The sequence below is a fragment of the Ovis aries genome, chromosome 1 (assembly GCF_016772045.2).
Source record: "Ovis aries strain OAR_USU_Benz2616 breed Rambouillet chromosome 1, ARS-UI_Ramb_v3.0, whole genome shotgun sequence".
In the NCBI taxonomy this organism is placed as follows: Eukaryota; Metazoa; Chordata; class Mammalia; order Artiodactyla; family Bovidae; genus Ovis; species Ovis aries.
In genome coordinates, this window is record NC_056054.1 from 255,442 (window position 1) to 363,478 (window position 108,037).

General features: G+C 59.4%; 4 protein-coding genes across 10 annotated transcripts; 2 read left to right on the forward strand and 2 right to left on the reverse strand.

Moving 5' to 3' along the window:
* Positions 1 to 6,692: 6,692 nt before the first annotated feature.
* On the forward strand, positions 6,693 to 13,929 carry DTYMK (deoxythymidylate kinase). Of its 2 annotated transcripts, none has more exons than XM_004003428.5 (5): positions 6,693 to 6,845; positions 7,850 to 7,958; positions 9,971 to 10,061; positions 11,443 to 11,640; positions 13,673 to 13,929. In XM_004003428.5, exons 1-5 carry the CDS (start codon positions 6,716 to 6,718, stop codon positions 13,781 to 13,783), a joined length of 639 nt encoding a protein of 212 aa, XP_004003477.4. In that variant the 5' UTR covers positions 6,693 to 6,715; the 3' UTR covers positions 13,784 to 13,929. The 2 variants fall into 2 exon arrangements, with proteins under 2 accessions (XP_004003477.4, XP_027822576.1); XM_027966775.2 differs by having other exon boundaries at positions 11,515 to 11,640.
* Positions 13,930 to 16,029: 2,100 nt separating this feature from the next.
* ATG4B (autophagy related 4B cysteine peptidase) lies at positions 16,030 to 32,511 on the reverse strand. The gene is made up of 13 exons (XM_027966781.3): positions 32,112 to 32,511; positions 25,004 to 25,105; positions 24,805 to 24,876; positions 23,632 to 23,730; positions 23,170 to 23,271; positions 22,614 to 22,686; positions 22,042 to 22,121; positions 19,688 to 19,881; positions 19,324 to 19,402; positions 19,026 to 19,171; positions 18,066 to 18,122; positions 17,711 to 17,804; positions 16,030 to 17,104 (listed from the first exon to the last, which is right to left on the reverse strand). The coding sequence occupies exons 1-13, from the start codon at positions 32,494 to 32,496 to the stop codon at positions 17,031 to 17,033; spliced, it is 1,557 nt and encodes a 518-aa protein (XP_027822582.3). The 5' UTR covers positions 32,497 to 32,511; the 3' UTR covers positions 16,030 to 17,030.
* A 206-nt stretch (positions 32,512 to 32,717) lies between these two features.
* Positions 32,718 to 67,938, forward strand: THAP4 (THAP domain containing 4). 3 transcript variants are annotated; one of them, XM_027966791.3, is made up of 6 exons: positions 32,718 to 32,863; positions 34,774 to 35,957; positions 53,445 to 53,604; positions 54,795 to 54,904; positions 55,529 to 55,632; positions 67,682 to 67,938. In XM_027966791.3, exons 1-6 carry the CDS (start codon positions 32,787 to 32,789, stop codon positions 67,799 to 67,801), a joined length of 1,755 nt encoding a protein of 584 aa, XP_027822592.2. In that variant the 5' UTR covers positions 32,718 to 32,786; the 3' UTR covers positions 67,802 to 67,938. The 3 variants fall into 3 exon arrangements, with proteins under 3 accessions (XP_027822592.2, XP_027822596.2, XP_027822597.1); XM_027966795.3 differs by lacking the exon at positions 32,718 to 32,863 and adding an exon at positions 33,535 to 34,573; XM_027966796.2 differs by lacking the exons at positions 32,718 to 32,863; positions 34,774 to 35,957 and adding an exon at positions 47,059 to 47,115.
* Positions 67,939 to 76,599: 8,661 nt separating this feature from the next.
* BOK (BCL2 family apoptosis regulator BOK) lies at positions 76,600 to 88,536 on the reverse strand. 4 transcript variants are annotated; one of them, XM_027966822.3, is made up of 5 exons: positions 88,275 to 88,536; positions 87,520 to 87,771; positions 84,893 to 85,021; positions 78,011 to 78,174; positions 76,600 to 77,267 (listed from the first exon to the last, which is right to left on the reverse strand). In XM_027966822.3, the coding sequence occupies exons 2-5, from the start codon at positions 87,740 to 87,742 to the stop codon at positions 77,181 to 77,183; spliced, it is 603 nt and encodes a 200-aa protein (XP_027822623.1). In that variant the 5' UTR covers positions 87,743 to 87,771; positions 88,275 to 88,536; the 3' UTR covers positions 76,600 to 77,180. The 4 variants fall into 4 exon arrangements, with proteins under 4 accessions (XP_027822623.1, XP_027822619.1, XP_027822621.1 ...); XM_027966818.3 differs by having other exon boundaries at positions 76,600 to 77,271; XM_027966820.3 differs by having other exon boundaries at positions 78,011 to 78,195.
* Positions 88,537 to 108,037: the final 19,501 nt, after the last annotated feature.

A 108,037-nucleotide genomic window follows, 5' to 3' on the forward strand; every position in this document is an offset into this window, starting at 1 on the left:
CACCCTTCGATCCAAGTGATACCAATGTCTGTGCAACCACCCCCGCTCCATTTAATGCTTGGTGTGAGAATCACGCACACTCCAGTGCACTGTTGCACACCACCCCTGTTTTATTGTTTCGAGTAGATAAGTGTTCTTATTAATAGAATTTATTTTTAGAGCAGTTTTTGGCTCTCAGAAAAATTGACAAAAAAAATACAAGAGTTCTTATATACCCCTTCCACGCATACACAGTTTTCCTTATGAACATTTTCCATGGCTGGTGCACATTTATTACAATAGATGAAACAGTATTGATACATTATTATTAAGGTTTCCCTGCTAGCTCTGGTAAAGAACCCACCTGCCAACGCAGAAGACCCGCTTCGATCCCTGGGCCGAGAAGATCCCCTGCAGAAGGAAACGGCAACTCACTCCAGTATTCTTGCCATGGGATGACCCATGGACCAGAGGAGGCTGGCGGGTTCCACTACGTAGGGTCACAAAGGAGTCGGACGCAACTTAGCGACTAAACGACAAAAGGAAGTCACGTTCACATTAGGGTTCATTCTGTGCTGTGCATTTATGTCAAGCGGCACCCATTGCAGTATCAAGCGTAATAGTTGCTCTGCCCTAAGAATCAGCTGCTTCTGCCCTCTCCCTCCGGGGGAGCCCCTGGCGAACGCTAACCCCGCCCCTGCCTCCAGTTCTGCCTTCCTCAGAATGCCATGTGGTTGAAGTCAAAGAATGTGAGCCCCTTCAGATTAGCTTCTTCCACCTAGTAGGTGCATTCCAAGTCTCCTCCATTCCTTTTCCTGGCCGGACAGCGTTTTTTTTAATTCATCTGACTGCGTCAAGCATCGCAGCCCTCAGAGTCTTCACTGCATCACGTGGGGTCTGTCCTTGGGCGGCACAGACTCTGGTTGTGTCTCTTGGGCTCGGTAGTTGCAGGAAGCAGACTTTGTTGTTCCACAGCAGGTGGGATCTTAGTTCCCTGACCAGGGGTTGAACCCAGATCCCTTGTATTGCAAGGCAGATTGTCAACCATTGGACCAAAAGGGAAGTCCTGCTCATCTCTTCTTAACACTGATAAACATTTCATTGTCTGTACCGCAGATTACTCTTCACCAATTGCTTGCGCCCACGTCCTGTCAATTAGGGATAAAGCTCCTATAATCATACACGTCAGGTTTCTGGGCGCACACACTTCACTTCCTTTGGATAAATACCAAGAACTGTCATTGCTAGATCAGACTGTGAGGTTTAGCCTTGTGAGAAACTGCCAAATGGCCTTCCAGAGTGAGCTGCACCATTTTGTATTTCTACGAGCAATGACTGCAAGTCCCCGTGGCTCACATCGTCACCGGCATTTTGTGTTGTTAGTGTTTTGGTTTGGGGCCGTGCGAAAAGACGTGTAGTGGTATCTCCTTTTATTTCCAATCCTGGAAAGTCTGGCATGCTGCAGTCCATGGGATCACAAAGAGCTGGACATGTTTTAGCGACTAAACGATGACATGCAGTGTTGGGAACCTCTTCACATGCGTATTGCTGCCTGTATGTCTCTGGTGAGGAGTCTGTTCAGATTTTCTGCCCAGTTTTCAAAATTGAGCTGTTGGGTTTCTTAACTGGTGAGTCATACTATCCACTTTTCTACCATTTACATTTTTAACTTAATATTCTTCCCAAATTCTGGCCAGTTCAGTTCAGTTCACTCAGTCATGTCTGACTCTTTGCGACCCCCTGAACTGCAGCACGCCAGGCCTCCCTGTCCGTTACCAACTCCCGGAGTTCACCCGAACTCATGTCCATTGAGCCGGTGATGCCAGCCAGCCATCTCATGTTTCACCCAGCTTCATGTCATCCTGGTTACTGGACGTGTCTCACTGGGTCACTGTGCCATACTCTAACAGGCCCCTTATAGAAGAGCACTTTTCAGATGGTCTCCAGCTTCTCACCTCCTTGAATGTTCTGGTGAACATTTGCTCAGACAGCTGCTTGTGTTTGTTTAGTTCTCTGCTGCTACATGGTAGACCTGTGAACTTAGTCGTCGAGAAGAAACAGTTCATTCAAGCTCACAACTTATATGAGTCAGGCATCCCAGCAAGGCTCAGTTGGGTTATTGTTTTGTTCTGTGCAATATGGTAAAGATCTCCAGAGCAGCTAGAAGGTGGCATTCAACTGGTACCTGCACCAGAGCACCTAGAGTGCAGCCTCTCCAGCCCAGAGCTTCTAGAGAGTTCTGAGAGGCCCCAGTGGAAGCTGCCAGACTCTGTGACCTCACCTGGGTCATCCCAAGATGACACCTCACCACATTCTGTTGGTCAGGTGAGTCCCTGGGGCCAACCCACACTCCAGGGGAGGGGAAGGTAGACCCGTACTTCTCAATGGGAGGAGTAGCACTGTTGTGGCCATATTAATCAGCACATCATCTTATTAGTTCTTTAAGATTAAGCTCAGAAATTGTATTGCTGGCTCAGAGGGCATGTTGTAAGTGCTGGTATTTCTAAATGCACTGGCCGAGGGGACAGTTAAACTGACACTCAACTGAGTATGTTTCTACTACATTGAACCCTAGATTTCATCAGGCTTTATTATCTTTGCTTAACATGATATGGGGGGAAAAAAAAAAAAAGAACCTCAGTGTCTGTGTCTCTCTGATTCTAAGTGTGGCTAAGCAGATTTTCACAATTTGTTGGCTGTTTGTAGTTATTCCATCACCGTATGTTCTTCCCCATCATCTGTGGAGAAACAAAGGGTAGTGGCCTTCACATATCAAAGACACAATCTGTCTTCTTTCATTCACATAAGACTTGATGCATTCTGTTACAAAGACCACTTTGCTGTTTAGTTGCTAAGTCAGGTCCGACTCCTTTGCGATCCCATGGACTGTAGCCCACCAGGCTCCTCTGCCCATGAGATTTCTCAGGCAAGGATACTGGAGTGGGCCCACCATTTCATTCTCCAGGGGATCCTCCCAACCCAGGAATTTAAACCCACATCTTCTGCACTGGCAGGCAGACTCTACCAGTAAGCCACCAGGGAAGCCCAAAGACCGTTTTAGAAACTGCAAAGCTGAGCGATGATTCCCTCACTATTGTCAACTGAAGGAAAAAACTGCACAACCTAAACGTTAAGAATCAAGTTTTATCTGGAGGACTGAGAGACTGCTTCGAGGAGGTGAGGAAGGAACCAGGATATATGAGAGTGTCTGAGCAAAAACCACACAGTCAAAACATCAAGAGAGTACTATTGATTAACCAGACATCTCAAGTGAGTCGATTTAACGCTTTTCTGTGTACGGGAAGATGCAAGCACGGGCTCCTTGGACTCACTCCTCTGGTGTGCGCCTTAATTCTCTGGGGCCAGGATCCTGCTTCTTAGGGGCAGCTGCAGCTGCTGCTGGCTTGACGGGTGCCACATCCTTTGTTGACTGATACAGCAGGCAGCATTTTTCATCCCTGCTTTTTATTTCTGTGTGCTCTGGATAAATCTCTGATAACAGATTTCACCCTTAGGACTACTGACACTCAGCCCCGCAGGCCTGTGCTGGGGTGGGGGAGGCACTCTCCGTGCGTGTCGGGGGCTAGCAGCACTCCGGGCCTCACACTCGATGCTGTCAGACCTGCACCCCGAGTCGCGATGGTCAGAATGCCCCCCAGCTGAGAGCCAGTGCTTGAGGGTAAGGCCAAGCTACTCTAACAGAGAAACCCACTCAAGCTCAGTCACGCAGAAAAGGTGGAGCTTTACTTCTTCTGGAACAGTCCAGGAGGCGGGCAGCCATGTTCCATGGGGTCACTCAGGGACCTGGACTCCTCCCAGTGTGGCATCTGCCCCCAAAGGGCCTTGCCATTGTCTCTGCAGTCAACCCTGGAAACGCGAAGACAGGTCTGGGGGCAGGGGCAGAGGCGCAGTCTGCCATGTGAAGGAGACGCACCGCAGCTGCTCGCGGCTCCCAGGCAGGACAGCCAGAGGGCCATGTCCACTCGCAGGCACGGCTGGGAGGCGGCGGCCCACAGGGCATGGTGTGCCCAGCGCATCTCGTTCTTCTGCAAGTACACGAGTGCTGCAGACTGAATATCGCCCCTCAGCATTCACAGGCTGAAGCCCTGAACCTGCAGTGCGACTGTTTGAGAGATGTGAGGAAGAGAAAGCAGACCTCTCCACATTTGTGCAGCGGGAAGGCTGTGTGTGGACCCAGTGAAAGGTGGTCATCCGCATGCAGCCCAGAGGGAGACATCAGCCCTCCTGGCACCTTGAACTTGGACCTCCAGAACCGTGAGGAAAATGTGCTGTTTAAGCTGCCCAGTCTGTGGCATTTCGTTCTCGCAGCCCAGTTGAGACAGGGAGAGGTTTCGGTGGATAGCAGTGAAGACTGACCGATCCCTGGGATGGAAGGTGCACCAAGCAACAGGTACAGTCAGGGCTATAGGGCCTCTACTTAATGGAAAGTCTCAAACCCACAAAAGCAGAGAGAACCTAACGGACTCCATGTGCCCATGGGCCAGTTTCAGCAATTACCAACTTCCCTTCACCTGCCTCCATGCACATGCAGGCCCAGCACCCTAGCCAGGATCTCCTGCACAAAGCAATGCGCTTTGCCCACCTGTCAGGCCTCCCTGGTGGACTCGCACTGTTCAGGGCAGACTGGGCTAAAAACCTGCCATGAGACTTAACTGTCAGCGCAGCAGGGCACAGAGGAACTGGACACACAGATGCCTAGGCTCTCCTACTCCTGTGTCAGGGGTGTGAGGTCAGTACCGGATGCGTGGAGGTGCTGCAGCCACCCTGGGGCTGAGGGACAAGCTAAGAGAACAGGTGAGTTGCTGACCCAGCGTCCGAGATGACTAGCAGCAGAGACAGTTCTTGGCCTCACTCTGGACTCTGTTATGCGAAATAACTAGATTTCCTGATGACTGAAGCCCCTGAAGCTGGCATTCCGGCTGTTGGTGGCGTTTAGTCGCTGAGTGCTGCTTCTTTTAGCCAAGTGAGAAACTTCACTGTACGTTTGCTAGTATTTCCTGCTGTTTAAAGGGCATCCACGGCTCCCCAGCATGCAGGGGCAGACCAGCCAGGCTGCCCCCATTTCCATGGGCGACCAGGAAGGCTGGGCTCTCACAAGCTGAGGTCCTGCCTGTGTTCCTGCCTGTCAGCCTGGTGAACTCATCCTGCTGATGTGGTATAAGGCTGTCCAACCTCAGGAGGGTCTCTACTGTAAGCCCATCATCCTTTTGAAGGCAAGATGTTAAGTTTCAGAAAAAGTTAATCTAAGGCAATATTGGGCTGTTAGCGTATCAGGGACCTTTTGTAGATTGTACCGCAGTAACAAAAGGCCCCAAAGTCGCGGTGGACTCGGCTCAAAATTGTTTATTTCCAGCTGGTGCTCCCTGTCAGCGGCACTGGTGTAGCTTGGCTGTGTTCATTCCAGAAGTTAGTGTTAGTCGCTCAGTCGTACCCGACTCTTTGCGACCCCATGGACTGCAGCCCTCTGTCCATGAGATTTTCCAGGCAAGGATACTGGAGTGGGTTGCCACTTCCTTCTCCAGGGGATCTTCCCAACCCAGGAATCGAACCCAGGTCTCCTGCACTGCAGGCAGATTCCTTACCAACTGAGCTACAAGGGAAGCCCAGAACCCAGCGTGAAAAAGCAGCCGTAATCGCGCAAGTGCAGGTCTCAGACTGGGGACTGGAAGACGAGGGTGGTGGCCTGCATACCAGCTTTCTTCCTGAAAGTCGGCTCCGGTTACTTTACAAGCTCAACATGAAGGACGAAAGCCAATTGGGAATAACGGAATCTACCACCCTTCCAGGATCCACAACCCAATCAAGCAAGGGCCCATCAGGAAAACGGAAGGCTACCACAGGGGTCTTGGGTCACAGCGAAATCAAGGGCTTGCACAAGTGAGGTGGGGGCTGCCAGGACCTCAGCCTCAGCACTGAGGTAGACAGTCTGCAGCTCGCGGGGGTCCGCGGCTGCCCCCAGCACTCTCGGCCGCCTCTCGTCCGGGAAGCCGGCGCTTCTCGAGGACTCCCCGGAGAGCAGCCCTCAAGTCCACGGCCACATTTCCGGCCGTCTCCGAGGTCCTCCGCGGCCAACTCGAGCGTTCTGGGAAACGCGGCTCCCAGCACTTAACGGGCCTGACGCTGCTATCCGCACCAACCTCCTAGGATGAGGTCGGAACCCCCACGAGTGTGCCTGGGGACGAGCCGTCGGAGGCCACGAAGCCCTGAAGGCAGGACCCCTAGACAGGAAGGCAGTGTTTGCGCCCATAAGACGACAGCCGCCACCCTGACGGAGCGCTTCCGGGGGCCGAGCCGCTGGCCCTCAAGACTCCCGCCGTCGACGAGTGGGCAACAGGCAGGCCCCAAGGCTGCAGCCCCGTGCTTTCGCTGGAAGCGCGGACGCCCGCGCCAGAGGCGGCGGCCTGCGCGCCGACAGTCTGACCCGGAAGAGGCGGTGCGACAGAGGCACTCCCGACCAGTCGCCCCGCTTCCGCTGTACTAGTCCCAGCCAATCCGGTCACGCCGGCCCAAGCGAGCCAATCCCGTTGCGCGCCGCAGACGCCGGCCCGCGTGAGCCAATCCCCGTGCGCGCCGCGGACGCCGGCCCGCGTGAGCCAATCCCCGTGCGCGCCGCGGACGCCGGCCCGCGTGAGCCAATCCCCGTGCGCGCCGCGGACGACCACAGCCAATGGGCGGTCCGGATGGTCCGGGGCAGTGGTGGCGGGAAGGTGCGGCGATGGCGGGCCGCCGCGGCGCGCTCATCGTGCTGGAGGGCGTGGACCGCGCTGGAAAGAGCACCCAGAGCCGCAAGCTGGTGGACGCGCTGTGCGCCGAAGGCCACCGCGCCGAGCTGCTGCGCTTCCCTGGTGGGCGCGGCGGGCCGGGCGAGCGGGGTTTCCGGGGGACCGGGGATGGGGACGTGACCCGGGGCCTCTCCGGGCCCTGAGGGTGGGAAGCGAAGGCCTCGCGGGCCGGGCCCGCCCTCGTAGATCCGCGGGTCGGGGCGCAGGGGCCGGCCCGTGTGATGGCTCCTGAGCCTCAGCCCGACGCGTCTGTGGTCATTAACGCGCGGCTGACGTGCAGTCAGTCAGTCCTGTGTTTAGTGAGTCTCAACACGTGTACAGCCCAGAAGGCGTCTTCACAGCCAGAGTAATGACCGTCAACGCCTAAGTTTCCTGGCGCTGCTTTGTAACTCAAGTCTCCGTTTTGTTTTGGGGTTCCTCCGCCCGCCCGCCCTTGAGTGTTTACCTTCTGACTGGTTTTGTGTCATATTTTTAATTTTTAACGTAACACATTGGTCTTGAAAACGCTTGTAAGAATATCATCAATACTTAGGTATTCAAGAGAAGTTCAAGGTTTACAAACCAGAGGTGGCAGCGGTAGAGGGAAAATGCTTCCTTGAATATTTATCGTTTTAATTTTTAAGCGAGACAGTCTGCAAATGTTATACAGTTGAGCCTTTGAATGACATAGGTATGAGCCGCTTGGGTCCACACAGACACCTTTTTTCAATAAACAGTACTCTGCAGTCCTGGGTTGGTGGACTGCAGGGACGGAGGACCTCGGATACAGAGCCAGCTGCAGCACTTAAAAATCCTTCTGGTGTCAAGGCAGGTCCTGGAAGCAGTCCCCGTTGGCTGGCTCTGCCTCTGGTTGCTGCTTCCTACCTGAGCTTCCTCCTCCTCAAGCTTTGTTCATCCCAGTGGCTGCTCGCTGCTGCCCTTCCTCGGGTGAAGGTGTGAGCCTCTCCAAAGCTGCAGTAAAATAAACTTCAGAGTTGGACGGGTCAGGGCCAGAAGTTCCGCACAAACTGTTCCTGATGTCCATGGCGAGCCTGGTCTCATTTTCTGTGTGTGTTCTCTTGTTTTAGAAAGATCAACGGAAATTGGCAAGCTGCTCAGCTCCTACCTGGAGAAGAAGAGCGAGGTGGAGGATCACTCGGTGCACCTGCTCTTCTCTGCGAATCGCTGGGAGCACGTGTAAACACCTTGGCCCTGCCACCCTTCCTGCTCTGCGCTCCCCCGCGACTCTGGGCTCTTGTTTCTGAGTGGCTGAGTCAGGCTGGAGGCCGTCCCTTTGCACATTCTTTATTCACAGATCCCCAGAGCTCTAGTTAATACCCCCCACCCCACTCCGTTGGTGACGTTAGGGTGTTTCAGGTGCACAGAAAAGCCGATGGAGACGAACAGAGCGTCCCTAGCTCGTCCTCCCCCTCCCGGAGTCTCTCTTATTTATGCCTTGGATGAACTGGTGTGACATGTCACTGAGGCTGACAGTTGATGTTGGGGTTTGCCCTCTCCCGCCCCCTCTTTGCTTTACATCACCTTGGTGGGATCCCTCTGTACCCAGCACAGCTGTTGACAGCCTGTGGGGCACCCTCCCAGGTGCTTCTGTTCCCATCTGCACACGTGTGTGTCAGCAATACGTATGTCACGGGAGGTGTTCTAATGAATAAACGGGGTCCTTGGGGACAGATCACCTCACGGCGTGCTTCCTAACTGCCTCGCGATCTGCGTTCCACTCTCCTCTCAGCTCCTGCGGCCTGCTGTCCCGAAAGGCTGCTCCACTGTGGATGGAGCAGTTCCTGCGGGTGGGCGCGCGAGGGGCTGTACCTGGCGCCCTCCCACGAGCAGGCTGGCACCGCTCCCTCTGGCCTGGGTTGAACCAGGATCTTGTCTGGAAAGGCCTACCCCTTCCACGTGTTAGATGAAAAGGAGGACAGGTTTATTTGTTTCTAATTTTCTTTTTGGTTGCACTCAGACTTGTGGGATCTTAGTTCCCCAACCAGGGATTGAACCTGTGCCCTCTAGGTGGAAGCACAGAGTCTTAACCATCTCGCTTCATTGGGATGACCAGGGAAGTCCCAGGGAGGTCATATTTATAACCTTTAGCACATCTAGGGTTTCTTGACGTGGGTGTTTTGCTTTTTGCTTTTTGTGGGTTAGTAGAAAATAACGTCAGATCAGTTCTGAATATGAAACAGGACCGCTTGCCGCCTCAGCCCCGACTTTGCCCAGCTGTGCCTGCCTGTGCGCCCCGGCCCATTTGTCTGCCCCAAGTCCCCTTCAGGTCACCCCAGCCACTCCCATCAGAGCAGTTTTCTCACCCGCGGAAGTCCTTGGCTGACAGGTTGAATTCTGGGCCGCTGTCCGGCGCCGTCGTCCGCCAGCTGCGTGGCGCTGGTCTTGCTCGGCGTCTCAGCCGGAGCTTCCTGGGCAGTGCGTGGGCAGAGCGCCCTGGCCCGTGGTGCTGTGTTGCGGCGCTGCCTCCACCTCCTCCCCGCCTGTCAGAACCTGCTGGTCCTCCAGGGCCGTCCGAGGATTCATCCTGAGGAGTAAGCGCGCGCTCGCTTCCCACGCAGTTCAGCAGCGCCTCCCAAGCCTCACCTGCAACAATGTGCTATCACGTTTGTTTTGCCCCTTCCTCTCTTTGTAAAGATCGCAGGCTGTTAGCGAGATGCTGGGTTTATGTTTCCTCCCGAGTGGATTTGGGTTTGCATTTTTGGCGCGGTACCACAGAAGTGACGTGGGTCCTCTCGAGGGCAGGAAGTCCCCATGTGAGCCCACTGAGCACCCGTCTTCCTGAGACCCCGGGCCCCCTGTGGAGGGCGTCCTCAGCCCCTCCTGCCCTCAGCCCCCTCCCAGAAGGAGAGGCATCTGTCGTCCCTCCAGGCCGCGCCCACCCTTCTCTCCCCTTGTCCCGGCTTCTCCCTTCCTGGCAGGGCCTGGCCCCCTGGGCCTCTGCCAGCTCCAGCTGTGTTCACAGCCCTGGTGGACTTGCCTTTCTGCGCCTGCTGTTGCTGGGCTGTCCACGTGGCATCCTAGGGGGAGGATCAGAGCTTCGGGGAGTGAAAGCCCGGCCACACGCTGCCTGGGTGCAGCCCTGTCCACGTTGCTTCCTGAGCTGCTCTGTGTCTGCAGGGCTCTCTGAGTCTGAGACTCGGGAGCTGAGAAGCTGGGACCAGGGCTCACAGGCATCCCCTCTCTCGTAGGCCATTAATGAAGGAGAAGTTGAGCCAGGGCATCACCCTGGTCGTGGACAGATACGCCTTCTCCGGGGTGGCCTTCACCAGCGCCAAGGAGGTGAGTGCCACTCGGCCTGGCGCGTAGTCTGCGCCCCGTGTGGGCTCAGCGGCCCCCGTGGGTGCAGAGCCATCAGAGCGGAGGCCCCGCGTCAGCCCCCAGGGCCCTGTGATCCCCTCTTCTCCCAGCCACGTGGACAGGACGAGCAGCCTCTAGGTGCGGGTTGTCCCCGCAGGCACGGCCAACACATTTCACATCAGTCACGCAGGGGTCGGTGGGCAGACCGGTTTCATCCAGCGCCTTGTTTTCAGGAGAGACGGTGAGAGTGTCTAGGGTGCTGTTCTCCTGAACCCCGGTTCCAGGGAGCTGCTGTTTCACAGGTACAATGGCCCGTGTGACCGCACGGCCCTTTGTCCTGCCTTTTATTGAGGGTGTTCAGACAGACCCCAGCAGAGAAAGGGCACCTCCAGCACCAGCTCCTGCCTCAGCGTGCTCGTCTCTGTGACCCGCCAGACACGGTGTCAGCCCCCGTGAGCGTCTCGGTGCACGTCCCCAGGAGCGCTTTCCAGACCCTCGTCCCAACCCCAGCGAGTGGGCAGCCATCCCCCAAAGTCCTTCAGTCCGTGCTCAGGGGTCCCGGCGCCCAGATACTGTTTGTTCACCTTAGGTTTTTACAGTTAGGTTGAACCAGAGTTTGGCTAATTAAGTCCCATTCTTCAGATGTCCCTTGACACTCTTAATGTGTAGGTTTCTGCCTCTCTTTCCTTCTATTTAAATGTTTGTTGATGTTCGCAAGGCTCCTGCCAAGACGCACACTCTGCCCGATAGTCTTGTAACAGTCTTTGATCGTGGTTAATTCACGAAAGGTTGCAGAATGCTGACCATTTCATTCTGCCTGTCCTCCTGGCACAAGCAGCTGGGGCCTCCTTTAGGAGAGTCCTCCCGAGGGTCCGGCCCCTCGGCTCCGTCTGTGAACGTCACACGGGCTCGGGAAGGGTGGACAGGGGCCCTCGTCCTGTGCTTGGGGCTCTGAGCCCACAGCTGGCTTCTAACCCTCAGGCTTCGCTGTGGCCCCAGGTCACACGCATCCTGGGTTTTCCTCCAGAATGGAAACACTGCTCCTAGAATTGCAAGGGTGAAGGAGAGTGGATGTGTCACAGAGGGCACATGGGGTACTGGCGAGGGTCTCCCCCTCTCCTCAGGACGGGGGCCGCCCTGGCCTGGGCTGCTGCGTGGCTGGAGGGTATGGGGTCCTGGGCCCCGGGCGCCCATGGACAGAGCACTGTTTCAAGAGAAACCACACGCAGCCTAAAGGACACCCGCTGTCGAGTGAGAGTTCTCCCCGACACCCCAGCTCCCTCTCCCCCTTCTTGGCGAGTCTGGGACCGGAGACGAGACCGCGTCACGCTGGCTCCCTCTCAGGGCAGCTCTCTGTCCCCAGAACTTCTCTCTGGACTGGTGCAAGCAGCCGGACGTGGGCCTCCCCAAGCCCGACCTGGTCGTCTTCTTGCAGCTGCAGCTTGCGGAGGCAGCGGCGCGGGGCGAGTTTGGCCGCGAGCGCTATGAGAGTGGCCCTTTCCAGCAGCGGGCCTTGCAGCGCTTCCAGCAGCTCCTGGCAGACCCGAGTCTGCCCTGGAAGGTGAGTGCCGCCCGGGCCCTGGACCTGGTGCAGGAGGGGCCGCCGCCAGGCCAGGGCAGGGGCGTTGGGGCTGCGGTGCGGCAGCTCATGCGTGCTTGGGTCCAACACGGGACCTCCCAGGCCTTCAGCATGGTTCCAGCGCTGGGCCATGCAGGCCAGGGGCCTCCCCCGTCGCCCTGGCCGCCACCTCTGCTGTGGTCCCCACAGCCTCAGGGCACTTCCCAGCCCCGGCCCATCTCCAGCCTCCCTGAAGCCAGTGTCCATGGCTGCAGTGGGCCACACACCTGCCAGCTGGGCTCACGCGTCTCCCTGCCCTGTGTCCGTGCCTCCCGACTGCCCTGCTGAGCGGTGTGGCCAGGGCTCCCCGTGCAGGTTTAAAGCAACCCCTGACCTTGCTGTGTCTCGGGGTGCTCAGGGCTGGGGGGAAGGGCGTGGTTTTACCCAGGCGGAGGCTGCAGTGTGGGGCCTCAGCTGCCCTGCCCTCTGCTGGACGGTTCCATCAGCTACCGAATGCCAGAGTTCTCTATTTTTTTGGTTTTCTTCACGTTTTTTTCCTTAATTTGTTCTCACCAGTTTTCTGTTTTTTGCCGTGCCCTGCGGCGCGTGGGGTCTCAGTTCCCCGATGAGGGGCGGCACTCAGCCCCTTGCAGTGGAGGCTGCAGGGCCATAACCCCTGGGCCGCCCGGGAACTCCCCCTCCGGCTTTCTTTCTGTTGTACGCGGTGTAGATGATCTGTGGCTCACGCTGTGCTTCGGCACCTCCTGGGAACAAGACGGGAACCCACAGCTTCGGGGGTGGTGGGGAGTTGGGGGGAGCGGGCCGCGGCTGCCTTTCTGCCAAGCTGTCCTCTCAGCTGGGTTCCCAGAGCTCTAGGAGCTTCGCTGATGGTCCTCGTAGGGCAGGTCCCCTCGCAGAGTCTTGGCTTCTGTTGAGCTGAAGCTTACTTAGCATTTTTCACATCTTTAAAGCAGTAACAGACTTAGAGAAGACTCTTCTGGGGACCGTTTGACGATACGTGTCAGTGCCTGCCGCCGTCCCGTGTGGGCCTGGGCCATTCACACGGGGCCTCTCCTGTGGCCCGGACACGGGACCCGGGCTGACGTTTGTGACCACGGACATGGTGCCCGCTTGTCGCTGGCCTCCTGCCTCTGAGCGTCTCAGCTCGGTGTTTCTGAAGCTCACGGGCTCCTCGTCACGGAGCCTCCGCTTGCCTCGTGGTTGGGGTCAGGTTGTTGCCTCTGCTGGGTGGTCACTGCCAGGTCATGGGGCGCGCGCCTTCAGCACCTCCGTTCCAGCCGTGCTCCCCTCCACCTTGGTCAGGTGGTTCACGGTGACGTCCCGCTGCGTCCCTCTGAGGAGGGGCTTTGAGTCTACATGAAACCACAGCGCCCACAGACTGGTGTGCAGGGCTCACCAGCAACCTGCCTTCCTCGCTGTCCGAGGCCCACATTGCCCAGGTCTGGCCTCCAGGAGGCCACTTCACCTCGGGGCCCTTTCCAGTCCCGCGCGTTACGGTCTCGGGGCTCATCCTGGGCCTCCCCGGCCCAGCGTCTGCAGTGACCCTGGCTCCGCCCTGTGGCGGGGCTGTGGGGCACCACGCACAAGGTCGCATGGGAGCCGCCACCTCTGAGGCCCGTGCTGGGGGTTGCGGTAGCTGAGGGCCTCTGTTCCTGGGGCTCTTCCAGAGCTTGCTGCCCTGCGGCTGCCGAGAGGCTGTGCCCAGCGCATGGCCCTCTCTCAGGCAGAGAGCGGTTCCTTGTGGGCTGGCTCCCTGGTGACCAAGGGTCCCGTGCTGTTCACTGGGCGGCGGGGTCTCAGCAGCGGGGATGCAGGTGGGGAGGAGCGGGTGCGGGCCTGCCTGGGGCTCCGGGTGGTCCAGGCGCAGCGTGGAGGGGGTGGCTGCCCTTAGCACGTCTGCTGCTGGGGCAGCTTGGGCCCCCGGCAAGGCTGGGGGTGAGGAGCCGAAGCTGTGCCCTCTGGCCTAGCCCGCCCACTGAGAATGTTAACGCCTTGTGTCCCCCGCCTCGCACAGACAGTCAACGCCTCCAGAAGCATCGAGGACGTCCATCGGGAGATCCGCGCGCTGTCTGAGGACGCCATCCGAGCCGCCGCACACAGGCCCCTGGGGCAGCTGTGGGCGTAGGAGGCCGGCCCCCGTGCCCCAGAGACGCTCGTAAATCACTGTGCCTCCTCAGGGAGGCCTCACAGCTGCACCCAGCAGTCCCATCGGGGCGCTGAGGCCCTCAGCCTGTCCTCAGGTGCCATCAATAAAGACAGATGGAGACAGCAGTGGCGGCTGGGGGCCTGGTGCGGTGCAGCATCCTTGCCTGGGGCCCCTGTGCTGTCAGCCGGCCTGGCCCTGCCTGGGCTGAGTGCCAGCCTCACGCCCTGGCCTGCAGGGCCCAGCCCAGCCTTGTCGGGGCAGCATCTGTCTCATCTGAATACGTCTGATACATGTTGGTCATTCTGTTGAGATGGAAGATGCAGCTGTATAACCCTCTGCATCCTGTCCCGCAGTTACTCCAGGACGAGCCCTGCGGTGGGAGGCGGGCAGGGTCCCTGTCTACAGGGCGCCCCGGGGCTCAGCGCTTCGAGGGTGTGGGCCGGAGGCTGGGTCCCAAGCAGAGCGAGACCAGGTGCCAGGTCCAGGGTCTGGAGCTGGGGGAAGGCCCCCGTGCCCCCTGCATGGCAGAGGTGCCCAGGCCCCGCTCCTGCACAGCAAGGGCGCCCCCCAGCCCAGCTGCACAGACGAGGCTGCCCGCCCACGGGCTTGAGCAGGAGGAGCAGCCCAGCCCTCATGGGAGGGCGGAGCAGCCAGGGTCCCTGCACCTGGACAGCCGTGTGGCTGCTTCACAGAGGGCCCCACCGCAGGTGCTGGGCCAGCCTCAGGGGCGTCCACCCACCTGGCAGCACACACTTGAGGTCGGGGCAGCAGGTAGGGGCCACGCGTGCAGCTGGACCACTGCGTTCAAGAGTCCTGAGGGCATCCGCGGGGATGGTGGGCGAACCCTGACCTGCCTTCTGACCTCTCACACGACCGAGGCCACGTGCTGGGGGAAGAGAACACAGCGGGGGCAGGGGTCCTGAGGGCTGGCCGTCACGGAGGCCATGGGCCTGGGCGGGAGCCCCCTGCCGGGCAGCCCTCTGGCCCAGGTTAAGACGGGGCCCCGCAGGCTTTGGAGGCAGAAAGGTCTGGTCAGGGGAGATGCTGCAGCGAGTGGGGTGTGGGAGCTTGGCAAGGGAAGGAGCCAGGGCCCCGGGGACGGCACTGCTGACCACTGACCTCCAGGGTTCTAAGAGGATCCTCAGCTGGAGTGTGGAGGCTCCAGAAGCCAAACAGGCTGCTTCCAGAAGCCAGGCCTCAGTCTCCGGCCGCAGCGCTTCCTGTCTGGCCCTGGTCCCTGCAAGCCCACCACAGCGGGCAGGTGGGCAGAAGCAGGGCGCGGGAGGGCTCAGTGTAGCTCCAGCACTCCCGCCAGGACCTCCTGGGCATGGCAAGTGGCCTCGCTCAGTCCTTCCTGGTGACTCACTAGGTGACCAGCTGAGGCATCCACCCGTGAGGGAGCAACACAGAGTCTGACCTCCCTGCACGTCCTGCTTTAAACGCAAACCACAGGACGGCAAGGGTGCTCAGCCATCTCGGTCATGTCCAACTCTGCGACCCCGTGGTCTGCAGCCCACCACCAGCCGCCTCTGTTCATGGGATCCTCCAGGCAAGAATGCTGCAGTGGCTTGCCATGCCCTCTTGCAGGGGATCTTCCCGAGCCAGGGATGGAGCCCGTTCTCCTGCGTTATAGGCAGATTCCTTACAGCCGAGCAACTGGGTTGTTTTCCCAGCAGTCGTGCACAGATGTGAGCTGGACCATGAAGAAGGCTGACCGCTGAAAAATTAATGCTTTCAAATTATGGTATCAGAGAAGACTTCACAGTCCCTTGGACTGCAAGCAGATCCAGCCAGTTCTCAATATTCACTGGAAGGACTGATGCTGATACTGAGGCTCCAATGCCTAGGCACCACATACAAAGAGCTAACTCCTTGATGCTGAGAAAGACTGAAGGCAAGAGAAGAGGGTGACAGAATGAGACGCCTGGGTGGCATCATGGACTCAATGGACGTGAATCTGGGGAAACGAGGTGGTGGTGGTGGGAGGGAAGCCTGGTGTGCTGCTGTCCACGGGGTCAGTCGGACGCGACTGAGCGACTGAACACAAGAACCAGCGCCGTGCAGAGCAGGTCCACGCAGGGGGCACCACCTGCCCAGGCCTGGGAGCCACGAGCTCACCATGCGTGTCCACCAGGTCCTTCCCAGGGGTCCTGACACTGAGAAAACACTGTCCCTGTTCTCACCATGTCCAATTACAGCTCCGGGAAAATCAAGACACACACGAATTCTGTTTTCTATTGAAACTGTTATTATTTGCAGTCAGGAACCGCGAACCGCATCATTAGGAGTGAACACTCTTCAATAAGCCTTTCCCGACACACACGAGACGGGCCCTCTGGTCTGTGGTCCCGGCCGGCACCCCTGCTGCCGGCTGAGCAGAGGAGACCCCGTGCGCCAGCGGGGACAGAGACCCCCCAGCTCTGCCTGAGGGACGGAGGGGGAGGAGACAAAGGGAGACGAAATAACTTAGGCGGACAAAACCCGGCGGGTGGGGGCTCCTGGGAGGGAGGCTGCCCACACCTGAGCTCCCAGCCGGTCTGCACTCCCAGGTGGGACACAGGCCGTCGGTGGGGCCTGAACGCAGGCTGAAGGTGGCAGGTGGCCCCGGGTCAACGTGAGCAAGTCCGGGTGTGCCCCCGCTGTGAGGGGCGGCACACCCGCCTCACGCCACAAGCGGAAGGCTTGACCCTCGGGCCCCAAACCATCTGAAGCTGTGCCGACCAGGAGGGAGGCCCTGACGAGGGGTGAGGTGGGGGGTGCTCCAGGGGCAGCGGGCAAGACAAGCAAGCGGCAGCAGGGGCCCGTGGCCTCCCTGGGGCTCCGGCTGGGCGGCACTGCTGTCTGGCACGGCGCGCAGCAGCATCTGTGGGCCTGGCCGCCTGCCCCCACGCCTCTCCTCCTAGTGCAGGACGCCCACCGTGCTCCTTGGCCCTTTTCCCACGGCACCCTGCAGACTGTGTCTTCAGAGCCCGTCTAGGGATATGCCCAGCGGCAGCCATGTCCGTCATGGAGCTTCAGACAGGGCTTTAATTCCAAGATGAGCGGCCGGGCCAGGAGGGCACGGGGCACCGGGCAGGGCTGGCAGTGCGACGGGAGCGTGCGCCCGGGGCTTCCGTCACGCGGAGGCAGCTGGGCTGGGGCGCTGGGCGGAGGGCAGCGGGTGGATGAGACGCGGCGGCCAAGCGCCCCTGCAGGGCTAGTGAGACCAACCCCACCTGCAGGACTCTCAGAGGGACAGGATCTCAAAGTCTTCATCTTCTGAGTCAAAGAATCTTTCCAGTCGCTCCGCATCAGAAGAGTCTAGAAAAAGCAAGACAAAGCCTTGGTAGACGCAGGAGTGGGTCGCTCAGTCTGGGGCTGAGGGTCAAGTGCCCGAGGGCACACAGGCCTCATCCCACGTCCCACCCGCGTGCCCCGTGAGGAGCACGTCCTGCCCAGGGCCCGACTGTCAGGGCGGCCTGGATGCAGATGGGGGGGGCGGGGCAACCGAGACTGCCCAGCTGGGGCGCCGTGCTCCTGCCGGGGTCTGAACAGGCAACAGAGCCCAGCGCTGGGACTCAGGGACAAGGGCCCCCCACAGGAGGGCGCCCAGCCGCACCACGCGGGCCCCCTCTGCACGAGCTCCACTCACACTGGGAAGGTGTCCCCAGAACCACAGGGCTGCAGGGACCAAGCCCCAGCAGCTGCTTCACCGCAGAAGGCCTAGCCTATCCTGGCTCCCAGGAGCCCGGGGAAGTGTGAAGCGGACTCGCGTGCTGGGGTCCCTCACAAAGCCCCAAGGAACTGTGCTGGGGCTCAGGCCAGCGTGAGAGGCCACGGCTCAGCAGAGCAGGCCCTGGGGAGGCAGGGGAGGACAGCGTCACACAAACCGCACTCCGGGCCAAGACCCTGGGCCTCTGGACTCACCTAAGGACAAGTTGAGGACGTCGGGACAGGCCAGGTGGGAAGGCTGCTGCTCCACCAGCTCAAACATGGGCAGGGCGCCTCCCAGCAGGGACAGCTGTCGGCAGACTACGCGTCAGGCCACGGCGGAGGGAAGGCCAAGCAGAGGCAGGACCCACCAGGCCGAGCGGCCTTCCTGGGCGACCCCAGGGATGGGAATGCCAGGGGGCCTGTGACCATAGCAAGCATGGCCGGGCATCCCGAGGCAGGCAAGGCAAGTGTGGCCCCGCACAGGGCGGGGCAGCTGAGTGGGAAGCTGGACCCCAGACTCCCAACCAGCCTCCAGCCCGCACCCCACGGGACGGGAGCCACCACCAACCTTTCTCACTTGCTGACACCAGTCGTTAAAGTCATCCTCAGTCTTACAGAAGAACCCCTGCAACCAACGCCCACAGTAAGCAGGGCTACCGGGCCCGTGGGCCCTCAGGTGCACCTGGACACACCGGGCCTGCCTTGGTGTCTGGCCGCGGTGCCCACCCCCCTCCGCCCAGACAGACTCAGACCCAGCCGCGTTCTCACGAGCTCACAGGCAGGCTCCTGTGAGACCCCTGCCGATGCCCTCCCAGGGGCCACGGGCCTCTGGGAGTGACCCAGACCCACAGGCAGTGCGTCTGGGGTCGCCCCTTCTCAGGACCAAATGCCTCGTGTCCACAGCTTGGGTGACCCGTACGTTCTGATTTCTAGGGATCCCTGCTGCTGCTGCTAAGTCACTTTAGTCGTGTCCGACTCTGTGCGACCCCATAGATGGCAGCCCACCAGGCTCCCCCGTCCCTGGGATTCTCCAGGTGAGAACACTGGAGTGGGTTGCTATTTCCTTCTCCAATGCATGAACGTGAAAAGTGAAAGTGAAGTCACTCAATTGTATCCGACTCTTAGCCACCCCATGGACTGCAGCCTACCAGGCTCCTCCATCCACGGGATTTTCCAGGCAAGAGTACTGGAGTGGGGTGCCACTGCCTTCTCCAAGGGGTCCCTGGCCTCCCGCAAATGTTTTCTGAGCCGAACCAACCCTTCCCGCCTTGCCGTCAGCAGAGCGTGAGCGAGCAGGTACATTCTTAGGGGCCACCCAGCAGACACAGCAGCTCAGAAACCAAGCGGAAGTGCGCGGGGTGGGGAGCCCGGGGAGGAGCCGCGGCGGGGGCGGGGCCAGGGCCGCCCTGCGCGGGCTCTGAACCGCGTGACGTCACGCTAAGCGCACGGCAGTGAAATTCCGGGAACCGGGGGCCTCCCTCCTGCAGCAGCAGCAGGGTAGCGCTGACGGCGGACACGGGGGACGCACCACGGCGATAGACGGGTCGAGCTCCGTGATGCTCATCCTGCCGGGCGGGTGCTGGCAATGGAAGCTCTCGTCCGGGACCGGGCAGCGGTCAGCGGCCGCCACGGCCGGCTGTGTGGTGTGGGGGTCCAGGTAGATGAGCTCCTCCCCTGGGTGGGCGGCGGGCGGGTCAGCGAGGGCAGGGCGGCCCCACTGCAGCCCCCAAAGCCACGCTGGCCTCGCGGAGGCGGCCTCATGTCCAGTGGCGGGGGGCACCCTGAAGACCACCCTCTTCCTTCAACCGCAGCAGACCCCCACTCACCAACGTAGCCGATGAAGTAGTGGGCACTGTTGGGCTTCCCTCCGATCACCCCCAGGGACTGGGGCATCCGGAAGCAGTGCTGTGGGGAGCAGCGCTGTGAGCAGGGGCCTCCCCCGCGCAGGGCTGCGAGCGCAGCCTCGCAGAGCGCGGCCCCCGACCCCGAGGCGTGGTTCCTTCGGGGGAGCCCCAGGCGGGGTGACGGGGACGGCAGGGCAGCAAGCAACCGCACACGGGTCGGCCCAGCCGCGGGTGGGGCAGGCTGCTGTGGGGAGGAGCTGGCGCGACCAGGGCGCAAAGAGGGGATGGCGGGGGACTCCGGGGAGCAGCCCCGGCCGCAGGAGGGGAGGGGCCGGCACAGACCCACCTTGAGCGTGCCCGCGTAGGCCGCGTTCACGTCCGCCAGCCCCAGGCGCAGCGGGATGAGCAGCACCAAGGGTCTCCAGGGCGCCGTGCACTCGCCGCCCTCGGCCCCCGCCGGAAAGCCGTTGCAATGCCGCTCGGAGTCTGCGGGGAAGGCCTCAGCCCCAGCACACGGAAGGCCGCTCCTGCACAACCTCCCTGCAAGAGGCAGACTGTTCTCAGGGCCTGAACGGGAGGAGGCGCGAGTCCACCGCCAAGACACAGCTGTGAACAGTCCAGTGCGCCAAGTACAGCTCAGACCTGGAAACTGAGCCTAAGGTAAAGCTGCCACTACAGGGAAAGACGGAGCACACGCTCCCTGCGTGTGTGCAGCTGGAAACTCTTACTGTGAGACGCAGCATACACACAGCAAGGGAACACTTGCGTGCACCTGGGAAGCCAGCCCCGCGGAGCCACCAGCCAGGCGGACGCAGCACTGACCGCAGGCCTGAGGCCCCCTCAGCAAGGACAGCACCAAGCGGAAACGTTTCTGCTTTTTCTTCCGTCTAAACACATCCGCTAATCCCTCAGGGAACAGGTTTACTCCCGAGTTCAGTGTAGGAGACCCTCCAGCAGCCACAAGCACCCCAGGCACCCAGCCATGGCTCCTGGACACCCTTCCCCGCTAACGGGCCGAAAGCACAGGGCGAGAGTGTGCCAGGAAAGGGGCTGCGACAGCACACAGGCCACCGTCAAGGAGCCAGCCACGCCTGGGGCGGGAGGCACGACCCACAGGGAAAACACCTTGAATTAGAAAAAGGTCCGTGAGTCCACTTGCTCGAAGAGGGCCAACAGATACCCGAGGCAGGGATGGGTGCACTGAGGAGTCAGACCCCACTGGGCACCGCCTCAGAGCCCATCAAACACCCTCTCACGTCCACTCACAAATCAGAAGGGGCCAGGGGTGCGTCCTGAGCAGGTGCCCCCAACCCCTCAGACCTTCCTGAGGAGTGCCATGGAGCCGTCCCTGGCTGTTACTGGGGGCTCTGGAGAGCCTTGAGAGGGGCTGGGTGCAGGCACCCCTCCACGCCACTCCAGGGAGGGGAGCTGTTCAGTCGGCAGCAGATGGCGACCTGGTCCCTCGGGCCTGTTGGTGCTGCCTCCATAAACGCTGGGAGGACTTCCAGCGTCTCTCCCATTGGCTGCCTCTGAGTCCTGTCCTTGGGAACCCCCGTGCTCTCCTGAGTAAAGTGCTCCTGGGTCTCTCAGCTGCTCCAGCAAAGTCACAGATCCGAGGACAGGGTCATGGAGCCTCCAGCCAGTCTGTCGAAGCACAAGTCCACCACCTGGACTCGCCCTGGGGTCTTCAGTGGGGGGTGTGTGTGGCGGGGGGTTCTGCAGGCCTGCAGACGGGCTCAGAACTGAGCTGAACTGCACCACGCCCAGTGGGTGTTGGGGAACTGCTGGGCTGGGAAAACCCACGCACAGGGGTCGGCGTCAGGCTCTCCCCTCCTGATTTCCACACACATTTCTGGGCTTCTCCTTACCCCTGACGCAGCTGCTGGTGCGGTGCACACTGCTGCGAAGAGCCAGCTCTAAACGGTAGTGCTGCTACCACACCTCCTCTTAAAGCGTTATCTCTGCACGCGGCTTTATTAACGCCACGTTTCTGAAGCTCCTTCCGTCGCCGTTACCGGTCCTTTCCTAGGCTCTTGAACTGGACTTCACTCCGTCACTGTTCACTGTGCCATCACCAGCATTAAAGGTACGTGCTCTTCCCTGAGTCTTGCACAAATCACCTTCTGATGTGTAACTTTTAAGCTTGACTTTTTCAACCCAAAAGCTGAGACAGAAAGCTTGACATTTCTAGGTAGTTCAGGTCCTGTCCCTTTTTCCTGCCTGCTCCACGTAGGCTCACACGACTGCCCCATGGACGCATCTGCCCTGATGCGCCGTCTCTCAGTTCTATCTCAGTTCTACTTTGCCGACCAAGAGGCCCTTCTGTGAGGAGGACACCTTCCTGCTGGCACGGGGTCCCCCCACGCCTGGCCCAAGACAGAAGCGGCTTGCACACCCCACGCAGCCCACCCCGCACCGCGCCGACAGGCCCTGTCTGTGCATTCCAACCCCGTTCAGACTGCCAGCGTGCCTGAGCTCTGCTCTTCCCTCAGAGACAACAGGCAGACCACGCCTCTGCCTCCAGACCTTGTGAACCCGGGTGCTCCTCGGACCTCTAAACCTTTCGCAGCATCTGGGGGCCAGGAAGACGCGGCGGCATTCCTCGCGGGGCGTCAGACCACACACAGGCCCAGCACACGGGCACCCTCCCGCCCTGCCTGGGGCCGGCGAGGGCCCTCAGCCCGGGGCCCACTCACTCACTGACGTCCGCCATCACCACCGTGTTGTCCATCGCTACGTGCACAGCCAGGGCGCTCCAGGCGTCGAAGACAGCCAGCTTCCTGCCGGGGAGGGGAGGGCGCCCCGATGAGCCTGCCCGGCTCGAGCCTCCTGGCCTCTGCCAGCCGCGGCTGTGCAGGGGAGGTCGCGCGAGCAGCCGTTCCCAATCAGGCCAGCACACGGGCGAGAGTCAGACGCCAAGCCCAGGCCTTGCCCAGCCTGAGGCAGCCCGGCCACCCCAATCAGCCCCGCCTGCGCCTCGCGAGACGCTGAGCTGACAGCGCAGTGGGAGGCACCGCACAGGGCAGGCGCCTGTGGCCGAGGAGTCACGGCCTGATGGGAGGGGGCTCTGTCTAATCTGAGGGCTCTGCAGGGGCTCCCAGGACCCAGGTGGGCACACCCTCACTAGAAACAGATTCCGACCCCTAAGACCACTCGGCACGGTGACCTCTGAGGACCTTCCTGAGGGTTCTGAAGAGGCTGAGAGAGTAAGAGGCCCCTCACTCCCTTCAGCAGCAGAGGCCCAGGCGAGTCCACGCACCCCGGGCACGTACTTAAGGACCTGGGCGACGGTGTTGGGCCCGTACCACTGGCCGATGGACTTGCCCTCGCCAACGCCCATTTGTGCTGCAGGAAACAGAGCTGGTTAGCGACCCTCGCCCCCCGCGTCCCGAAACCCCTCCCCCTACCCGGCCGAGAGGCCGGGAACACTGGCCGGGAAGCCTGCCTCACGGCAGCTCCTGACTAGTGCCAGGATGCACCACCGCCGCCCGCAGGGACACCCTTCTCTCCAAGGCGCGCCCCCTCGGACCCCGACCCCCAGCCCCGTCGGGGGAGCGGACCGAGGTGGCGTGCAGCTCGGTGAGCACAGAGCTCCGCCCCCTCCACGTGGGTGGAGGCAGGATACGACCACCTGGCCTAGACGGCGGGTGTCTGGACAGGCAGTGCTGCCATCACGGGTGCCGAGGAGCAGCCCGCAAGGCCTGCGAGCTTCTGTTCACCAGCGCCAGGCTGACAGCACGGGAGCTCGGGCAGAGAGGCGCACGGAGCCCCCAGCCCTCCCCACAGAGGCGCCCTGGAGGCCCATGCCCAGCGTGCCACGCCCCCCACCTATCTGGTGGATGGAGTAGCAGCTGTCCTTCCTGTCCAGGAACGCCTGCAGGACGCGGCAGTAGCTGTCGGGCTGCCTCTTCCGCTGCGCCCACCTCCAGTCTACGGGGGAAGACACGCAAGTTCAGTCTCCCCAAACACAGGCAAGAGGCCGTCATCGCTATAAAGCACTCGAAACATGCGTGGTGCCCAAACTTCCTGAGAAATTCCCTGAGTGGGAGAACCAAGTTCTTCAGGATCTCAAATATACACGTGCCAACACATCAAACCAGATGCACACGAAGATGGAGACTGGTTCGGTGCTTTAAAAACGGCTTCTGAAACACAAACGCTTATGAGCGTCTTCAGAGCCACTTTCTTTAATCAACGAAAACTTGCAGGCTGTTACAAAGAAAACCCCACAGCCCTGAGAGTGATGGCGAGCCCCCGCCCCCGAGAACGCGCTGACGCTGGGAGACTCACCGCGGCCCAGGTGCCGGCACACCAGGGCTTGGGCGAAGATCATCTGTCCACACCTCAGCATGCAGCCCCAGCCCGTGTCCGAGGTGGGGCCGGTGCCCCCTGCCATGGAGGGCGAGAGAGGTGCGCACCGTCAGGCCCAGGCCGGGCCTGCGCGGCTCACCGCGCCAACGACCCGCCGAGGGACATGCCCTCACTCCCCTCATCAGGGGCCGACGTGTGAACAAGTCTCAGAGAAACAGAACGTCTAGACACACGCGAAGAGACCTCAGCCTCACAAGGGAGGCCGAGTGGGAGCAGCGTCCCTGGGTGTGCACCAGGCCCCGAGGTGGAGGCGGTGGGACCTGCAGACACGCAGCAGACAGAGCCTGCCCCGGACGGCGGGCTCAGAGCGGGCTGAGCGCCTGCAGGCGCAGCCTCGGCAGCACGCGGGTCGCCCCACCGCGCATGGTGGTCTCGTGCGGCGGTCAGCGGCACAGACCACGGCCGGGAGAGCCGCCGAGCGCCCTCGACGGCCCCTTGCGCAGGCTGCCGCCAGCTGCCCTGCCCTGGGGCTCAGACAGCGCTGCCAGCCCAGCGGCTCCAGCCCCATCGGGGCCCAGCAGGAGCGAGAGAGCGCCTGAGGTGTCTGACAAGCCCACCACAGGACGTGGCCCCTGGACAGGGAGGTGCCCCAGGCTCCTGAGCTCTGGGGACAGATGGCAGCCCCCTGAGGAGGGAGCTGATGGAGACCGGGCGCCAGGGACACAGGGAGGAGCTTCACCTTGCCCTTCAGGGCCTATAACCAAGAGTGGGACCCGTGAGGGCAGCCAAGGGGTGCGACCAGTGCTTCCCAGCAACCAACCCACAGCGCCACCAGCTCCAACCCGGGCCCAGCACGGAGGCCCAGAGCCTCCAGGAGCAGAGGCGGCCTCAGCACCGAGAGGGGCCACGCGCTTCCCGCTGCACTCCACTCTGCGCTGCCCACGCCAGGCGTGGCTCATCGCCCAGGCCCCAGGCCCCAGGGAGCAAGCGTGGCTCACTGTCGAAAGCATCCCCGGCGCGGCAGGGCTGGGGCCCTGGGCTGCGGTCAAGCTCTGCAGCCAGCAGGCTGCCTGAGGGCGACACCGGGGATGAGCCCAGGTGCTGAGCTCTACCCTTCCCGCTCGAAGCTCTCCTGAAGCAGGCGGCACTCACCAATGGCCGGGAAGTTCTTTCTGTACGTAAACCACAGTCTCGACGCCACGTCGGCCAAGATCTCGTCCTTTTCTAGAGGGTGAGAGAAGGGACACGCACACACAGCAGTAAGCGCCCAGACCTGTGTCTCAGGAAGTCACAGGCAACTCACCGTCACGCCGCTCTCTGCAGGAGAGCAGCGCACCTCCGCGGGCCATACCTGTGAGGACACTGTACTTCCTCCCCAGGATCCAGACGGGCTCCGAGGTCTCAGGGAAATCCTCAAACTCAGCGAATCGGAGAGTGTCGTAGGTCAGAGTAGCTATGGAAACCAAAGAAACACTCTGATGGCCGTTTCCTGGTTTTATAAACGAGGATCAGAGATCCCGGACAGCGTCTCTGTACAGAGCCCACGTGGAGTTCAGGGCCTCCGCGCAGCCACCACAGGGAGAAGGGGGTGCTCGGCGATGGGCAGCAGGGGCCAGGCCCAGGCACAGAGGGGCGGGAGGAGCGGCCCGCACAGCAGAGGGGCCGCCTGCAGTGCACGGGGCGCGGGTTTGATCCCCGGGTCAGGAAGACCCCTGGAGAAGGCGTGGCTACCTACTCCAGTGTTCCTGCCTGGAGAGCACCACGGACACAGGAACCAGGCGGCTACAGTCCACGGGGACACAACTGAGCGACTAACACTTTAAGCCCCTAACTGTTTCAGACTCGAACCGAAGAGACAGACAGGCCCAGACCTCCGTCTCTGCACGCGGGGCTGATCTGGACGGCACACAGGGCGGAGCAGCAGCAGTCTGACCGGGCCACCTGACCCGGCAGGGCGCCACTGCAGGAGCCAGGGCGGGGCCTGGGGCTGCGGGCGCCCCGGAGCCTGGGGCACACCCCCCGCTTCCCGCCGGGTTGCGTGTGCGCTGTGTCCGCCTGCGGCCCACCCACCGCGCAGCTTCAGAGAGGCCGGAGCCTGGCACACACCCTCCCTCTGCCCGGGCTCCCGACGCGGCAGCTCAGCCACCGCCCACGGGGCGTCCCGGGCACCCCGTTCCCGGCTGCCGCCTCACCAGCTCCAACAGCGCCCCCACCCCCTCCACTCAGCTCTCCAGAAAATCAAAGACGTGGAATGAGCTTCTCCCACACGTGACTTTATTTTTCAGTGACAGCCCTACATTTCGGTAAACAAGTTTACTAAAACAATCCAAAGGCCACAGGATGTAAAGCGTCAGCTGCAGCCGCGTGCTTCCCTGCAGGAGCCGTCTGTGCCGACTCACCTGCGTTTCTTTGTCTGGAGTCCTGGCGCCTCACGGCGTCCTGCCTGCACCGCCAGCCCCAGGAAAGGCGGGCAGAGAGGCACAGGTCCCTGCGGAGCCCTCACAGCTGGCGGTGCCCGGGCAGTCAGCCTCTGGGTGGGGAAAGCTCCTCGCCCATCACCCAGGACACGTGAGAGGATGCCTGCAGCACAGCCGGGACGCAGCCCTGAGCCGTTCCCAAGAAGGGCTCACGAGAGGCTCCAAGGGCGGCATGCGGCACCAACGTCAAGGACGGAGGCACGCGGTCTGCTCGCCCTGAACGGCTGCACTGCTGCTCAACCAACCTGCGCCCCAGGGCTGCGGAGGGCACTTGCGACACCACACGCCCGCAGCGAGGGGCCCTGTGCTCAGTGCGCACCAGGAGCCCTCGGCGCCGGGGCCAGCCCTGCCTCCTGCCCGTCGCCCGGAACCCCACGGGCACAGAGGGGCCCTGCGCTTCCAGAGCGGCTCCCGAGGGCCCGGGGCGAGGCTGCCCTGCTCTGAGGGCCTGCCTCGTCCGCGCGTCCCCCGCATCCACCAGGCTGGCTTGCGATCAAGGAGTAGTAGCTTAACCTCCAAGTTTCTCTCTAGCCCTTCCCACGCAGGGTCGCTTGTGCACGTGACTGCAAACACCGAGCAGGAATAAGCCACAGTTCTGTCTTCTCAGAGAGAGAACACACCTGTGCCTCTGCCTGTGGAAGCCATCCCCACATCTTCAGAGGGCACGGCCTCCTCAGACCTCAAGGCTTACACACCTGTGGACTCACGCCCGCCAGGATGACTCCAAGGGTGCAGGGCCAAGAGGACCTGTCTGATCTCAGCCCACAGCGCTGCAGGGTAGTGACGCTCACCCTGCAGGATCAGAGCTCAGAACCCGAGGTGGCCCTGCCTACTAAGCCCCGGAGTGCTCCGAGGGCAGCGGGACACGCGCACATCAGAGGGCTCTGGGATGCTCCGGAGATACCAGCTTCCAGTGAGATGAGCAAGGAAAGGAGACGCAGCTGCTCTGACGCCGGTGACAGCAGCCGCCCGCAGTGGGCGGGTTCTCATCCAAGAAGGGACACGCGAGGAAGCAGGCACGGCCCTCAGGGTAAAGCGCCGACTTTACAGGCCACACAGCCAACTTCAGAGGGAAGGGGAAACACGTGTCCTCCCTGTCAACATGTCACTGAGTCCCCCGCCGTGACTAACAACATTACAGGCTGGGCAGCCTCGCAGCCTTCACTGCCTGAGGCTCCTGAAGGAACCACGTGGGCAGGAAGCCGCCAGGCTGGGCAGCCGCGAGCTGACAGGGGTCCCGCAGCCCACACCTCCCACTCCTCCTGGAGGCGGGACCCTTCTGGGCACAGGTCACGGCTCCTATGACATCGGCCTAGGACACCCCAGGCCCGGCTCCCCTCTCTGCACCCTGCGGTCTCTGCCCACGCCCTCCTCCCCTATGCCAGTTAACTCGCTGGCAGAGCTGGAGCCAAAGAGAGAAACGGATCAGCACGTGCAACAAGGCCCTGGTCCTCCCAGGGGGTCGCCGGGAGGGCAGCACACCCGTCTCCACAGTCTGAGCTGTGACACCCGGGACAACGTCCTCCAGAATCAGCCCGGTCCCCCAGGTGATCTGAGCAGCCCTGGCCCCGAGAACAGGCCCGCCCCCAGCGCCAGCACGGAGTCCGCGGACCTGCAGCTGCAGCCAGAGGGGCAGAGCCAAGGGCTTCCCAGCCTGGGGGGCACGGGCCAGCCCCCCTGCCCCCGACACCCGCCACAAGCCCCCGGCAACCCCTGACCTGAGGCTCGGCCTCTGAGGTGAAGGAAGGACAGACCTCTCCGAATCCCAGTCACTTCTACTGTTCGACTTTCTATTGTGATCTGACTCTGCAAGCAGAGAACCCACCTGCTGGCGGACACACGACGCGCAGTTTTGAGCCTCCGTTTCTTCACCCAGGAAGTAGGGCGAGCGGCCAGCTCTGCCCACGGGATGAGATTGCAGGCTGGCGCCAGGGACGCAGGACCCCAGCCCGGCTCTCAGCCCCTCCTGCCCCCTCCCCGTGAGCTCGGGCCATAACGTGTGTCCGAGGAAACTCAATCGCCCTCCGCCGAACTGAACGCCACTGCTGTTCGTTTTCAGTATTGATTTCGTCAAAGTATGTTTCCGTGCTTCTGGAGGGCAGAAAGCACTGCAGAGCACCAGGTCAGCAGGGACTCCAACAGAAACCCTGATGCCTTTCCATTCTTAAATGGGCGCTCACAATCGCTAAGCCTCACACAGACCAATCCACAAGAGGAGTCCATCCTCAGAAGTTCCTGCACTGACTTGTCCTCAGACTGACCAGCTCCACCAGCTCAGGACCAGCAGTCTCCACACTCGGCCCGGAGGGCGCCTCGTCTCACAACACAGACCCGCAAGGGGAACCTCGGGATCCTCGTCTATGAAGCTCACAGGCCTCCTGAGCTATAAGGAGCCCGACTTCGCAAAGAATGCCAGTCTCCAGATGCTTGGGTAGTGACTCTGATTTGAAGTAAGAGAACACAGTAGAAGCAAGACACGTGCCATCCACTTTGAGAAAGAAGGCTTTTAGAAACATTTTTTTCTACCCAGTCACCTCTTCCTCCCAAGGGTGTCCCTGATCACACCAGGAAGAGAAAACACAAAGTCCACAAATAGAATGGCAATTCTATTTTTAAATGTTTCAATTTAATGTTATTAACATGATTGAAAAATAGCAAACTGTGCTCAATACACTTAGCCAGATGACTTGGTCTCAACTGCACAGTAACTCAAGCAGGGAAGAGCACGAAAGCACACACCATGAGAACTCTTTAGAGCTCAGTGTAACGTACCACACTTCAAAGACGTTTTCCCAACGTGTATATTTCTGGGAGATTATATTTTATAAATACGTGTTATGCTTTGTAAACATGTGTTATGTATGCTTTTAAAACAAAACCAAAAGAAGGGTCTTCCCTTCTTTTCTTCCATACGAACATGCTTATGTTTAAAATCACAAGTTTGCAAGTAGTTATTTTCAAATCCCAAATAGTTTATATGAAAATGCTGGCACTGGAAGGACTGATGCTGAAGCTCCAATATTTTGGCCACCTGACGCAAAGAGCCGACTCATTAGAAAAGAGCCTGATGCTGGGAAAGACTGAAGGCAGGAGAGGGGATGACAGAGGATGCGATGGTTGGATGGCACCACCGACTCGATGGACATGACTTTCAGCAAGATCCGAGAGTTGCTGATGGACGGGGAAGCCTGGCTTGATGCAGTCCCTGGGGCCAGAAAGAGTGGGACACGGCTGAACAGCAACAGTTCTCAATGAAAAGATGAAGCAAGGGAAGGAGATAGATGGAAGGAAAGAAAAGCTGGAACTTTAGGGGCACCAGGACACTGCCCAGGGCACCCCAGTGAACACACCGGAGAGAAGGGGCTCCAGCCGGCCCTCAGTGAGCCTGACTGCCCTCCTCATCCCCTGCGCGTTACACCAACACGCGGGTTTCCATCATACACAAACCCTGCAGCCCGGGAACACCCACAGGATAGGACCAGGTGCATCACCAGCAACTCACGTTCTGCTGCTTCCATCACCAACCACCTACCTGTCAGACACAGGCAAAGCCCAAAGATGAAGCACAAGACACCAACCCTGTCCTCAAGGAGCCGACAGCATGTCAAGTCCAGTGCCAACCAGAGCAGGCTGTGAGGACGGGCCTGGGGTCTGGCCTGCCACCCGCAGCCCGGCAGCAGCCCTGGGCCTCCAGCCCCGCCTCCCCTCCCACTCAGGCCCTTAGAGCCCTTGCCCAAACCAGCCGCACACACTTCTACCTCCAGCCCAGGCCTCCGCTCTCAGCTCCAGGCCCGCAGACCCGAGGCTCCTTGGACGACACAGCACAGACGTCTAGCAGGTGCCTCACTCTCGCCCCCTGCAAGACCCACCTCCTAACATCTCCCTAGCAAGTGCGGCTCCCCAGGTCTCCCCGCGCGCATGTCCCAGCTCAAGCCACAGACCGCGGCACTTCAAACCCCTCTCAACACGTGGCTGGCCCTCACACTTCCCACCACCACTGTCCTCCTTGCCCCGACCTGCAGAGGTACCAGATCCCAACCCCCTCTCCCTGCGAGGACCCGGGGCTCCAGGCCCGCGCCTGGCTCACTGCGGCGGCCTCCTGACGGGCCTCCTGCTCCTCTACAGCAGAGCAGCCAGTGCAAGCCGCGCTGCTCCTTGAAAAGGCCCCTGAAGCAGCCCCGTCCCACTCACATGCCACGAGCCAGCAAGTCCAACGACCAGACCCTCTCGCTGCCCCGCCTTCAGTTCGCTCACCCCCACCCACTGCGCCCTGGCCACTGGCGGAGCAGGCCACAGGCCCTTCCCCCTGCACCGCTTTTGAGTCCCAGTCAAAACTGGCTGCCTCTGTGGTGAGATCTTTCCAGGCCATTCTGGTGATTCCAACTCCCTCCTGCTGGGGCCACAGCACTCTCCCACGAGCCACTCCGTGGGTGTCACGTCTAACACGTCAGTCAGCACACACTTTTTGTCTACTTCGTTCACGTCTCTAGTCCCAAGATGTAGAACAATGCCGGACACAAACGCACACTCAGTAATAAACACAGCTATTGAACAGATGACTGTAAAAACCACCAGAACTGCATAATGTTTGGCCAGGAAGGCGGAACCTGTAAGGACTCCAGGAATCAGGGCAGGCTGGACATTAATGATCCCAAAGGACGCACAGCGTCAGGTCAGAAAGAAAACTGACCCACACACCCTAGACGTTTCTGTCAGCATCAGCAAAGGCCTTCACGTGCAAACAGCTCTGCTTTGAAGCAGGGATCAGGGTTCCATGGAGCCTCCATCATGTGGCTGCTCTTAACTTGAACAGGACGGCTTCCACGTTTAAGGTAAAATGACCACCATAACACTGTGCTCTCCACCCTAACCGAGTCTCTCAAGGGATGGTCTTAGTAAGTAAGTAATTCTATTCCTTCCCCCATCCAGGGGAGTAGTCCTTTTTGTTTTAAACAGCTTCACAACACATCTGGTTAACATCACATTTTGGGAATCATGGCTACCATCTCCTACTACTACCTAACACGTTGAACTAACAAGATGCCACAAATCACTGAAATATTGGCCATAAAGGTTTATATCACAGCTTCCAAGTTGACAGTCCAGTAAATGCCCATTGAAGCTGCTGTCCAGGAAGAAAAAATGAAGCAAAAACAATGTCATCCAGGATAACAGGGGGAATTAAGCCAGAGGAGAGTCTGTACCGTTGGGAAGGTTCTTAACACAGATCACTTCCTACAGATTTTATAAAAAGAGTAACCCTGCTGTGAGATGGAAAAAGAAGGCCTTTCAAGGTGTAAGAATGCTTTCAAGGATACCGGACAAAAATCCCCAACAGCGTGCCAGCAAAAATTAAAGAAGTGTCCCCTCCGCAGCAGAAACACAATGAAAACAGACGGAAACAGCGCACAGAGAGACACGGATGCGCACACACCCCCCCAACCCAGTCCCACACATTCTGCATTGCTGTAAGCAAGCTCCCAAGAAGTTGAGACACGATGAGGCGGAGTCCGTCTGTCCTTTCAATCAAGGGGAACGCTGGGGTCATTTATTAGTTACTGAATTTGAAGAAGAAAACATCCCTGCGTTGTGAGTACTGAAGTATGCCGCTCGCCTGCAGCCTTTAACTTCGTGAGAGTTGAAGTTTCCCCTTCTCAACTCCGGGCGGGGGGGGGGGGGGACAAAAGCTTCCCGCCGCCGCGTCAGAGACCGGCTTCGCCTGCCCCGCCGCGCCGCCCGGCGCCCCCGCCCGCGCCCCGCGCCGCCCCTGCTCGTCCCGGCCGCCGTCGGGCCCCCGGGAGCGGCCGCCGGGGCGCCAGACACGCCGACCCTGGCAGGGCTGTCAGCGCCTCGCCGGCCGCCCGCGCCGCCTCAGGGCCGCGCCCCGCCCCGCGCCGCGCCCGCGAGGCCCCAGCCCAGGCGCCGGCGCGCAGCCGCTCGGCGAGGGCCTCCCCGGCGGACCCGCGCGCCGCCGGCCCTCACCTGCGTCCATCTTCGCTCCAGGGCCGCCGACTGAGCGCGGCGTCGCTCCGACGGCCCCGCAGCGCGACGCGACGGGCCGCCGCCCGGGCCAATCCGGGTCGCGCGGCGCGGGCGCGGGCGGGGCCGGAAGTGCGCGGCCGGAACTGCGCGGCCGCGGCGCCGCCGCCATCTTGGCGTACGGCGCGCCCGGCGCGGCGGCCCGGGCCCGCGCGCGCGGCCTCCCGGCGGCCTGCGTCGCGCCCCCGGGGATCCCCGCGGCGATTCCCCGCGGCCGCGGAGGCCGGCGCCAGGGAGCCGCAGGGCGCCGGGGCGGGCGGCGGGCCGGCAGCGCGCGCGCGCCCGCCGGGGCGGCCATCTTGCCGTACGGACGCGCCCCGGGCGCCATGTGGCGGGCGGGCGCGGCGGGCCCGGGGCGCCGCCCCCGCCACCCCCGGCCCCGCGCGTCTCGGGCGGCGCCCCTCCTGGCGCCGGGGCCCTCGGGCGCGCCGAGAGCCGGGCCGGGCGGCCGGGCGGCGGGCGGGCGGGCGCCGCCATCTTGCCGTACGGCGGGGGCCGCGGGGCCGGCTCCCACGTCCCGCAGCCGTGTCGCCGCGCGCCCTCCCCTCGGGGCGGTCCCGCTCGGGGCTCGGCGCGGCTAGACGAGGGCCGGAGCCTGGCGGCGGCCCGAGGCCCGAGATGGTGATCTGCTGCGCGGCCGCGAACTGCTCCAACCGGCAGGGCAAGGGGGAGAAGCGCGCCGTCTCTTTCCACAGGTAAGCGGGCTCCGCCTGCCGCCGCCGGTCCGCCGCCCGCGCGGCCCGCCGGCCACGCCCCCGCCCGGCCCGGCCCGGCCCGGCCCGACCCGACCCGGCCCGGCCCTGCGGGGCGAGCGGTGCGGCGCGGCCCGGCCGGACGCTGGGGCGCTCGGGGCGCCGGCCCCGCGAGTGAGTCAGCGCGGCGCTGTGTGACCTTGGCCCGCCGGCGTCTCTGGGCCGGGCTCCTCGGGCCACCGCGGCCCCCGGAGCCCGCGACCCTCGGGCGGTCGTAGGCCGCCGGGTGCCCTGAGCCGCCGGGGCTCGGGCTGCCGCCGCCAGGCTCCGGAGACGGGGCGCGCGGGGGACGCGCTTCCTCCGCGCGGCCGTGCTCTCGCGCCCGCGGTCACTTTGCTGCCGTTTCGGTCGCGGGGAGCCCGCCTGGACCTCTGGATCGGGACGAGGCCGAGCGAACGCACCCCGCGCCCCGGGGACTGACGCGCCCCGGGGCGCTGTGTCCTGGGGGTCCCCCGGACGGCCCCGGGTCCCGGGGGGCGCCCGGCCGCGTGCTGCCGGCCCGGCCCGCCCCCGCCGGGGCGCCGCTGCGAGTCGTGGCGCCGCGGAGGGTGGCCCGGAACGGGGTGGGGGTCGGCCTTCTCTCTGGCCTGGCCCGCACCAGGAAGGCGCTGGGACTCAGCCCTCTTCAAAAGCGAGTGGTTTTCTGCGACCTCCCCGCCTGCAGTATCAGAACGTGAGCAGAAGAACCTCTGTCCGAACAGCCTCCCGCCGCAGACTTTTCTCTTTGCTGTTTCAGGGGGATGTTTAAGTTTCCAATACCTGCACGAAGGCTCTTTAGAATCTCACTGGAAGTTGAAGTTGGTTAGCGCTAAGTCTCAAATCGTCACAGTCTGCTAAGATATAATAGGTTATTGCAGATGCCAGCTCCCTGGTTTCTCACGTTCCCTCCGGAGCCAGTAGTTTTCTCACCTGGGAACTGGGGGTGGGGCGAGAGTCTTAGGGTAATGGGCTCCCAAAGCAACGAGGAAATTTAGAAGGTCGGAGTGGTTGGGACTTGCTGAGGAGGTGGTATTCCAGCAGCCCACCCCCACTCGCCGCCGGGCCTGGTCCCCCAGCGCTCCGGTGGGTTAGGCGGCCTCAGATGTGGCGAACAGCCGTCCAGAGTGGGCGCACCACCCCCACACGTGCGCGTGCAGTTCCACTAGAGTTTTCTAAACAGAGATCTTGCTTGAATGAAGAAAGAAAAGTTAGGTATTTTATTCAGTATCTTCCGGGGGCTGGTTGCTCTTTAAAGGGAGTGGTCTTACTCCTGGTGGTGGACGTCTGTCGGGAGCGCAGGCGCCCCCTCTTAGAGCTGTCTCACACCCTCGGCCCCGTGAGCGGCAGCTGGGGCACCTTGGGGTGGAGTGCCCTCCTGGCCTCTTGCCCCCATCTCTGTTGGCTGACTCCGGACCTGGCTTTTAAGTGGGGGGGCGGGGTGCCTGTGGGCAGCCATCCTTCCTCCTCTTGGCGCCTAGAGTCCTGCATCCCAGTTCACCGTGAGGGCTGGCCTGCTGCGAGCTTCCAGGAACTACTTCCGGGAGCCTTCCTGCTGTCGCGATGCCTTCGGCTCTGTCTCTCCCAGCACTCTGCCCTTGCACGTTATTTACCGCAGCCTAGGAGGAGGTATTCGCCTTCGCCTCTGATTTGCCCATGGACTCTAGCTTCTTAAGGGTAGGCAGTGTGAGTCTCATCTTTCTGTTCCACTAATAAGTTGCAAGTACAAGGTGTTCCTTAGATCTTTGCTAAGTTTGTAAATGGGAAAGTCAGTACAGGTCTGGGTATTTGTAAAGACTGTTATTCTCCTGTTACAGTTGATAGTATTAGGGGAGGCTTTTTAATTATTTTTTCGTAATTTTCTATTTGTCCTGCAGATTCCCCCTAAAGGACTCAAAGCGGCTGATGCAGTGGCTGAAGGCTGTTCAGAGGGATAACTGGACCCCCACCAAGTACTCTTTCCTCTGCAGTGAGCACTTCACCAAAGACAGCTTCTCCAAGAGACTGGAGGACCAGCACCGCCTGCTCAAGCCCACGGCCGTGCCGTCCATCTTCCACCTGGCGGAGAAGAAAAGGGGGGCTGGAGGCCATGGCCGCCCCCGGAGAAGGGACACCGGGAGGGCCTCGGCGGGTCTGAGGGCACAGGCGAGTGACACCGCGGTAGGGAAGGCAGCTGCAGGGGCACCGTCGTCCTCAAGCGCAAGCCCAATGGCCAAGCCAGAGCCCCGCAGGCTGAAGCGGGCCGTACCGCAGGGCCGAACCGCGGCCAGGGTCGCCCGGGAGACCGCTGGTCAGGAGTGGTCGCGGCAGCCTCCGGAAGGACGCGCGGAGGACGGTCCGGCCTCCACCGCCACCTCCAGCAGCCAGGGAGAAGCCGGCACAGGGGCCGTGGATGCTGGCGACGAGGGCGCCAACCCCGCCGACGGCGGCCAGGTGGACAGGAGCGGCGTTTCCGCGGACGACTTCACGCCCCCGGGCTCCGGGGCCTGCAAGTTCATCGGCTCGCTTCACTCCTATAGCTTCTCCTCCAAGCATGCCCGAGAGAAGCCGGCCGTGCCCCGGGAGCCTGTGGAGCGGAAGCGGCTGAGGAGAGACGCCGAGCCCAGCCACAGCGGGAGTAGCCCCGGGCCCGAGAAGGGGCCGGCACAGAGCCCTCTGCGCGCCTGCCCCCCCGCGAGCTCGTCGCTCACGGCCACACCGCAGAAGCCAGCCCAGGGCGCCTCGGCGCCTCCCACCGACGTGACCCCGAAGCCGGCGGCCGAGGCCGTCCAGAGCGAGCACAGCGACGCCAGCCCCATGTCCATCAACGAGGTCATCCTGTCGGCGTCGGGCGCCTGCAAGCTCATCGACTCACTGCACTCCTACTGCTTCTCCTCCCGCCAGAGCAAGAGCCAAGTGTGCTGCCTGCGGGAGCAGGTGGAGAAGAAGAACGGCGAGCTGCGGACCCTGCGCCAGAGGGTCAGCCGCTCGGACAGCCAGGTGCGCGAGCTGCGCCAGAAGCTGGACCAGCTGCGGAGGCTGAGCCTGCCTCACCTGAGCAGCCTGCTGCCCCCTGGCCGCGGTCAGTACCCGAGCCCCGGCCCAGGGGCCCCCGTGTGCTGTCTCCAGGCCCCGCTGGAGGGATGGGAGCCGGGGCGGCGGCTGTAGCTGAGGGTTTTAGGCAGCGCGGAAGGAGGTGCGGGAGACCCAGGGTGGCGGGAGGGCCCTGGCCAGGGAGGCCCTTCCGGTGCACACTGCAGGCAGAGTCCTGGGGAATTAGGTCTGAGTGTAAGTTAAGACAGCTCAACCTGCTAGAGATGAGAAGAGAGTCTAAATCAGAGGGAGGTCCTTCACGGTTGCATTGTGATGGCTATCCCTGACATCAGGTAGTTTCGAATGTTAATACTAACCTTGAAATTGCAAACGCCTACTGAAGTAGAGTGCGTTCTAGTAGGAACACTGCGGAAACTCAGAAATTTGTAACCCAAGAAACGGTGAAGACTCCACTTTCCCATGTGGGCTTCCCAGACGGCTAGACTAGTTTTTATGCTTTTATTTATGTATTTTTGTATCTATACCAATAGCTTGGATATATATTTTATATGTTATCACTTTTGTTTCTGCTTCCCCTCCTAGTTTACTGTTTGTTTCTTGGAAAATTTGTTCTGAGGATAGTCTCTCTTGCCCGTTAAGTAGATGAAGGTGGAAACCATTTTCCTCCCACGTTGTGCATTTAGTCTGAATCCGCCTTTGTCTTCCAGGTTGTAATTAATTGCAGGTGAGGAAAGGCTGGCGTGTGACACAGGGTCTTCACGGTTTCCTGGACTAAACCCCGCCCCCCCCACCACCGCCCACCCAGATCAACAACCAAAAATGAGCAAAACCCAAACCCATCCTGATGTACTGGTCAGAGTCACACACTACATTCTCTCCTAGTGTTTTACAGCGGTTTTGTACTTTCTCGTACCTAGTAACTGCTTTCTGGCACTTTTTCTGTTCTTCTTGGTCAAACGGCCCTCAGTGTATCACTGTAGCAGCTCTTTCCACGCCGCCTGCGCTGATGAGGTCTCTGCTGCTCTTGCTCCTTCATTCACCCTCATTTCTTTCTGCCCTCTTATGTCCGTGGCTTTTTTGCTCAGGAGGGCAGTGCTGACTGGGTTGAGACAGTGCGTGTTTCCCGATCCTGCAGGTGAGGCTGGCCCCTTCTGCCGCTTTGGCTGTGCGCCACACACCCACCTCCCGCTGCTTTCTGGGCAGTTGGTTTCTACAGCATTTGTAATTTTAGCCTGATTCCCTCTTTAACCTGCGTTATTTAGGAGGGTGCCATGGTTTCTGGCTTGCATAGCCTGGGGGAAGGGAGCTGATTTGTGTTTCATTGTTCAGGCCCAGTGCTTTGGCAACCTTAGAGAATCTTCTGAGGTTTCAGGGAGGCCCAGTACAGTCTGCGCGTGGCCACCTCCCTGAGCCTCCCCGGCAGGGAGGCGAGCTTGTGCTCTTCCCAGGCTGGTTACATTGTTCTTGTCAGCACTGAATCTAGCTTATTTCATTGGTCAGCTGATCTGTTTCCTAACTTATTGTATCCACTGCTCTGGGTTTCTGAGAAGGGAGGTAGGCCTCTCACTCGCTGCCCCGAGAAAGTCTTTGCAATTTCACCTGCATTTATTAGGCGTGTGAGTGCGCCTGCGCGTGATCAGACAGAAAAGCCAGTTTTGTCCCATTTAAAGTTTTATTTATCTCCTTATTTTCAAACCTTTTCTGTACCTTTCAGTTCAGTTCAGTTCAGTCGCTCAGTCGTGTCCGACTCTTTGCGACCCCATGAATCGCAGCATGCCAGGCCTCCCTGTCCATCACCAACTCCCGGAGTTCACTCAGACTCATGTCCATCGAGTCCGTGATGCCATCCAGCCATCTCATCCTCGGTCGTCCCCTTCTCCTCCTGCCCCCAATCCCTCCCAGCATCAGAGTCTTTTCCAATGAGTCAACTCTTCGCACGAGGTGGCCAAAGTACTGGAGCTTCAGCTTTAGCATCATTCCTTCCAAAGAAATCCCAGGGTTGATCTCCTTCAGAATGGACTGGTTGGATCTCCTTGCAGTCCAAGGGACCCTCAAGAGTCCTCTCCAACACCACAGTTCAAACGCTTCAATTCTTCAGCGCTCAGCCTTCTTCACAGTCCAACTCTCACATCCATACATGACCACTGGAAAAACCATAGCCTTGACTAGACGGACCTTAGTCGGCAAAGTAATGTCTCTGCTTTTGAATATGCTATCTAGGTTGGTCATAACTTTTCTTCCAAGGAGTAAGCGTCTTTTAATTTCATGGCTGCAGTCACCATCTGCAGTGATTTTGGAACCCCCAAAAATAAAGTCTGACACTGTTTCCCCATCTATTTGCCATGAAGTGACGGGACCGGATGCCATGATCTTCATTTTCTGAATGTTGAGCTTTAAGCCAACTTTTTCACTCTCCTCTTTCACTTTCATCAAGAGGCTTTTTAGTTCCTCTTCACTTTCTGCCATAAGGGTGGTGTCATCTGCATATCTGAGGTTATTGATATTTCTCCTGGCAATCTTGATTCCAGCTTGTGCTTCCTCCAGCCCAGCGTTTCTCATGATGTACTCTGCATAGAAGTTAAATAAGCAGGGTGACAATATACAGCCTTGACGTACTCCTTTTCCTATTTGGAACCAGTCTGTGCCTTTATTTTGTACCTATATTTTAACTCAACCCGAAAGCCATTTTATATAGTAACTTAATACACTTACAACTGGGATGATTGGTAAATTGAAACTTGGGCCTGCTTCTTCACCCTTTAATCTGTTAGGCTTTCCATGCTGGTGGGTGACTGCCAGCGCTCGTCCTGTCTTTCTGTAAATGCTTGAGTGAATCGGCCCCCAGCTGCCCTCCTGCCCGGGTGTCGTCTTGTCTGATCTGCACGCTGTGTCCGCAGGTCCCCATCACCCCCGTAGCTGGATGCTTTACCCACCGCTGTGCATCACTAGCGATTTTGCCCTTTTTTGGGGAAACAGTTAATGATCTGAGGGGAGCTCCCGTGACAGTGACGTTCTGAGAGGAGTCGAGTTTGAGACGGCCCTCAGGTCTGGAGCCAGAGAGCCAGCGCCCAGCCGCTTAAAATGGCACCCGTGTGTCTGCAGCGTCAGGTAGAAGGTGTTGCAGAAAGGGGATGCTCAGCTGGGCTGCAGCAGCTCCAACCAGAGTGGAGGAGAGATGGCTGCCTCGGCCACATGGGGTCACTGGTGGCCAGTCTCCTCGGACTGATGTGGACAGAGCTGGGTGGGGACCTAGTGAAGGGAGGGGCCGCTGAGGGTGGCCAGGGACCAAGCTCTAAGAGGGTTGGCCGTGAGGGGCCTGGGGAAAGTGGGCAGCAGCTGGGAGAGAGCGTGGCTCCCTTCCCTCAAAACGGGGAAGTTTTGAGGAAGAGCCTTGAGGACTGAGAAGAATAGCCTGGGCCTGAGGGAGGGGCTGCAGGAGGGACTGAGGGAGGGGGCCCCTGGGGGTGGGAGAGCACCAGGGAGAGGGGCCTGGGGAGGGGAGCATCAGGGGGAGCGGAGCACCAGAGGGAGGGGCCTGGGGAGGGAAGCACCAGGGAGAGGAGCACTGGGGAGAGGGTCCCAGGGGGGGAGCACTGGGGAGAGGGTCCCGGGGGGGAGCACCAGAGGGAGGGGGGAGCACCAGGGAGGGGAGCACGGGGGTGAGGGCCCTGGGGAGGGGAGCACCGGGGAGAGGGGCCCGGGGAGGGCAGCACCAGGGAGAGGGTCCCGGTGGGGGGGGGGGCCACCGGGGAGGGGAGCACGGGGGAGAGAGAGCGTGGGGGGGGGCACTGGGGAGAGGGCCTCGGGGAGGGGGGCACTGGGGAGAGGGCCTCGGGGAGGGGAGCACGGGGGAGAGGGCCCCGGGGAGGGGAGCACGGGAATAGGGTCCTGGGGAGGGGATAACCGGGGGGAGAGAGCAAGGGGGGAGGGGCCCGGGGAGGGGAGTATGGGGGAGAGAGCCCCGGGGAGGGGAGCACGGGGAGGGGAGGGCCCCGGGGAGGGGGGCACCGGGGAGGGGAGGGCAGGGCCCCGGGGAGGGGAGCACGGGGAGGGGAGGGCAGGGCCCCGGGGAGGGGAGCACCGGGGAGAGGGCCCCGGAGAGGCGGGCACTGGGGAGGGGAGCACGGAGAGAGGGCCCCGGGGAGGGGAGCGGGTGCCCCGAGTCCCCACCTGCGAGCCCCGCCCACTGCCCCGCAGACCGGCTGCTCTCTCGGCCGCCCTCGGCCGCCCGTCAGCGCAGGGCTCTCCGGTCGCCTCGCAGGGCTCTGTGCTGAAGGGACTGTGCACGTGTTTATTCAGCCCTTCATCTTCAGCCAGGCCCCCGCTTTGGGGCAGAACAGCCACAACAGCAGCCGGGCCGCTGGGGCTGCAGCTTCTGGGTCTGGGAAGCTTGCCCCCCAGAAGCTGCTGTTGAGTGGCGTTTCCGCAGAACAGGCGCTCTCGCTGAGCCCAGGCTCGCTCCGGGTGTGCGGCTGCACCAGGCACGTTGCAGGCATTTGTGTGGCCCAGCAAGGGTGAGCGTTTTTGTGCCTCATCCCATCGCTGCCCGGCCCTGGCCACGCTGTTCCCACCGTGCTCGCTGCCCTGTGAGTGCCCCACAGACGAGGATGTCCACTGCCAAGTGTGATTCAGCTGTGCCCCAGGTCGGTAATTTAGTACTTGCCTCAAATCTATCTGAGTTTGTTTCCTATTGTTTTACTCCTTATACGTTCAATTCTTGAATTAACTTGGAGTTTTAGAAGCTTTTATTGTGGAAATCTTGGCCATGGACAGATGAAACAGAAGAGTATAGTAACCCCGCTGAACCAGCTTCCCACCCCAGCTTCCACATTTAGCAGTATTCTGATAATCTTATTTCATCTGTGTTTCTACCTCCTCCCTGCCTTCCGTTGATTATGTTCTAATGAATGAAAGTCGCTCGGTTGTGTCTCTTTGCGATCCCATGGACTGTACAGTCCTTGGAATTCTCCAGGCCAGAATACTGAAGTGGGCAGCCTTTCCCTTCTCCAGGGGATCGTCCCAACCCAGGGATTGAACCCAGATCTCCCACACTGCAGGCAGATTCTTTACCAGCTGAGACACCAGGGAAGACCTATTTTCTAATAGTTTGGGTTTTTTCTTTTAAGGAAAGTTTTACATTTACAGAAAAATTAACAGACAACACAGGATTCCCCTTCCCTGCTGTTTCCCCACTGCTAGCACCTCACACTTGCACTTGTGCTGGAGGCTCACTCTTACTAGTCATGAGCCCGTGTGCTGATACGTTGCTGGTAACCAAGTCTCAGAGGTCACATTTAGGGTCACTGTCTTATATTTGAGGTTTTTTTTTTTTTTAACCCACTGACAAACTTGTTAACAAAAAAGAATATCTTTCAAAGATACAAATCTCAAGAGGATCTTACTTAAGACCAACTCTGTAGAAGAAACCAAAATATTGGACGGATAGGAATTTTGGAATTTTGGACCATTGAAGGTGAATCTGCACCACCAAAAAAAACACAGTGGGGAAAAGACAGAAAGGAATCTTAAATGAATGCAAATGCAGGAGCCCCCAGCCCCGCCCTGGTGAGGGCCTGGTGGGAGGCGAGCCCTGCAGGCCGCTTGGCCGGGGTCCAGGCACACCCCAGGGATGCCGGGCAGGTCGGCCCGCGGGATGCCTCCTGCTTGCAGTCTGACGGGCACATAGGCCACGTGTCCTCGGAGCAGCAGTGCAGAGTCATGTCCCTGTCCTGAAGCTCTGCCTGCCTGCTGACGCTGCCCCTCCCAACCCTGCGGCCACTGGTCTTGGGACTGTCTGCAGCTTTGCCTCTTCAGGAGGGTCCCGGGACTGGGAGGGCAGACACCGTGAGCTCGGGCATGCAGCCTCTTCAGGCTGCTTCCTGCACTCAGCAGCATACATGCAGAGCTCCTCTGTGTCTTTTTATGGCCTGATAGCTCATTTCTTTTTTTATCATTGTTGTGCCTTTTTTTATATTGAGTTGAAATATAAACAACAAATGTTTACCGGAACAGTCTGCGCCTTCAGTGCAGTGGCGTTAAACCCTTGCACGCTGCTGCACAGCTGTCACGCTGGCCATCCTGCAGCTCAGTTTGCATCTGAGACCGTCCCTATGCGTCAGTGTCCTCGCCTCGCCCAGACGCCAGCAGCCACCATTCTGCTTTCTGTCTCTGCAATTTTGACTCGTGTACATGAGATCACACAGTATTTGTCCATCTGTGATTGGCCTCGTGTCCACAAAGTACGTCCATGTTGTCGCATATTATAGAATTTTCTTCCTTTGGAGGCTGAGTAATATTCCACTGTATGGATGGACCACATTTTGTTTATCCAGTCATCATACAGTGGACATTTGGGTTATATTAATTGATTTTAGATTGGTGAACTAGGCTTGCATACTGGAATAAACCCAAGTGATCATAGTATATATGTATTTTTTATGTTGTTAGATGGTGTTTGCTCATGTTGAGTTTTGCATCTGTGTTGATGAAAGAAATCTGCAGTTCTACTTTCTTTTCATAGCTTTGTCTCATTCTGACAGTAGAGTGGTTCTGGCTTCATAGACTCGTTTAGAAGGGGTTCCCTCTGCTTCTCCCTTCCAGAGGAGATTGTAAAGAATAGGTAACATTTTCCTGAGACGTTTGATAGAATTCACTGATACTCTAGAAGGCCATCTAGGACTGATGCTTCCTGCGGGTCAGTGATTCAGTTTCTCTGATATAATAGATATAGGCCTGTTCAGATTATTTCTCCTTGTATAAATTTTGGTAGCACTGTCTTTCAAGAAATTGATCCATTTTACCTAAAGTATCAAGTTTGTAGGCATAAAGTTGTTCACAGTCTCCTTTAAACAGTTGAACGTCTGTGGGATTTCAGTGGAGGTTCCTCTTCTATTTATGGTGTGGCAGTTTGCGTTTTCTTTCCTCAGTTAACTCAGCTAGAGTGGTACAGCTTTATGGACCTTATTGGAAAAGCCGGCCTTTTGTTGATTTTATTTTCCTGTTTTCAGTTCCAGTGGTTCCTGCTCTCTTTTATTTCCCTTTTCTTCTGCCTGCTTTCAGCCTAACCGCCTTTCCTTTTCTGCTTTCCTAAGGTGAAGACTTGGGTGATCGATTGCAGTCATCTCTCTGTTTCTGAGCTACGCGTGCAGGTGTGACTGGCTGCCTTTGTTTCCCTGTTTTCAGTTCCGTGGTTCCTGCTCTGTGTTTTCCGTTTCTTGCGCTCGCTCTCATGCGCTCGGCTTCGCTGCCTTCCCTTCTGTGCTCTCGGCTCCCAGTGCCGCTCCCTTTCCAATACACGGTTCAGCTCCATGCGTCTCTCTCCCCCCGTTGCTGCCGCTGCGTGCCGCAGATTCTGGTAAGTTGTGGTTTTGCAGTTTCATTTCCATCCACTTTTTCTTCTGTTTCTCTTGAGACGTCCTCCTTGGCCCGCTCAACGCTTAGAAGGGTCTTGTCTAGCCCTCAGCTGCTGGTGGTCTCTCCGCCCTCTCGCTGTCCCTGGCTCCGGGTTTAGCCCCGCTGTGCTCTGAGGGCGGCCTTGTGGGAGCTGGGCTCCGTGCGCGTGCTGGCTGTGTTCTGCGACCCCAGCAGGAGGCCTGTCGCGCTGAGTGGCTCTTGTGAGCCTGCGCCTGAGCACGGTGTGTGTTCTACTGATGTTGCCTGCAGTAGCGGTTAGTCAGGGTTCTTTGGAGAAATGGAACCAGTAGGCTGTCTGTGAGTATACGGAAGTTTTTTACAGGAATTGTCTCCCACAGTTACGGATGGCAAGCTGGAGAACCCGGAAGGCTGGTGGGGTGATTCAGCCCGTGCTCCAAGGCCTGGGAGGGGGTGGGGAAGTCCTGGTCCACCTGGAGGCCCCCGTGCAAGCAAAGCGAGTCTGCCCCCCTCCACCTCTCTGCCCTGTGAGGCCCTTAGTGCCCCCGGCGTGCGAGGGCCGCAGGCTCACAGCGCCCCGTTCAGACGCTGACTTGCTCCTGGAAGCCCCTCACAGACACCCCATGAAACAGTGTCCCGCCAGCTGGCTCAGCAGCGCCGTAGCCCAGCCAAGCGGACGCCTAAAACCGGCCGGCGTAGTGGTCCGTGACTGGGGCGCTCGTGTGCGCCCCGCTGGCGGCCGCCTGCGAACCTGCCCGTTCCTTGCAGCGTGTTGGGGTCTCCCACTGTGACTGGATTTGAGCATTTCTCCTTGCGGTCCTGTTTCTCCTTGTCTCTTGCTTTGATGCTGTGTTGTTAGGTATGTAAGCGTTGAGAATTATTACACCTTCTTGGAGAACTGCCCCCTAGCTTGTTATGTGATGACGCTGTTCTGTGTCCTCGCCGATTTTTCTCGCCCTGATGTCTGCTTTCCAGCTACTCCAGCGGTCCGCGAGTCTTGCTGGCTGGTGCGTCTGTCTCTGTGTGTGAGGCGGGCCTCACGGCAGCGTGCAGCGGGCCGTCGTCTGCAGTCTGCTGCAGTGACCGCCACCTCTGGGCGGGGCGCCTCGGGCCGCTCCAGCGCCCTCTGGGCACTGCCTCCCCTGGACTCCCGCCTGCCCCGTTTGTATCTGCTTGCCGTTGGCTTCTTGCGTTTTGCTCCTCCTTTCAGCCTTTGGTTTCATTCGAGCGTTTCGCTTGATTTCTCTCCCTTCTTAGCGTGTCAGTTATGCTGGTTTTTAGTAGTCGTCCACAAGTTCACACTGTCCATTTACCGCCAACCTGTGTCCACTTCAAACAGCTGCGCTGCTTCATGGCCGCGCGGGCGCCTTGACAGAGGGTCCCAGCTCCTCCTCTCGGCCCTGAGGACCTGCGGTCATTTCTCCCACTTACTGCTGTCCTCGCCCTGGTACTGCCAAAGATTTGAACGAGCCTCTGTCCACTGTGCCAGTTAAGAAAAAGAAGCATCTCATCGCTCCCTGCGTTTGTTCCCTCTCCGGTGCCCTCCTCTTTATCGAGACTCGGGTTTTCTGGCCGGTATCATCCTCCTTCCCTCTGCGGCACTTCTGGCATTTCACGCAGGGCATGTCTGCTGGCCGCAAATCCTCTCAGTTTCTGTTTGAAAAGTCTTCATCTCCTCTTTCCTTGGGAGGGTCGGGTCACTGGATGCAGGCCTCTGCCCTTGTCCAGCTCGCATGTCTTCCGAGGAGCAGTTCATTGTGGTTCTCAGCGTTCTTGCTCTGCAGATGAGGTTGCCCCTCTGGCCTCCCTCACGGTCCTCCTGTCTCAGGCCCGCTGCAGTTCAGGTGTGACGCGCCGAGATGCAGATATTGTGGTATTGGCGGTGCTTGGTGTTCTCCGAGTTTCCTGGATCTGCAGTTTGATGTTTATTGTTGACGTTGAGGAATTCTCAGCTCTTTTTCCTTCACACATCTCTCTCTATTCTCTCTCCCTTCTCGTCTGCATGGACCGCTTTTTATTGTCACAGGTTTCCCTGATACTCTGTTCTCTTTTCTTCTTTCTGCATTTCAGTAGGGGAAGCTCTTACGGACAGGTATTTCCCACCCCTCTTTCCTCAGCCCTGCCGTCGGCGTTTTTCATGCTTTGTCCACGTTCCCTCTCTCTTCTTACGTCACGTGTCTGTTCTTAGACTTTATCTGCTTTTCCCATTAGAATCCTTAGCATATTAATCACAGTTACTTCAGATCCAACTCTGAGAATTCCAGAATATCTGCTCTGCATCTTCAGACTCTTCTTTCTTGCCTTTTAGCCTGCCTTGTATTTTTGTAGAAAGACGGACGCGGTGTCATCAGGGAACTTGGGGCAGGCGGGCGCGTGGCGCGCGCGTGGGGCGCCCTGATGGGGGCTGGACCCCGGTCGCCTCCCGCAGCCGCGCTTGTCAGCGCTTCACGTTCTTCTCGTCCTTGCTTGCTTCCTCCTCCTTGACTCTGGGTTTCTCGAAAGACTTTTCATAGAGTCTGTGCCTTGCGGCACTTTCCCCTGTAACCCTGTTGTTATGCTAGAGCCCTGAGGAGTGGTCTGGGGGAGGGGAAGCATTTCTAATCTTCTGATTGAGTTCAGCGTTTTAGTGGCTGGTGTTCCCGGGTCGTGACCTTCACAAGTGTTTCTTCCCTTCCTCTCCGCTCCTTGGGTGAGACCAGGGGCCAGTGTGGGGAAGGGCCTCCCCACCCCGTGAGATGATCTGGGAGGTCTTCACACCACAGCCCAGGCCCTTGTTTTGGAGAAACAGGGCTTGCGGCCAGGGACTCTGGTGATTTCTTTCCTTTCTTTTCTTGCTGTCTCTGGTGAGAACCAGGCGGGTTCCTGGAAGTGAACCCCAGGACACTGTGGGGCCCCTGGCCTGGAGTCCCGTGCAGCCTGCCGTCCCCATGAGTTCTAATAGTTTCTCAGTCGAGACTTGGATTAACTAGATAACCAACGATAACGTTTATCTGCAAGTAATAATAATTTGGACCCTTTCTATTATGTCGTTTGTATTTTATGGAAGATATACTGTATTTCCTGACATATCCTGTGTTCCTCGGTGTGCATGGGGGCCTTTCCATCTCCTGGGTGATGAAGCGAGGGCCTCGCCCTCATTCCAAGGCAGCAGCTTCCCCTGGGTGCCTGTCCGGGGGAGCCAGCCGGACCTCCCGTGCTGCATGGGCCCTTCGCCTGGCACAGCCAGCGCTGCTGGGCCGCCAAGGCTCTCCACCCTGCCTGTGCCCTGGCGGAGAACACTGGAGTCTTGCAAGGCGATAGTGGGGTGCGCAGTGCCTCAACGGCGTCTGGCCCTGGGTCCCGGTGGACAGATCTGCTTGTTTCCTGCCCTGGGGGCCGTGGGCCTCTGCTGACAGGTGTGCCAGGAGTTTCCAGAATGTGTGTTCCAGAAGCAGCTTTCCTGCAAGCTGGCTGCACGAGCCACCGTGCTGCACGGGCCTGTCCCCGCTGGCCAGCAGTGCCGGTCAGAGGGCCAGGTCCACTCCTCAGTCTGCCCAGGCGGCTGGCCCTCTGGCCTGGCTGACTCTCATGAATTCGCCTCGGCTCCGCAGCTCCTCTCAGCTCGATGGTTTGGCTGTCTCGGGTCCCCCTTTGTTTCACTTTGTCCTGAAGAGGCCCCTGTGTTGTGGAACTACAGTTCCCAGCATGCCTCCTGCAGGCTTGGCAGTTGCTTCCTGCGAGCTGTTGGCAGCCAGGTGCAGCGTTTCCCGTGTGTTGGCAGAAAACAACCTTGAAGGACCTTGGCGGCGCCTGGAGTATAGGAAGCTTAGGGATGGGTAAGCCTGCGCTCACTGTCCCAGGCCCTAAGATGAACGCTTAAATTCCTTGGAGAAAATTTAAATGTCTGATTCTGCGTGTTGGTTGAGATCTTAATGAAAGAAAAGTGAGACTAGGGACACAGCACGTAGAGGCCTGTCTGATTTGCTGAAGAGGTTGGAACGGCAAGTCGGCCGGCCAGACGCCTGTTTGCCGCGCCTGCCCTTTGTCTGACTTTCAGTCTGTGCTGTTTTCGCCTCTCTGGTGAAGTGCGGTCAGGGTGGAACGCGCAGGTCTTACGGGCGGCGCTGGGCGGCGCTGGCACGTGTGTGGGCTCGTGTGCCACGGCATTCGGCTTTCAGGAGCCTCGTGTTGGTCTTTCTGTCCTGCAGCACTTGAGGGAAAACACGGGGCGGGCCCGTGGCCCAGAGTCGACCGCGATTCCAGGGGGCAGAGCGGGTGGGAAGCCAGCGGGACCTGCCCAGGCTCTGTTGTTCTGGCCCGCGTTAAATTCATTGCAGTTAAGAGCCTGTGATGGCAAGCGGAGAGGACTGGGTCCGAAGTGTCTCGCAGAGCAGAGCCGGACGTGGGAGCCTGTGGTTGTAAGCGTGCGCTCGGAGGGCACCAAGGCTCTCCTGACGGCCAGCAGCGCGCTTCTGCCCTTCCACTCCCGCCGCACACGACTCCTTCCGGCACTGAGAGAAGCACCGGCTTAGCCACGTCTCCCCGCGCTCCGCCCAGAAGGCCTCCTTTGCCCCCGCGCTCCGGGCGGCACTCCGCCCCGCGGCCGCTGCCTGGGCTGGGGTCCTGCGCCCTCGTGTGCGCTCCTGCCTGCCGGCCCGTGCGCCCTCGTGTGCGCCCCTGCCTGGGCTGGGGTCCTGCGCCCTCGTGTGCGCCCCTGCCTGGGCTGGGGTCCTGCGCCCTCGTGTGCGCTCCTGCCTGCCGGCCCGTGCGCCCTCGTGTGCGCCCCTGCCTGGGCTGGGGTCCTGCGCCCTCGTGTGCGCTCCTGCCTGCCGGCCCGTGCGCCCTCGTGTGCGCCCCTGCCTGGGCTGGGGTCCTGCGCCCTCGTGTGCGCTCCTGCCTGGGCTGGGGTCCTGCGCCCTCGTGTGCGCTCCTGCCTGCCGGCCCGCGCACAGTGCACGAGGTTGGGTCTCTTGGAGGCTGGGCTCCCAACCCTCAGCAGTCGCCCAGCCCACTCTTCCCGAAGCGCCCCCACCCCCCGTCCAGGGGCCGGGCCTCTAGGGCTTCTGGCCTGTCCTGGGGGCTGCGTCCACCGTGGTTCCTGTGGCCGCGCGGCCCCCAGCACGCCAGCCGCGCCGGGCTCGCGCCACCTCCAGCCTGTGTAGTCTGCAGCCTCGCTCCTCGTGCTCTGGTTTTGGGGCTCTTCGGGCTCCTGCCTCCACCTCCCTGGCCCCCACCCCCTGAGCTGGTCAGTTCCTCCTCTCGCCCTGGCTGTGGCTTGCATGCCCAGCTCCTTCCCTGCCTGGGCCCCACCAAGCCTTGCGCAGGGTGGGTGGCCTTTGTGTAGACCCAGCCCAGGGCCGAGGTCAGGGAGCAAGATGCGGGGCAGGACCAGTGTTCGTGGACCTCCACACACCCATCTCCTTGTCCCGTGACCCTGTGGTGTGAACAGCCCAGTTGGGGCCGGCCCCAGGACCCCCAGCCCAGCTCTCCTGGGACCAGCTAGGCCCTCCCCTTGGGGAGCAGCTGCCCCCATGTCTGACCTCCCCATTCAGGAGCAGCTGGAATCCTATCCCTTTAGAGCAAGAGTCCCCAGCCTCTCGGATCTAATGCCTGGGGACTGAGGTGGAGCTGACTTAATAATAGCAGAGATAAGTGCCCAATACACAGGATGTGCCGAGCCATCCTGAAGCTGCCGACCCTCCCCTCCCTGCCCAGTCTGCAGGAGACCTGTCTTCAGGGGACACGCGGGCGCCGGTCCACCCGGCTCCTCCCAGCTTACCTCTGTCCCAGGACAGCCCCTGCACTCTGCTGGAGTCGCTTATGAAAACCTCTCTTGCCTCCAAGCAAAGGAGCCTACAGTCGAGCCCCTCGGGGCATCTTTGATCCGCCTTTGCTCCATGCCCTCCGCCGTCCAGGCGCTGGGGTTCCAGTGAGTCCCTGGGCCCCCGGGGCAGCGGAGAATCTGAGCAGGCAGAGCTCAGGGGCTCCGCAGCCCTGCGCTTCCGCGGACCTGCCTCAGCCATGTTCTTGCACGCGCCCCAGCAGGTTCGTGGCTTGTTCCCGCTGCGCTTGCCAGGCAGGCGGGCTCACGGGGATGAGGGGCTGCCGGCCTGTCCTGCTCTGGGCGGGCAGCACCTCTCTGTCCACAGCAGCTCCCTGTGCGTCTCCAACAACCCCGTCTCCTCGCGCTCCGCTTGGAAACCCAGCCGAGGCGGCTGCAGCTTCCCTCGGCGCTCTGGGAGCCGTTGGTTCGGGCTGCAGGGGGTCTCTGGTGCCAGCAGCCTCAGGCTCTGGCTGGAAAAGGGAGGGGGTGAGAGGCAGAGAAGGCCCCCACCCCCTCACGGGCCACGGCCGTGCGGCTCATGCCGGCACCACTGGGGTGAGGGCGTGTGAGGTGCCGCAGCCTGCCCCTCTGGTGTTAGTGTGGGCACGTCTTTAGGAGTCGGGGGGTGTAACCCCGACACCAGCGTTTCTGTGTCCTTAAAACACCAGACCCGGGGCGGCCCTGTGCTGCTGTGACGCGGGCAGAGGGCCAGGGGGCGGCGCCTGCTCTCTTCTGAGGCTCGTCTGCTTCGTGGCCATCTCGCTGTGAACAGCTTTACCGCAGCGGTCACAGGGACGAGACAGAGCTGTGTGCGGGCGAGCCGGCAGCCCGTCCTCTTGTGCCTGCAGCTCCCCTGCCGGATCCACATGCCTGTTCCGGATGGTTCCAACCAGTGGAGGCGTGGCACCCATACGTTTCTGTGTCTGGCATCTCTTTCTTGACTTGTTTCAAAGAACGTCTGGACCGTTTTAATTTCTAGTCTCGTTGCATTGTGATTGGACGGGGAAGAGAACGCTTCAGTTTTTGGAAGTTACAAGTGCTCTCTGACCAGTTAGAAGTCAGTCTTCATGGGTCTTTCAGAGGAACTTCATGGAGTGTTCTCACTTCAAGCTGCGAAGCGTGTGTCCTCAGGGTCGCCTCATCCGTTATGCTCTATGCGGAGTTATTTCTGTTTCGTTATTCGGATCCTGCGTGCTCGCACGTGGAGAGGCGTGCAGGAGTTTCCTGCAGTTTCTCTCTGTCGCCCTCTGCGCGTCTTCAGTAGCTTCTGCTGTATAAACGCTGCTGCTGCGTCTGGGGCCTGAGTGTCCACAGACGCCTCCACGGCGACCGTGCCCCGCGTGCTGCGGGGCCGCTCCGCATCCGCTTGTGCGCGCTGGGCCTGGCCTGCCTTCTGCCTGATGTCGGGTCCTGATGCCTGATCCCGGCTGTCTGCCTTGGCCCCACCTTCTGACCCCTTTCCAGATTACTTCAGCTGCATCTCTTGTTGACAGCAGACGTTGAGGGTCTTGCTTTGAGATTCCGTCTAAGCAGCTGTTTCTTCTAACGCGTGGCCCCGGGTGCGTGGGGGTGCTGGCTCTCTCACCATCTATGGTGCGCCTGCTCTGCTGCTTTTAAAGCGAGTCTCCCCTGCGGGATCTGCTCTCGGGCCGGCAGCCTGGAGGCAGTGGCTCGGGAGTCGGTGGGCCCGGCCTGCTCCCCGGCACATGCTCCTCCTGTGCAAGCCGAGCCCAGCGCCCGCGCCTGTTTGCCGCAGCTGCTCTCACGTCTTTCAGTGAAGGCTCGTGGTGACCTCTTAGCAGATTTCACGGCACAGCATCCCCTGAGTGTTGAGCGCTCCTCTCCAGTGCTATCAATGGGGACATGGTGTGCGTTCCCACCTAATTTAAATTTTCTACTAAATGCGTCAAAAAGGTGAAGGGAGATGAGTGAAGTTAGCGTTGATAAACTATTAAACTCAATATTGTATGAAACGTTTGAACATGTGGCCACCAGTACTTCAAGATTGCTGGGGTGGGTGAAGTTCTGTATTTTAGGGTGAGGTTTTGAAATCCCACAGGGGGGTCTTGTGCTGGAAATGCGTCTCGGGAGCAGCCGTGTTTCACAGGCTCGGTGTTGGGTGTCGGGAGGAAGGCTGTGGGGACCCGCCTGCCTTCCCCGCCTCCGGGGAGCCACCCCCTGCAGCTGGGCTGCGCGCTGCGTAGGTCTGGCCCCCCTCTCCCAGGCATGTTTTCCAGGCCTTCCTCGTGGAGCTTCTTGCTGGCACTTCCCTCCTCTGAAACCAAGTCACGCCGTGTCTGCGTGTTCTGTTGGCCTCCCGACATGGGAGGGCATTCGGGGCGTTCTGGGTGAGCTGTGTGTTCAGGCCTCGGGGCCGCGTTTCCGTCTCTCTGGGGCAGCTTCCAGGGCCGGAGGGCTGCCGGCCTTGGTTTCCTGCCCTTGCCGCTGCCCCCCTTGCTGCCGCGGCCGTTGCTGCCGCAGGGCCGCGTCCTCCTCCAGCTGCTTCCTGCAGCCGGGGGCCAGGGCCCTTCCGGGGGCTCGGCCGGCCTTTCCCCGCCCCCCCGGCCCGCCAGCCAGGGGTTCGTGCTGCGCCTTCTGTCCCTGAGACGCCACCCTGTGAGCTCACTCCCGCGTGTGCCCCCGGCACGTGTGCGCACCTCCCGTCAGCTCGCTGCTGAGTTCCTCTCCGTGGGTGAGCGTCAGCTGCGTCACCCAGAGGAGCGAACAGAGCCATGTGTTGCCAGAGATCAGAGCAGCGGGGTCTGCTGGCCCTGAGACCGCCAAGTCCGAAGCTCCTGGTCTTTACTTCCACCAGAGGTGGTGACTGCAGTCCTGATTTCGGTTTTTCTTGCTGTCTAAACGTGAGAGCGTTGTCAGTCAGCTCCAGCGTCACCATCCTCAGCTCTGACTTTCCACGGGCGATTTGGAAAGGGAGTCCTGGGGGAGACAGCCAGGCTGGAGGAGGAAGGAATGTGCCCCACCCCCCCGCCAGGCCGCCCCATTGTTGCCTGGGGATCTCAAGTCGGAGGGGCCACCCTGCCCTCCGCCCGCCGGTCCTCGAGCCCAGCCCCCTGCGCGCCGTCCCCAGCGCTCTCAGTCAAGGGCGTTGCTTCTCCACCGCCAGAGCCCTCTGAGCTTCCCACGGTCATTCTCCCAGACCCCATTCCAGCAGCAGTCACAGGCCGTGTGATCTCAGGAGCCAAGATGCTTCCAGAGCACACGTGTCCCCGAGGTGTGTGTACACCTGAGAGGTGCTTCTGGAGCACACGCATCCCCGAGGTGTGTACGCCTGAGAGGCGGGTTCCTTTGTGCTGGCGTCTGGGGCTTGTCAGAAGCTGCCATTCAGTAGTGTGGTCCGAGGTCTCCCTGGGGTGCGGGGTAGGACTCCATGCTCCCGCCGCGGGGGCCCAGGTTCGACCCCTGATGGGGGGCTAAGATCCCACAGGCCCCGTGCTGAGCAGAGAAGAAGTGTGGCCCCTGGCGGGCTTGGTGGCACCCGCCTCTCCTCCCCTCTCCTCTCCTCTGTGTCGTGTGCACTGTGTCTGCCTGAAGACACTCAGTCTGAGGTGCAACCACGTGTGGGAAGCCGGCGGACTGGGAGTCAGACCTCCTGTCCCCATGCCCGGTGGCCCGTGCGGGCCCAGCCCCACCTTCCCACGGCCTCAGGGAGTCCCACGGGCCAGAGGACCCCGCGAGCTGGTTTCTGGAAAGCCGCTCAGCAGCACCTCCACCCTGACTGCGGGGGTGTGGGGCCTGGGCGCCGAGCAGAGTGGTCTGTGCACCCACACTCGTCTGTGGTCCCGTTGCCCACCTGCCGCCGGCCCTCGAGGCCGGCTGTTGCCCTCCCCCTCAGTGGCAGGGCCCTTTGGTGCCCACGGGTAGCAGTCTCTGCCCGGTGCTGCCGCCGTGGGCCCCGCCTGGTGGGCAGGGTGTGCCCTCCTGGCCCAGGGCCCCTGTCGTGCTGCCCACAGTCTCCCCCTGCCTTCACCCGCAGCGCCAGGCTGCCATGAGGGGGCATCCTGCCCAGCCCGGAGGCTGGCGATGCTGCCTTTCCAGCCCCCTCTGAGGCCCTGGGCCCCTGGCCTCCCCCGCCACCCTGCCATCCTCCACGTCCCGGGAGCTGCAGGCTCTGGAGTTCGTCCAGCAGGACGGGGTCTGCTGCCGGCGCGGTCTTGTTCTCCCCACCAAGAGAGGACGTTGAGGCTCATGTTGGCTGCTGGTGAGGTCAGGCCCTGCGGGTCAAGCTGTGATGACCAGGGCCTGCAGGTACATGGTGTGCGGTCCACGCCAAGCTGCCCAGGACGGCCAGCAGCAGTCGCTGACGCCCCTCTCTGTCCACAGAGCCCCCCAGGATGAGCCCCATGGTAGAGCCGCTGTCCTGGATGCTGGGCACCTGGCTATCAGAGCCGCCGGGAGCCGGGACCTTCCCAACGCTGCAGCCCTTCCGGTACCTGGAGGAGGCTCACATCTCGCACGTGGGCCAGCCCATGCTCAACTTCTCGTGAGTGCCCGCCCCGCCCTGCCCCGCCCCACAGGATGCGTGCCCGCCCCGCCCAGAGGATGCGTGCCCGCCCCCAGGGACAGGCTGGAAACACTGAGCGCAGTCTCAGCTTGTTAATGCAGACGGGAAGCACGCATGGCGCCCTGTGGAGATCAGCCACCCCAGGCCTCGCTTTCCTGTGGTCCTACCCTGAGCCAGCCAGGGTCTCAGAGAGGCTGGGGGATCACGGGTCTCAGAGTCTGACCGGGCCTCCTGCCGCTCTCGGGGCGGGGGGCAGCTTAGAGCAGGGCGCCTGGGTGGGTAGCACCGGCCGGGGGTAGCTGAGGAGGTACTATCTCGTACCTTTTCATTTTATTCTCGACTGCAAGGGTGAGAAGAAAGAACAGCCTGCGTATGAACCAAGAGGTGGAAATGCTGGGTCGCGTGAAGCAGAGCCTTGAGCCACAGCCTTTTAGCGGGACTCGCGACCAGCACCCATTAGCCTCCTCTTGGCACTGGCCGCTCAGTGGCTGCCGTTACCAGAAAGGGAGGAGAGTAGGGCTTCTGGTCTTTTTAATCAGATAAATAAAAGGTGGCGTCTTGCTTTGGTCAGTGTGATACTGTGTGTGCAGGCAGGCAGTGGATGCCTTTCTCGTGAGGGGTCATGCTCACAGCGGGGGTGTGAGCCGGGCCCCTGCCTGTCACATACTGTCAGCAGGGGCTTCCCACCCGGTGCTGCTGAGCCCGCGGGCTGTGAGTCGTGAGCCAGCGCTCAGGCCGAGGCTTGGCGCTGCCCCTCAGCTGTGGGCCTGCAGCGGAGATGGGGTGACGAGATGCGGACTGCACCGTTCTCACACATGAGCCTGTGCACCCCTGAGCAGGATCCTGGCTTAGCGGCGGGAAGACCGCGTGGGGAGGATGGACTTGACGGTGTTGGTCGGGGCTCAGACTGAGGAGTGTGGGAGGTGCTGGCGGGCCCTGGGCGGGCACGCCCTGCGGGAGAGCGGGGTCCAGGCAGGCCTTGCAGCGGGAGAGGAGACCCGAGTGAGCGGGGGCCGTCCCCATGCTCCCCGTGTCTCCACTGTGTCCTTCACGCGTCTGTTCCGTGTGGCGCCTCACGTCCGCTGGGTGAGGAGAGGGTGACCCGCCGCGCCTGCACGTGCTCTGCTGGGCACCGGGTGCTGGGGCTCCACTGTCGCTTCCCGGTCCAGGTTCAGCGCCTTCCACCCGGACACACGCAAGCCCATGCACCGGGAGTGCGGCTTCATCCGCCTGCAGCCGGACACCAACAAGGTGGCCTTCGTCAGCGCCCAGAACACAGGTAGGCGCCTCCCTGGGCTGCCCCCGCTCGCGCCCTGCCCGGGCCCTGTGGGCGCCTTTGGGGTGGGGAGGCGGCGGGAGCGTTGCGGGAGGCCCTCTGCAGGAGCCAGCTGGTTCCTGGCTCAGCGCTCCCGCTCATGTCTGTGCGAGCCCCACGTCTCCTGTGCCGGTGGGCCTCCGGGGGGACCTCGACCAGGAGTGAAAGTCCTGTCTGGAAGTCTGCTTTGCCCCGGGAGAGTTCACCAGGTCCATGAGTTCAGACCCTGCCTGCGTCACCCTTATCTCCCTCACTGGCTCAAGTGAGCGCTCGCTTCCTGAAGCTGGTAGGCCAGCAGGGCCAGCCGCGCTGCCCTGGGGGTTGGCGGCCTGGAAGGTGGCGGGGGCGTCCCCTCCTCTGGCCGCACACCCTCCTGTCAGGTCTCTTGGGAACAGGAGTGCAGGGTCACCCCATACGTCACCGGCCTCAGCAATGGGAGGAGCAGTGTCTTCCCTCCTGATGCCTGGGGGTCCTCGCAGGCGAGGGGCCATGGCTGCTTCAACAGCTGCGGCGTTAAGATGGATTGAGCTCTGGGCTGCAGAGGTGGGCGGCTGGCGCAGGCCACGGGGCTGACATGTTCCCTTGCAGGCATCGTGGAGGTGGAGGAAGGCGAGGTGAACGGGCAGGAGCTGTGCATCGCGTCCCACTCCATCGCCAGGATCTCCTTTGCCAAGGAGCCCCACGTGGAGCAGGTGAGCCACTGGGCCCGTGGCTCCAGCTGGAGGGGCGTGTTGCGCTCATGTGCTCGTCCGGGTGCTCGGTGCTCAGGGCTGCTGCCTCTGCGCTGTCCGCCTCCTGTTGGTTCACGGTGGGCTCTCACGCCCCGTGGACGCCGCGCTGCCATTCGCTGTGTGGGTCTCGCGCCAGCCCGCTGTTTGCTGTGTCCTGCGCGTGGGAGCACGCCTGCCTCTCTGTAGGGGCCCCTCAGGGTCTCTCCGTAACACTGTCCGAGTCTGGGTTCTTGCTCAGGAAGGTGTTTGCTGCTGCAAAGTGATCGAGATTCCCCTTCCATTCCTGGTGCTTTCACAGCTTCCCTTTCCGCGTGTGGCCTGCTCGTTTCTCTCAGATCTGTGGTTACATGGTAGGTAACCAAAGACGCCCCAGGTGGCCGAGCGCGCCGGCACGGGATGTCAGCAGGGCGTTGGGACCTGGTTGCATGTGTTCCAGTAGACCCTTCAGCACCCATCACGGAGGCCTCCGCGGTGCCGCGGTGAATGCTGAGTGCCCTGTAGCTCGTCACCACGGGCGCTGGGGCCAGGCCGCAAGCGGAGGCTGTGCTTCTGGCTGCCGAGTGGCCTTCCGGTCCCTTGTGGTGTTAATTACATTTCGTGGTGGCTGAGTGTGGCTCATTCAGCCTGCGGGCTCATTTGCCACTTGGATTTTTTGTTTCCTGACGTGAACGTTCAGATCCTTTTCCTTTTTCTCCGGTGGATTGTTTGCCTTGCCTTTGAGGTATAAGAGTTTGCTGTATACTCTGGACACAGGTCCTCCATCAGTAGATGTGTCAAGACTGTGTTCTCGACTTAGGGCTTGTCATTTCATTTCTTTAGCAGACGTGTTACTTTTGATGAAGTTTTGTGCCCAGGCATTCCTCTCACAGGTACTGTCTCCTGTGGCATCTTAACGTTTTTGCCTAGCACAGGCACAGACTTGCACCAGTGTTTCCTTTAAGAATGTTTGCAGTGTTCCCTTTTACGTTAAGGTTTTGATTTGAGAATTTATGTTTTTCTGTTGTAAGAGGTAGGGGTCAAGATGCTTTCATTTCTTTTCCCAGTTGTTCCAGCACCATTTTTAAAAGATTAGCCTTATCTCATTGAAGTGTGTAGATTTACCGAGGACCCCTCGCCGTGTGTGTGGCTCTCTTCCTGGACGCTGCCCTGAGGGTGTGCAGTCACCTCTGCAAGACCCTGCTCACCAGTTCTCTGGGGGTGTGCCTGGGAGTGGGGATCTGCGGGCATGAGGCCGACTCGGTCAGTGATGTTCTGAGGACCCACTCTGCCCTCTCCCGCTTCGCCTGCACCATCTTAGGTCCCCATCGGCACTGCGCGGGGCTCCGGCCTCTCTGCGTCCTCGTCAGCGCTCACTGTTTCCTGGGTTGGTAGGGGCCTTCCTGGTGGGTGCCAGGTGGCCTCTTGGGGTTTTGGTCTTCATCTGCCCAATGATACTGATTGATTTTCATGAATGCCGGTTCGGTTTTTCTTCATTGGCTATAAATTGGTGCCCAGGAAATTAGTGCCAAATCCAAGGCCATTAAACCTGCCCTGTGGTTTCGCCTAAGAGTTTCACAGTCTCAGCTTTTCGAGGCTGTGGCTTATTTTGAGGGTGCTGCCTCACTGTCAGGTAAGGGTGTGGCTTCACTCTTTCGCATGGGGACACCCAGTTTTCCAGCACCATCTGTTGAAAAGACTGTGCTTTTCCCCTTGCATAGTCTAATTTTAGGATAGATCTTTCTATTTCTACAAACTAATCGTTTGCGTTTTGATTTGAATTTTGTCAACTCTGTAGGTCTCTTTGGGTAGTATTTATTATTAATGATGCCAAGTTTTCCAGTTCATGAACACAGACTGTGTTTCCAGTTATTTGTGTCTTCTCTAATTTCTTTCTGGAACGTTAATGCAGTTTCCTTACACGTGTCTCTCACCTCCTTGGTTAGTCCCTGAATTTTCTTTCATGCTACTGGAAATAGAATTGCTTTCCTAATGTCCTTTTTGGGCTATTCACTGCTAACCTACAGAAATGCAGCTGGCTTCTGTGTGTTAACTGTATCCTGTTACTTGCTGAATTCACTTACGAGCTAATAGTTTTGTGTGTGGAAGCCTTAAGATGCCATGCATGGCCCATCTGCAGAAATGGTCCTGCTCCCTCCTTTCCCGTGTGGCCCCTGTCGTGCCTTGCGCGTCGCGCCGGCTGGACTCCAGTGCTGTGCAGCAGCGTGGAGAAGGCGGCAGTGGGCGTCCTTGCCTTGGTCCTGGCCTCCAGGAGAAGCCGTCAGCCTCTGCAGGGAGCACAGTGTCCCCTGGGGGCCTTTCTCGTGCAGCCTTTTATCGTGAGGACACTCAGCTTTGTCAGACGCTGTTTTGCGTCAGTTAAGATGACCCTGTGGCTCTTCTCCTTCGCTGTAGCTCTGTGACACGTCCTATTGCCTGATTTCCACATCTGGAAGCATCCTTGCTTGCATTCCAGGAATAAACCACACTTGGCCGCGGTGTGTAGCGCTTTCACTACCCGGCTGAGTTTAACTTGCTTATTTTGTTGGGGATTTTTGCTTCGGTGTGCGTAAGGGATGTTGGTTTGCAGTTTGCTTGTTGTCCGTGTCTGGCTTTGATATTAGGGCAGTTCTGGCCTCTTAGAGTGAGTTAGGAAGTAGTCCCTCGTCTTTATTTTTTTACACGGTTTGAGAAAGGTGGGTTTTTTTTGACTGTGCCGGGTCTCAGCTGTGGCATGGGGGATCTCGGGTCTCCCTTGCAGCATGCAGGGACCGAGCCTAGGCCCTGGCGCTGGGAGCGTGGGGGCTTTCACCGCCAGGGACGCCCTGGTGTCAGTCCTCTGCACGTTTAGATCACTGACCTTTCACCACGAGGCCATCAGACCTAGGGCTCTCCTTTGTCAGCAGGTTTTTATCACTGTCCCGTCTCCGCGCACGGTGCAGGTCTGTTAGGGTCTCTCTCCCTTCACGGTTCAGGCTTGGTGGGCTCTCTGTTCTCAGGGGTCTGAGCCTGGTCTGCTCATATGCGCTGGTAACCCTCGTTCCTGCCCACGTGGCAGCAGAGCGCCCAGTGCAGTCTCTGAGCTGAGCAGTGTGAGTCTCCCGTCTGGTGCGCAGTCTCTGAGCTGAGCGGTGTGAGTCTCCCGTCTGGTGCGCAGTCTCTGAGCTGAGCGGTGTGAGTCTCCCGTCTGGTGCGCAGTCTCTGAGCTGAGCGGTGTGAGTCTCCCGTCTGGTGCGCAGTCTCTGAGCTGAGCGGTGTGAGTCTCCCGTCTGGTGCGCAGTCCCTGAGCTGAGCGGTGTGAGTCTCCCGTCTGGTGCGCAGTCTCTGAGCTGAGCGGTGTGAGTCTCCCGTCTGGTGCGCAGTCTCTGAGCTGAGCGGTGTGAGTCTCCCGTCTGGTGCGCAGTCCCTGAGCTGAGCGGCGTGAGTCTCCCGTCTGGTGGGCAGTCCCTGAGCTGAGCGGTGTGAGTCTCCCGTCTGGTGCGCAGTCCCTGAGCTGAGCGGCGTGAGTCTCCCGTCTGGTGCGCAGTCTCTGAGCTGAGCGGCGTGAGTCTCCCGTCTGGTGCGCAGTCTCTGAGCTGAGCAGCGTGAGTCTCCCGTCTGGTGTGCAGTCTCTGAGCTGAGCAGCGTGAGTCTCCCGTCTGGTGTGCAGTCTCTGAGCTGAGCAGCGTGAGTCTCCCGTCTGGTGTGCAGTCTCTGAGCTGAGCGGTGAGTGTCTCCCGTCTGGTGCGCAGTCTCTGAGCTGAGCAGTGTGAGTCTCCCGTCTGGCTCTCTTTGTCCACTGAGCTAAAGCTGTGTCGTTTTTGTCGATCTTTCTGAAGAAGCAACTTTCGCTCAGTTATATTCTGTTCTCTACTTACCTCTGCTCATATCTTTATTATTTCCTCACTTCTGTTAGCTGTGGGTGTTAGTGTCTTCTTATTTTTCTAGTCCCTTAAGTTGTAAAGTGAGATTATCGACTGGAGATCTTTCTTCATTTTAAAAATGCAAGCGCGTGGCGTATGCATTTCCCGCTCGGCACTGCTTTTGCTGAGTCCCTTCAGTGTTGATATGTTGTGGCTTTGTTCTCAGTCATCTCAAGCATGTTCTGACTTCCCTTCTTCGGTTTCTTCTTTGATCCTCTGGTCCTTTTGAGTGCTGTTTGATTTCCACGGGCTTGTCATTTCTCTAGTTTCCCTCTTACTGATTTCTAATTTTGTCCCATTGTAATTGGAGAAGATACTTTGTATGATGTCTGTCGTTTTAAATGCATTGAGGGTTTATTTTTCACTAAACATGTGGTGTGTCCCGGAGCTTCCTGGTGGCTCTGATGGTAACGAATCTGACTGCAAGGCAGGAGACCCAGGTCCAGTCCCTGGGCTGGGAAGACCCCCTGGAGAAGGGCATGGCCACCCTCTCCGGTATTCTTGCCTGGAGAATCCCATGGACAGAGGAGCCTGGCGGGCTACAGTCCATGGGGTCACAAGAGTCAGACGCAACTGAGCGAGCGGCCGGCCTCCGCGTTTCAGGGTTGCCCTGGAGCAGCGCCCGTGCGCGTGAGTGGCGCGTCGCGCTGTGGGCACAGCCCGCTGCCCGCCCGTGGTTCCGCCCGTGGTTCCGCCCGTCGTGCACACTGCTGCCGCCCCGCCCGTTTCTCCCTGTGGTTCTGTCGCTTTGCGCTCCGCACATCTCCCTGCTCTTGGAGCCCGTGACTAGTGCGGCTGCCCGTCTTTGCCTCTCGTAACCCGCTTGTCCGCTTCGTCTGAGGCTGGTATAGTTGCTCTTGCTGTCTCTTCGTGACTGCATGAAATGTCTTTTTTTCCATCATTTCACCTTAAGCCTCTTGGTGTCTTTGGATCTAATGCTGGTCTCTTGTAGACAGCATGCTTTTGCCCATTCTTCCAGTCTCTGTCTTTTGATTGGAGAGTTTAACCATTTACATTTAAAATAACCCCTGGTAATGGAGGGACTTCTGTCATCGTGCTGTGCTTTTCTGATATACCTCATGGCCTTTTTGTCCTTCATTTCCTGCATACTATCTTCCGTGTCCAGTTGATTTTCTATGTTGAAATGTTTTGATTCCCTTCTCGTCTCCTTTTGTGTATACACTGTGGATATCTCCTTTGTGGTTACGGTGGGGACCGCATGTGACTGGCCTGAAGTTGCTGTGTAGCCGCTCTCGTGCCTCACTGTGCGTTTCCCTCTACTGACAGCTTTGTCTGTCTCTCCAGGTCGTGTCCGCTGTCCTTGCATTTCGCCTGCAGGACCGCGTGCAGCGTTTGTTGCAAGGCCATCTGCTGGGGAGAATCCCCTCAGCTCATGGCCTGAGGACGTCCTGATGGCTCCCTCCCTTTAAAGGACAGTTGCACTGGACACAGGGTTCTCTGGCGACAGCGTCCTCTCTCAGGACTTTGCTTGTGTTGGCTCACTGCTGCTGGCCTCCAGGCTTTCTGGCGAGGGGCTGCCAACAGTGTGAGTGAGGACACCCTGTCTCTGACAAGTTGCTCTTCTCTTGCTGCTTTTGAGATTCTCTGGTTTGGGCTTTAGATTAGGTTGTGTGTGTCTGTGTGTGTCAGAGCTCATCCTGGTAGTGTTCCCTGGGCTCTCTGCAAGCTTCTGTTCATAGGCCCAGCTTGGAGAGGCTGCAGTCCAGCCCCGACCGCCTCAGGAAAGGCCGTGTCGCAGTAAAGCGAGGTGCCCAGGATCTCTGCTTCCCCGGTGCGCACAGTGACTCTGTGCAACAGCGTGATGTCTGAGCGCATGCGTATGCCTCACTGCTAAAAATGCCGCCATCTGACCCTCCAGCAAGTCATAGCTGTGACATCAGAGGTCCCTGATCACAGATACCACCGCAAGCTCCATAATAATGAAAAAATTTGAAGTGTGAGAAATACTGAAAGAGAAAACGTAACCAAAGTGAGCAAATGTGTTTGGGAAGACGGCTTGAGGTCACCACAGGCCTCCACTCGGTCAGACGCGCAGCACCTCCGAGACCTGCAGATCGGCCGCCGCATCTTCCCGGCCTGCCTTCCCTCTGCTCCGGCAGCCGAGCCTGTCCGCCGCCACGTCTACTGCTGCGTCTGCCTGCTCGGCCGCCTCCAGGCCCCTTGGGTGAACTTTTTGTGTAACCGTCTCTTCAGCCTCAGAGCTTTTTCTTGGCTTCGTTTTCTGTCTCTTTATCAGTATTGTAGTTTGTTCATACGCTGCTTTCTTGAGCTTCCCCACATCTCCCTTCAGTTCTTGGAGCATCTTTGGGACCCTGGCATTTGTTTGTCGAGCAGTTTCTGTGGTTATTTTCCCTTCAAATGGGCTGGGCCTCCCTGTTGCTTCATGTGCGCTGTGGCTGTGTTCTTTCTGAGCACTGGGCGTCTGGGTCTGCTTGTGTGGGGCCTGGAGGCGAGACCCCTCTTCGGCGGCCGCTGGGTGCGTTGCTGGTCTTGTTGGCCCTCTGGGCCTCTCGTAAGCGTTGGCATCTCTGTGCTGACGAGGAACCCACAGGGTGAACTTCAGGTCTGCCCGGGTCTCTCCTGAGCCTCCCACCGTGTGCAGCCACTGGCTGATTTCCCATTGGTGCCACTATTTCTGAGCCAGCCTTTGCCGTCTGGCTCCTGACAGGGGCAGGAGGAAATACGAAGCAGGGGGAAGGGGTGTTGGCCTGTTAGCCCCCGGGAGCCCCTGGAGAGGAGGGCCCCGAGGGCCGCCCGCCTCTGTCTGCACGTGGGAGCCCAAGCCTGTAACGCCTGTGCCGTGTCTTGCCAGGTGTGGGGGTTGCCAGCTGTCGCTGCTGCAGTTTCCTGCGGCGCTGTGACCGTCTTCCCTGCGCAGCTGCCGTTAGACACGCAGGCTTCTCAGTATCGCCCCAGTCTCCGCCTGTCTCCTCTGCCGCTCCATTGCCTGGGCTCTTCTCTCTGCAGCTGCTGCTTCTCCCCTTCCTGGCCCTGGGCCTCCTTCCCGTCTGCTCCCACTGCCTCTCAGCACTCCCCTGCAGGGGTCGCCGGTCCTGCCAGCCTTGGGGGAGGGGGTGGTTACAGTCAGGAGCTGTCTCCACGGCTGTAGAACAGATTGTGCTCACCGCACCTGCTGGGGCAAGGGCGCGCCTTCTCCAGGGTGGGAGCCCACATGATGCCAAGGTGAGGAGACGCTGCTGCGTCCGCAGGTGAGTGGACGACAGGGACGGCGCGTCATCCGCACGCCACTGGGGAGTGTGCCGCGGCCACGGAAAATGCCATTTGCAGCAGGACAGACAAGCCTCGAGGATGTCGTATTAGGTGGAATGTGAAGACAGGTGCTGCATGATTGCATTTAAAAATGGAATTTTAAAAAGGAAACTCACAGAAATAGACAAGAAGGTGGGAGCAGTGGACAGACGTTACTCAGTGGCTGTGAGCTTCCAGGTGGGAAATGAGTCGGCTCTGGGCGTGCCGCGGACAGCACGGGGCGGCAGGTAACAGTACTCCATTCCATTCGTGAAGTTTGCTAAGAGAGTGGACCTTAAACGACCTCACCACGCCCAGGAAAGATGTGCTAACTAACCGCATTGTGGTAAACATCGGGCCGTATACACGTGTGGAGCGATCACGTCTAAACTTGAACCTGAACAGTGTCACATGTCAGTCTCAGCTCAGTAAAGCGGGGGCAGAGCGGGGGAAGGAGCGGGTGTTGGGGCTCACCAGGGAGAGAAACTCTGCGGCTTGCACGAGTCCTCCGGCAGCTGGCCCCCATGTGCACCAGCTCCTCTCTCCACGGCTCAGCCCTCACTTACACCTCACGCATCGTGTGGGGTGGCTTCCTGGTTTATTTCAGGACCTAGAATGAAATCAAATCTATCCTGCCCTCTCCCAGCCTGTCCTCCTCCACATTTTTCCTGCTGGACAAGACACTGGTGCCACTCGGTCACGAAGTCCCATGCAGCTCTTTCAAACCCATGCACTGCAGCAGGGCAGGCCCCCCTATCCTGCACTCTCCCAGAGCACGCTCAAACTCATGTCCACTGAGTCAGTGGGGCCCTACCACCATCTCATCCTCTGTCCCCTTCTCCTCCTGCCTTCAGTCTTTCCCAGCATCAGGGTCTTTTCCAGTGAGTCGGCTCTTCCTATCAGGTGGCCAAAGTATTGGAGCTTCAGCTTCAGCATCAGTCCTTCCAGTGAACATTCAGGGCCGATCTCCTTTAGGATGGACTGGTTGGATCTCCTTGCAATCCAAGGGACTCTCAGGAGTCTTCTCCAGCACCACAGTTCAAAAGTATCAATTCTTTGGCGCTCACCCCTCTTTATGGTCCAACGCTCAGTTCTGTACACAGCCACTGGGAAAACCAGAGCCTTGACTAGACGGACCTTTGTTGGCAAAGTGATGTCTCTGCTTTTTAAAGCACTGTCTAGGTTTGTCGTAGCTTTTCTTCCAAGGAGTAAGTGACTTTTAATTTTATGGCTGCAGTCACCATCCACAGTGATTTTGAAGCCCAAGAAAATGAACTCTGTCACTGTTTCTACTTTCTCTTATTCGGTGTCAGGTTTAAGCCGGCTTTTTCACTCTCCTCTTTCACCCTCATCCAGAGGCTCTTCAGCTCCTCTTCACTCTCTGCAGTTAGGGCGGCGTCACCTGCGTGTCTGAGGTGGCTGTTTCTCCTGGCAAGCTTGACTCCAGCTTGTGACTCATGAGAATATACAGCCTTGTAATACGCCTTTTCGAACTTGCCCACTGTTTCATGTCTGGTTCTAACTATTCTTCTTGACCTGCCTTACAAATAGCTGAGAAAAGAAGAGAAGTTAAAAGCAAAAGAGAAAGGGAAAGATACACCCATCTGAATGCAGAGTTTCAAAGGATAGCAAGGAGAGATAAGAAAGCCTTAAGTGAACAATGCAAAGAAATAGAGGAAAACAATAGAATGGGAAAGACCAGAGACCTCTTCAAGAAAATTAGAGATACCAAGGGACGAGTTCATGAGAAGATGGGCTCAATAAAGGGCAGAAATGATAAAGACCTAACAGAAGCAGAAGAGATTATGAAGAGGAGGCAAGAATATAGAGAAGACCTGTACAGAAAAGATCTTCATGACCCAGATAACCACAGCGGTGTGATCACTCATCTAGAGCCAGACATCCTGGAATGCGAAGTCAAGTGGGCCTTAGGAAGCATCACTATGAACAAAGCTAGTGGAGGTGATGGAATTCCACCTGAGCTATTTCAAATAATAAAAGATGATGCTGTGAAAGTGCTCTACTCAATATACCAGCAAATTTGGAAAACTCAGCAGTGGCCACAGGACTGGAAAAGGTCAATTTTCATTCTAGTCCCTAAGAAGGGCAATGCCAGAGTGTGTTCAAATTACCAGACAATTGTGCTCATTTCACATGCTAGCAAAGTAATGCTCAAAATCCTTGAAACTAAGCTTCAACAATACGTGAACCAAGAACTTCCAGATGTTCAAGCTGGATTTAGAAAAGGCAGAGGAACCGGTGATCAATTTGCCAACATTCGCTGGATCAGGGAAAGCAAAGGAGTTCCAGAAAAGTGCCTACTTCTGCTCCATCGGCTGCGCTAAAGCCTTTGTGTGGACAGGACATGGCAGGAAGAGAAGCCACTCTGAGAAAGCGTCGAACGCTGAGGAGTTCCGGAGTCAGGCTCACCTTCGCAGTCGCATCTCTGGGGCTGTGCCGTGGAGGCCGCGCTTGCTTGGCTGACATGGGCATGCGCGTCGGCGTCGCAGTGACTCTCTTCCTGCGCCTCTGAGGCTCCCGGGCCTGCTGGCCCATCGTCTGCCAGTGGAGTTGAGCTCCCAGCTGGGCAGCGTTCTCTGCAGAAGGAGGCCCCCACGGCCCCGAGCACCCTGGAGCCTGAACAAGCTCCGCTTTGAGGCTGTAGAGGCAGACAGCTGCTTCCCCCTTGCCTTGTTTGAAGGAGGTCAGTCTGCAGCCCAGAGCGGTCCTCACCCTGAGCGGAAACGTGGGGTGACTGCCCGTTGCTGCTGGCGAGCCCCGCACTGGCCGTGGGGCACAAGAGATGTAAGGTACAACTGGCCCCAACTGTGGGTTGTTCGAAGAACTTCCATTTGAAGAGGAAAACAGCACAAGAAATTTCATCCAAGGGGCCACAAAGCCCAGAGGAGCCGAGCAGGTGATCCCTGCAGCCCTGCTTGGTGGTGGGCCACGTGAGCAGAGCCCCAAGTGCGCTCCCGGGTAGGCAGCCGTCCCTCACCCTCCTCGGTGGGGCCTGGGGCTGAGGGCCCCCCAGGACTGTCTCCCGCTTCCTGCTGCCTGGCAACGGGCTCTGGGGTGAGGGGGCTGCTACTGGGTGTTCACAGCTTCCAGCTGAAGACCACAGGAGAGGCTACACGGGTCTCCATCAGTGAAGCGGGCTGTGTCCACGTGGTGTGGCCACACGCCGTTGCAGCAGCGCGGAGACAAGACTATGGGTTCTGGGCACCCCGCCCCTGCTGAGAAGCCAGACGCTGCCTCAGCCCGTTGGGCAGGCTCTGTGTGGCAGATGAGCAGACGCCTCCCCTTTGCCCTGGGAAGGCCCGCAGCATGGGGCCCACCTGCATCCCCCTGTGCCCTGCCTGCAGTACGGCAGCGGGTGGCCAGTGGGAGGGCCAGGGGCATGTCCCATGGTGCCCGTGGGTGTCCAGGGCCCTGGGGCTGATGGATCTGGAACGGGGGCTGCTGTACTGGGTGCAGGGGGCCGATTCCGAGGCCGCAGGTGTGGGTCATGCCTGAGCCCCCGCCTCTCCCGCAGCCTGGAGGGGGTGGGCCTGGACCCCCGACCATGTGGCCTCTGCTGCCCTCAGGCAAACAGGAGGCCACACAGGGGTCTGACTGTGTGTCACAGGCTCCCCGCCTCGCTCTGTAAAACCGGAAGAACTTCCTCTAGTGTCTTCTGTGAGGAAGATGGGGGTCCTCCTGGTGGTGAGTTCTCTGGATCTCTGAAAGTGTCTGTTTTGGTGTCATCTTTGAAGGATGTTTTGCAGCCACAGCACCAGGGGTATGCTCACTTTCATAGCTTTGAGGATGTCCCTCCGTTCTCCTCTGGTCCCTTCCCTTCCGTGACTTCCCTGAATGGCAGACTCGTGTATGGGAACAGTGTGTACCTGAGGCTTTGCTAGATGTTACCTCCCGCAGCCAGCAGACCCCTGCTTCTCCCAGGTGGGCCAGGAAGGGCAGCTCCTGCTCACTAGAGACAGAGCTGCCCGTGTGTTTCTGGGTAACTCTGACTCCGGGCTGCAGCCCTGCGGGGGTCCCGACCTGTGCCGCGCAGCCCCGGGCCTCGGGTGCCCCCGCCTGCTCCCCAGGCTCCAGGCGGCCTCCACTCAGGCCTTGGGGGCAGCTGCTCCAGGCTGTCTCCCCGGCACACCCTTCTGCCTGAGACCGTGGCCTTGCAGCCCGGCTGGTTCTCTGAGGCCTTTAAGTGGACGCTCTGAAATCTGGCTTTGCTCTTCTCCCTGTGGAGGGCTGGTGAGTGAGAAGCAGTTGCCTGGCCTGGCCAGCACGCCTGCTGTGGGGCTCGGGCGTCCCCAGCCCCACTCGGCACCAGGTGACCCCAGCTGGGGGTGCTCTGCTGCTGGTAGCAGCCTTTCCGCCTCCTGTGTCGGCAGGCAGGCTCCTCACCCCTGGCGCCACCTGGAAGCCGTGGTGGCAGGCCTGGGCCCCGGTTCCCTTCCGGGCTCGGTTGCCCGGCTCTGTGTTCTTGTGGGAGGTCTGGTGCTGGTGGAGCGGGTCCCCACCTCCGGCTTCCGTGGCAGCCGTGCGGAGACGGCAGGAGGAGCCGAAAGGACACCCTGGGGTGAGCCTGTGGCCAGGCAGCAGGACAGTGCCCGTGCCTACCTCCAGTGTCCCGGGGCAGCCGGGGGGGCGGCGGAGGGCGCAAGCCGGGGCTCAGGACGCCCGTCGGGGCTGCCAGCTGAGGGTCTGTTGCCCCCTGGCAGGGCCGCTGCCCGGCTCGTGGGCCCCTGACCGCCGAGGTGGGTGTCGCGGCCACTGCAGGAGCACGTGGCCTGTGCTGGCCCGGCAGCCCTTGTGGAATCTTTGGACGATAAAAACCAAAATGTTTGTTTTCTTCTGCTCAGATTACCCGAAAATTCAGGCTGAATTCCGAAGGCAAACTTGAACAGACAGTCTCCATGGCAACCACTACGCAGCCCTTGACTCAGCACCTGCACGTCACATACAAGAAGGTGACCCCGTGACCCCGGGTGGAGCTGCCTGCCTGGGGACGCTGCACTGCAGGCGTGGGCGTGGCCACAGGTCGGGCGCCGTGGGTCGAGGGTGTGGCCTCGGCTCCTGTAATGACGTAGAGAAACCAAATAAAAGGCCTTTATTTTTATGGGTGAGCACCGTCAATGTTGTCACTTGCGCAGACTACATTTCTTTCATCTGCTGGTGATTCTTTGTTTCCAGAGTCTTCCCTAAAAACTTTAGAAAGGGTGACGTTCTCATTTTTTCCTGCAGTTTTGACAATATGCTTACGCCATAGCTCAGTCAGTAAAGAGCCCGCCTGCGACGCAGGAATCCCCCTGCGATGCAGGAGGCCTGGGTTCAATTCCTGGGTCGGGAAGGTCCCCTGGAAATGGAGATGGCAACTCACTCCAGTATTCTTGCCTGGAAAATCACATGGACAGAGGAGCTGGTGGGCTACAGTCCATGGGATTGCCAGAGCCGGACACAACTTAGCAGCTACACCACCACCAAAACACTTACGAGCATTTGGTAGTCAGTAATAAGCTGAAGACAGAGGTTTTGTTTAAGAGCTGAGCACATAAGACCCCCATTTCCTAGTGGACAGAGGGCGTTCCCAAGGCACGAAGGGGGCTGTGAGCCTAAGCATCGTTACGTAGATGTGAGCTGATTCTCACTAACACACACCTTCGTTTCTTCCTGTGTCTAATTTACAGTGGAATCTTCCACACACACACTGGCCCTCGCCCCGCGCCCGCCAGCACGGGCCCCACGCCCGTGGCGCGTGTGCTCTCTCCCATCTGGTGGCTGAAGCGTCTCACGGTGAATTCCACACTGTGCCGTTTGAAACGCTTCAGCCTGTGTGCAAAAGCGAAAAAAGCCTCTCTCTTCTTCTCCATGGCTCGGCCTCCGCCGCACCCTCCTCCTTCCCGTTTCGCCCTCTTGGAGGGGGCGGGGGCACAGCTGGTTTCACCAGGAGCGTAAGTAGACATGGGGCAAGGGCGGCTGTGCCGAGGGCGGGGGTCCGCGCTGCAGCCACACGGCTGTCACGCACCCAGGGGCACAGGCGTCGCGGGCGCTGGAGCTGCCAGTGCCTGGTGTGCGAGGAACTCAAGGCTGCAGGGGTCCCCCCTGGCCCAGGCCTGTCCCCCGGGCCCCACTCTGGCCCCGCCCCACGGCTGGGCCGGAGCAGCTCCCCCTCCCTTCGTGGGGTCCTGTCCTCCCTGAGCCCCCATCTGGGGTGCCCCTGGTGGGGCTCTGCCAAGGTCGTGAACCTGAGGCTCCAGGAGGCCCCATCCTTCAGGGTCCAGGGAAGGTGGCAAGGCCGTCCGTGGGGTCGCAGAGAGTCAGACGCAACGCAACAACACAGCAGCTGCCAGCAAGGCCCCAGGGCTGTTGCGTCCTGCGCGCTGGCGGAGACAGACACCCCCTCCGGGGGGCAGCCACCTTTGCCGTCCACAGGACTATGGGGGGCAGGCACAGCCTTATCCTCTGGGCCCCGTGGACGGACACCCCACTGCACAGTCTCTGACATGCCTCGGGAATCATTTCTCCATAGTCTGGATGTTAGGCCCTGACTTCGGGTTAGGTGGCTGCTTGTCACCCTGCCGTCTGGGGGACTTGTTTGTTGCTGACCAGCACCAGCCTCCTCATCAAGTTGGGCCACACTGTGATCTGTCTGAATGAGCTCTCAATGTCAGTAGGCTGGGGGTTTTCCAAATTCCAGGTCTGGTTCCTCTTGGCTGACGGGCTTCCCAGGTGGCTCACAGGTTAAAGCGTCTGCCTGCAATGTGGGAGACCTGGGTTCGATCCCTGGGTCGGGAAGATCCCCTGGAGAAAGAAATGGCAACCCACTCCAGTACTCTTGCCTGGAGAATCCCATGGACGGAGGAGCCTGGTGGGCTACAGTCCACGGGGTCGCAGAGTCACGACTGAGCACCTTCCGTTTCACTTTCACTTTTCTTCTTGGCTCACAGCTCTGTCTTCACATCTTCTTGGCTCTAACTGTCCGAGGGGAACAAGGCGCTTGCGCTTTGCTTGGAATGCCCAGCCAGGCACCCGGGCCACTGTCCACACGCTCTGCCTTCCTGCAGCCTAGGACACGCTGCAGCCAAGCTCTTGACAGAAGTCCCCGCTTCCATCTGAGTTCTCATCAGACTGGCCTTTACACCTGTCCAAGTCGGTAAACAGAAGCCATGCTGAGCTGGAGCCGGGAGGGATTCCCTTGTGGTCCAGGGGTTAGGACCCCACTGGCACTGCCCAGGTTCTGGGGCCAGTCCCTGAGCAGGAAGCTCAAACCGCAGAAGCTGCACAGCATGGGCAACACAGTTAATTAAAAAAATGTCGAGTGGGCAGGCCCCCGGGGGCGCTCTCAGCCAGCCCTACTGGATGTCCCCACAGGAGGGGACCACCTGGCCTCCAGCCAGAAGCTGGCCACCGCCCGCAGGGGGAAGAGTTTCTCCCTGCCCGGCAACAGCCCAGCCAACGAGAAGCCTCCAGGCTTCAGGCCCGCGCGCCTCCAGTGGACTGTTCACAGCAGCCTCGCCGACCTCTGCCTCCTGTGAAAGAGCTTCCTCTCCTCTTCCCTGGGCTTGCCTGTGGTTCACCAGCTTCTGACCTGAAACCCGATGCTTTGCTGTTCCTGAATGAACCCATTTTGTCGATAAAAAGTTGCTGTTGATTGTTTCAGGTCCACACCTCCATGTTTCTCCTCGCGCTTGGCTCCGGCCACTCGGGTTTCCTCTAAGAACGCGGAGGCTTCCTGCACAGCTCTCCTGTCTTCCTGCGTCCCCAGCATCGCCCCAACCGTCCACTCACAGGTCTGAGCTCACAGCCACCTCCACATGCTTAGATAATTGAGCCTTTGACTGTGTGGATCACAGTAAACTGTGAAAAATTCTAAAAGAGATGGGAATACCAGACCACTTGACCTGCCTCTTGAGAAACCTATATCCAGGTCAGGAAGCAACAGTTAGAATTGGACATGGAATAACAGACTGGTTCCAAATAGGAAAAGGAATACGTCAAGGCTGTATATTGTCACCCTGCTTATTTAACTTATATGCAGAGCACATCATGAGAAACGCTGGGCTGGAGGAAGCACAAACTGGAATCAAGATTGCCGGGAGAAATATCAGTAACCTCAGATATGCAGATGACACCCCCCTTATGGCAGAAAGTGAAGAGGAACTAAAGAGCCTCTTGATGAAAGTGGAGAGTGAAAAAGTTGGCTTAAAGCTCAACATTCAGAAAACGAAGATCATGGCATCCGGTCCCGTCACTCATGGCAAATAGATGGGGAAACAATGTCAGACTTTATTTTGGGGGGGCTCCAAAATCACTGCAGATGGTGACTGCAGCCATGAAATTAAAAGACGCTTACTCCTTGGAAGAAAAGTTATGACCAATCTAGATAGTATATTCAAAAGCAGAGACACATTACTTTGCCGACTAAGGTCCGTCTAGTCAAGGCTATGGTTTTTCCTGTGGTCATGTATGGATGTGAGAGTTGGACTGTGAAGAAAGCTGAGCGCCGAAGAATGGATGCTTTTGAACTGTGGTGTTGGAGAAGACTCTTGAGAGTCCCTTGGACTGCAAGGAGATCCAACCAGTCCATTCTGAAGGAGATCAACCCTGGGATTTCTTTGGAAGGAATGATGCTGAAGCCAAAACTCCAGTACTTTGGCCACCTCATGAGAAGAGTTGACTCATTGGAAAGAACTCTGATGTAGGGAGGGATTGAGGGCAGGAGGAGAAGGGGACGACCGAGGATGAGATGGCTGGATGGCATCACTGACTCTATGGACGTGAGTCTGAGTGAACTCCAGGAGTTGGTGATGGACAGGGAGGACTGGCGTGCTGCAGTTCATGGGGTCGCAAAGAGTCGGACACGACTGAGCGACTGAACTGAACTGAACTACGTCTCAGTAATAACTTTCTGACTTGGTCCATTCAGACTGCTTTAACAAGAATACCACAGACTGGCTGGATTTTAAGCAACAGGAATTTACTTGTCAGCGTCCTAGAGGCCCAGGACCACAGTGCTGGTGACTGGCTGACAAGGGACTTTTCTCCTGGACAGCTGCCCACTGGACCTCACGTGCGGAAAGGCTGGGCTGGCTCTCTGGGATCGCCCAGGCAGGTACTCGTCCCAGTCACAAGGTGACTTTAGGACATAGTCCCCTCCCCCCCAAGGCCACACCTTCTCCCATGATGTTGAGGTTAGCACTTCAACATATGAATTCCAGGGAAGACAGACATCCAGACCACAGCTCTAAGGTCAGACCAAGCTCAGCCTGGAGGCTAAGGCCAGAGCCATCTCTGTTGCTGGAATGATGCTAAGAGCACCTGGGAGCACCAAGGAAGTCCACTCCCTCCCCCCTACACTGCAGGCTCCTCCCTTCTCACAGCCGGGTGCGGGAGGGGTGGGCAGCCCCAGAGCAGAGCAGACAAGCTGGGGCATAAGAGACAGACGCAGGCAGTGCACACGGCCCTCTGGTTGTCCGCCCCTCCATACCCCACTCGTGCCGCTGGCGGGCCGGGGACTGGAGGGCATTCCCAGCCCCCTCGTTCCTCTGCCCTGCTTCCTGCAGCCTGGAGGCTGGGTCACCCTTCCCAAGGGCTGCCTAGCGGCTTGCCTGTGCAGTGTCCGCCCGCCTCACGGGGCTGATCACCCCACCCGCCTGGACCAGCACCTCAGCAGAGCTGCCCAGGGGCCGTCTCCTAAGCCTGTCCTCACGCCTACGTTCGGTGGCAGAATTCTCTTAGAAAATCTTCCCTCCATCCAGTTAGGCTCAGGTTCAGTTCCTCTGAAACAGTTCACGCTGGAGCCAGTGGAAACGCTCGTGTCTTCCCTCTGATGTCCAGTGTTAGCGCAAGCGTGCAGGGACGCCGGGGCTGGCCCGGGACCAGCCTTCTCACTCCGTGCCTCCCTCTCCTGCTTCTGCTACAAACCCAACACTCTCAGTCCAGTCTTTCTGTGGCAGAAGCAGGGGCCCACGTGACCCTACAGCTAGCCGGACGGAGACCCTGATGGCCTCTGTGCCCACTTCCTGCCCGGCACCTCCCTTCTCTCCCGCAGGGGTGGGGGTGAGAGGCCTGGGCAGGATCAGCTCCCTTCACACAGTTTCCTCAGGTACTTTCACTGAACTATTAGCCATCACACGGCCCTTCACTCCCTGGTGCTCCAGCATGGGACACGTGTATTCTTTAAGAAAGAGAAAAAAACTGCGTCCACACTGACACTTCCCAATCTGATTCTTAGATTATGCAATTTCTTACTTAAATTCTTCTATTTCACCTCTTTTAAGAAAAAATCTTCTTTATCATTATTTACTTTCTCCTACAGGATACTTAGGACTTCCTGATGGCTCAGTGGTCAAGAATCCACCCGCAGTGCAGGAGACACAGGAGACCCAGGTTAAATGCCGAGTCGGAAAGGTCCCCCACAGAAAGAGAAGGCAACCAGCTCCAGTACCTTTGCTTGAAAAAGTCTATGGACAGAAGAGCCTGGCAAGCTATACTGCATGATGCTGCAGAGTCAGACACGACTGAGCGACTAGTGCTAAGGACTAGAGCCTGGGGCTGCAGCGCGTGGGCCCCAGAGTTGGGCACCCCTGAGCGGCTACACCACCGCGGGACACGTATGGCTAACTCAGAACAGTGATACTGTTGATAAACTACTAACTGAAGTCAGTGTTTTGCTATTGTTTCTACAGCTTGCACACTGAGTATATAATGTTAAAAGATATTATAGTTGGAATAACTGATCTCTCTGGCTGCTTATGTCACCAAGTCAGCCTACAAACTCATTTATCTCTAATGTTGACTGTTTCAGTTAGCTTTGCTTATGCAAAACACAGATGGGACCCTGTTGTCAACAGCGTAAAACAGGGAATTCCCGGGTGGCCAAGGGGCTGGGACTCTGCGCTCCCGGTGCGGAGGGCCTGGGTTCCGTCCCTGGTCAGGGAGCTGGACCTCACACGCTGCAAATGGGAACCCGAATGTTGCGGCCAAAGGTCCCACACGCCACGAGGAGGATCAAAGCCCGGCCACCGCAAGGCCCCAGCGCAGCCAGACAGAGAAATAAGGACAGAAACCCTGTAAATCCAGGTTCGTCCCGCTTCACGTGCGTGCAGAGCCCGCCCAGGCCGGCCTGCCGCGCTCTGTCAGCAGACGCCCTGACGCTGGGTCTCTGGGCTGTCTCAGTCTTTTGCTGATCAAATACCGTCACGATGAATAACTACATGCGTGTCACTCTGGGCTTCTGCCAGTGTATCTTCAGGACAGGTTTCTCAAAGTAGCATTACCAGCCCAAGGGCGAGCGCGTGCGGGGCTGGTCCAGGTGGTGCCCTTCCCGACGGGCACTGTGCTGTCTCGCCTCCCACAGCAAGTGTGAGGTGCCCTGCCCCCAGCGAGTCTGTGGTCAGATCTGGGCGCGGCCGACCTGGTAGGTGAGGACTGGGGTGCTGGGGTCCTGGGGCAATTAGGGTCTGCATTTCAACTTTGTCTTTCCTTCTTGACTTTTGAGGCTGAGTAAGTTCGTTTGAATTATAAATAATCTTCCTGATTTTAAACTACAGCCTTTAATGGAGGTGAAACGCATGGTTACAACATGAAGTTCACTGTTGCACAGCGTCCACACGAGTGTGCGGCTGAGCAGCACTTGTACACTCGCGTGCGTGCAGCTGCCACCTCTGTCTGCTTCCAGGATAGCCTGTCACCCCGGGAAGAAGCCCCATGGCTCCCGTCCCTCCCCTCCCCACCCCGCACGCCACCCTCTGCCTCCCGCCTCAGGCTGCAGCAGCTTTTGAAACTGTTAAACGTCATAAACACTTTTCCCATCAAGTATATTGATATGTCTGTTATATCTATAACTGTCGTAAACACTTTTCCCATCAAGCATATTGTCTTTTCTTGTTCCTGGATTTTATGTTTCATTATTTCTTAAACCCTCATGTACTCTTTCACAGTGGCCCTTCGTCTCCCTCGTTGCAGAGGCTCTCTCTGCAGTGAGCAGGGGCTGTTCTTCACTGCAGAGGCCGGGCTTCTCGTTAAGGCAGCTTCTCTTGTTGCGGAGCTGCGCTCAGTAGCTGCCCCACTGCGGCGTGTGGGATCCTCCCAGACGGGATCAGACCCCTGTCCCCTGCACCGGCAGGCGGATTCTCACCCGCTGTACCACCAGGGACATCCGCTTGTTCTCGGATTTTAAAACACATTTAGGAAGGCTTGCCCACTCCCCAGTTACAAAGAAACTCACACATTGCTCCTGGCACTTGCGGCACTTTCCACACTTGCTCTTGGACCCATGTGTGACTTGTCTCATCTGGTGTGCTGCCTGGGTTTGGTCTGGTCTTCTTCCGGGTGCTGACTGCTCGTCCCATCGCTTGCTGACGACTGGTCTCCTCCACCTCATCATGGACTTGGTCCTCCAGGCTCCAGGGTCTGTCTCTGCAGGCCCCGCATCCCTGTGCTCGCCTGTCTGCATGTGCCTGGGGCCTCGGGGTCCAGGGGCAGACCCAGAGGCAGGGAGGCCCAGACCTTCCTCCTTTCTCTTCTTGGAAAGGTTTCCTCAGCTGTTTCTGTCCTTCCCCTCCTCATGTGAACTTTACAATTAGCTTTAGATCCAGACAGGGAAACACACTCTAGTACTTTCTTAAGAGGAAGATACTTTGCTCAATCACGTCCCCCTCTTTTGTGACCACATGCACTGCGGCCCACCGGGCTCCCCTGTCCATGGATTCTCCAGGCAAGAATACTGGAGTGGGTTGCCATTTCCTTCTCGGGGGGGTCTTCCCAACCCAGGGATCTAACCCGCGTCCCCCGCTCTGCAGGCAGAGTCCTCACCATCTGCGGGAACAGGTAGTTTCATAATGATTTTAAATTTATAAACTTCCTGGCTTGTAGAGAAATGGCTTTATGAGACTGTTTCCTCTAGAATGAAGGGTTTCCTCTGTCTGACCAAGTCCAAGGTGTCCTTGAGGAAGCCTGAGTTTGCCTCACGCGGGCTCACCTTTCTTCTCCGTCTCTCCCTCGCAAAGTCGCCTTCTGTGTTGCCGGAAAGGGCGCATCCCCCTTGTCTTCTGCCCAGCACCAGTCTCCCCACGGGGACTGGAACCTGCTTTCCTGACTCTGTGTCTGTGGCAGCAGCTCCCAGGGCTGGAAACGTCCCAGGGGGCTGATCCCAGTGACGGGAAGCAGGGCGCTGGGGGACCCTTCCTCTACCCCGTCCCCCCCCCCTCCGACTTCCTGCCCTGGGCACCCATGAGACGCCCCCTCCCCGCGGACGGAGCAGGCAGAGCTGGGAGGTGGTGCTGGCCCCCATCCGCTCCGCAGGAAGGGAGCTGAGGAGAGTGGTCCCGGGGGGGCTGGGGCTGGGAGGTGGGCCCTGAGGGGGGCGCAGGGCTGCCCATGTGCACAGGAGCTGGCCTCTGGCTCTTCCCGCAGGAGGCGGGCCAGGCGGCCGGGGTAGCCGTCTGCTGCCCCCTGCCTGGTACAGAAAGGGAGCCAGGGCAGAGAGGCCACATGCAGCCGTGTGCCTGCGGCCAGGCCGCCCCCATCAGGGCCAGGACATTGCAGTGGGAGGGCGTGGCAGGCACGGGCGGGGAAGGCTGGCCGCCGTGGAGGGCAGGGCTGCGCGCACGCAGGTGCCAGCGCGCGCACGTGCGTGTCCGCGTGGGCCCGGCAAGGCACAGGGCAGGGAGGCGGCCTCCGCGAGGGGCCCGGGGCGGCTCTGCCGTGCTGATCAGTCATGGCGGGGCTGCCGCCGTCCATCGCGGGGGGGGCTGCAGGCAGGCAGACGGGCGCCCTCCACGGCCACTGCACTTTATTGGGGTCAGACACACACCATCGTCCTCATCCACGGGCTCTCACATCCACGGTTCCCTGCCACACGGGGACCCTGACGCACGCGTGGGGCACACATTCCCCCGGAAGCGGGTCAGGAGCCACCGCAGCAGCATCACACTCGGTGTGCAGGGTCAGCCGGCCCCACGGCGCCTCCGGCTTCGGCCAAGCTAGAGGCGCCTCCCTTGAGGACCGAGGCCAGCTCCAGTCCTGATGTGGTCCCGACATGGATGGGGCTCCCACTTCCTGCTTCAGGGCCGGGACGCGGTGCAGCCTTCTGGCCCAGGAAGAACGGGGCGGGCAGGGCTTCCAGGGGCAGCAAGGCAGAAGGGTCGGCACTGAAGCCCAGCTCCAGGCCTGGGGGAGACCCTCACGCCTCTGTGCAGAGGGCCTGGGCTTTGGAGGAGGGGCTCAGGGCAGGGCCTCCAGCGTCCACTCAGGGGCGGCTCCGAGGGTCTTCCCAGCTGGGGTGGGGCGGAGGGCCCCCTGGGCTCCTGCCTGAGCCAGCATCTCATCTCTCCGGCAACAGCATGAAGAAGGCAGCCTTCAGGAAGCGGCCAAAGCTGCAGAGCGCGGCCACCAGCCAGTGAGAGCGCAGGCCTGGGTCGGTGCTGACCACACACTTGAGCACGTCTGTCTGGGAGGGGAGAGGGCACAGTCAGGCCGTGCGGGGCGCAGTCCCGCCCCATCTGAGGCGGCCACGCCGCTTGATGGGGTGCCTACAGTCCAGCTGGACAAAGGCCCGAGGTTGGACGTGAAGAGGCAGGAGTCTGAGCAGGGCGCTCCCCGTGTCCCCTTGCGGACGCCGTGGGGGACGACCCCTTAGAACAGGAGCCCAGCGGACAGCCACTCCTCACTTCCCTGTTTCTCCCTAGTCCTGCCAAGGAGCGCAGCCCCGGAGCCTGACCTCTGGCCGCGCGGGCAGTCAGCGTCCTGGCTGCCCCGGTGCCCAGCCCCGCCAGGCCCGAGGACAGGACAGGCAGGGGACGGAGCTGCCCGTGTCCCACCTGCCATGAGTCGCCCTGGCAGTCAGACCTTCCCTGCCCCCACCACCCCGCCTCCACCGGGGCCCCAACCCCAGCCCAGGGCTGGCCGCCGCCCCCATGGCCGGTGGGCTGCACACACCTCTGCCACCACCACTCTACAAAGAAGGCACCGCTCCCAGCAGCCCCCTGGCCGGGCCAGCGCTGGGCAGGTGACGGGGGATCCAGAGACAGAGGTGGGACATGGCTCTGACCCCCCAGGGGGCAGGGCAGCAGGCTTAGCTCTGGGGGGCGGGCACGCCCCGGGTCAGCCTTGAGGCAGGGATGCAGCCCCAGCCGCGACCCCCTCCCCTCCAGCCCGTCACCTCCCCCCGCCCCCGCAGGGGCCCTCACCCATCCACCACGCCTCCGCAGCCAGGTTGCCAGTGTCTTCCGTACAAACTCCCCGAGACAGTCGACGAGGGCGTGCACCAGGGCGGGCTGGGCCTGCCGCACACAGTCCACGGCCAGCCCCGCGGCCACCGAGTACAGAGACACAACCTTGCCCCACGTGATGCCTGCAGGGAGAGAGAGGGACGCTGGCCACCAAAGGCCACCAAGACCCCGCTTAAGGCCAGCCCTCAGCGCCACCTGAAAGGGATGAGCCTCCCGGAGCCACGCGCCCACCACCCCAAAGGTGACTGGGGTCAGCACCCAGGGCTAGCCTTGACCACCAGCTCCCAATCGGACAGGGAGCTACGTCACCTGGTTGCCGTGCAAGTCCCGGCCACCATCTGCTCAGGTCAGCTCTGCCAGCCCCATGGGCCATTCCTAGATGTCCTAAGCTTCTGCTCCACACCTGCACACCTGGGCCAGAGCCTGGCGAGGACCCAGCCCACCTCTGCTGGAGAAAAGCAGTGCGGCAAAGAGGGACCTGAGCTGGTCAACGGGGCTCAGGGACCTGGTGCTGGAGGCACTGAACAGCAAGCAGCTTTGAGCTGCACCTGCCCCAGCCTGGTTGTCCCCGGAACAGAGCGGGGCGCTCGCCATGGAAAGAAGCTGAGGCCCAGCAGGAAGGGCCATCCCCAGGCACCAAGCTGCTGAGGGCAGAACTAAGACGGAGCCTCCCTGGGGGAAGGACAGACACGTGACAACCTGGGGACGAACGCCTGTCAGTCATAAAAAGCTCCTTAACACATAAAGAGGTTCTGCACATCACGGGAGAAAAAAAGACCCGCCGGAGACAGGAATGGCTACCCACTCCAGTATTCTTGTCTGTCTGGGAAATTCAAACAGAGGAGGCTGGCGGTCTACACTCCATGGGGTCCCAAAGAGTCAGACATGACGGAGCAGCTAACACTTTCACTTTCAACATTTTCTAAAGAAATAGGAACACAAATTATGAATAGCTGATTCACAAAATAAAAAACACTAACAATACAATAGACATAGTCGATAAAGCAGAAGTAGACGTTTTTTCTGGAACTCTCTTGCTTTTCGATGATCCAATAGATGTTGGCAACTTGATCTCTGGTTCCTCTGCCTTTTCTAAATCCAGCTTGAACATCTGGAAGTTCACTGTTCACATACTGTTGAAGCCTGGCTTGGAGAATTTTGAGCATTACTTTGCTAGCCTGTGAGATGAGTGTAATTGTTCAGTAGTTTGAACAGCCTTTGGCATGGCCTTTCTTTGGGATTGGAATGAAAACTGACCTTTTCCAGTCCTGTGGCCACTGAGAAATCTGTATGCAGGTCAAGAAGCAACAGTTAGAACTGGACATGGAACAACAGATTGGTTCCAAATTGGGAAAGGAGTACGTCAAGGCTGAATATTGTCACCCTGCTTATTTAACTTACATGCAGAATATATCATGCGAAATGCTGGGCTGGATGAAGAACAAGATTGCCGGGGGAAATATCAATAACCTCAGCTATGCAGATGAAAGCACCCTTATGGCAGAAAGCAAAGAACTAAAGAGCCTCTTGATGAAAGTGAAAGAGGAAAGTGAAAAAGTTGGCTTAAAACTCAGCTTTCAGAAAACTAAGATCATGGCATCTGGTCCCATCACTTCATGGCAAATAGATGGGGAAACAGTGGAAACAGTGAAAGACTTTTCTTGGGCTCCAAAATCACTGAAGATGATGACTGCAGCCATGAAATTAAAAGACACTTGCTCCTTGGAAGAAAAGCTATGACCAACCTTGACAGCATATTAAAAAGCAGAGACATTACTTTGCCAACTAAGTTCCATCTAGTGAAAACTATAGTTTTTCAAGTAGTCATGTATGGATGTGAAAGGTGGACTATAAAGAAAGCTGATTGCCAAAGAATTGATGCTTTTGAACTGTGGTGTTGGAGAAGACTCTTGAGAGTCCCTTGAAATGCAAGGAGATCCAACCAGTCAATCCTAAAGGATATCATTCCTGAATATTCATTGGAGGGACTGATGCTGAAGCTGAAGCTCCAATTACTTTCGCAACCTAATGGAAAGAGCTGACTCATTGGAAAAGACCCTGATCCTGGGAAAGATTGAAGGTGGGAGGAGAAGGAGATGACAGAGGATGAGACGGTTGGATGGCATCACCGGCTCAATGGACATGAGTTTTAGCAAACTCACGGCACACGAGCCCCGGACTGAGCGACTGAACCGCACTGACCTGCATACACTAGACATGTGAAAGCCGCTGACCCTCACTGCCACTCAAAGAAGCGCCAGTTAAAACGAGGTGTAAAGGGTCATCTACCAGGCTGAAAGTTCAGAGTGGCAATGTGCGGACCCAGGGAACTGTGCAGCATGGCCCCTGTGATGGGAAGGACAGCTCAGGGCACCTGCCATCACCGGTGAGACGACACGCCCTGGGGGCCGGGCCCTGGTCTGGCAGGAACAGCACAGGCGGGACGAGCAGGCCCCGGACCCCTGTTGCCGGGGACAGTCAGTCACAGGGGCACAAGTGAGCCAAGTGAACGCTTGTTCACAGTCACCAAGAGGCGGAAAGGGCAAGACAGGAAGATACAGGAGTGGAAGAGGGTGAGGTGGGCCACCTGCACAACAGAAGGTCATTTGGCCTCCAGAGGCAGGAGCTCTGATGGGGCCAGGGCCACGCCTGCTGAAACAACACGTCCCCGAAGGATGCAGACTCGAGTGTGAGTCCACCCCTGATGCGGCGGGGCCAGCAGGGCCGTGAGACGGGGGGCAGAGCGGTGGGCCCCGGGGCCGGCAGGGACAGCTTAGCGGGCCTGGGCAGCAGTGGCTGCGCAGCCCTGCGGGTGGACCGATGCCACCGAGTCGCACACTCTAGACGCTTAACTGGGGCTTCTCGCAGGGTTCCGTGACCCAGACGCCGAGGTCCCAGTGCAGGCCCAGGTGTCGGGGAGCTCGACCACACGCACCCCGTGGTGAGGTCAAACAATGAACAAAACGGTTCATCAGACACCACATGAATTTCACCTCAATTAAACGAAAATGTAAAAGCCCCATGGACCGGGCCATGTCTCACCCCAGGCCCACCTGTTGCTTTGACTCCCACCCCCTTCCAAGCAGGTCAACGTCTGAAGCCCCCGCGCCGGCCCCTGGCCCCCAGGACTCACTCCGCCAGCCTTAGCACCGCCCGCAGTGCTGCCCACCCTCAGGGCTCTGCTCACAGGCCCCCTCCAGGGGGCACCCAGGCCGCGGGGGCACCACGTCCTGGGGATGGCGCCATCACGCCGCGCTCCCTGTTCACCAGCTGCTCACAGCACACGAGCCCGGGCAGGCCCTCCCGGACTTGGCACCCCAGGTGGACATGTGGGCTCCACGCGACCGCCACAGTGGACCTGGAGAGAAAAGCTCTGGTCTGGGAGCTGCCAGCAGGCTGGTCTCCCACGTGGGTCTTGGGTATGTCCTATTTTCTCTGAGCTCTTAGCGTTGTTTTTTATGGAGATAGGGTCTCGCTACCGGGCGTCCCTGGTGGCTCAGGTGGTAAAGAACCCACCAGCCACGTGGGAGACCTGGGTTGGATCCCTGGGTCAGGAAGATCCCCTGGAGGAGGGCATGGCAACTCCCTCCAGTATTCTTGCCTGAAGAACCCTATGGACAGAGGAGCCTGGCAGGCTGCAGTCCATCAGGTCAAAAAGAGGTGGACACAACCAAGCAACTAGGCACACAGCAGTCTCAGTACCGTCAATTCATCCTTCTGAAGCGTGAGATCCAAAAATCTCAAAAAGAAGACCCAGATGGGACTTCCCCGGTGGTCCAATGGTCAAGACTGCACTTTCAGCGCAAACAAAAGAGTGAGATCCAGTGTTCTTAGCATATTGACAATGTTCCACAACCACCACCGCTGCTGAATTCCAGGCGTTTTTACTCCAAATCCCTGTCCCCATGAGAACAGCGTCCCTGTGACCCCACCTCCTGGCACTCTCTCCTCTACTCGCCTCTGTGGATGACCTGTTCTGGACATTTCACACGAATCAAATCACTCAGTAGGTCCCATTTTGTGTCTGACTCCAGCCAGGGAGCAAAACGTTTTCCAGGTTCCAGGTGCATCACCACCGCGCGCCTTGTTACGGCGGAGCAAGGCTCCATGGCGTGGACCGACCGCCCACCAGGAGACGAGCCTGGGCGGGGGTCCCTCTGCTGCTGGCAGAGGGTCTGAAGGCTCATGGACACACCCTCATGTGGACATGTGGCTTCCCTTCTCAGGGCGAACCCCAGGGCATGGAGCTGCAGGGTCAGGTGGGGACGCTATCAGTCACCCCACTGAAGACGCTGACAGGAGGCCCACCGCGGCAGCTCTGCCTCCTGCGTGCTGGGCTCCAACGGCCTGCCTCCACCCCCAAGGGGTGCGAGCTGGAGCCTCGTGGCTGGGCGTGCATTTCCCTGATGACTGACGAAGGTCAGCGACTTCTCACGGACATCTCAGAAGAGACAACTATTCAGATCCTTTGCTCATGTTTAAATGAGGCTGCCTTTTTAGCACAGATTTCTGAGAGTGTTTATCTCATGTGTTTTTTGATCTTTCCATGGTAAAATACTTTCTTCTTGTAATGAAAAGTAAAAAAATGAAAATACTTGCCAACTTTATGTTTTCCCACGTAAGGGAACCGAGAAGCCCCTTCAGCCAAGACGCAGTGTGGGGGGCTCAGCAGCATCAGGGTGCCGGCACGTGGGGGGCACCCAAGCCCTACCCTGCAGTCCTCGAGCCGCCCACCCCACCGGCCACAGCCACCGAGGAGAGGGGCTGGCCCAGGAGGGCGACGGGGGCGCGGGTCCAGCCCCTGGGTCAGCAGGCCAGGCCCCGCTGCGGGGAGAGGCCGCAGGGGTTCTGGGGTCCAGAGAGGTCGAGAAACCGCCTGCAACACACACAGCGACGAGGGCGCAGGCGGGCGTGGGGCTGCCGCGAGGAGGGGGCGGAGCCAGCTGGGGCGGAGCCCGGCCCGGGGTGGGTGTGCCGGCAGCCGGGGGGCTTGGGCGGTTTCAGACCGGGCCCCGGAGCCACTGCCGCCACAGGCCCGCCGCTCTGTCCGCAGGACACGCCTCCCTCCCGGCCTCCCGGGCCCTCCTGGAACCCACAGCCTTTCTGGGCTCGCCTCTGGTCGCCGGCCCTGAGTGGTCTGGGCAGGCAGGGCTGGACGCTCCGGCCCGGCCCCCACCCTCCCGCCACCGCCTTGGGCCCTGGCCCCCGCCTGCCCAGCCGCATTCCCAGAAATGACCCTTCCTTTTAAAGCCAGCCCTCAGCTCATAAACCAGCTGCCCGCCCGACAGCTCGGAGACACACACAGGCGGCCACCCACACGCCGGCGTCAGGCTGGGACAGGCCCGGGGGATGGAGGGGAGCCCAGTATGGTGGGCAGCCCTGGTGCCTGCCGTGCCCCTTCCGGGCTGGCCCCTCCAGCCGCCTTCTCCACCAGGCCAGCCTGGATGCCCCTGAGCCCCACCCGAGGGCACCCTGGTCTCTCCTCACCCCTAGGGGTCCTGCCCATGGTGCGCTGACCCTATGAGGCTGGCCCACAGCTGGCGGTCCCGTGTCCCGCACCTTCAGTGCCGGCCTGCCCGCCAGGGGTCGGGAGGCCCCTCAGAGGGGGACACAGGAAGGCAATACTCTGAGGGTGGGGTCAGCAGACGGGGCCTCTGACGGGCCTGCAGCCCCTCCATCTGGCCCCATATTCAGTGGGTGAGCGGAGGGTCCCTCTCAGGGCAGGGATGGTGGTCCTGGCGCCTCTGCCCCGAAGCCCTTTGGTGCTAAGCACGCCTCGGCTGAGCAAAGGCAAGGAGAGCATCGGGTCACACCAGCAGTCAGCTAAGGGCTCGAGGCCTCCCGGCTGCCTGGGGCCCTCCTCTGCAGCAGGCTGTGGCCCCAAAGGCCCAGGGGAAAGGGGGCCCTCCCCACTCTCAATGCTGCCTGGCCACTCACACCTGTCCTCCAGCCAGGATGCAGCCCGGAGCACTCAGCTGTGGGCCCGCACGGACTCCTCCCCGAGGCTGGGACCACCATCCGTGCCTCAGGGTCCCCGGCCGATGCGGCTCCAGGCGCCGGGGGGCACGCCGGGTCGTCCAAGGAGAAGGTGCTGTCCCGGGTGGGGCTCTGCTCCTGGACACCCGGCAACGCCTGGCACCTGCTCCGTACCAGGACCCGGGACCTCGGTGGCTGCACCGAGCTGGGCACCAGGTCACAGGTGGACCACAGGGAGCCCACGGGCTTCCCAGGAGGGGACGTGGGGATGGGGGGGAGGCGCTGGGGACGAGTCCGGGGGTCTCCCGTGAACCTGGAGGCAGGTGTGTGGACAGGAGCAGCAGGAGGTGCTCTCAGGTGAGGAAGTGAGGGAAGGAGGTGACAGGGATAGATGTCGCCCACCGCCAGGGCCCAGAGGGAGGCTCTGGGAAACCCACAGGGGCTGTGGGCCAGCCAGGTGACCCAGGTGAGGCACCCCCACTGCAGAGCGCCACTCTTGTGGCGGCGGGTGGGGGGGGGGGGGGACTGGCTGGCAACGTGCCTCTGCCCAGCAGACTCCGGTGCAGCAACCCCCGCGACTTTTCAGGTTCCAGGAGCCTGGCAGCGCCCACTCCGGCTGCCAGGGAGTGGGCATCGCACTGCGAGAAGCCCAGGTGAGCAGCAGTGCCAGCTGGCGGCCTGACACACGCCGCCAGCCAGGACTTCCAGCCAGTGCAGCCCCAGAACCCCGCGAGGGGCCCACGGCCCTCGGACCCAGGGAGGTTCCCCGATAAGCCCGCCTGCGCTGCAGCCCCGGCCCCGACAACTCCCAGGCCCCAGGCCCCGCTGGCACCGAGGGTCCCCGGCCTGGACTCGAAGCCTCACCTGCAGAGAAGATCTGGGTCGCCACGGCCAGGAAGGCGTCGGTCACCACGGTCTCCGACTGCAAGGAGAGGTTCAGCTGGCGGGCCACGTTGCGGTAGACGCTGGGCCGGATCAGCTCCAGCTCGTCCGCTGCTCAGGCACAGGGGTGGGTCAGAGGGGTCCCATGGGCCGGGGGCCAGCCCACAGCCGCAGCAGGGGCCCTGACCCCAGCCTGATCCCTGACCCCCGACCTGTCCCATGCCCACCCACTTGACACCACCCCCAGGGTCCCCAGGGACAAGGCTAGGGAGGTGTGGGCACCCCAGACCTGCCTGAGGGCTGCCCTTCTGACAAGTCAGCCACGCCCCACCCCCTTCCCGGGGCAGAGCCGGCTGGGCCAGTGCGGCGGGAATCCCGGGCGTGCCTGCTCAGTGACTCACAGCACACACCAAGCTGCCCGGGCGGGCAGCCAGCCCCAACGTGGGCAGGGTGGGGGCCAGCGACCCCACACAGGTGGGGATCCCGAGGCTGCCTCGGGGAGGGGCAGCCTCGCCAGGCCCAGCATCATTCAGGAAACCAGAGACCCAGCCACTGCCCGGAGGCGCCAGGCCTGGGCTCCTGGTGCCTGGCGGGGATGCCCGTCAGTGGAGGAACGCCCTCCTAGGGCCCCGTCTACACCATGTCCGCAGGGACGCGCCGGAACCCCTCTCGGCCCACGCACTGGGTGTCCCCCAGCCCGGCCGCCTCTCCAGCCAAAGCAAACAGGGAAATGCTTCCCACTGGAGGTCCTGGTGATAAGGGCGACGCGTCAGCCCTGGAGCCAGCTGCACTCCGTCCAATTCAGGAAGATCTGAAGCCAGAGCGGGACTGAGGCTGGTGGGGCCACGGGGGCGGTGGCATGGAAACTCCCAGGGCGGGCCTGGCCAGCCGTTCCCACGCACAGACCCGGGGGGCGACCAGGGGCTGGCCCCAAGAGACCAGGCCCGGGGGCGCGCCCCCGTCTCTTCCTGTTTGCTGCTGCTCTCAGAGCGGGGCATCTGTGCGGGGAGAGGCTGGGGGTGCTGGGGGCAAGGGACGGCTCCAGGGGGGGGGCTCACGTGGAGCAGCTCACAAGGGCCACACATTGGGAGTCCAAGCGACCTCCCTCTGGGGGCCCCTCGGCCACCTGACAGATGCTGAGCCCAGGGACTGGCCGTGAAAGCAGCTTGGGGAGGGCCCTGAGGCCTGGCCCTGCGGAGGGCCAGCATGGGGCACTTGGCTGGACTCTGCTCCCCCAGTCCAGGCCGGAAGCATCCCAGGCTCCCTGGATCCGAGGTCACAGTTCGGAAGGGACAGTGATTAGCGGAGCCCACAGCGGGGCTTTCCAGACAAGTTCAAACAACAGGGACCCTGGCCTAAGGCCCTGTTCCAGGCAAGGCCGTGGAGCTGGGGGCCAGCAGGGCCGCAGGGCGGGCCAGGACAAAGGAAGCACTTCCTCCCGGCCACTGCAGGGGCCTCTCAGCAGCCTGAGATACCGAATTCCCCAGGGCCCTCTGGAACGCTCAGCCCAGGCTTGTCCCTACAGCCCAGCTGGAAGAAACGGTTTGGGCCCTGGCCTCAGGGGAGCACAGGCAGTCTGGACCTTCAGCTAAAACCTAAAGCCTCGCGTGCTCCCCGTGCTCCCCAAGACCCAGGCGGGCAGCACCCTCCTGCAGCCCTCAGCTGCACACTACGCCAACACTCCTGGGCAGACCAGGTCTGCACAGCCTTGCCCCCAGGGTCCGCAGAACACAAGGGCCAGCCGGAGAAGAGGCGGGCGTCCCTTTCCACGGGGCGCTGCCTCCAACCCAGGGTCCTGGGCCAGTCTCTCAACCCACTCTGCCTGGAGAGCCACCCAGTCAGGGTGCCAGCTGAGCCCCACACTCCTCAGTGCACACTCCCCACGTGGAAGGTCACACCGCGCGGTGTAGAACTGGGCAACCTTAGTCCCCGCTGCGAGATGGGTTGAATGAGTCAGCTGCAAGGGTCCCTCCCTCTCTGCGGTCCTTGGAGAAGATGGAGCCAGTTAAGCCGATGACCCACCCACGCCTACACAGCAAGCTGTGCGGGCGGGGTCCGCAGCGGCCCAGCCTCTCACCATCTCTGCTCTCCTAGGCGCTAATTTCCGCAGGAGCCGGCGGAGGCCTCCAAACCCAGAGAAAAGAGCAGCCCACGCAGGACTGCAGCCAGTAACTGTGAGGACCTATTTTCCAAAACAAACATCAGGACACGTGGTCCGACAAAAGATTTTTGTGCCCAGCTGAGTACAAGGGTCACTCTGGAAATGTAGCCACGAAAACATCATTCCTCGCGGAGTTTTCTATTCTTTATGGCCAGGATGTGTGCAGTCTGGGCTCAGCAGGCAGATGGGCGGTCTGGCGGGTGCACAGGCCAGCTGACTGGGGAGCTAGGAGAGGGGGGTGCTGGAGGGAACCCCCGCCCGCCTTGCGCGATAGATTCCTCAGGGCACCAGGACCAGTCCCCTCCCTGCCCCGGAGGGAAGACAGAGGCCCGGCCACCCGCTGGGCTGCCAGTTCAGGGACAGCTGTACCCGAGGCGCTGCGTGTCCGCCCGACCGGCTGGAAGGGGCAGCCCGGGGACCCCGCCGGCCGGCCGGCGCCCGCACTCACCCAGGCGCAGCAGCACGGCGCACACCTCCGCCAGGCGGCCGCCGGGGACCGGCGCGGCGCGCTCGGGCGCGCTCCAGGAGAGGCCAGCGCGTAGCAGCCGCGCGTGCACGAACTCGCGGCCGAGCGCCTTGGCCTGGGCCACCAGCTCCTTGTCGGTGGGCGAGCGGTCAAAGGCGTCCATGATCTCGGCGGCGAGGACCGAGGAGCGCCGCAGCACCTCCATGGCGGGGACGAGGGCGGGGGACGCCGCACCTGCGGGCAGACGGCGCTCAGACGGGCCCACCCTGTCGCCCCGGCCGGGCTGCGAAGGGGAAGGCCGGCCGCGCGGAGGGCGGGCAGTGGGGCGCGGGGAGGGGGCGCGGCGCGCGCCGGGGCGCACCGGGAGGCCGGGCGGGGCTGGGCTCCGGGGCAGGGCTCCGGCCGGCTGCGGGTGAGCGCTCCGGTTGGTGCTCCAGCTCTTTAAAAGCGCGGAGTCACATTCTTTCAGATGCCAAGCTCAACCACAAGGATCCTCGCGGCCGCCGAGGATAGGAGGGACCGCGGCGAAATGGCGATTTGCTCCGGGGCCGCCGCACCCGCGCGCGAAGACTAGTGCGCGGGCGACGGAGGCGTGGGCACGGCCCGACCTGCGCCCAGCCGGCGGCCGCCGGGACCCCGGCCCGGCCCCGCGTCCTGGGCCGCCCGCCTCCGCGCCTCGCGATCCTCGGTGCCTGTCCCCGGCCTCGCCGTCCCCAAGGCTCCGCCCGCCCGCTCACCTCTCCCGCCGCATGTCTCGGGCGCGGGGTGGGGGAGGACGAGTGCTGGCTTCAGGACCTGCGAGCCGCCGCCCCCGCCGCTCGGGATCCTTCCATTCAAACCGGCGAGGCCGCGCGCCCCGCCCCGGTGCCCTCCCAGTCTACGCCGAGCCGGCTGGAGCGCCGAGTGCGCGGGGCCTCGGGCCCTCCCGGGGCTCCGGCGGCGTCGCCGGGGGCGAGGGGAGCTTGGGTAGCACTGCGCGACTCTCCTCCGGCTAGAGGCGAGGCTTGGGGCTTTGCCTTCTAAGGGAAAGGCAACCCCGGGGCGGAGCCGCGGCCGGAGCTTCCCCGCCGCCTCCCCGCTTAAGGAGGACCGGGCTAGTTCCCAGGGCGCGCTCTGGGAGGGCCTGGGGGCGGGAGCTGTCCCCGCCTCGCCCGGTGAGCAGGACCTAGCGCGGGCCCCAGCCGCGTGGGCTCGCACCCGGCTCCATTAGCTTATTGGTTTCTAGAGAGCCTTTATATATTCCGGGAGCTGTGTCCCTGGCCTTGCGCGTGTCTGGGCACCGTACCGACAGACGCACATTTGTGCGCGCTTTGACTGGAGTTAATGCCATTCTCCTCTGCCATCTTTGGTGCTGCTATGTTGAACAGTTTTCTCCATGACATCCAATTTATCACTTTTCTCACCTTCAGTGATTTTTCATTAGGACATTCTCCCCTGTTTTAGAAGCTTAATTGTGTTAGCATTCACATTTATTTCTGTGATGGATTGCAGAGTAATTCTTGTGAATATTGTGGTAAGGGTCAGAGCGTCTTTTCCATATGGATGTCCAGGGGACCATCACTGTGTATCGCAAAGGCCATCCTCTTCCCACTGATGTGGAGAGCAGTCAGCAGGATAAACCGAGCAGCTGTGTGCGTGAGGCTCTGTTCTGGGTGCTCTTCTGCCCCCTGCCCCATTTCTCTCTCTTGGTATGTGGGTTCTTATTTCCCAGGTCAGGGATCGAACCCACACTGTGGAAGAGTGGCTTTAACCAGTGGGCAGCCAGGGACATCCCTGTTTCTCTATCCGCAAGTCAGCATCCCACAGTTCAAACAACAAACAGGATGTGCCCACGTGCCTGAATTCACACGTGTACAACGCTGCACCCAGCATCTGTGAACGCATGTTCTTTCCATGTGTGCATAGGATGCTAAACGAAATAGATCATGTCCTGGGCCAGGGAGTCTCAACAAATTCCAAAGGATTGAAATTATACACGTGTGTCCTCTCTGAAATAAATTAAACCTCAAAAACAGGAAAACTACCAGAAAGCCTCCAAGGACTTGGAATTGAATATCACACTTCTAAATCATCAATGAGCCAAATGATAAACCACAGGAAAAGTTGTGGAATAATTTGAAATGCACAGTAGTGAAAATATGGCGCATTAAATGCTGCGGAAGGCAGATAGAGCAGTCCTTTGAGGAAAACTTATAGCTTTAGAAAAAAGTTTGAAAATTAATAGCTCTAAGCTGCAACTCAAGAAGCTAGAAAAAGAATAACAAATTAAAGTCCAAAGTGAGAGGAAATAAAAGCAGAAATTGGTGGGAAAAAAAGCAAAACTCAGGTGAAATCTATCAAGCCAGAAGTTGGTACTTTGAAGAGAATGCAGTGGATAAACCCCTGGAAATAATGGATTAAAAAAAGGAACCATAAATTCCAACGTCAGGAATGAAGAAGAGGACATGACCACAGACGTAGCGAACATTAAAAAGGCAGGAGGCTCCCCTGGGGATCCGCTGGTCGAAACTCTGCTCGCAGTACAAGCTGCCTCAGCTGCCGCTCGATCGCTGCTCGAGAAGCGAGATCCCGCGTGCTGCAACTCAGAGTCCCATGCCGCAGCTAAGGCCAGGCACAGTCAAAGCACTCTGCAAAGGTGACGAGAGGACAGTGTGAGCAACTTCACAGAAGGAATTCAAAACGTGAATGAAATGATTCACCAGAACTGACACTAGAAGCAATAGAAAATTCTGGATAGCCCTATAGCACTTAAATAAATTTAATTCACAATTTAAAACTTCCCACAAAGAAACTTCTAGGTTCAGATGGTTTCACTGAGGAATTTCTCTAAACAGTTGAAGAAGTGTCACTGACCTTGTGCAAACCTGTGTAAGTTATAGAAAATGAGGGAGCCTTCCCCGCCTCATTTTGTGAGCCCGTCACGACGCTGACCCTGATGCTGCTGGAAGGCGCTGAGCCTGTCTGCCTTGATCTGCAGAGCAGAGAAAATGATAACACCTACATTCTGCAGACAGAGCCAGTGAACCCGTGTATGAAGGAACTCGTCATATAGGAACGGCTCAGGAAATCAGCCCTGAATATTCACTGGAAGGAAAGCTCCAATACTTTGGCCGCCTGATGCGAAGAAGTGACTCATTGGAAAAGACCCTGATGCTGGGAAAGACTGAAGGCAGGAGGAGAAGGGGACGACAGAGGATGAGGTGGTTGGATGGCATCACTGACTCAACGGACATGAGTTTGAGTAGGCTCCAGGAGATAGTGGAGGACAGGGAGGCCTGGCGTGCTGACGTCCATGGGGCCCAAGACTCGGTCGCGACTTATCGACTGAAGAGCAGGGGCTCAGTAACTGTCAGCTGTTTTTTTCAGAAAAAACCCTGAAATGTGAGTGTGCATTTAACACACTCTCTAATACGGAGCCTGGAGCAGGACAGAGTCTGCCTGTGGCATTTCTGAAGACCCCTAAGATTTGGATGGAGGAGGAAATGGCAACCCACTCCAGTATTCCTGCCTGGAAAATTCCATAGACAGAGGAGCCTGGTGGGCCCCAGTCCATGGGGTTGCAAAGAGTCGGACATGACTGAGTGACTGAGTACCTAGTGAGATTTGGGATTACCCGTATTTTATAGATGAAAATGCGGAAGCTCAGAGCGGGGAGGGACTCGCCAAGGCCCCAGTGCAGGACTGAGCAGAGCCAGACGTGATTCCAGGGCCGGTGGACTGGACCTTTGACCGGGAGGAACCAGTGCCTCCCCCAGCATGTGGCCTCGGGCAGTTTCCTGCTCTGCTCTAAGCCTGTTTCCTCTTGCCAGAAATGGGATCCTGAGGAGGGACGCGAGCCCTGACCCGGGAGCCGTGGGCACGTCTGTGCAGCACGGCCCCTTCAGGACAGGAGCCACGTGCCCGGGGATGGAGGAGCCCGACCCTGAGCTTGTTCACGGCATCCTCGAACCCTGAGACTCAAAGAATCACAGAAGTGGGAGGTGTCAACCCCCCTGACAGGGTCACCCCCACCCCGCTGCCCCAGCAGATCCAGCCCTCACCCCGGGAGGCCGCTGAGAGCCTTACAGGGGACACGCAGGGTTGCGGGATCAGAGTGGGCTGACTCTCAGGGGTCTCCTCTCGTGCCTCTGCAGCCCCCACCCACCCCAGGGACTAAGAGTTGGGGCCGCAGTCTGGCTCCCACGCAGCTCCTGGTGTGCTGGGGGTCCCGCTGCAGAACCCCCACTGTCCCCTCTGCAGAGCTGTGTGGGCGCGGAGCGGGCCCTGCTCCCGAGGATGCTGCCTGGGGGTGTCAGTCCCGCTTTCCCGGAGGTCGGAGGGGCTGACAGCGACGGGGCTGCCCCTTGGGGCCGGGGCACAGGCAGCCCCTCCAGGCTTTGGGCTTGGGGGTGGGGTGTGCCTGGGGGCTTCAGCATCACTGGCTCAGAACTGTCCAGGGCCAGCCCCTCCCTGTCTGTTTTCTGCCCAAAGTTCATTCTTCACGGGAAATCAGAGCCCAGGCCAGAGAGAGGGTTTTGTATAAACTTGGAGGAGAGTGAGATAAACAGCCTGGAGCCCGCACCATACAGGGCAGAATGGCCAAGGGAGGGGTCCACGTGCCCAGCTTTCCAGTGCACCCCACCGTGTGCAGGGGAGGCTGGCAGGGTGGGCTCCAGGGTGGTGTGGCCTCCTGCCCCGGGCCCCCTGGACCAGCCAGGCCGTGCCTGCCCGCTTCGGCAGCACCCTAGGGTAGCTGTAAGGTGTAGCAGTAAGGTGGAGTCGCATGTCTGCAGTGTGGACGGGTGCCGTGTTCTGTGATGTGCTTGCACGCCCCCAGCAGCCGATGGGGCCCAGCATCTTCCCTTCCATCACCCTTCTGAGCTCCCGGCAGGGGTTTTTCTCGGTTTCTCCAGCCTGGCCTCTTTCTCTTATTGGCTGGGCCCTGTTCTTTATTTTCTGGGTGTTAATCTCTTGCCTGCAAATGTCCCCCACCCCCATCCCGCCTCCAAGACTCCTAAACCAGCCACCCAGGCTTTGTTCCTGGCCTTCTGCTGTGCTTTTTAAAAATCCATTTTTGTGACTGTTAAAAAGAGGCTTGTTTCTTTTTCTGCCCCAAATCAGGCTGGCAGTTGGTCTTGCATTTCCTGCTGGAGACACCTGTGCTTTTCCAGGACTTCACCCCTGAGCTGACCTACCCCGGCTTCAGGCCGTCGCCCTTCCTATACCTTTATTGTGCGGATTGATATCTGGCACAGGAACTTCAACTCCAGGCATTTTTGTGTGCGTTTCTTGTGTCCATAATCGAAAGAACCCAGCGGCTGGGGAGGGTTTTTCCACGACCAGCAGGTGTCCGGGGACCACGTCCCAGGCAAGCACTCTGCAAACGGCGGCTCCTCCAGGCGCCTCCTCGGAGGGACTCTGCTTCCACTGTGCCATTCTCCAGCGGGGCGCCTACGGGGCGGGGGGCGGGGTGGGGAAGGAACTAGCTCCCCCAGCCACACGCCTACCTCCTGGCCCCTCGCTTTCTTTCTCAAGAATCTTTTATTGAGGGAGTTCCCTGGTGGACCAGTGGCTGAGACTCCGTGCTCCCGGCGCAGGGGCGCTGGGTTCAGTCCCTGGGAACTGGCTCCTCCAGGCCGCAGCTAAGACCCGGTGCAGCCAAGCAGATAAAGAACAGTTTCACCTGTACTGGCCTCGAGCTGCTTCACCACGTGCTCCTCTGTGCTCCCTTCTGTGCCGGTTTAGCGCAGCGCACCGCAGCGCTCCCTGTGCTTTGGGGACCGAGCTTCTCCCTTCAATAGTTTGCACCTGCTGATCCCCGACTCCCACTCCACCGTCCCCCACCCCCGGGCAACAGCAGCTTGTTCTCTGTGCCTGTGAGTGTTTCTGCTTCGTTGGGGAGATCTTTGGTGTCGTATTTCAGAGTCCTCGTATATGTGATAGCGTACCGTGTTTGTCTTTCTTTGACTTACTTCACTTAGTATGCGGCTACAAATGGCAGTGTTCTTACTCGTTTTGAACGGATTAGTAATATTCCACTTTATATATATACACACACATACAGAATACAAACTGCACCTTATTCTTCCATGCATCTGTCGATGGACGTTTAGGTTGCATCTTGTCTTGGCTATTATAAATGCTGCTGCTGTGAACGCTGGGATGCATGCTTCCTTTTGAATTATAGTTTTGTCCGGATATATGCCAGGCTTTCCTGGTGGTTCAGTGTAAAGACTCTGCCTACAGTGCAGGAGACCTGTGGTCAATCCCTGGGTCAGGAAGATCCTCTGAAGAAGAGAATGGCAACCCAGTCCAGTACTCTTGCCTGGAGGAGTCCGTGAACAGAGGAGCCTGGCGGGCGGCAATCCCTGGGGTCACAAGGAGTCGGACACAATGCAGTGACCGACAGGCAACAGCGGCAGAGCACGGGCGGGAGTGGAGCTGCTGGGTCGGCTGGAAGCGCTCGCTCTCGTTTCTTTCAGGGACTGTGTGCCGCAGTGGACATGCCCGTTTATCTCCCCACCGACTGTGCCTCCCTTTTCTCCACACCCTCTCCAGCTTCTACTGCTGATGGACTTTTTAATGATGGCCATTCTGACCGGTGTGGGGTGGGGGTAGCTCTCTGCGGTTTTGACTTGCATTTCTTTAATCGTCACCAATGTTGAGCGTCTTTTCACTGGCACCCGATGGCCACCTGGATCCCTTCTTTGGAGAAATTCTGGTCGGGTCTTCTGCCCGTTGTTCAGCTGGGCTGTTTGTTTTTCTGTCACTGAGTCCCGTGTGCTATTTGTATGTTTTGGAGATTAAGCCTTCTCTGGTCACATCATTTGCAGTCATTTTCTCCCAGTCTGTAGGCTGGCCTCCTCTTCTGCGCATGGATTCCTTTTCTTGTGCAGAAGCTTGCGAGGTTGATCACTTTCCCTTGTTTGTTTCCCGCTTGTTTACCTTCGTTTCTGTCTCTGTTGCCTCAGGCGGCTCAGCTCAGACAGATTTCAGCATTTGGTGTATTTACGTCAGAGCATGTCTTGCCTGTGGTTTCCTCTAGAGTTTCATGGTGTCTTGTCTTATATTTAAGGGACTTCCCTGGTGGCTCAGACGGAAAGCGTCTGTCTACAATGTGGGAGGCCTGGGTTCGATCCCTGGGTCGGGAAGTTCCCTGGAGAAGGAAATGGCAACCCACTCCAGTACTCTCACCTAGAAAATCTCATGGACGGAGGAGCCTGGTGTCCATGGGGTCGCAAAGAGCTGGACACGACTGAGCAACTTCACTTTCTTTCTTTCCTCTAGAGTTTTATGGTGTCTTGTCTTATACTTAAGCCTTTAACCCATTTTGAGTTTATTTTTGTGCATGGTGGGAGGGAATCACTGGTTTACATGCAGCTGTCCAGCTTTCCCAGCACCACCTGCTGAAGAGGTCTTTTTCCTCTTGCATATTCTTGCCTGTTTGAGAAGGACTAGTTGTCTGTAGGTGTGTGGGTTTATTTCTTGTTGGTCTCTCTTTCTTTTTAAAATTTCCAGCTTCTTCTTTCCCGTAGGCTGCTGGAGGGTTCTGCTCTGTGTAATAGATTTGGAGTCATGCTCATAGCTCTAATTTTCTCGGGGCCTTCCACGTACCCCACAGTCCCCCCAGGCGTGTCCGAGCACCCAGGCTTCCCAGGACTCAGGTGACGACACCCAGCATCCGTGGGCCCTCATCCCACGGCCCCTCACTTCCTCGGGACACCCTCAGGACCACAGTGTTGTGGGCTGCTGTTACCCCACCATGCTTTTTCCCCCTAAGATTTATTTTTGTGTGAATTTCTTGGTTGTGGTGGGTCTTCGCTGATGCACAGGCTTTCCCTCTGTGGGAGGGGAGGGCTGCTTTTCCTTGTCCTGAGGAGGCTTCTCGTTGCAGCGGCCTCTCCGGCGGAGCACCAGGCTTCCAGGCCTAGAGCACAGGCGTGTGGGGTCCTCCAGGAGCAGGGGTCACACTGGTGACCCTGACTCGCAAGGCAAATGCTTAACCACTGGACCACCAGGGAAGCCCCTTACCCTGTCCGATGAAAGACAGGGCAACACAGAGCAAGCACGTTCAATGGTGCCCTTTAATCGTCCACACTGAAGGTGTGCCCTGGACTGCAAGGGGACCCAACCAGTCCATCCTGAAGACCAGAAGGACTGATCCTGAAGCTGAAACTCCAATACTTTGGCCACCTGATTGGAAAAGACCCTCATGCTGGGAAAGATTGAAGGCGGGAGGAGAAGGGGACGACAGGATGAGATGGTTGGATGGCATCACCGACTCAATGGACATGAGTTTGAGCAAGCTCCGGGAGTTGGTGATGGACAGGGAGGCCTGGCGTGCTGCAGTCCATGGGGTCGCAAAGAGTCGGACGTGACCCAGCTGAACTGAGCTGAAGGTGACAGCCCCCACAGTGGGCGAGGATGGAGTCTCCCCCCCCACCCCACGTCCCCTGTCCTCCCCTGTTAGCCTTGGCTGCCCCCGTGTCTGTGCTGTTCGCTGCTGAGCGGATTAGACGCGCTCCCTGCCCGGGGGTATAGTCGCCGCCTCCCCCCTGCATCCATGCGCCAGGCACATCACGGCCCTGCAGAAACGTGTCAGCCGCTTTTCCAGACAGTCGGGCAGTGTCACCTCCCGCAGTCCCCTGGCCTCTGACGCCTCCTCCTCCTCCTCGATTGCTGCCTCAGCAGAGGACGCTGGGCTCCATCTGGGGGACTCCAGGGACTGTGGATCCAGGGGCTTGCCCGCGGCCGGCATCCCAGGCCTCCTGCTTGGTCCCCATTTCTCCAGCTGTTCCGTGTGATCTGGTCCCTCCCTTTGGGGGCGGGGGTGGCACCCTCGGCTGTCCTTCCACGAGAACAAGAAGGTATAGCAGGTCCCCGTGGGGTCTGAGCAGAGCCTGGGGACTGGCGGCCTCTTCCTTGGGGTCCCTGAAAGGGGGTCCTCTTCCTGGGCTGCTCGAAAGCTTGTGGCTAGAGTGGAATCCGGAGTGCCGTCCGCTGGCTTCACACTCCAGGTGTGCCCGCCAGCCTGACTTTTGTGCCCTCCCCCTCATGCCCACCCCCGCCCCGCCCTGCCCTTCACCCCTTCCTCAGCTTCACAGAGCCGACCCTGCTGGCTGAGAACGGCAGACACCTGTTCTCCCCCAGGTCTGGAGACCGGACGTCTGAACACCCAGGCAAGACAGGCCCGTGCCCTATGGGTGGTGGGACAGGGGTGCCCTATGGGTGGTGGGGCAGGGGTGTGCTGTGCCCGCTGCCTCGGCCTGGCACTGAGTCACTGCTCTGTCTGCCCTGCCCATCCCGTGGCCCCTCAGCGTCCTCCTCACCAGCATGCTGATCGCTGTATGTAGGACATCAGGGTGACCCTATCCTAACTCGGTCACATCCGCTGTCTCCACTTCCGAATGAAGTCAGGCCCACTGGTGTTGGGGCTAGGGCTGCTGCTTCCTTGTCGGGGGTACACCTCCAATGCACAGCACCCACCGGGCACGCCCTGAGCAGGTGGGACTGAATGAGGGTCTTGAATGGGAGAGCATCCTGATGGTCAGGTGGGGAGGAGGGGTCGGCTCAGAGGGCGGGAGGATGTCTGACAGAAACCCCGTCACAGGCGGGCGCGGGGGGGCGGGGCACTGCAAACCAGGGGAGGCTGGCACGTCTAGAGGCTGGAAGAGCCAGTGAGCAGGCTCTCCCCGGAGTCTCCAAGAAAGCTGACCCTGCTGGCAGTTTTAAAGCACCCCCTCCCCCGCCGCGGATGGCTGTCTGATAAGACTGGCTTGTCTTGGTCTTGAGCTCAGTTTGTGGTGGTTTGCGGCCCCAGGACGTGCAGGAAACACCGCACTGTGGCTTCATCTTGGTGTTTAGACCCTGCCTTCCTCAGCCTGCTGGGGGACGGCTCTGCACTGCTGGCCTCTGACCCCAGGAGCTTAGTCATAAAACTCACACTGGTTCATTCGATACGTTCTGGAAAATATAGAAAACATGTTAAAATTTTGCACTGAAGACTCATGCTCTGGCTCAAGGGCAGCCACAGAGGGGGAGGGGAGAAGGGCCCGTGGGAGGGGCGAGGCCTGGGGGGAGGGGAGAGGGCCTGGGGGGAGGGGAGAGGCCTGGGGGGAGGGGAGAGGCCTGGAGGAAGGGGACAGGGCCTGGGGGGAGGGGAGAGCCCTGCGGGGAGGAGAGAGCCCTGCGGGGAGGGGTTCTGTCTGTTTCCCTTGTGGGCACTCAGCCTAAGCCTCACTGTACCATCCCAGCAGCAGCTTGGCATCTGTACCACGTTCCCCTGGACGGGCCTTTTACTCCCTCAGTCATGTCACTGGGTTTTGAAGTTCACATTTTTTCACGGTTGAGCTAGATTGCGTGTCTCTGGTCACTTTCTTGGCCTTGATGCCCAGCATCCCTGCGCCAGCAGGAAGGGGCAATTTGAAAGCTCCGCCTCTGGGCCGTGCTGTGGGACCCCCTGGGAGGTCTGTACCAGGATCTGAGCCCAACCAGGGCCAGCAGGTGGGGCTCTGTCCAGCGGGCACGGGACAGCGGGCCCTCGGGCTGGAGCCCGACCATCTTTCTCCAGAGAGACGGTGCTGGCAGCGTTCAGGAGGCAGAGGCTGGTGCCAGTCATCTCCAAACATCCTTCAATACTTTGGCCACCTGATGCGAAGAGCCGACTCACTGGAAAAGACCCTGATGCTGGGAAAGATTGAGGGCAGGAGGAGAAGGGGGCGACAGAGGATGAGATGGCTGGATGGTGTCACTGCCTTAATAGACATGAATCTGAGCAAACTCTAAGAAATGGAGAAGGACAGGGAAGCCTTGCGTGCTGCAGTCCGTGGGGCCACAGAGAGTCAGACACGACTTAGCGACTGAACAGCAGCGTTCTTCGGCGTTGGAAGGTGAAGCTGGCCGCCTGAGGCTGGAGAAGGCGGCCCAGGCCCCGGTGACGCCTGTGGAAGTGGCCGGCGGTGCCGCTTGCCTCTTGGCCATCCTGGGCGCTTGTCCTGACAGGTCTGCAGGCCGCCTGCCCGGGGCAGGATTCCCTGGGGTGCAGACTCGGGAAATACCGCGTGCCCCCAACACTCCAGACGCAGCGCCTACGTGGGCAGAGAGGAGCGCGGCTCAGGTCAGTCCCGGTCTCCAGGAGGCCAGGTTGTCCCCTGCACCCCACCCTTCATCCAGCTTGTTCTGGGTGTTCACCCAGGGCCACCCTGGGCCCTGCAGGCTGGGTGCTGAGCTCCCACACATACTGGCTGACCTTTGGCCAGAGTGGACACTCCTGGTTGAACGGCTCCTAGGAGAGGCCAGCTGAGGCCGGTGGGGAGGGAAGACCTGCCCTCGGGACCCCGCCCAGCCCCGATCTCAGAGTGAGGGCTCCAGGCTGCTTCGAGGCTGGGCCCAGGCCGAGCTCCAGAGAGAGAAACAGGCAGGCAGCCCTCAGGGGCGTCCCAAGGGTCAGGTCTCAACTCTGCCCACCTGCCCAGGGGCCGGCTAGGGTGAGGAGGGGCTCTGGGAGGTGGGCAGGGGGCAGCTGGTGACCTCTGCACCTTCTCAGGGAGGGTCAGAGGTGGGAGGAGGTGGGGCGCCTGCAGAGTGGGAGAGGGCCCAGGGATGGGCAGGCGGAGGGCAGGCCCCGGGGCAGGGCTCTGCCAGGGGCATGGGCTGCCTCCCTCCCTTTCAGTTTCCACACATGGGAGGATGCAGTGAAGAAGGGCCCTGACCACCCCCACCCCCAGCTCCAAGGGCAGCAGGGCACGCCGGGGGGGCCCCCCTGCCGCTGCCCACCTCCTTGTGGAGCTGGAGACCAGGGCACCCCCCTCCCCCAACTCTGACCTTGACCCTGCAGCCAGCCTCACACCCACTCCACTGAGGCCATAAACCGTGTATGATTTTCCTCTCGTCTGTGATAAACAAATTAACCACAGGTGTGGACCTGCCCGCCAGGCGCCAGCAGGGTGGATGGGTTGGGGGTAGCCCGAATGTGAAGCCTACCCCCGTGGGGCCAGGGGCAGCCAGGGGCCCGCGGCCCGCAGCCCACACGGCACAGAAAGCAGGGTCCTCGGGCAGCTCTGGCAGCAGGGGCAGGCACTGAGGGCCGGACAACCACAGGGCCCTCTTCCTCCTCTCGGGACAATCCCTTTTCCCGACAAAAGTTCTTTTTCTTCCGTTTTTCCCCCCTTCCTGAGGTCTGGAGGCCCTCTTTATGCACAAATATGCTATTTTGAAGCACTCTGCATTGTTCTGAGATTTCAAAGTCACGGCCAGCAGCCAAAGACAACATACTTTTCTGATTCACTGTAACAGTGAATCCTGGTCAGTAAGTATGCTTGGAAAACGAGGAAAGTGCAGAGAAAGAAAGGTTTCGGTCTGTGCTGCTGTTAGAGACCAGGACTGATTTCGGCCTGCCCTCACGTCCAAGCAGCACACACGCTTGCCAATGTCTCTGAAACCTTGCTTTGCCCTCAGGGCGCCAGCACCGCTGGCACCCCTTTAGTGCCTGGAGGCTGTGGGCTTCCGGTCCCATAACCAGAGGCTCCTGCCTGACCCACGAGGCGAGCCTTCCTGGGAGAGCCCTGCCTCTGCAGGCAGTGCCCCCCAGCTCTGAGAGTTGGCGCACCATATCACCCTTGACAAGGCCAGGTCTGCCCAGGCTCTAGATTTGAGTCTGCTGCAGGGACTGGGCACTTGGCTCCAAAGAGAGCTTTCCGGTCCTGGGACCCACCAGGGCGTGTGTGGTTGGGAGGCCTCTTCTCTCTGCCGGGGGCCCACTCACCATCCCTGCTGGAGCGAGGGAAAGCTCAGGCTCAGCATGGGTGTGTGTGGGCAGCAGGGTCAGAGTCTGTAGGCGGGCAGCGACCCCAGGGGCCCACGGTGCCTGCAGGCCTGCGTGCTGGCCGGCCGGGTCCCAGCAGCCCTCTGCCCCGAGGTGCCTGCTGCCTGGTTCCACCCGTCGCCCGCCCAGGGGCTGCTCCGCCCGGTGACACCGCAGGATGGATGGCCCTGCAGACCCCGTGGCGCCAGCCGTCGGCGTCCCCGCTCCCCACACATGCTGTCCTCTGCTCCCGCAGCACCCCCTCCTGTATCCCTGCATCCAGGGGGTGGTGCTGGGGGGACCCCGGGCACGGCCCAGCCCTCTGCACCCCCTTCCACAGCTGCGTGCCTCCTTGGAGGAGGCCAGAGGGGCGGGTTCAGCCCTGGGAGAGCAGGCCAGGCTGGCTCTGCCGCTGCCCGCCCAGCACGGCCTCTGCACCCTCTCTGCCCCCTCTCCACAGGGCCCACCTCCAGACTCAGCCCTAGGCCTGGCGGTTTCCCTCAGGGACCCGCTCCTGGGGCTGGGAGGCCCCGCTGGGCAGCTGCCCCCGCTCAGGATGCATTGCTCCGACACCCCGAGGTGAGCCGGCAGATCCTGGTGTGTCTGGAAGAGGCCGCCCTGTGGAGCAGAGGCGGGGCACCGACCCCACCCCGAGGCCCCAGACCCAGGCTCCCTGCAGAATTCTGGCGCCAGCACCAGGATCGCCTGGCCACTGGCGCCCCGCAGGGCACGGGAGCCCAGAGAGCCCGGGAAGGGGCGGCAGGGACAGGCAGTGCGGGGCCTCCCGGGCACCGCCAGGCTGGGCCTCGCCAAGGGCAGCACGAGGTCTGGAGGCAGAGGTGCCCCCGAGGCGGCCAGCGCTGGCGTCTGCCCCGGGACCCCCCGATGAGAGCAGCCTTGTGCGGAGGCCCAGGCCCCGTCCCAGCCTTCCGTGGCGTTCAGGAAGATGCACCAGCATTTTCCCGCGCACACGTTCAGAGCCTGCCAACTTCCAGATGCACAAGCTGGATCTAGAAAAGGCAGAGGAGCCAGAGATTAAGTTGCCAACATGCATTAAGTAAAAGCAAGAGAGCTCCAGGAAAATAGCTACTTCTGCTTCATTGACTACGCTATAGCCTGTGACAGTGTGGATCACAACAAACTGGAACATTCTTCAAGAGATGGGAATACCAGACCACCTGACCTGCCTCCTGAGAACTCTGTATGCAGGTCAGGAAGCAACAGTTAGAGCCGGACATGGAACAGTGGACTGGTTCAAAGTTGGAAAAGGAGTACTTCAAGACTGTATTTTGTCGCCCTGCTTATTTAACTTACATGCAGAGTGCATCATGAGAAATGCTGGGCGGGATGAAGCACAAGCTGGAATCAAGATTGCTGGGAGAAATACCAACAAAGTTAGATATGCAGTTGACACCACCTTAATGACAGAAAGGGAAGAGGAACTAAAGAGCCTCTTGATGAGGGTGAAAGAGGAGACTGGTGAAAGATGGTCGGGCTCCAGCCCAAGGGCCCGCTGTCCCGTGCCCTCTGACTTAAAAGTGAGCATTGAAAAAAATAAGATCATGGCATCCAGTCCCATCATTTCATGGCAAATAGATGTGGAAAAAATGAAAACAGTGACAGACTTTATTTTCTTGGGCTCCAAAATCACTGTGGTCGGTGACTGCAGCCATGAAATGAAAAGATGCTTGCTTCTTGGAAGGGAAACTATGACCAGCTTGGACAGCATATTAAAAAGTAGAGACATTACTTTGCCGATAAAGATCCTCACATAGTCAAGGCTATGGTTTTTCCAGTAGTCACGTGCAGGTATGAGAACTGGACCTTAAAAGAGGCTGAGTGCCTAAGAATTGATGCTTTCAAACTGTGGTGTTGGAGAAGATTCTTGAGAGTCCCTTGGACTGCAAGAAGGTCAAACCAGTGAATCCTAAAATAAATCAACCCTGAATATTCACTGGAAGGACTGATGCTGAAGCTGAAACTCCAATACTTTGGCCACCTCATGAGAAGAGCTGACTCATTGGAAAAGACCCTGATTCTGTGAAAGGTTGAAGGTGGGAGAAGGGGACGATAGAGGATGAGATGGACGGATGGCATCCCGACTCAATAGACAGGAGTTTGAGTGAACTCCGGGAGTTGGTGATGGACAGGGAGGCCTGGAGTGCTGCAGTCCATGGGGTCACAAAGAGTCGGACACGACCGAGCGCCTGAACAGCAACAGCAATCATTCTGACTCAGGGTCCTCCCTGGTGGTGCAAGCATCAGTCAGCCAGGCGGGAGTCCAGGGGAGGGTCCTGGGAGCTTGGTTGTCCCCTCCCTCTCCGGCCCCTCCCGAATTCTCCTGGGGAGTCCTCACGGGTCGTCCTATTGAGAGATGACTCAGGCCAGCAGGCCGGCCGAAGCAGGTGGTTTTGGCCGGTGGATCCCTACCAGATCTGTGCCGTCAGCCTGGCAGTCTAGATGGCGGGGAGGAGGCCCCACAGCAACTTCCTTGAGTGGCTTCGCCGTGGGCTTAGGTCGTCTCCACTGGAGGCACCCCTGCCCCTCCCCTGCCTTCCACTCCTGCCTGCCCGCCATTCCTCTAGAATCCTGTGGATGAAATTGTGTCCCCCAAATTCATATGTTGAACCCCAACATGGCGGTGTTTGGAGTTGGGCCCGTGAAGGTAATGAGGGTTGATGAGGTCCCTGAGATAGGATTGGCACCCTTGCAAGCAGAGACCCCAGAGGGCCCCAGCTCCATCCGTGTACCTGTCCATCGTGTGAGGACACAGCCGAAATGGAGCCGCCTTCACACGAGAAGAGGGCTCTCCTGGGAAACGTCCTCCTAGCCTGGGCCCTGACCTGGCCGTCCAGCCTCCAGCTGTGGGAAATACCCGTCCACCCTCTGAGCCACCCGGCCTGTGGGTCTGTCCTGTGAGTCTGGACCCAGTTGTCATCTGGACTCTCTGTTTCTCCGTCACTGTCACCCAAGCATGTCTGTGCCCCAAACCGGAGGCTGAAGCCCTACCCGCAGGAGGGGCCGGCTGGGCTCCAAGCTTCAGGGCTGCCCCCTCCAAGATGTAGCCCCCGGCAGCCAGTGTGACACCGTCCGTGCTGACACACTCAGGACACAGAGGACAATAGGAAAATGGAGCAAAATGATCAAGTCGAGATGCATTCTTGAGCATCATTCGAAGTGTTTGCCTTAGTTTTTTGTAATGACTGCATGTGAGGCCCGGCTCTCAAAACTCCTGAAAATTGAAGGACAAGCTCTTAGGAGTTCCTCCATATTTCCCAGCTTCCCCTGGAGGCTGAATCTCCAGCCTTGGGACGCACCTCTTCCACCCTCCCCCACCATCCCCCTAGCTCTCACCCTGGGGGGTCTTCTAGCACCTTCTCCACCTCCCTTGGTGTGGCTGCAGAGAGCAAGGCACCCAGGGCCAGCCCCTCTCCGGTTCTGGGCCTGCACTGGTTATGGTTTATGTGTGAGTCTGCTCCTTGGACAGAAGTGGAGGCTGAAGGACCAGGTAGGACCGGGCGGCTCCCGAGGTCTGGCCTTCCCCAGCCTGGGGTCCTGATCTCCAAGCTTGCGAGCAGCATGCTATCCTGCCCTGAAGTCTGGCCCTGGACAAAGGTCCATTGGGAGGCTGGTTGCCTCAAAGCCAAGTGAGCAGGCCCAGGAGGCCGCCGGTCTGCCCAGAAGCTGTGGCTCTCCTGACCTGAGGTCTGGGCACAGGTGGGAGGGTCGTCTGGGGTTCAGGGCCCCGCACCGCGGCTTTGGGGCAGCCTTGCTTCCTCTGTCTCCACGTCATCTTCTCCTCTAGTTTCTCAGGGTCCCGCACGAAGAGGCCCTGGGGGTACACCCTCCCCAGACACCTTGGGGCAGTGCCACGCAGCTGTGGTGGGGCTGGCCTGGGCGGTGCTGCAGGGCTGGGCGTCTGGGGGGCTCCTCAGCACCCCGGGCTCCAGGACTTCCCAGAGGGACATGCTGGGTCCCCTCCACTTTGGAGGGGGTGTGCCATCCGATAAGGGTGACTCGCAGCTGCTCACGGAAGCCAGGGGCCTGGAGTCCCCCGTGAGGTTCCAGGACGGGACAGCGGCAGGCCACGTCGGGGGGCGATCAGCAAAGTGCAGCCTGGGGGCCTCCACAGAACAGGGGCCCCGGAGCGGCGAAGGGAGAGGGGGACCAGAGGCAGGGCGTAAGGCGGGGCCTCCCTGGAGCTCGATCTGAACAAACCGCGCGTGGTCACATACGTGAAGCCACATCATACGGTCACACACGTCTGTGACATCTGAACACAGACTCTATATTTGATATTAAGGAGTCAATGTAAAACCTTTATCGCTGAAAAAGCACACTAGCACGGCCTTTCTTAGTGTAGAGTTCTCAGTTCTCTGAGCTTCTCTCACGGACGAGAGTGCGGGTCTGGGTCCCCTCCAGCACAGGCGGGACGCCGAGCAGCCCCACGGCCCAGACCTCCAAACGGAGCCCTGGGCCGGGCCCGGGGCCTTTAGCCTCCAGCTCCCTTCGCCCCCAGGATGCCCATGGCCTCCCCAAGGTGCTGAAGTACCAGGACTTCGCCCCTGCTTCTTGCGTGGATGCTCCAGGGCGGGGAGGGACCCCGGTCAGCGTGCTCACGCCGTTGATCCGTCTGGCTTGTTTCCAGTTTGGGCTGAGTATGAAGAGACATGCTGTAGGCATTTACGTGCAAGTTTTTGTGTGGAAATAAGCTTTCATTTCTCCAAGATAAATACCCAGGAGCGGCAATCTGGACCGTGTGCAGAATCTCTGCTTGACTTTTTAAGAATCGCCACATGCTCTTCGGGGTGGCCGCACCATTTTGCATTCTCAGCATTGACGGCCTGAGTGACCGACCAGCCTGCCGCCCCAGGACCTGGGGTTCCCGGGACAGGGGACTCTCAGTCCTGGAGCTGGGAAGCCATGATGGTTGGCCAGCCTGTCCTGTGAGCACCTGGTTTCTCAGCGATCTTTGTTTTGTTGCTGCTGTTGTTCGGTCAGTAAGTCGTGCCCGACTCTCTGCGACCCTGTGGGCTGCAGCGCCCCAGCTTCCCTGTCCTTCACCATCTCCCGGAGTTCACTCAGACTCATGTCCATTCAGTCGCTGATGCCATCCCGCCATCTCATCCTCTGTCACCCCCTTCTCCTTTTGCCTTCAATTTTCCCCTTTCCCTTCATCAGGGCCTTTTCAAATGAGTCGGCTCTTTGAATCAGGTGGCCACATTATTGGAGCTTCAGCTTCAGTTCTTTTGGGACTTCAGATGGTAAAGCATCTGCCTACAATGCGGGAGACCCGAGTTCGATCCCTGGGTTGGGAAGATCCCCTGGAGAAGGGAATGGCAACCCACTCCAGTACTCTTGCCTGGGAAATCCCATGGATGGAGGATCCTGGTAGGCCCCAATTCATGGGGTCACAAAGAGTCAGACACGACTGAGTGACCTCACTTTCACTTTTAGCTTCAATACAGTCCTTCCAATGAATATTCAGGGTTGATTTCCTTTAGGATTGACTGGGTTGATCTCCTTGCTGTCCAAGGGACTCTCAAGAATCTTCTCTCGCACCACAGTTCAAAAGCATCAATTCTTTGGTGCTCAGCTTTCTTTACGGTCCAGCTCTCACATCCATACATGACCACTGGAAAACCATAGCCTTGATTACATGGACCTTTGTCAGCAGAGTGATGTCTCTGCTTTTCAATATGCTGTCTGGGTTTGTCATACTTTTCCTTCCAAGGAACAAACGTCTTTTAATTTCATGGCTGCAGTCACCATCCAGAGTGATTTTGGAGCCCAAGAACAGAAAATCTGTCACTGTTTCCATTTCCCCCCTTCTATTTGCCATGAGGTGATGAGACAGGATGCCATGATCTTAGTTTTTTGAATGCTGAGTTTTAAGGCAGCTTTTCCACTCTTCTCTTTCACCCTCATCAAGAGGCTCTTTAGTTCCTCTTCACTTTCTGCCATTAAAGTGGTATCATCTGCATATCTAAGGTTGTTGATATTTCTCCCTGCAGTCTTTTTTTTTCAATCCCAGCAATCTTGACTGAAGCTTGTGCTTCATCCAGCCTTGCGTTTCGCGTGATGTACTTTGCATATAAGTTAAATAAGCAGGGGGACAACATGCAGCCTTGCCGATTCCCTTCTCAGCTTTGAGCCAGCTCATTGTTTCTTGTCACGCTTGTTCTTGACCTGCATACAGGTTTCTCAGGAGGCAGGTAAGGTGGTTTGGTATTCCCGTCTCTTTAAGGATTTTCCACAGTATGTTGTGATCCACACAGTGGAAGACTTTAGTGTAGTCAATGAAACAGAAGAAGACGCTTTTCTGGAATCCCCTTGCTTTTTCTACAATTCAATGAATGTTGGCAATTTGATCTCTGGTTCCTCCGCCTTTTCCGAATCCAGCTTGTACATCTGGTAGTTCTCAGCTCACGTGCTGCTGAGGCCTAGTGTCTGAAGGATTTTGAGCATGACCTTGCTAGCGTGTGAAGTGAGCAGAACGGTTCAGATGGTGGCTTGAACATTCTTTGGCATTTCCCTTCTTGGGGATGAGAGTGAAACCTGATCTTCTGCAGTCTTGTGGCCATTACTGAGTTTTCCAAATTTGCTGACCTATTGAGTGTAGCACTTTAATAGCATCATCTTTTAGGACTTTAAACAGCTCAGCTGGGATTCCATCACCTCCACTAGCTTTGCTCGAGTAATGCTTCCTAAGGCCCACTTGACCTCTCGCTCTAGGATGTCTGGTTCTAGGTGAATGACCACACCATCACAGTTACTTGGGTCATTAAGAGCTTTTTTTTTCCACAGTTTTGTGTGTTCTTGCCGCCGCTTCTTTCTCTTCTGTTTCTGTGAAGCCCTACCGTTTCTTTCATCATGCTCATCCTTGCGTGAAATGCTCCCTTGACAGCTCTAATTCTTTCTGAAGAGACCTCTAGCCTCTCCCATTACGTTGTTCTCTCCTTTCTTTGCATTGTTCATTTAAGAAGGCCCTCTCTCTCCTTGCTATTCTCTGGGATTCTGCATTCAGTTGGGTGTATCTTTTCCTTTCTCCTTGCCTTTCACTTCTCTTCTTTCCTCAGCTATTTGTGAAGCTTCCTCAGACAACCACTTTGCCTTCTTACATTTCTTTTTCTTTGGAATGATTTTCGTCGTTGCTTCCTGTACAATGTTATAATCCTCCACACACAGTTCTTCAGGCACCCTGTCTACCAGATCGAATCCCTTGAATCTATTTGTCACCTTCACTGGATAATCCCTAAGCTCAGATGGTAAAGAATCTGCCTGCAATGCAGGAGACCCAGGTTCAATCCTTGGGTCCGGAAGATCCTCTGGAGAAGGGAATGCAATCCATTCCAGTATTCTTGCCTGGAGAATCCCATGGACAGAGGAGCCTGGCAGGCTACAGTCCACGGGGTCGCAGAGAGTCAGACACGCCTGAGTGACTAACACGACTCCTACTACTGTACAGTCATAAGGGGCTTGATTTGGGTCACACCCGAACAGCTAACAGTGTCCGCTACTGTTTTCAATCTAAGCCTGCATTTTTCAATGAGGCTCGTGGTCTGAGCCATAGTCAGTTCCAGGCCTGTTAAGAGCAGTGTTGCACAGGAACCTGGAGCGTCAGGCCCACGTTTATGCGCACGCACTCATGCCCAGTCGTGTCAGCCTCTGCAACGCCATGGGTCGCAGCCCACAGGCTCCGCTGTCCATGGGATTCTC

What these genes read in the sequence shown, in the direction of transcription:
- DTYMK (XM_004003428.5), top strand. Translation starts at nt 6,716, where the DNA reads ATGGCGGGCCGCCGCGGCGCGCTCATCGTGCTGGAGGGCGTGGACCGC. An exon ending in CGAGCTGCTGCGCTTCCCTG is followed by an intron (nt 6,846 to 7,849) that starts GTGGGCGCGGCG and finishes CTCTTGTTTTAG; the next exon opens with AAAGATCAACGGAAATTGGC. An exon ending in GCGAATCGCTGGGAGCACGT is followed by an intron (nt 7,959 to 9,970) that starts GTAAACACCTTG and finishes CCTCTCTCGTAG; the next exon opens with GCCATTAATGAAGGAGAAGT.
- ATG4B (XM_027966781.3), bottom strand. Translation starts at nt 32,496, where the DNA reads ATGGCGCCCGGGGCGCGTCCGTACGGCAAGATGGCCGCCCCGGCGGGC. An exon ending in ACCGTCGCCCAGGTCCTTAA is followed by an intron (nt 22,122 to 22,613) that starts GTACGTGCCCGG and finishes CCTCCCCGGCAG; the next exon opens with GAAGCTGGCTGTCTTCGACG. An exon ending in CCTACGCGGGCACGCTCAAG is followed by an intron (nt 19,403 to 19,687) that starts GTGGGTCTGTGC and finishes TGCTCCCCACAG; the next exon opens with CACTGCTTCCGGATGCCCCA.
- THAP4 (XM_027966791.3), top strand. Translation starts at nt 32,787, where the DNA reads ATGGTGATCTGCTGCGCGGCCGCGAACTGCTCCAACCGGCAGGGCAAG. An exon ending in CGCGCCGTCTCTTTCCACAG is followed by an intron (nt 32,864 to 34,773) that starts GTAAGCGGGCTC and finishes TTTGTCCTGCAG; the next exon opens with ATTCCCCCTAAAGGACTCAA. An exon ending in CAGCCCATGCTCAACTTCTC is followed by an intron (nt 53,605 to 54,794) that starts GTGAGTGCCCGC and finishes TTCCCGGTCCAG; the next exon opens with GTTCAGCGCCTTCCACCCGG.
- BOK (XM_027966813.3), bottom strand. Translation starts at nt 87,742, where the DNA reads ATGGAGGTGCTGCGGCGCTCCTCGGTCCTCGCCGCCGAGATCATGGAC. An exon ending in CGCCGTGCTGCTGCGCCTGG is followed by an intron (nt 85,022 to 87,519) that starts GTGAGTGCGGGC and finishes GTGCCTGAGCAG; the next exon opens with CGGACGAGCTGGAGCTGATC. An exon ending in GACCCAGATCTTCTCTGCAG is followed by an intron (nt 78,196 to 84,892) that starts GTGAGGCTTCGA and finishes TTTGGTGGCCAG; the next exon opens with CGTCCCTCTCTCTCCCTGCA.